Source organism: Dermacentor albipictus, chromosome 3, assembly GCF_038994185.2.
Source record: "Dermacentor albipictus isolate Rhodes 1998 colony chromosome 3, USDA_Dalb.pri_finalv2, whole genome shotgun sequence".
Lineage (NCBI taxonomy): Eukaryota > Metazoa > Arthropoda > Arachnida > Ixodida > Ixodidae > Dermacentor > Dermacentor albipictus.
In genome coordinates, this window is record NC_091823.1 from 14,858,024 (window position 1) to 14,961,504 (window position 103,481).

The window sequence follows — 103,481 nt, forward strand, 5'->3', positions numbered from 1 at the left end:
GTTAATGGCGTACTGTATATGCATGGTCCAATTTAAGTTAATTGTAATGTATATACGAAGATATTTGTATGACACGACAGAAACTAAGGGAACGTTGTTCAGATGTTAGGTGCTAGGAGTACAATTAGATCTGGATACGCACATTATTTTGCATTTGTTAATATTTAATTCTATTAGCCACTTCCTGTGCCAGTCATCTATATTATTCAGATCAGCTTGGAATGTCTTAGTATCATCAGCGCTTTTAATTTACCGGAAGATAACACAATCATCTGTGAACAGAAGGGCGTCTTCGCGAAAAAAAAAAAAAACTCGAGGATGTGACGACGCCCTGGGCTACATTGCCGAGGTGTCTGTCACAAAAGCAGCAGTCTATATGCAGATTATCTTTTTTTTCTGTTTTTTACCCTGGACGCACATATGTCTTTGCAAGTATGTAAACTAATTTCTAAAAAAGAAAGAACGTTTCCTGATGGTAACTTGTGTTTGTTGTACACTTCTGTGAAATTTGTTATATTTATTTATGTATGTGTATGTAAATATGTAAATATATGGATGTATACATTGCTTTTGCATCCTTATGATATATGCGGCTGAGTCTGTGTTAAATAATAATATGCAAGATAACAGATTGTAATTGTATACTGGGAGTTATTTGACACAACTGTATTATAACTAGTTTCTATGTAATAACATGAAAATGTCTATGTATTTCTGTTTAAAAATACTCTTATATCCACACTTTATGAGTGATTGTATTGCTACACCAGCCGCTACCGTGCCTATCTGGGAGACCGGAGCTTTGTCAAGCCGAAGAATTTTCGGCTTTTTTTCTGGCTCTCCCTTTTTCACCTTGTATCGAGTGGTGAGAATAAAAAAATCATGATGATGATGATGATGATGATGATGATGGTGGTAGTCAGATTAATAATATAGATAAGAAATAATAGTGGCCCCAGCACAGACGCTTGTGGTACACCCGACTGCAGAACTTCAGTGAGTGGAGAGTTACGACCGTTAGCAGTAACAAATTGTAAGAGGCTAGTAAGGAAACGCTCTATTCATTTTAGAAGGTTGGGGTCGATATTTAGCAAGCTTAGTGGAAGAATTAGCAATTGTTTTGCCGAACTATCCGCTCCATCCTATCAAAACCGCTAGTATGAACTTTACATTGGTTTAACAGCGCTTAAATAGTTTCTAGGCGTCAAATTCAGCGTATCGAAAATGATTCGTTAGGGTTTGTGGGGCTAGTGTTAATTAGCGTGCGTTGGTAGCACGGTACGCGATAGTCCGCCCACATAATAATGATTCTGCCGTGGCGGGGAATAGAACCAGTGACCTCATACTCACCCCCGGAACGCCACGGCTAAAGCGGAAAAAGAAAACGCCGTTGACAAGGTCAAAATCTTCAACCATGTGCGGTTAGGCTTTTAACCTTACTTATGATGCCCTTGACAGCAATAAAGGTCCCTTTGATTTGCGCGTGTACATACAGTATAAGCGTTATCGGTCGGGTTCAACGCATGTTAACATCATGCTGCGCTTCTCGCATCAAGAACACGGGATGCACTACGTTCCCACATGGAGCAATAAATCAAGCCAGGGCCGTTACAATCACGCCTTGTTCTATTCGGCATTGTCGAGCTCAATTTGTTATGATAAGACTAGGACGAGGAACATAAGGCCAAAATAGTCAGAGCTATCAGAACACACTACAGTAGCATAAACTTATACTAGCCACGGTACGCGCACGCGTTCGTGAAGGGTCGTGTGTTTTCGTTGCTATCGCCGAGTCCCGTCACCCGCTGTTAGGTTAACAGCATGCAAAGCTCTCATCAGGGCAAAATTAGAATATGCGGACCTAATCTGGAGTCCGTATAAACAATATTTAATTAAAAACGTAGAATGGGTGCGGGATTTAGCCTTGGCGTTTATCTATTCTACCTATTCGCGTTTCTCGAGCGTATCTATCCTTCGCAATAGGGCGAAGATGAGAAACCTCGATCAGCGTAGAATGGCGTCCAGATTAAAATTTATCTATCAGCTTTACCATGATCCCTTCAGAATACCGCGTGAACGTCGCATAACTGAGCCGTCCATGCTTTGACCGTACGCAACAAAACAAAACAGTTAGGCAACCATTTAGTTACCCTAACATACGTCAGTATTCTATATTTCTTCATGCTATTTCATTGTGGAATAAACTACCACAAGTAGTCTTCCTCATTGTACTTCATTATGGAATAAACTACCACAAGTAGTCTTCCTCATTGTACTTCATTATGGAATAAACTACCACAAGAAGTAGTTTCTGCTAATACGACACAATCGTTCGTCCATCTTGTGAATTATTTTTCTTTTGATTAGTAGCATCCTGCACACAAGGAAGGAACTGAATCAATTATCGTGTGTGTGTCGTATTGAAATTAAGTAAAATGCCAGTGAGTGGTGGCGCTGGCTAACACTTCCAGAGTTCTACTAGGACACATAAATACCCAAGAAAGTGGATGGGAAAACGGCGCCGCGGTAGCTAAATTGGTAGAGCATCGCACGCGAAATGCGAAGGTTGTGGGTTCGGTTCCCACCTGCGGCAAGTTGTTTTTTCATCCACTTTAATTTCCATTAATTTATCGTTTCTTTATTTCATTTATTAAGCACGAGTAATTTGCCTTATGTTGTCCTTGGGGTCAGTGTTTGTTGGCTTCTTATGATATATATATATATATATATATATATATATATATATATATATATCAAGGAGCCCTTCCACTATTTGAATGTGGATGACCAGCAAAGCTGTAGCACATTTATTTATTTGTGTGTATTGACAAGGGTACACGTACGAGTATTTTGGTAATGCTAGTAACGATAGCTTGTTGATTACTGTGATATAAATTGATTGGTTCGGTTACAATCTTAGATAGAATCTCGGCCACAGTTAAATCTATGCACGACCATTGTTGAGTCGTGGAGTGACTTGGATTGCTATGGAACTTCAAACCAAACTCTTCCAGTTCACACCGAGCGAACCATCGCTTGTCTGGTTTTGAAATGTCCAAAATTTTTTTTATTTTTCTTCTTTTTTTAACATCTTTCTGTCTCCCCTTACTCCTTCCCCAGTGCAGAGTAGCAAACTGGATATCTATCTTCTGGTTAACCTCCCTGCCTTTTTCATCTCTTTTATCTCCCTCCCTCTCCACGTTGAAGTCTTCAACGATGATCCCAGTTGTAGTGTCATCACGGCTAACCCATGCGGAGTGCGTGGTGCATGAACGTCTCGATATTACACTTGGGTGTGCATGGAGATATATACGTACCCAGTCGATATCGCAGTTCCGTCTTTCGTTTTTGTGGCACAGACGCTCCCAGAGTCGGCGGCATTGTCCTCTTGCGAGTCAAGGGAGTTTGGTTGTACATACATTTTGTCCTTTAGCATATTTGGCAACGCCTCCTGCTCATGAGTCCATGTGCTATTCACAAGTGATCCTAGTATACCCATCGTCTTCAATCAATGCATCTTGATTACTTCCTTTATCATTATTATTATTATTATTATTATTATTATTATTATTATTATTATTATTATTATTATTATTATTATTATTATTATTATTATTATTATTATTATTATTATTATTATTATTATTATTATTGGCGGAGTGCTTGAAGCCTGCTTCACCTCCGTCCCGGGTTAACCCCGTTTTTCACCGAAAGACATCGTTTTTTGCCGCACATTAAAACACACATAAGGAAGGTACATAGACGACGGCATGGGCGGCACTTCCAACTGATTTATTTTGTCTGCTGACACAGAAGTATATGTACACATACACGCATGCGCAGGCTGTTCACAAACCTGTGATACCCAGTGGTCGCACAATCTAGTCTCGGATTTTACACTTCGAAGACGAGATTGTTTCATAATTTGGTTTCACGCTTTCTGTGTCTCGCATCGATGATGGGGAAGCGGCTACGTTTGAATTTGTAAGTGGCATCCTCAGTGCTTCTGAGTTGAGCGGCAAGCAGCGACAGCATCGTATCATAGCACTGAAAACTTGCCGTGCTAGGGTAGGACTGTCTTGCAAGCGACGTCCACTGTAGCAGTAGCCTTCGCAGGCCGCCACTCGCTGCGATGATATATTGCTACGCGATACGGCGACGTTCAGTCGGGCGTCACCAAAACTTCCTCTCGGTCTTCGCGTCCTTCCCTCTCACTCCTCCGGAAGGTGACCTGCCGTCCGGATGGCGCGCGCTTTCTCTGACTGGGATGTGGAGCGCCTTGGATTCCAACTCGGAGGACTGAATCAACAACCCGATTTCACCGTTAAAGTTGGTAACAAGAAAAATGGCGTCGTGTTTGGATGTAATCAGTGAAGGATGGAGCTTTCCGCAAGGAAACTGCCGAAAACGTACAATGAGTGAGAATTATTCAGGCTGTGAAGAAGACTAAGCTTGGAATCGAAAGCGATAGTGACGTTACGGACAAAATATAACAATAAGGAAACGCAAACGCGCTGTGAAGACTGTGGAATTGCACTCCTTCAGATATTGGGTTTGATGCGTGCCGTACTAGGGCCTTCCTACATGACTAAATGTTATTCGGCGTGGAAATCGATTTCGACATGACTCTCACGGGCCACAGAAATCGCGTTTGGGACGCTAACTTTCGTTTACTTAATTTGGCACTGAAAAAGCCAACTTTAAACAGTCTAGTGAAGCCAATAGTCTCTAGAATTGAGAAAATCTTTTTGGTGTTCTTTAAATAATTATATTATTCTCAGTGTATGTCGGGCATTTGTTTAATGTGCCGATTCAATCAAGCACTCAGAAAAAAATTTGGATTCTGGAAACGCTTTTCCAAAATTAACTTGGGAGGTAAAGTGTCAAAGATATGTCAACCCAAAGCTAATATGTCTATCTGCAACACAGAACATCAGTTGACCTTGACAACCCCAGTCGCTACAACACTACATTTTGTTTTCACACCTATGCATGTGCCTTTGGTATTACACAGCACTCGTAATGCACAACTAAACGAATGAAAATGAACTGGTAACGTAAAGAAACCAACGTGAACCTTCACTTATTCACTAGCAGGTACCTTCATGTTCATGTGGCTCATGAAACAGTATAGGCTGAGCCAAGAATCCTAGTCAAACAAGGGTCATGTGCAGTGCCTTGGGGAAATGCACGCAGCAGTACCACAATGCCTGCTTTCTCGTTTTTGCTCATCCAACGTAAATCAAATAATCGCGATTAAATCATTAATCGAAAAATTGGAGAGTTGGAATTTCCCCGCCGAAGGCACTACTGGTAATAAAAGCATCTCCAGCGCCTGTCGAATAGGTGCCACAGCGCACCCTCGGCAGTTGATCTGCCGAGCGTTCCTGCCGAGCCCTAACGTCATCGTCTTGCTGCTCCGCGCACGCTACGGCGAGCAAAGAAAGCGCGGCCCCACAAATGTACATGCGAGCATAGAGCGGTTTTCTGTGACAGATAAAACGACTTTCATTTCCTTGTGTGCCCCTACGGAGGCGCGGCAATAAAAGGGCTAACGTTAAGTCGCGTGGCCACACGGTTAGCCTGAAGTTTCCGGTTCTCCCTGCCGTAAAATAGCGAGAAAGGATTCCTCTCGGTTTCCTTTATGTATTTTACTCTTTATTTTGACATATACTGCAGCCCACCATGGGCTATAGCAGGAGTGGCGATTATACCATACGTCAACTGCAGACAAAAAATCGGTCAAGGGCAAAGAACGAACATTTCCGGGCAATGCATTCTAACGTTCAATTACTGAGGGAAAGAAGGCTATGTTTGTACATTTGAGTTCTGGATTGCAATGGCATATGGTATAGGTTATGCAGAGCAACGGGTGAGGAAATTAGTTATCTAAGTGAGTACAGCGGGGAGAGTTAATTAAAGTGTGCAGGAACTTTACGCTTTCGTTGTGGCGACGTGTTGCCAGAGCGGTATAGTTGAGGTTAGAGACGTTAGAAGAAGGTAAAAATCCCTATCTTAGCGACGGTAGATGAAACGAACACCTTTATTCTGTATGGACTCAATCTTGTTAATATCGCTTTTATGAAAATGATCCCAAACAATAGATCCATATTCAAGGGTTGTGCAAATTAGTGTTTTTCATGTTAGCAGTTTAGTTTCTTGAGGAGCCACATGAAAGGTGCGTTAGAGATAGCCGAGTTTATTTAATGATTTAGTACATATTGCTCCAATATGCTTCCTCCAAGATAAAGGTTATCCGAGGTACTTATATTCGCGTACCTTTAGCAGAACAGCGTTATTGAAATCGTACGAGAAAATCGAAGGAGTTCAACGTCTAAGAAATGTAATTGAAACGGTTTTGGTGAATTTCACACTCATCTGCCAGGATGTTACACTATGAGCAAAAGTGTGAGAATGTGTAGTTAAGAACAGTATGATATTCAAGAAAGTTAACACTGTGCTAGAAGACGCAATCATCAGCATAGAGACGTATGTTAGTAATTATTTTTTGTGGTAAGTCTTTAATGCAAAGTAGAAAAAGAAGTGGGCCGAAGAATTCACTTAGCAGCACGCTCGAGGAAACATTAGCAGTAGGGGAGTCAGAAGCATTATAGCGGACATATTGGAAATCGTCAGGCAGAAAAATGACAATCCAGTCAACGATTTCAGGATTATTTAGGATGAGGCTGAGTTTTAACAGTAGTTTATGGTGAACCACAGTTACGAATGCTTTGGACAGATCTATGAAAATTGCGTCAACCTGTGTACCAAGGTCTAGTGCTTTAGCTATGTCATGCGTGAATTCAACCAGGTGGGTTGCGGTGCTAACACCACGGCGAAAACCATGCTGACAATCACTTAGTGTTTTATTGGAGTCTAGGTAATGCATTATGTATTTGTGTATTATATGTTCTAGGATTATTGGTACGAGTGAGGGGTTAGAAAACCGGTCGGTAGTTCGTTAACATTTGCTTATTACCGGATTTGTGAAAAAGTAAAATTTTAGCTCTTCACCACGAAGAAGAAACAAGCGCGGTTGCCAGTGATTTGTTAAATATGACTGCAAGATAACGACTAGTCCAAGGGGAGTAACATACAAGGAAAGCATTGCAAGTGCCATCAGGACCCGAAGAATTCTTACTATCGAGTTTTAACACTAAATTAAAAACAGCTTCGAGTAATACAGAGAGGTCCCTAATGGTTGATGCTATACCACATCGAAAAGAAGAGAGTTCGAGGTTACGTTGAGTAAAAATGTATTGAAAGTATTAGTTAAAGGCAGACGCGATTTTATCTGAGTTACTAGTAGAAGCTTCATTCATTACAAAAATGGTGTTAACAGTCCCACAAAGTAAGATGGATGGCCAATTTTTTTTATTGCTTTTAGGAAGCTGAGGTAATGTTATTTAAAATAGGAGTCTTTCGCCGATTTAGCTCGATGTTCCTCGTTCACTCGGTTAAACATTGCAGCTTTAGCAGCATCACCACTCAGCTATGAGCGCCGTACTCTATTGACATGTCGTGACAAGTCTAAAATACCTCTCGTCATGCATGGCTTAGATAAGTTCTTTCTTGCTTTTAACAGGGACAAAACAGTGAATCAATTAGAGAACAAGGTTTTCGGAAACAGAAACTAATATATTGCAGGGTAGCCAGCGCTGGCCAGGAGGTGCTACGGGAGTTTGAGTGTGCAAAATGCTGACACAAGAAAAATGCTTTCCGCGCCCACTTTGCTAAAACGTGAACTCCGTGTCACCGGCATCATTATCCCAATGGAAGTACAGACGTTCGCACTGACAATTCATCCACTTCGTCGGGATCAAGACCCGCATTCGCAATTCCATCATTCGAAATGCGTCAAAGTTGTCGTCTTTCCCACGGGACATCATCAATGGTAGCCGAGCTCAGCGCAATAATATCGGCCGCCAAGATTCTTCAAGCACAGGAGAAACCTCTTTTGTGTTCTATTCTCGCAGACTCATGATTGCAGCGCTTTTGCCCGCGTGATTCAAACCCAGCGATGATTTATCAGATTTTGGCTGCAGCTGCTTCACCCGGCCATCAGACGAAGCTGCAATGGATTCCTGGGCATGTCGGTATATATAGCAGGTAACACTGAAGCCTAGAATCCTATGGTCTTCTTGGGCACGTCTTTCCCCCTCACCGCTCGGCACTCCCGCGTGCTCAAGGCGTTCTGCTGCGGCAGGCGCAGTTCCAACTCTTTGCTCTCGCCAACCCGCCTACACATTCTCCGTGCTTTCGCAGATGAACCTCCTCCTCTTTGCCCTTCTTGTGGAGATTATCCCAACTCCCAACAAATCCTGTGGTCCTGTCTCCTACCTGTATCTTCCCTCTCTCTTTCCATGTCCCTTCACCCCTCTACCCTATAGCGGCTGCGTGACCAGGTACTCAGCCTCTACCCTACCGGCTGCGTGGCTGAGTACCTGGCGGAGTTCAAGGCTGCGTTGAAGGATTGCACTAGCTACGCCTTGGACTGAGGGCCTCCACCAGCTCCACTGTTGATTTTAAATAAAATGTTCATCTCTCTCTATCTCTCTCTCCAGATTAGCGTGGCAGTCGCGCCACACTTCGCTCCGTTTGCAACGTGCTGCACGAGACAGATTGGCCGCGCCAGCCAATATATCGCGAAATGAAAACACGTATAGAGCTGCGCTCTAATTTCGCATTAGAGAATATCGTAATCATCGGTGATTTTTTAAAACCAAAGCACTGTTTCCCTCTTCTACCGGCTCTCCGGGCGCTGTCGCTGTGGTCTTGCCCGCGCACGCAGCTGGGTTTCTTGCAACACCACCAGATGGCACTCGCCTCTGCGCATCCCGGCCAGTTCCGCACAGCAGCGTTTAACAGTTCGTGCGTATGGCACATGCTGTGCTTGCTTTCCTATGCGAAAAAAATGCAAGTGCTGGGCTGCGGAGGTCTCGTGCTGGCCTGTGGTAGTGTAAACATTACAATCGTCCGCAGCCTGAAGAGGGTGCTTGGAGCTGGCGTCTCAACAGCGTGCTGGCCACGTATGCAAAAGGAGCACGTAAACACGCGCCAGAAAAATGGCGCTCCAAAGCGCGCACTCAGCGTCGAGGATACCGAGGTCCGAAGAAATGTCGTGCGGAACAAGAGCGCCTTCCCTACGGAGCGAAACGTGGTGCAGACCGCGAATGTATGTATACAATGTACACATGCAATTATAATAATTAATTGAATTACGTGCATCCCATAATTCAAATAAGATTTAACACTTCTTCCACGATACGATGTGCCATGTGAGGCAATGATAATGCTCAGTCCTCCCAGAGATTATGAACTGTGATGCACAACAACGGCTCAAGTGAACATGTCTCCATGTTCACGCGCATCACCAGCTATGGGGAAGCACTAAAATTGATTCCAAAGGCAAGAGTCTCGCCTCCTTTGCTGCCGACCATGATTTGTGCTGTGTGAATGACGGCAGCCCTACGTTTTTGCGAGGCACCACCTATAGTAGCTGCTTGGACTTAACTTTCGTGTCACGGCGCTTTGCCTCGAGCGTCGACTGGTTCACGGACATTGAAACACATGGAAGTGACCATATTCCAACCTACATAAAGATTAGAGGAGTTGAGCAACGCTCCTCTACTGTCTTGCGTACAGTTGATTGGACAAAGTTTAAGAAGGATATGGATGACGCATGTCGAGAAGGCCTTTCACACACCATCGAAGATGCAATCGCAGAGACATTGAAAACATCCATCTGCTCGCTCACAAGGTCAGCAAGGCGAACAGACTTAGATATGGAACTGGAGAGGCTTCGTGCGGAACGCCGACGGGCGGAGAGGAGGTATCGGCGCACGAAGTCCGTCTTGGATCTGAGGGCTTCACGACGCATACAGAAGAAAGTACAGCGTCGTATAGATAAACTGGATGACAAGCGATGGAAAACTTTCTGTCAGTCGCTTGATCCCAGAAAATCGCTCTCGCACATATGGAGAACTGTTAGGGGACTTCGCTCATCTCCGCATCAAAGGAAGCCCTTTGCTGCTCTGGCCCTATACCAACTCCGCTCGGAACTTCAAGTGGGTGAAGAGTTCTGTGCACGGGTTGCTGGGTCCGCGGCCACCATTACTGACGCAGCATTGAATGACATCCCTGAGGCACGTGTACCAGAAATGAACGTGCTCTTTTCACTCGAAGAGCTCGATGCTGCGTTGGCGACCTGCAGGCGTTCGTCGTCACCAGGACCTGATGGCATCACGTATGCTGCCCTATGCCACCTTGGACATGACGCACGTGACGAGCTGCTCAGCTACTACAATGAGTCTTGGCAGAATGGCGCCGTTCCTAGACAATGGAAATCGAGCCGCTTGATCCCCATTCTGAAACCTGGAAAGTCTCCGCTTGAGCTCTCATCATACCGTCCGATTGCGCTTTCGAGCTGCGTCGGTAAACTGATGGAAAGAATGATTCTTGCTCACTTGGAATGGTACCTAGAGCGATTCAACATCTATCCGGACGCCATGACGGGCTTTCGTCGAGGTCGCTCGTCCATCGACAACGTCATTGACCTCGTAACCTGGGTCCAAAATCAAAAAAGCCTCAAGCGCCTATCAGTGGCACTTTTTCTAGATATTAAAGGAGCATATGACAACGTCGCCCATGAGGCCATACTGAACTCGCTTGAGGCTGTTGGAGTTGGTGGCCGGATGTATCAATGGATTCGGGACTATTTAACTGAGAGGTGCTTTTTCTTAGAGACTGAAGACGGCCCAACTTCGGAACATTACATCAGGCATGGTGTGCCGCAGGGTGGAGTGTTGAGCCCCATTCTGTTCAACCTCGTCTTGGTAGGACTAGCGGAGTACCTACCGCGGTCAGTTCACGTCTCACTATACGCCGACGACATTTGCATCTGGGCTTCTGCAGTGACACGACCTCAGGTACGAGCCAGGCTCCAGCGGGCGGCAACCATGACGGCATCTTATCTACGAGAACAAGGCCTCAGCCTGTCTACTGAAAAGTGCGCATTGGTTGGCTTTACGCGCAAACAAATGTCATCGTATCCTGTTTCAATTAATGGTCAAGCGGTATCCTATTCTAAGACACATCGCTTTCTGGGTGTAATCATTGACCGCAACCTCTCGTGGAGCCCTCACTGCGTCTATCTAAAGAAGAAATTGGTTGCCATTGCTCACGTCTTTAAATTTCTCTGCGGCAAAAACTGGGGTACATCAGTCCGTTCTATGATGCAGCTCTACAGGGTACTGTTTCTCGGACTCCTACGTTACAGTCTACCAGTGTTGTCAAATGCATGCAAGACGAACTTTCGCGCCTTGGAGAGCATACAAGGTCAAGCCCTACGCACGTGTTTAGGGCTGCCTCGGTGCACGTCAACGGCAGCAACAATTGCCATCGCTGGGGACCATATGCTCCAGACACACGTAGTTGTCGACTCTCTCAGAGCGCACATTCGCCACCTGTCAAGGATCCCCAACCATCATTTGACCTCCCTACCAGCCGAAAGACCTCGAGCGACCTTTTCAAGAGTGATTAGCGCTCATCAAGAGTGCATACCGTCATCTTTTACACCGGCGACAAAGCCCTCATCTCCCCTGTGGTGCCTACGACAGCCTCAAGTGAATTTTGATATTCCTGGAATTACAAAAAAGTCCAATCATCCATCGCTGGCTCTGAAGCAACTTACGCTCCTATTACTACACCAGAAGTATCATGACCGCATACATATATATACCGATGGTTCGACCTCACGTGCCAGCTCAACTGCCGCATTCGTCGTTCCAGCCAAGAAGGTTACAGTTAAATTCAAATTGTCGCACACGACTACATCGACATCGGCAGAACTTGCAGCTCTCCATGCCGCTATGATGTACGTCACCGAAGAGCCCACGGAGAAATGGGTCGTATTTTGTGACTCTAAGGCAGCGCTTCACAGCATCAAGTCTGCATTACGTCACAGAGTATACGAGCAGATGATATCTGACATCAGGGAAGTACACCACCATGCTCTGGAAAGAGGGCACACCATTACATTTCAATGGATTCCTGCTCACTGTGGCATTGTCGGCAACAACCTAGCAGACAAGGCTGCCCGGTCTGCCCACGAAGATACCCAGACGCGTTCCATACCTTTGGCGAGGTCTGACGCTGCCAGGGAACTTCGCCTACATGCACGCAAAAAGTCGCAAGATCTCTGGAGTTCAGGTGCCTTCAACTGCCGATTATATAAACTGGACCCCATGCTACGGCTACAAGTGCCATCTAGCCTTTCCCGCGGTGACGCAACCTTGCTGTACCGCTTGTGGCTGGGAGTAGCATTCACAAACTCATATTCCTTTCGTTTGGGAATGACCGAGAGCCCGATGTGCGATTACTGTGGGTGCGAGGAGACCATCGAGCACCTATTGTGTACTTGCCCCCACTACGATGTGCAACGCCTCTCTCTGCAGGAAACTTTACACCAACTAGACTTACGACCTTTCACCGAGTCGAAGATACTCGGACCGTGGCCACACCCGTCACTGGCACGAAAAGCGAATCGTGCATTACTGCAATACTTGAGGTACACCGGTTTAAGAGACCGTTTATAGTGTCCCTGTGCATAGTGTCCCTCCCACACGTACTCTGTGCTTACTCTCTCCCTTTCTTCTTCTTTCTATTCCCCTTTCCCCGACCCCCAGTGTAGGGTAGCAAACCGGATACTCTTCTGGTTGACCTCCCTACCTTTCCTGTCCTTGCTTTCTCTCTCTCTCTCTCCATGTTTGTGCTGTGGACTACGCTGACCAACAGCTGTGGTGCACCTAAGGGAACGTTTAACATCAACTCAGCACTCTCGTATTGGAGAAAACGCTGAAGAAATTGCACATTCGCCATCAACATCACCGCTAATTATCGTCAATCAAAGCAAACAGCATACAAAGCTTCGCTTAAATCGATTCCCACAGCGCGTGGGATCAGCTAATCTTTTTTTGTTTTTATGTACAGAAGAGCTCAGGCCAAAATGTGGCTTAAGAAACAGTGGATTTAGTAAACCGCACGATGAAATCCGCAGTGTGTAAGAACTAAATGAAGATAACAAGAATTATTTAAGCGTAGGGAGGTAACAGATCTTGCGAAGAAAACAACTCTTTATTTCTATGCTCAGAATGTTGTGGTTGTCGATGAATAGCATGCAGCAAATTGTCCAAGAATGCGCGCTACGGCACCCATCGGCCAGATGGAGGCCGCTCCTAGCCTCGGTGTAATATGATCCGCCGCGAAAGCAGGCAGCCTAGGCACTGTGATGTTGTACAATCACGGCATACGGCGGAGCCCGCTGAATGCCACGTATGCATAGTCGGGCCAATTACCGGTGTACAGTAACGCTCTGCTAAAACTGTGTAATTGGCACTTTGACGGGGTCGATAAAACGGGGTGGTTCTCTTGTTCCCGAACTCTCAACTTTACTTAACCAGATATACCTATATCGCCTCTCCCCTTCAAGGTGACGACTGGGTGTCCGAATAATCCGGTGGCTGGATTGGCCGACCAATGTGAGCGCATGGTTGGTGGTTGCGACGCTACGGTGTCACCTGCTGTTCCGGTTGCTGTACCGGTCGCTTGTGCATGACGTCTCCTGGCGGATATTGCGCCTCTGTAGCAAATTCAATTCACGTTGCGAAGAAAGCAGCGGTTTACTTTCGTGATCAAAACGTGGTAGTTGCCGATGGGCACCAAGCATCAGGATGTCCAAGAATGTGCGCGATGGCGTGCATCTACGGGACGGAGACCCATCGCAGCCTCGGCGTAATATGATCCGCCGCCTGTGCGGCCTGTGAGAGGTCCTTCTCTCGCGCGACGTCAAGGCACCGGCGGGGTCGGCCTCCTTTACACTGCCATCTTAACAGGCTCGCGGAAACGGGGCGGATGGCACGTTCCTAAACTCACAACTCTATTTACCTGTGTATTTAACTGTGTGTATATCAGCATATATATTAGAAATCAAGGTATGCAATTAAACAGCGGCGATATGTACGAGGAACAAGCAAAGGTAAATTCATTGAGTATGTAACGAACGCAGTAAATGCCGAAGCAAATGTACCTTTAAGTTAACGTGCTTATGTCACTTAAGAAAGCATGTTAAATGGTCAGCGATACATCAGCGGACAGCAAGAGTGTATCGGTAGGCAGGGCGTTTCATTCCATAAAGAGTGTATAAGCGCGACTGAACAAGGGCGTATACAGAAGCAGACACACAGAGACAGCGCCTTCGCTTTCAGCTATAGGTTTTTATGTTTCGCACGCATCGATAAATATATACTGTACGAGCGCAAACAAACGTGGCAGCAAAAAAGAACATTCAGTGGGGCATTTCGATGAACCGTACACGTGTGCAAGGTATGGCGAAAACATATACTGCAATGGTTACAAAGATAAACCGAGGAATCGTATCCCCTTTTCAGATAGCGACACTGATGGCTTGCTCACGCACTTTTCCTCTAATTCTACAATTTCGTAGGCCTCCACATTCTCCCTTGTCATCCTGCTATGAGTCCTATACAGAATCGAAGTATTTTCAAACATGGGTTTGCAGGAACAATCTCGGCAATGAATACCCAAATGACCCGAGATTACCCTAGGGACGTTGTGCCGATATTCTTTTAATCTCTCATTGATGCATCTGCCGGTTTGACCATCATACGTTCTTCCGCACGAAAGCGGAATGGCATAGACAACGTTATGAGTCCAGGTTACAAATTGTGTGCGATGTTGCATAGAACATGCGTGCCTTTTGTTATTCTCTGTATTAACCTGTTTGCATAGCTTCTGTAGACGTTCAGGGGCAGAGAGAATCACGTCCACCCCCGATTTCGCCGGTATTCTTCTGAGATTATGTGAAATGTAATGAATGTATGTTACCACAGTAACTTTCCTTGCTCTAGCATAGGCACTGCTTCAATTCGATGCGTTTTTACATTTCCTGCTTAAGCCCTCCGCGACAGAGGTGAACATATATGCATGCATTGGGTAACCAGAATCTGCCAGGCGCTTGGCCTGATCTCTGAAACTGGCTTCCACTTTGTGGTCACGTGACTTCGTCAGAGAATTATTGAAACACGATGTTACTACTGCGCGTTTTACAAGTTTTTAATGAGCGAAATGAAACGGTAGGACTGGTTAATTGCCCCTCGGCTGATAACTCGAACAGGCCTTTTGTGGAGAAAAGTACAATCCCATGTCTAAAAACTTTATGAAATTGCCTATGGGAACTTCATGTGTCAACGATAAAGGGGACAGCACTTCAGTGAACGAGATTATGGTTTTTGAAACCAGCGAGTCAAAATTGTCTGACTCGTTAGTTATTCAAAATGATTAGAAAATCGTCAACAAATCTAAGCTCTTTCGCGACTTCAGTGTTATTTTTCAGGCGTTCGTCAAGAACCTGGTCACGGTTAGCTAGATATAAGTCACTTAAGCAAGGAGCAATACATGACCCAGTGCATATGCCATCTTTTTGTGTGACACCATTTCCCTCCCAAGTCGCGTAAGTCGAGTTAAAATAAAAACGAAGAAATTCTAAAAATCTGTCACAAGTAAGATTCTAAAAATCTTTTCATGCTGTTATCATTCCATGTTTGATTGAAAATTTGAAGATATTAGGGCAAGCGAATTCGGAAGCTATCTTGTTTACGCAGTGGTGTAATACCTATGGTTGAACCTGGTAATGATGGCTCAAGACAGGACGACGGGTTCTGTCGATCCCTGTTCCAGAGATGGAAACCAGATATGCGAGCGAATGTGTGGGTGCTACACAAAAATTAACATCCTCATCATGCAAGTATTTGAATAAAAAGCAATCAAACAGGATGGCAGCTCCCATTGGGATAGAATACTGCTGTAGCAGTAAACCAGTTTGGAGTCAGAGGAATCGCTATTGTCCGATGTTTTTTTTTTTCGATTGTCCTTTTCATCATGATTGTTATTGTATTCATCTCTCCCTGTCTACCTTGCCCCAGCGAAGAGCAGTAGTCTAAGCCGCTTTGGATGAGGAATAACCGATCCAACCTCGAAAACAATTGACTACCCCGTGCATTCTGCGCATATTTTTCGAGTATCCACGAAATGACAACGCATCGCCAGCTACGAGCGTAACGGGGGACAAATTGGTGAGATTATGCAGCTGTAGCTTTCACTCTTCGCACCAGAAAGCTAAGAGAGCTTATCTAACTTACTGACGAGCCGCATCTTTTTGCCACCAGTCGACTGGATCGAAGCTCAGAAAACATTTCTGACCTTGTTATACGTGACATTTCCACTAAAGCCAGATGACGCGCAGGCGACACGTAACGCTGTCATGGGAAACGCATTTCACCGTTTAGCAGAAAAGTTCTTTGTTTCTCTTATTGCTTTATCAATGAAGGTCGTCGAAAAGACAATGAAATCGTAGTGATTGACGTCTTTATTGCGGTTGCGCAAAAATGTACGAAGAGCCGCAGCGCATTGTTCTCATTTGTCGCTCGCACTTAGCTGCTACGAAAGGGATAGCTGGGCTACGAAGATAAGCAAGCGGCTAGATAACCTGCCATCGTGACTTCCTTTCAGTTCGTCATTAATAAGACATACCGGGAGTTCATAAAACACAGCCGATCTCGTCCAGTCGCAACAAGCCGAAGCGGAGCAGCGTTGTCCTTGTCCTCGTAAAAATGATACCGCGGGTATGTGGACACGTTAACGCGAAAGCGGATACGGCGGCGTACGAAAAAAAGGAGAGAGGAAGCGAATGCAGGGAAAGAGTTGACTCCGCCGCCGCAGCTGCCGCCGCAATACGGTGGCCTTCAGCGTGACTTCCTACTGACATCGCCCCAGTGGTGCCGCAACAACCGGCCTTGCCACGTCGCTCTCTCTCCCCTTCCCCGATGTTCCATGGCCCGCTTTAAGAATCCTCGCTCATGAAACCACCCGCCGGTCGCACGCTGCATTGCTCGCGTACTTCTCAGCTGCTCGCAATCCACGCGCTTCGTTTTAGCGGCGCGCAGTAGCACGCTGTGCTTTTCAATAAGAAAGTCACTGACCGTGCGCCTGCTCCAACGCCACAAGAGGACAGTCATGGCAACGCCCAGGCCCGACATATTGAGGAAGTACCTCGAGCTCGAACAGCCGGATGATGTGGTCTTCTGCACATACGTGTATATCGACGGCACGCTGGAGAATTTGCGCGCCAAGACGCGGACCCTCGACTTCGAGCCGAAATCCCCGGAAGGTGAAGCTTGCTGCTTACGTTACTTATACGCGAGCTTCTCGTAAGAAAAAGCTTTCAACTGTAAGAATAGTCAATGCAATACTCAAGTTTAAACTAACAATATAGCAAAGTCAAAGCAATAGTCACACTCAAACTAGCAAAAGCAAGGTTACAGTTAACAACTGGATACGATAATTATGCGTGTTGAATGAAATTCACTTCTGCAGTTTTCATTCAACAAGCCCTCTCCCTGTCTCCGCGAAGAAGGTGATCAACCTTGTAATTTAGAGCCGCCACCTATGCGTTTGTGTTTTGGTTTATTATTTCCTTCGTTTCGAGCAAGCTGGCGCGGTAAGCAAAAAAGCATACGAGCTGCTTTGCAAGAGCATGTAACTATGGTTAGATGCCCAACTCGAAACAAACTTGCATACATGTATACAAGTTCAAGCACGGTGTAAGGTTGAAGATATGCAATTCTGTCTGGAATACAATGCGCAGAATGAGCTTCACGTACCCTTTTTTAGAGACTGTACAGTGAAACACAAACGATCTAAACCTTGATCCCTGGATGCAATATGATCTGATTTTCTCGTAAACTTGTATTCACTTGCACAGAGCGAAGTGCTGCAGTGTTGATACAGGTGAAATAATCTTGAACGCTAAAGAGTAAATACGGATGGATAAGTTCAGTACGCGTCTTTCTGATTACACCCACTTGCCAGTGCCTTTCAAACCACGACGGTCAGCTTTGGGGCTTCTGGTTAACGACGCGGTCGCAAAAAGAGTTTTTGTACGAGGTTGATTCTTTCATGCTCGTTTGCAATTATATCGATCACAAGCAAGCCAGTTCTTGTTATCGTGGCAGATGCGCGTTTCTGATGTCGCCTATAGTCGCTTGCAATTTCTACAGTCATTTGTCGAACTAGTTTGGGCTTCTTCATTCACGTTTAAGTATTCTCGCATTGGCCGGTCTTTTGGTTTAGCGGTTTCTTGTAGGCGGCCTGAAAAGGAGCAGTGTTAGAATTATATCAATGGTTAGAATTGTTCTTTAAAACTGATGGTAGCGCTAAAAGGGACGAACAGAGGGTGAACAGACGACACGACGACGAGGGAATGCTCGTCGTCGTGACCATCACCGCATCTGCGGTGAAGGATAGCGCGGTCGCAAAAAGCAGCATGAAGATGTCTTCGTCAGGTGCGACATAGGAGTGGTATACTGGGGCCGTATAACGTAAAACTATTCCAATATGTTTTCATTCCAATCTCCTGACGTCAAACTTACGTAACCCCCCGACGCAAGCATCGCCCGGTCACCCGCAGGGTTGTCTGAACAAACCAAATGCTCCCCTCGTTCATAGGAGGTCAATTTTGTTTGCTTGAAGAACGAATGCCTACACTGAGTGGCTTGTATTATCTAATTGGCTCATAAGAGGCGAGGAGCATGATCAAGTGGAGAGGGATTCTATGGGGCCGAGCCACTGCACTCAATATCGATAACCGGATGAAGAGGGGTGGTGCCCGCGCCTGATTGGTCCGCTTTCTCTTACATAGCTTGCGGTGGCTCGTTGATAATCGCGGCGGCATGCAACGGAAGCTTAAGAATGACGCTAAAACGGATCCTCAGCAAAGAAGAGTTGGCAGAACGAGGTCGTAAACGTGCCGAAAGTTCTCGAAAATGTTACATGGCCACGCAAACAGTTTTTTTACACGGACATAATCCCATGCTCTCCGGCAGGGGCGAGAAGCCAGTGCCTGAGCGATCGGCGGCAGCCATCTTTTATTCCTTTTGGAACGGGGAAGCCTGCGGCTATTCTGAAGAAAATTCAGTTTCGTTCGGCATATTAATGCATCTTTAACGCGTACGCGTCACTTTGACGCGGTAAGTTTTTGCGCTTTTGTGACGTCGCGTGAGAGGCAGGTGAAGTGGGCGCAGCCCGAAAACTTTTGACCAATAGCCGAGGGCTAATGGCAAAAAGGCATCATATCAGAAATAACTAGTTTTGTTTTGTTCGGTCAAATTATGCATAATCAGTGTGTACACGTGATATCAGATGGGGAGCTATCGCGGTTTTCGTGATGTCGTGTGATAGACAGGTGAAGTGGGGGTGGTCCAAAAAAGTTTTTCACCAATCGCGGTGGGCTGATTGCAAAATTGGAATAGAAAAGTTTGGAATAGTGTTACGTTATAGCACCCTTGTATTCCCCTATTCTGCGGCAAGTGCTATATCGAGCAGATGGGGCGTTGCCTCAATGACCGCTTAAGGGAACACTCTCAAAACTTAGCAAAACACGACAAACTTGCGAATTTAGTTTCGCATGTGATGGTTCGCGAGTGCGTGCCATGGTTCAAAGAAACAAACTTTCTGGGCAGAACTGCAAGCTCTAAAGCTAGAGTTTTGCTGGAAGCATTCACATACAAAACAGGCGAGTTTGTGCATCAGCGATGTTTCAATAAATTTGTACTCGGATGAGCGCATACTTCTGGAGATATTTGAAAAACCGTAACATATGGCTTTTCATCAATTGGCCATGTGTTCACCTCTTGTTGCTTGTGTTTTATCATTTCACTTCCCGTGACTGTTCGCGATATTGCAATAAAGAAGGCTGGCGCAGGTCGGTTGTGCGCATGTGTTGTGATTGTCTTAAATATTGAACCCTTTTCAAAAATAAACCAGTTGTCAGTAGCGTTCCCTCGTCGTCGTGTCGTCTTTTCACCGTGTGTTCGTCCCTTTTAGCACTACCATCAGTTTTAAAGAATGCATCACCAACTAGCCCAGCACCAAGTTTTATTGAAGGTTCGAATTGTGTTATCTGTCACGCGTCAAAATTTGGCGCAGCGAAAAGGAAATACCTCGTGTGTGCCGCTCTCACTAACGTTTCACACATTTTGCAGCAGGAAGGCAGCGAATTGCGTTTGCATTTCCGACAGCTGAGCGCATAGTATAGCGAGTGTGTGTGTGTGCGTGCGTGCGTGCGTGCGTGTGTGTGTGTGTGTGTGCGTGTGCGTGTGCGTGTGCGTGTGCGTGTGCGTGTGTGTGTGTGTGTGTGTGTGTGTGTGTGTGTGTGTGTGTGTGTGTGTGTGTGTGTGTGTGTGTGTGCAGCAGGAAGGCAGCGAATTGCGTTTGCATTTCCGACAGCTGAGCGCATAGTATAGCGTGTGTGTGTGTGTGTGTGTGTGTGTGTGTGTGTGTGTGTGTGTGTGTGTGTGTGTGTGTGTGTGTGTGTGTGTGTGTGTGTGTGTGTGTGTGTGTGTGTGTGTGTGTGTGTGTGTGTGTGTGTGTGTGTGTGTGTGTGTGTGTGAGTGTGTGTGTGTGTGTGTGCGCGTGTGTGTGCGCGTGTGTATGTGTGCGCGTGTGTGTGCGTGTGTGTGTGTGTGTGTTTGTTAGGAGCATCCCCTTTGGAACGGAGCGGTGGGTTGCGCCTGCAAGCTCTTGCTATTATACTGCCTAATGTCCTACCTAGGTTAACAAAGAAAAAGAAAGAAAAAAAATGCCATGATGAACTCCCACAACCAAATTTTCTGACCCTCTACTATGAGCTTTGCTTTTGTACGTCTCCGTTTCTTGCCGCTTCGCTACATTTGCCATTTCTTTGATTCAGTTAATACGTACATGTTATTTCCCGTGTGTTATTCTTGGTGTCGTTGTTCGTTTGCTTCTTATGATCTGATTAGCTCAGGCAAGTTAAGTTACTATTTGTCACCGCCCTGTTTCAAACGGGCCACCAGTAAATGATCATCGCCACATAGGATGCGTACATGTTCTCAATATACCCCGCTGGGCGACGAAGAGAGCATACAGGTATACTACACTCATACGCACAATATATAGAACAAAAGACAATCGTTGGGAGAAGTTGTTACGCCTTAGGCAGCTGTCTTGCATTGTGAAAGGACAGCTGGCTTGGATGGGAGATTAATTTTAGGCGCGCTTCAGAGGAGAGCGACAGTTGAACAGTGAGACGGTCATTAAAGGAGAGTGAATGATTCAGTCTCCATTAAAACATTTGGCACTCACATGCCGGTCTCAATTAAAAATGGCGGCCGGGCCGTAACAAAACGCCATCAAAGTTTCGCAGTCTCCTCCTTGCTGTTCTGGAGCAATAAGGGGGTACGTTTTTGCTTGGCTCTGTCGCTGTAACCTCCGCGAAATCGAAGCTAGGGAAATCTACAGTCAATGCAGTAGGCTACCACGCCCAAAACACCAGACAAATTAGGAGCAGTGTTAAAATGGTGTATGACATACAGTGATGCACCTCTGCACATCTTTCTCAGTAAACGGAATTCCTGTTAATCGAAACATCAACAATATCCGGTCCCTTGATATTCCGTGTAACGAGACTATTGTGCGTGCATGCTTGTGTGCGTGCGTGCGTGCGTGCGTGCGTGTGTGTGTGCATGCGTGTGTGTGTGTGCGTGCGTGCGTGTGTGTGTGTGTGTGCGTGTGTGCGTGTGTGTGTATGTGTGCGTGCGTGTGTGTGCGTGTGTGTGCGTGTGTGTGTGTGTGTGTCTGTGTGTGTCTGTGCGTGCGTGCGTGCGTGCGTGCGTGCGTGCGTGCGTGCGTGCGTGCGTGCGTGCGTGCGTCTGCATCTGTCCACCGCGATATTGAGCAACCCAGCAGACAGCCATGGCCTTAAAGAAAATCCCACTGCTAGAAGCCAAGCAGCCAACCGATAATAAACGTATGCTGGAGGCAGCAGTATATCTCTCTGGGCATCTCTCTGGTATAACTTCCAACTATATGCAAATAAATTATTGGTATAATGTTTTGAAAGCGTGCACTCCGCCCTGGTCTCCTAAAGTGGCTCAGCAGAAAGGCAAGCTGATAGAGATGAATGTAAATCAGAGGTGCTAGGGTCAACAGATTTGCGAGTCGAACTATAGTTGAAGAGCTATCATTCCCGGCTGTGTGTAGATATAAACCCTGCTTGCAAGAATTAAGGAACGGAGATGGGCTAGTTTGTTGCTGGCTTGACAAAGCATGGTTAAATAGGCACATGCAAGGACAGGACAATTGGAAAGAATGCACAGATGACAATGCACAGCGAGTGTCCTCCGTGCATTCTTTCCTTGTCTCGTCCTCAAACGCGTCGATTTAACGGTGTTTCAACAGACCTGCTTACAGCAAATACCTTGCCGCAGAACTTGCTCGACACGCGAGCGTTATTTCATCGCACGTTGTGAAAGTGAGCTACGCTTGTCTCTATGTGTCCCTTTCGTTTAGCCACGTTTTGCGAATAGTCCTCGAGGAGTCGTCATTCTGGTCTCCGTTCCTCCTGTGCAGACTGCCCTCGCTGGACGTTCTGCGGCCTGGGCACGTACCAGTGGAGTGATGCCGGTGCAAAGTCCGAAATGTACCTGGTGCCCGTGGCCCTATTCCGTGACCCGTTTCTCAAGGGAAGGAACAAGCTGGTGCTGTGCCAGGTGTTGCAGCACGACGGCACGCCGCACGGTACAGACAAGTGATTACTTGCTTAGCACTTGATTACCTGCTAATCATAACCTGCACTGGAACATTCACATTTCTAACGTATGTGACTCAGCCTTTCGTAAACTCTGTCTACTACGTCATAAACTAAAACAAGCTCCCGCTGAAACTAAACTTTTAGCCTACACATCAATAATAAGGCCAAAACTGGAGTATGCCTGCATAGTGTGGGACCCTTACACAAAAACGAACATTGGTGCACTAGAAAGAGTACAGCGTAAAGCAATCAGATTTATTTTTTCGCAATACCGTATGACTGATTCCCCGACAGCAATAATGAGACAACATGGCATTCAGACATTGGAAATACGAAGAAAAATACAACGGCTGAAATTTATTTTTCTTCTTAAAAATAATCTCCTCGCCCTCACTCCTGAGCCTTATGTAACGCCAATGGCAGCACGCCGAACACGTCATCGTCATGCTGACTCTCTAACTCCCTATAATGCCAGAACTAACATTTTTAAATATTCTTTTTTCCCACGCACTATAACCGATTGGAATAATTTACCTCAGTCGCTACTAAACAGTACTGATTCCATTGACCGTTTGAACTACTGATTTCATTTTTCTTTTTTTTTGTGATTTAGTAATAACTGAAATTGATCTTTGTGTTACATTCCTTCTCATTGCTTAAAATTGTACTGACGGTTCATTTGTACATTTACTCTTCACTTTTGTTTTGGGAATTGTTTGGTTACAAGACCGAGTGTTATTTTTACCCATTTGCTTTTCGCAGCTGGTGGACTCCATTGCTATTGTGCACACAAATTTGGTCCTTTTGTTCTTACGTCTGCAAATGCAATTATTCTGTATTTTGTATGCCCCTCCTGCCTGGGCCTCAATGAGGCCTGCAGTATTGTATAAATAAATAAATAAATAAATAAATAAATAAATAAATAAATAAATAAATAAATAATCACTACTTGATTACCTGCTTGGTTACCTGCTAATCACTTGATTATCGAGTGATTACTCGCGATATTGAGTGATCTGAACTGAGCTGAGTTATTCACTGAGTTATTGATTCATTTATTTATTTCCTGGGTACATATTGATTAATTAATTGACTGGCTCATTTAACGGTTAAAATATCGATGAAAATATTGACGAATTGATTAGTTCATTAGCTTATGCTTACGTTTCAACATAGTCACACATGTGATGTTAACACAAACCGTAGGAGGTGGCTGAGGGTTAGTTTTGACCAGCTCGGTTACATTAATGTCCACTTAATCTCAGCACCTGGGAATTGGGTGAGCTAATGGACATCTAGATCAGCAGCAGTGGAGCAAACACTGACTGACCGCCCGAATGTTTCTGCATTCCTTGCACATGGGAATGTGGCTACCGCTCTCTGGAATATAACCGCGTCATCTCGTACTCTGTAGCACCAGCCTTGGTATGAGATGATGCGTTAGCGTGTCCGGTAAACGCAAGCGAACTGGGCACCGGATGGGCGGAGGCGCAAATGCGAACGTACGCGGCCTGCACGGTGAAATCAAATGTAGGCGCAAAGCTCAACCAGGCAAACATAGATAATGTTGTAGTAAACAAGTGTATTTTCATTCGCTGCTGATGTAAATTTTCGGCAGCAACCCGATTACTCCACTGCCGAAAATTTACACCAGAAACGAAGCAGAATACACTTGGTTACTGGCGCGCAGGTGTTGTTCGGCCGCCCTGCTACGTCGAGGCGCGCTCGTGCTGCGGCGTCGCAGCCAATGGGAAGTTTGTTAGGAACTCCGTCGAGGCACGCCTGTGACGTGGCGTCGAATCCAATGGGAATTTAGGCTGCTAAAGACATCGGATGCCGGATTTTTCGCTCAATGAGTCATGTGATGCTTTCGCGTAAAAGACGAATCTAATTGACCGGCGTATCTACGTCAATGTTGCTGTCTAGTGGACAATGTTGTTTTAGTGGACAATGTACATATAACCTTGTAATTCTTAGGTTATCCCCTCTCCCCCGACTACAGTAAAAATAATCATCCTAATGAATGTGAATGCACGAATTCCCGGCAAGGCGGTGCATGGCTGAAACATGCCGACACAAGAAACTTTAAGCAACGAAATTCAGATGTGAAGTCATCTTAATCCACGTAACTAGTGAAGAGACTGCTATTGAAATTTTATAACGTCAAATCAAATTAAATTGCGGGGGTTAACGTACCGAAGTTTACACGTATATAGGTTATGAGGCATGCCGTAGCGGAGGGCCCGGATTAATTTCCCCCAGCTTAGATATCCCTTAACGCCAACTACAAGCTCGGTACGCAAGCGTTTTTTGCATTCCACCCCCATCGGAATACAGTTCGCCGCGTCTAGAACGGGCAGAACATCCCAATAGTTACCCAGCTCAAGATGCTAGGTCTAGCAATCGAGAACAAAGGTACAAACGGAGAACCCATAAAGAAGTTAGACACAAAGGTAACACACACACCATAAGATTAATCAAGCGAATTACTAACAGGCACCAGAGTATGAAGGAAGAAAGGCTGATAATACGGCTGATACAATCATTCGTAATCAGTCAGCTCATATACTTAGCAGCCTTCCACAATTGATTTCCAGCTGAAAAGACCAAAATTAATAACCTGATAAAACAAAGGTATACAAACTAGCACTAGCGATTCCCATTAGTACGAGCACGGATCTCTGGCTAAATTTAGGACTCCACAACACGCAGGACGAACTCATAGAGGCACAACAAGCATCTCAGGTGGAACGACTAACCAAAACCAAAACGGGGTGACATGTACTACGCAAGCTAGGAATGAATTACCACAATCTATACGAAGAAAAGAGGACGATAACGAGATAAATTCGTAACAGACGTAACAGGGTACCAAATATACCCAAGAATATGCATCCAGGTTACAAAGAGGGCAGGCGCACAAGTAGAGCAGAGAAAATGATCCGAAACTATGGGTCAGACGAAAAAGCAACCTTCGTAGACGTGGGGAATATCCACACAGAAAGAGCTACGTGGCAGTAGTAGATCACACACAAAAGACCATTACAAGCGCGTCAGTTATTACCAAACATTTTGAGACAGCAGTGGAGGTAGCCATTGCACTAGCATTGGTCTCCACGAATGCTCAATACACCATTAGCGATTCTCAGGAGGCCATTAGCAGTTATGCTAAGGGTAGGATCTCTCCTGAGGCGTGACACATCACCAGAGTCAACGGAACAAAATTCTCCAACACAGTGAATAACGGCAAGCAATTGCTCTGGTTCCCAATGCATACGATTGATTACAGGCATTCCCGCAATCAACCCCAACGAGGTAGCACACCGCGAAGGTCGAGGTTTTACTCGTCGAGCTGAGCAAGGAGTGACTTCCATCGGTCAGGAGAACGCAGAGCAGGAGATATGGAGAGAAAAAGACAGATTAACCAGATTTAGCGATATTACCAAATACTATCAAAATTGGAGGCGAATATTACCACCCCGTTACACTAAACTGAACAGAGCTGAGTCCGTCACTTGGAGGCGATTACAAACAGAAACTTATACTAGTGCCGTGCAACTAAAAGCTTTCTACCCCGAGATATACGAGAGCGATATATGCAAGCTATGCAAGTCTGATAGAGCCACCCTTCAACACATGTTGTGGGAATGTAAAATATATCAGGATAATATGGCAGTCTTTCCGGAAAATCTGCGGGCGCGGTGGTCGGCTACGCTGCTCAGCTCAGTACTCCAAGACCTACTCTGGGCCGTCCAGCGAGCCATGGAGGCCGTACAGGAGCAACAGCTCCCAGTGGCCATCTAGGCGGCCCCATTCCAGGGCATCCCAATCTCCGGTTTCCAAATACAGTTATCTCACTCACTCACAACTCCACTGGAGTTGTCTAGGCGTAAGCATCGTGGCAATTGTCGATCTCCACGCATCTCCATGTCACTATTAATCTTATCAAACTTAATCCGACCTGTATAAACCATTATCAGCCATTATTGGTATTATCAATTTTATCGCAACCAATCCTATCCTTATCATCCCTGTATTTATCAACCTTATCAGTCTTGATCCGACCTTTAGCAACCCTTGTCGGTTCCTATCAACCTTATCAGAACTGCTCGAACCATAATAAGCCCTTATCGCTCTTTCGCACCTTATCCATCCGCGTCGAACCATCATCAAGATGAGACCCGCATACCCCTCATCCCTTCTTATGACCCTGGTCAACTCATTGATTGTATTGCGCGACGCGAAGCGCATGAGCCCTCAGAAATCGGTGGTATTTCGGTTGGTGAAGGAGCGCCCCAACGGAAGGCACATCCCGCGACCAACGAAACGCATCAGGAATGTAGCATGTCTGGCTTAAATTTTGGCAAAACCGGTATTTTCCTATGCCTACAAGGCTTTAAGTCGGCTCTACATGTGGTCCTAGAGATGGCTTTTATTCCACCATCACTAAATCTTCCAACAAAGTGTTCATAAAGACTGTTGTCCTTTGACATTTATGTTGTATCGCCAGGGCAAACAGATTCATGTGGTTTAGATATATTCAACTTCTGCAAGCGTGGGTGTTTAGCCCGCCCTGCCCATCCTAAAGTGGGCTAAACACCCACGCGAGAGCCGCCATATGTAATGTTTTTTTTTTGGTAGCTAAAATATGGTATGTCCTCCAGGTTCTATATTTCAGAAGAAAGAATATTTAGCGATTTCATACAGTTTTTGCAACACTTGCCTGGAATATTGAGTACGAGCGAACATCTAGAAGTAATTATTTCCGTAAGGTGAGGGAAAGGGGTTCGGGGATTAAGTCACTTGTTGTTAAAACAGGGGACCAGCAGGTTTTTGTTCTTGAGATATTAGCAAGATCCTCACATGCATTCAAGTAATGCTGACAGAAGCCTTACCATAATTTGTAGTCCCTACCATAAAAAACGATCTGTATAAGGTATCCCGTTACCTATGCGAGGTTGTATCCTCCTCTAAGTTTCTCAACAGCAAGTTTTCTATCGAGTTCTTAAGTAATGTACCAAGGAAGTGCCTCCTAAAGGAGCTGGCAGACATATGCAGTATTTGCGGTCCCTATATAAAGATGGATTTATCAGACAAAATTAGGAAACGATGCTCCAAAGCGTATCAAAAACATGTTAGTGCCTGCAGGGGTCAAAATGTCTTTCTTTAAGCTACACACGGACACACTGCCAGTAAAAACATGACTCGAACGATGAGGTATATTTGTGCCGTGGGGATTTGTCTTTTATATAGGAAACCAGATACAGTAGAACATGTTTTCATTGATTGCTGGGACGCTCTCTTCTATTGGGATGTCCTTCAAAGGACACTGCCGAAGGACTTTCAAATAGATGCACATGGCATCATATTTCCAGCTGTTCAAGGAAATAGCGTCCCCCATGATGTATTTATGCGTCTTGGCCTTTATAGCATGTGGAGGTCACGTATGGATATCCTAAACGCTGATCCTCAAGCACGATCGGTTAACGCTCGTTTTATTGAGAATGTCACGAAACTCAGGAATGTACTGAAACACCAACGTGTTGAAGAGGAAGGGCTTGATATATCGGATGCCTTTACAGAGTTGAAAGTTCATAAGTAAATACAACTAACCTTACTCACGCTGGGGAATGACGTGTTCACGTTATATCTGTAAATGTATGTTTTGTTACATATGGCAAAAAAAGTGGGCGGGTGCTTAGCCCAATGGATAAAATACTCGGCTTCTGAGCGTGGGGTCGTACTTTCGAAACTCACCACCGCTAACGTTTTTCCGTACGAATTTATTATGTTCCCTTTTTTTTTAATGGAGCACATCGTGTTATGCATAATGGACGGACAGACAGACCGACTAACAGATCTGCTGGGTGAGTCGCCCAAGAATGCTAGCGCATTATAATGTGGCTGGTGCGGCAGCGCCGTCGGAATGAATACACCACGATTCTCCTCAGGTGAACTGTTTGGAGGAAGCAGGTGCGGGTCAACCAACCGCGCTGTGCAAATGGCTCAGCACATTTCCCGCTATGCATGCGGGAAATGTGCTGCGCTAGTCCTAATGGGTACTGGCTGACTGTTTCATTTGCCTTTCTTTTTTTCTTTTGTTCCTTTCCGGCAGTGTCGCTAGTGAAGGCCGTCTGACATTAACTGCGCGCATGCAAGCCGGTGGCTGTATCGTCGGCATTGCGCAGTCAGACGAAGATGCAAAGAACTATTCGCTTGACTTCGTACGAGCCCACTTGAGTGGCACTGAAACGTTTCTCCTAAATAATGGCCATTCACAATGGTTAGTTCAAGTTGGGCAAACCCACCTTTTTAAAGCGAAGCTATGTCTCACTGATTCATCCGTGAGCGCCAATAACGCACTGCAGGAAAGTCAACTTGCATGTCTGAGTAGAACACTACAGTTTACATTCGCAGTAGCACACCAGCGTCGATTGGCCGGCCGGTCAGTGCCTGATAACGGCTCGAAGCGACGAGATCAGCGAGAGTAGCGCATGCGCACAAAGTTCACTGGAAGCGCAAGTTGCGTCTGCTGGGCGTGACAACACTCCTGTTGCGATTGAGGGAGAGAGAGAGAAAAACTTTATAGGGTGCGATTGAGCTTCCCTGCTTACCGGAGAATGCAAGTGCGCGTGAACACGGGCTCGTGTTAGGATCTGGAAAAAAAAATCAAAGACCCTTTCTTAAAGAAAAATGGTTGAACACCACGCTACCCAGACAAAGTGTATATATCTGCATTACATTACGCGCGTCACGCAATGCATTCTCGGCCATCACCATGGGTAGGCCGCGGGTGCAGCGGACGGCAGATGAAGGGGCGCCGTATACGCGAACGTAAGCGTGAGCGGCATGCGGCAACGGCATGCAGAAGCCACGTGGGAGACGCTTGTGCAGTCTAGATGACTACTGGTCTTGTGATCGTCGGCGTGTAAATCAGACCGAACACATCTCGTTGTGACGCGTAAACGTTCCTGGCTGAAACGATGAAGATCTTGAAGCGACATAGTACGCCGATTCTTGTGTGCGGTGACATTAACATCGATGTGGCCAAAGAGCCCGGCAAACGGATAGATAAATTCATGCTAGATCGCTGCTCGTTGAAACTGAAGACGCTACAGAGACCCACGACGCAACACCGTTCCTGCGCTTATCTCACGTTTGCAAGCAGGCTGTGTCACGTTACTATAATGGAGCTTCTGACCATGTATCGCAGCGATCACAACGCAATACTGTCCAAGTGTAGAGTCGTCCTTGAAAGTGTGAGTGTGCGCGTGTAATCAATGGCTACGTGATCTAAAATAAAGGCTACGCAACTTGACTACATGTCTCTTCATTCAACTTCAACGTTCAAAAAATACAATCCTAAACAAGCAATCGAATCACATATGCATAGCATTGGGTCGCTCAGCATTTCTTGGGTTCGTTGCTTGGTCATTGGCATTGGACTTTGACTTTGATTTAGTTTGCATTGGGGGAAAGCTTCGCGTCCAACCATCTTTCTTTAATAAATCGGCTTTGATGTTGTTTTTTTAAGGATAAATTTCTCCGCGCAACTGGAGAGTAAAAAATGTGACTATATCTATCCGTACTTAGAATTTTAGCATTACTATATTCGGCCGGAAGTCTGTCGCGTGAGCAGCGTACGAACATAACTCTCGGTGGTCGTGGTGGTGGATGTAGGGGTAAACTTTATTGAAAGGGGTAAGGGTAAAATGGGACGTGGCTGAGAGATCGTTTTTCTACGTAATTTTAACGCGACAGCGTTAAGGAGCTCGTGTCGCAGAAAAGCCGGTGTCGTCGGCGTCGGCGGCGTTGACCGTGAGCGAGAAATCCCGGCAGGCAATTCATAAATAAAACAACTTGCAAGATGGGCTGCGCGGGAATCTAACCAGGGTCTCCGGAGTGTGAGGCGGAGACGCTACCACTCAGCCACGAGTTCGATCGCTCGAAGTGGGACAAAAACGCCTCTAGTGAATGCAGTGTTGCCTTACAAACGTGCCGTAGAAAGCTATACTGCTGTGTATATCGGTAATTATGAGCATGTAAATTACAGGAGTCGCAGTTAAACGCGTAGCGAAGTACGTTTCCGCTACATTTCTTCTGCGCTTTCCGCACCCGCAGAGCCATCTTGCGGCAAACACAGAAGACCTCATCCTCTCGATGTACGGCGCTGCCCCGACAGATAACGCGCCATGTGCGCATTGGGGCTGTGCGGGGACCGGTGCGAGGCGCGTCGCGGCCCCGACTCCCTCTCCCCTGACGCCGCTTCGCCGTGCTCCCACATGGGTTGCAGAATCAAGCGTCGTTCCTTTCTTTAGATTACTATCTATCTATCGGGCGCTAAGTCCGATGCGGGGCGCCTCGTAAGTGATCTCTGCGCCGTAGCGCATTGTCTTACACCCCTTGGCGGGTCGACGGGAACGCTGTCGCGTTCCACTCTTGAAGGTGAAGCTTAAGCGTCCTCCAATTTTTAGCTTGTGTTGCTGTGTAGTTTCTTCTGTAACATTAAACCTCGCAGATGCCCTTGTGGGCACCCTATGGCCTTCTTTAGTCTGTAGCAAGCTTTTGTTTAGAGAAATTATTTATTTTAAATACATTCCGCATGTTTGTTTGTTTGTTTGTTGTACCCATTTCTTCGGGCATGCTGAAGAGACCTTCGTTCTACAATTGAATTATTTACATTAATCCCTATTATGATGGCGAAATTACGTTTGCAGTTTTATGGTATTGGCTTCAGAACATTGCCAGATTTGATAATACTGTGGCAATCTTGAAAAACGATGTGTTTTATTTGATAGATATTCACGTTCTTCATTTTGCGTCGTGTCAGTTGCCGCCTCGTTATTGCTGTTACGGGATAAAACCACGAATATTTTGCATTTGCGAAAATGCTACCGGTGAACGCTTTCGGGCATGGTGGTCCCCTCAGGTAATTACCGTTTCTATATTTACATACTGCACGTTATTTTTATGCTTTCGCCATTCTTACAGAGAGGCGCCGCTTCCGACTGGCCTGAGAGGGAGCTGTGTAATTTTTTTTCCCCCGAACTGTAAAGGCGTCACTCACGCTGGTCCCGGCTGATATTTATGAAAAGAAAGGCATGTGTCCTTACTAAGTTGCTAGCTTGAACTAACATTTTATATATGTAGCAAATACTAAGTAAGCTAGAAATTAAGTGCTCCACTCGTTTAGCACAGAGTGCCATGTAGCTGAAGCTCGTGGTCACTTGGAGTGACCACCGAAAGGTATTAGAGGGCTGGTAGTATGTTATTGTTTCTTGATGATTCAGATAAGAATTTTGTGGAAATACCGCCGCACTCCGATAGCTTCGCAAGGGGCAATGACATCAGTGAGAATAGTTCTGAACATGAAGCAGATAATCCAGCGACTAGAACGCGCAAGGAATTGGCGTATGAAAAGTTCTTCCCGCTGTTCGTGACTAGTCTGATAGTGATGAAGACACTCCTGTCATGACTTCGAAGGTGTGGAGTCCTTCCTACAAAATGTCACCACCGCTTGACTTTTTATCGTACAGTGGAGTGCCACTTTCTATTCAGGATATAGATGAAAGAAGTCCTAGCAACATCTTCAGCCTATTTTGGACACCGTCCCTGATAGAACTCCTGGTATTTCAGACAAATCTCTATGTTCAGCAGTAGGGCAAGCCACATACAAAAGGATAGAAAGTTGGGCGAGTCGGTACGGTAACATGATCTTGGATTGTGGCGCGAAGTGACACGGACGCAGACTAGAAGCAGACAGGACGAGCGCTGGATACACCAACTACTTCAAATACACAAACTTCTTCAAAAGAAATGTGTTCTTTTCTGTGGTTGGATCTCCTGATGGGCATCAAAAGAAGTCCAATTCACTGAGATTATTGGTCCACTGCACCTGACTTGCATAATCCCTTCATTTTAACAGTTATGCCAGCTAACATATTCTGCTGGCTTTTATTCCACCGGCATCTCAACGATAACAACCTCCAGCCAGTGAGGGACTACCCCAATTTTGGAAAGGTGTGTAAAGCTCGTCCTCTCCTCGCTTAAAGGGAAACTGAAAGCTTTTCCAGAAAAAATGAGTTAAGAGCAGTACGTCATGGTTTTCAACCCTCTGAATTCAAATATCGTATCGAAATTGAGCAAAAGAAAGCGCAAACAGATTTTACTTCGACGAAAAGTGCAGCAGCAGACTCAGGACAGCTCGCGCGCCTCGTTTCCGCCTGTGATTGGTCGGGCTCCTCGTGACGTCAACAATGGTGTTCGTCTGGATCGACTGCTGCCGCTACACACGAAGCACGGTGCAAGGTAGTTCGGTGCTATTTTGTTGAGACGGCGAATTTTAACCGACGATTACGTCGCTCCTAAGCGAAAAATCCCCCCCCAAATTTTACCTGCATGGTTTATAAGGTTCCCGCATCCGTATATGAGCGTCTTATTGAATTCAACAGACTTTTCAGCTTCCCTTTAACTATCCAAAACCTTTCCGGAAAACTCGGAAAACTACCTCCTTGGCGAACTTCTCGAAATTCATGTATCAATTATTAGGTTCTAGGGAAGAAGTTCCTTGAAGCAGCACGTGCGGCAAAATCGTGTGAAGAATGGCCACGAAGTTCGGATGCTTTGGGCCAGCAATGACTGCAACCCTCAAATTCGAGATTTAGACTGGAAAATACGAATATGGCGTTCAGAGAGGGCTAGACACCCAGATAATAAAAAAAACATGTCGTGACATTAGAGGTAAACAGCATCGTGTTCTTTTTTCTTCGCAATTGCTTTACCAGCTAGAACTTCCTCAAGGACTTGTGGCAAGGTGTCATATACACATGTGGGACGCTCAATTCTAACACAAAGAACTTGGCCTCTTTACAGGTTGATAAATCAATTAAAGGAGGTGACACAGACTGGAGTGTCAGCGTGGACACTCTGTGCTGTATGAAATGAAAGGACAAAAGAAAACCGTTTATTTGCTAACAAATTTTCATGACCCCTGCACTGAAGTCGAAGTGGAACGAAAAACCAAGAATGGAACAGTGAGCAAAGTACACTGGCCATCAGCCCTTCAAGACTATAAACCAACACATGAATTTTATTGACATACTACATCAGCGGAAAGGCTATATCAAGTGGACAAAAAGTCGAGGAAATTGCGCCACAGAATTATTTCCACCTGCTGGATTGCTATGTGGTGAACGCCTTTCGTTTGTACAGCTAACTCGAAGGCCTTGACTCCTTCCGCATGAAAGATCCCTGCAGCTGTGTCATGACAACTCTCACGGTGGAAGCTGAAGTTTGTAAGAAGTGCAGGTCATCTGCTACAGAGGTAGTGCGGACCAAAACATCAAAGCGCTATGTCAACACTGCTGTTCGCTAGCTTCACTGAAAGCACCAGTCGAAAAGATGTACAAAACGAAAGTGAGGCATTTGCAGCAGAAAAGCTCTACCTTCAAGGATGGCATGGATGTGTGAGTCATGCAACATTCCCTTGTGCTTGAGGGAAAAGGACAGTTTCGTGGCCTTCCACCGAACGTGACTGCTAGACACTTACTGTATGGTGGTCACCTCAAGTGAGTACCTCATTTTCCTTGAACTAAAAACGACGATTTTGTATTTTTTTTTGCAGTGAGAAAAGGATTTTCTAGCCATGTGTTCACTACTCAATAAAATTCAGTTTTCCTCTTGAAATAAATTTCTGTGCATGAAAGAGTAAGCATTTATCGTGCCTTCCCTCGAATGGCAGGTACATGCGATGGACGACACACGAGCGAGGCTGATGCGCTGCGGTCACACCATATATCTTGCTTCATGCACACAGGCGTTTCCGTGTTTGGTCTCTTCCAAACCTCGCGTTCCCGTATTCGACCTAACGCTATTTGTGTTTCTTTGAAGCCAACATATAGGAACGCTCTGACTGCCACAAATCGTTCCTGCCACGGCCGAGCGCATCTCTGAGTGCGATCTCTGAGCCTCGGTGTGGCTGCGACTCTGCTGCTCAGGCTGTGAGTTAGATTCTTGACGCGACGTCCGCGTTTCTGTGGTGGAGAAATGCAAGAACTCCCGTCTACTTCGATTAAGGTACAATTTAAGAACCACAGATGGTGAAAACGAATCCGGATGCCTCCACGACGACGTTTGTCATTGCAGTGGTTTTGCTTTGGGAAATTAAACCCATGGATTAAATCACTCAAACAACTCAATCACGCAAACGACTGAAATAGCACCACTGATGCGGCCAAGCGAAGTTCATGGTATACTGATCGTATGTGGCTTGAAGGGGTTCAGGGCACGGCTGCTAGTCAACCGATAGTATCCGCTGTCTCATTGTGAAACCTGTTGCACTCCGGTTCAAATCCATCCTCGCCATTGCTCTTCACTTGTGTTACTAGATATCCTTGTGTTACCACATTCATTGTGACGCATTGTTGGTGACGCCCTGCTGCATACTGTAGGTGGCGCTCGGTCGGAGCAGTTGCTAGCAACTTCTGCACGACTGTAGGTCTTTCTGCAGCTAGCAACGCACTTCCTCCTCTTCCTCCTTTGTTACCCCTGACCCTTAATTTCAGAGCGGTGATTGAAGTTCTCTATGACTTCCCAGTTTTCACACAATGCGTTTCATCAAAAATAGATCAAGCAGAACGATGCCAAGACTTTCTCGCTTCATCGCTCACTCTATAGATTTGCATTGATAGTGGTTTTCCATTATGCTCCCCCTCCCCCCTTTTCTTATTTTTCTATGATGGTTTTTCTTGGCTAAGATTTTCGTATAGCCGGCCCTTCATGATCAGTTCCCACACTTCGCAGGCAACATTAACAGCTGCTGATTCGTTGTTGATGTGTATATTTTGAGCGTTTCTTAGGAAATTACTATTGTTATATAAGAACCCAATTCTAATGCTAAATACTAATTTTACTGTGATGCATACTTCCACACCTGAATATGCAGACGTAACTGTTGCGGTACCTCGCGTATGAAAACGCAACTCGCTGTTCAACTTGAATTGGGGCGTGTCTTTTGAGTGGGTGCTCTGGCAATCTTTCAGCAAGTGTTTTACAATTACAGGTCCTTGGTTCACACAGGGAAAGCCTTTTCAGTACTTCTCATAATTCTCCAGTGTTCCTTCAATGCTGCACTAATGCACTGTTGCGCATAGACACCCGTCACCGGCCATCTTCTATTCCAGAGACCAACACTCGCCACTCATGCGCTGAGGTGATGACGAAAGCTGCCGGCCATGCACCATGGTTTGGCATCGAACAAGAGTACGTGCTTCGAGAGAAGGATGGTCGGGCGCTCGGCTGGCCCAAGGATGGACACGTGATTAGGCCGCTGGGTATGTACACGGCAAGAGCGCTTGTAATAACAGGTTATGCTTCCTAAAAGGTTTTAACGGTGGTGTGCTTTCAGAGCGCACGAAGCCGACAGCGGGATACTTCGGCCAGAATAACGCAGTACGTTGAACACGGTTTCCTGTTCTGTCAAAAACACGACACAGATCGTCAAAATCAGTAAAACAAGTTCCATGGCATATTGATCCAAGATCACTGTTCTTATATAAAAATCTATAACCATGGTCAGCTAGTGCACTGCGGAGGAGTTCATGACATTAAGGAGCTTCAGATGCAAACCTCTGGGAGCCTTGTGTTAGCTTATTCTGTCATAGGTATCTGTATACTTGCGCGGTTTACCGCATGTATGAAATGATGTGCCGTGCTCACGTCGCAAACCGCGTGAGTATACCACGTAGAAATTTTTCACCTGCATGACAAGTTGACCGAATATTTACGCGCTTCGAAAAGTGTTGTCAAGGAAAATGGGAAATGCCAATGACGTCATGGTAAATTTACGGATTTCGCAGAATATTATAGTATTACTATCCTCACCAAGAAAAGCCCACAAAAATAGGAAGATTGAGTTTACCTCCGGAATTAAGAGCAATGATTATTTCTTTTTTGTTGTTCTTTTCGTTCTTTGTTTTTCGTGTGTGTGTGTATAGCCAGTTAAGCAGTCGCAAAAGCACACATTCACGATAACTGCACTGGACGCACTTTCACAGGCAAACTGGCACATTTGTAAGTACAGAGCTGATACCCCATTTTTCCTTAAGGTTTCTTTAATGTCCCTTTAATGGCTTCTCTCGTAACAAATTCCATTGCCCTCTCTAACACGTTGCTTCTTCCCCAGCCTCTGAGATCAGGCAACGTGCTCGCGCCGCCTGATACCGGAAGCCATGCTTCTCCACGCGGTGTGCCTCGGCTGTTACTGTAACCGCAGAACTGCCTCGCGATTGTGTCTGTCTGCCATCAAGTTTTCAGGTTTTTTTTTTTTTGCAGATATAGGGAATAATACGCCGCCATAAATAATGCAGCGCAACATGATTGCGTCAAACTCGTCTTTATTAATTTTTTTTGAACTTCAGGGCCCTTCTACAACGGCGTTGGAGTGGAGAACACCGTCGGAAGGCAAATCTCGGATGCCCACCTCAAGGCCTGCGCCTACGCCGGGGTCAAGCTAGGCGGCAGCAATTCCGAGGTCGTTCTATCTCAGGTGGGATGCATGGCTCGGAGTATGACCTTTTTTTCTGTGATCACAGCGCTAATTAGCGCAACGTTGCGTCTTCGTGTTTATTCAAAACTATATATAACATTGTAATTAACCATATTCTTTATAATGCCCGGCTGTACTAAAAAAAAAGAAAAATAGACTGGCAAACTGTTAATTTCCCTAAATGAGATATTTATGTCACAGCCATTGCACCTATGGGCGCCTTTTGTTGTTGACAGCTCTCACAACTGGTACAACGGACATCAACGCACGGGCTCGCTAGTGTGCGATTATCAAAATAATTTGTAAAATGGAAGCGAGTCGTCATGGCTATCTGGGCGTTAGCGCGCTACTTTTAGTCGACAGGAAGCTTGGCACTTTTCGTCGTGGATTTTGCACTAAATAACTTGTCATATGTATGTTCTGGTTTAGTGTATTGCTTATCGCCGCAATACCACTCATTTCGTCTAACAGAAGACGACGTTGTCATCCCACCTCGATCACGTACCCTTGTTTCGGTAGCATGTGACGTACCGTTTCATTGCGAAGGCGTTGCCGACCATATAACCCCGTTGTTGTTCACTCATGGTATCTCGGTCGCACGAGGAATCGTAAATGTCACCGACGGGCGCACGAAACTGTTGCTAACAAATTTTAGCGCAGAGCGACGGCGCCTTCCAAAGCGCACAGCTGTGGCTTATTTTGACGGTGTTGCGGATGTTCGCGGCTGCTGTTCACTACTCGAAGAAGCGCCTACGCGAGACCCAGCTCCTGTACTTGACGTTAGCACTGCTTTGTCGGAGCACGAACGAGAGCGGCTTCTTACGCTACTGGCCAAATTCAACGTCTGCGTTGCGTCGACGTCCAGCGTCGGTCGAACACCTCTAACAAATCCCCAAATAGTTACAGAGGATACGGCAAAACCAATTCACCAAAATCGTTATCGTGTTGCTCCCAGAGAACGTGAAGCCATACAACAACAAGTGACAAAAATGCTTAAAGACGACGGGATCCAACCATCAATGAGTCCTTGGACATCTCCTGTAGTTCTAGTCAAAGAAAAGGACGGCAGCTTGCGTTTCTGTGTGGACTACCGTGAACTAAATCATGTGACAAAGACATGTACCCGCTTCCCCGTATAGACGATTCACTCGACAGGCTTCGACACGCGCGTTACTTCTCTTCAGTGGATTTAAAAAGCGGATATTGGCGAATCGAGGTAGACCCGAGAGATCGTGAAAAAACTGCTTTTGTGACACTAGATGGCCTATACGAATATAAGGTCTTGCCTTTTGGCTTGTGCTCTGCCCCTGCTACGTTCGAACGCCACATGGACACTGTGCTTTCAGACCTGAAGTGGAAAATCTGCTTAGTGTACCTCGACAACGTCATCGTGTTCTCCGCAACATTTGAAGAACATCTCGAACGCCTTGAAGCAGTTCTGCAGTACATCCGGTCCGCCGGGCTTACCCTGAAATCGGAGAAGTGCCACTTTGGCTTTGTGGAACTACAGTTTCTTGCTCACATCGTCAGCCACGCAGGTGTCCGCTCGGATCCCGAAAAAATTGCCGCCGTCGCAGTTTCCCGTACCATCCGATAAAAAGGCTGTCAGGCGCTTCCTCGGCCTCTGTGCCTATTACCGGGGGTTTATTGCAGACTTAGCTCGTATTGCGTCGCCGTTAACTCGCCTGACGAGAGACGACGTTGCTTTTGTATGGGGCGGCGAAGAGCAAGGTCCATTCAACGACTTGCGGGAACGTCTCCAGACACCACCAGTGCTTGCTCACTGTGATGAGACCGCTCCTACTTTGCTCCACACTTATGCAAGCAATGTTGGCTTGAGAGCTGTTCTTGTGCAGCAGCAGGAGGGCACAAAAAGAGTACTTGCCTATGCAAGTAGAACACTCTCACGCACAGAGGCTAATTACTCCGCGACTGAGAAAGAATGCTTCGCCCTAGTATGGGCGGTTATGAAATTTCGCCCATATTTGTATGGCCTCTACTTCACAGTTATCAGCGACCACCATTCACTGTGTTGATTGACAAACATTAAAGATTCTTCGGGACGACGTGCGCGTTGAAGCCTACCGCTGCAAGAGTTTGACATGTCTGTGAAGTACAAGTCGGGGAAACGACATACGGAGGCTGACTGCCTGTCTCGATCGCCGATAGAGTCGTCTGCTCCACCCGAAGAAGACTCGGCATTGGTTTGTGTTCTGGACACATCCACCATCGCGCAACAACAACGGGACGACCCTGAGTTGCTTAAACTCATCAATTACTCAGAGGGCAGATCTGCGAAGCCACCTAGACTTTTCGCAAGAGGACTGTTGTCGTTTTGTTTGCGGGCGAAAGTACTTTACAAACGAAACATTACTTCAACCGGGTCCCCCTATCTGCTCGTCATTCCTGCAGCTCTTCGTACGGAAGTACTTGAAGCCTGTCACAACGAGGTGACTTCTGGTCCCTTAGGCTACAGGAGAACGTTGGCCAGAGTGCAGCAGAGGTACTACTGGCCGAGACTTACCACCACCGTGAAACATCACGTTCGCACTCGACTGCCAGAGGCGCAAGTCGCCCCCGTCGAAACCAGCCGGCCTCCTACAACCCGTCCAGGTTCCTAGAAGACCATTTGACCAAATCGGAATGGATATATTGGGCCCACTTCCTACTTCTACTGCAAAGAATCGCTTTGTTATTGTCGCAACCGACTATCTCACACGTTACGTTGAAACAAAGGCAATCCAGAGAAGCACAGCAGCCGAGGTGGCGCGCTTTTTCATTGAGCATGTTGTATTGCGACACGGGGCACCAACCGTCGTAATAACAGACCGAGGAACCGCATTGACGGCTGCACTTTTAGATCACGTCTTGCTGCTAAGTGGAACGGCTCATCGGAAGTCAACCGCCTACCATCCACAAACCAACGGATTAACAGAACGCCTAAACAAAACAATTGAAGACATGCTCTCCATGTACGTGGATGTTGAAGAGAAAAATTGGGACGACATCCTACCTTATATCACCTTGGCATATAACACGGCGAAACAAGAGACAACGCGGACGGCTCCGTTCCCCCTAGTTCACGGACTGGATGTACGAACGATGTTTGATGCAATGATTCCACTCGACTTTGACGACACTTATCCGGACGCCGATGTGTTTACGCAACGCGCAGAAGAGGCTCGCCAGCTCGCACGCTTGCGGATCTGCCAGCAGCAAGACTACGACGCAGGACGCTATGATCTTAACCGTCGAATGGTAATCTATGACGTCGGCGATAGGGTGTGGGTTTGGACATCCATACGAAAACGAGGCCTCTCCGAGAAGCTGTTGAGAAGATACTTCGGACCATATCTGGTATTGCGCCGACTCAGTGATGTCACGTACGAGGTCGTCCCCTGTAGTCCCAATTGTACGCGGTGCCGCACGCACCATCCTGAACTTGTGCACGTTGTCCGCATGAAGCCCTATGTGAGCGAATAACTATGCGAGAGACTCTTGCTTGCGCGAGTGAGATTTCTGGCTTAGCATCGGGGTGACACTCTTTTAGGGAGGGACAAATGACGCGTGTATTCTATGCAGAAGACAACGACGATGAGGGCTTTAACGGACTCCGTCTAGTGGGTGGCTGAGATTGGGTGAGGACGAAGAAGACGGGCCTCTGTTCCGTTTGTTTTTGAACAGGTTGTCCTGGTGTTCTTGAAGAACGTCTCCCTGTCTTCTGTCCGCGTTGTACCGCGACAATATATTACGGGAGATCTACTTCAAGAAAGAATGCAAAGCAGTTACAGATCACAACGCTACCCTACCCACTGTTCAAGCGTGCTCACACCAGACACCCCACCCTTATTTCTTCCCTATAGCATAGGATCTTCTCCGATGATCCATCATCATCAACTGATCTCGAGTAATGTATCTGCACTATGAAAGTAAAAATAAACTCACGCGAAGTTCGAAGTTATGCTGCGATGGCTCTCGCACTTCCGCGTATGTGTTTATTTCCTCGTATATATATATATATATATATATATATATATATATATATATATATATATATATATATATATATATACACACACACACACTTTAGCGTTACGTCTTGTTCTATAATGCAACGTGTGCCGGCCTGACATCATTCCATCCTTCACAACGTTACGACGACGTACGACGACTTATTTCTCTTCTGTAGTGGGAGTACCAAGTGGGACCACTGGAAGGCATCGCGGCGGGCGATCATCTGTGGATCTCCCGCTACATCCTCGTGCGTGTGGCAGAAGACTTTGGCGTGGTCGTCTCGTTCGACCCGAAGCCCTTCGAGAGCGACGCTCTCTGCGGCTCTGGCGGACACATCAATTTCAGCACCAAGGACATGCGCAAGCAGGGAGGCCTCGAGTGAGTGACGCCATTCGGCTCTCTTTCTCTCTTTTCTTTTCCTTTCTTCTTTTTTTTCTTATTTGCTGACTGGTTTCCGCGCATTGTGTGCATGCTTGACGATGCACGTACTACGGGTGACGCTGGAGAATGCGGGAAACGTAGCCTTTTGTCGTCATCCGCTCTTCTTTGCCCTTGCTGCACCGGTCGGGCGTGTTAACTGCCGATGATAGAATGTGTAAGCGCGAACGAAGAAGTAGAAAGGAACGAATAGACAGTGACAGCACTTCGTTTCTGTTTCTTTCTACGTTCTCGTTCAGTTGCACTTACACATTCTGTCATATACTTAAACCAACTAGACCGCCAATGTTGTTGTTGCTAACTTCACTGTTGTTAACTTCACGATTGCAGCGCAACGAGAACTCATCCGCTCACGGCATTCCGGTAGCACGTACTCTATGGCCTCTCCCTCTACGTGTATAGCTCCAGTTTCCTTCTAATCTGCTGGCTGGATTTTGTTTTCCTGGGAAGCTTGTGTACATCATATCATTCCATAGATTTAATATGCATGGAGTGATTTTTTAACAAGTTCATGTTGTTAACTGCTACACGGCCACGATGATAACGGGAGACGACGCCCAGGAGGACGAGTAACCTTCGCGGTCTAACGTTGCCTGCCATGCATACGAGGCTTTCTTAAAGAAAAAAAGAAAAAGATAAAGCACATCCAACTCGCACCGTGTAACCTTTGAAAAACGCATCTTTAGTGGAGGAGTTATTAAATGTTATAAATTTGCCCATTTCATTCCTGCGTCATTGGCGTAAAGGAAAGTGGCGCTCTTGCGCACCCATCCTCTACGCACACAGTGTGGCAACTCTCTGCCGTATACTTCTTCATTTTTGTCTTATTTATTTTAAATGTAACACCGGCTTCTTTGCTAATTCTTGTTGTTGTTGTGTTGACCTGATTGATTGTGGCGCATATCCAAAGGGGGGGGGGGGGTATTGGCCATGAATCGGTGGTTAAATTAGGTGTATAAAAACAATTCCGACGTTGGAACTTTTTTCTGAGTGTCAAATAGCAATCAGAAGAAAACCATGAATAAAAATAACTTCCGGTGTGAGCACGGGCCACAGTATCAACCCGCGGTGATCATCTCAAAGATCTAGTTTGACTGTGGTACGATAGAAGTATGCGTGTAATTTTGGCCCGATGGTAGAAAAGTAGGCAAAGAAATGTCAGGAAGCTTCGTTTTATTAAAGGAATTGTGCTGTTGATTACGTATATTGATTTCAATGAGGATATTTAGGTATCATTTGTTTTACCACTGAGTAATTCTGTAGAAAGCAAGACGAGGAGCCTGGGCTCCTGTAAGGGTAGTAAAGATCATAGTGCTGTCCTGCGTGCGATCTGTTCCGCAAGAGAGCAGCACCCAGCCAGCTATCAGTCTCGGCATATGTCCCCCTTGTTAAATAAACTTTTTCCAAACACGTACACTTGAGCACCATTTTATACACGTTACAATTAGTTTATGTTTAACTGTGCTTTTCCGTGGGTCTTAGTTGTTATATATTAGCGAGTGAGGACTCGGACACTACTTTGAGAACATGCCGTGCATACAATCTTTCGTTTCTTGTACATGTTATCGTCCTGGTGGAATTATGCCGTGATTGTGACTCAGTGTTCGTATCGTCATTTGTTGAAATAAACCTGTCTAAGCTCACGAGCTCTTTAAGATCATGACCGCGTGTTGATGATGATGTTAATTTCCATACTATGGCACATACTCGCAACGGGGAATTAGCAAAGAAGCGGACGGTACACTTAAAATAAAATGTGTGCAATGTGGACTTTTTGTGGCATATTCCATTCTATTAGTAGCTTTTCAGAAATCGGTATCCATGTCATTGCCTGAATAGAGAGGCACTGAAACCGTTTGCATGGTTATAAGCCCTGCGTTGAACCTCCTCAGACTGTGTTCGAAGATATGCGCGGGGTCGACATGTTGGCCGACACAGCACGTGAGCCACTGCTGCCATAATGTGGCAGTTATTAGGTGTCTCGCAACGCTGGTCTGATGAGGAACGCTGCGAACTGCATCGCACCTCAATGGTGCCCAATAGGAGACAGAAGGAATGTCTTCAGCGTTTCTAGGTTGAAGTGTATACCGTCCGTTCCGCTATGACCACTCTATGCACGCGCCTCCACTGCGCGTCCCTGCAGACCTTCGAATCCTCGACTACAAGTGCGCCTTCAATGCCGTAACAGCACGGAGACGGCGCGGACGGGCCTCTAATGTCCATATAATTGATGCCGCAATAAAAAAAGTTTCCGACCCACCACTTAAAATGCTGGCCGGTCAAGCATATGGTCCTGGTTGAGGAGCACCGTTACGCGCATATTGAACAGAATGAGTCTTGTAATTCCCGAATCCTCGTAAATCTTTTTGAAATCACTTCTGGATCTTTTCGTCCTATTACTTTTCATCCGTCCCGCTGAGTGGCCGATTTCGGCGATAGCGGGGGTGCGGCTTCAGGCGAGCCAATGCCAAAAGGCAAAAAGAATGGAAAACGAAGGGAATCGATACATAAAAATGAGCCGCGGGCCCTGCTGTTTCTGTCATATTCACAGTAGAAAATGTTCTATATATAGTACATGCGTGCATATGGGAAATATTATGAAGGCGACAATCAGCGTGAACCTCCCCTCCATCTAAAACGCCACAACTTCGGTGATTGTATTAAATGCATGAGTTTACAGCAATATTAGAAGCAATACAAATATATATATATATATATATATATATATATATATATATATATATATATATATATATATATATATATATATATATATATATATATATATATATATATAAACGAGAAGAAAGGGGGTTAACCAAGGGGCCCGATTTTTATTAGTCATATCATAAGAAGCCAACAAACATTGACACCAAGGACAACATAGGGGAAATTACTTAATTGTGCATAATAAATGAAATGAAGAAACGATAAATTGTAGAAAATTAAAGTGGATGAAAAAGCAACTTGCCGCAGGTGGGAACCGAACCCACAACCTTCGCATGCTTCTTATGATATGACTGTGTGTGTGTGTGTGTGTGTATATATATATATATATATATATATATATATACACACATCGTAAAGAAGCACAGCCTTAAACATCTGGAAGCTGGAAAATCAAATGCGAGAACGTAAGCAGGGCACGGCCATACGCATTTACAGTCGCGTCGCACCGCACAATCGCTTACGCCCGCTGCAATTTCCTTTCCGTTATACTGAAACAGAGTGTATGCTCAGCTGGTCGATCGCGTAATTGACAGCTCACCTTTTTCATCCTCGCAGGCACATCAAGGGCGCGCTGAAGAAGCTCGAAGTGAACGCCGATGAGCACCTGAGGATCTACGACCCACGCAAGGGCGGCAACGCCAACCGACGACGCCTGCTGGCCGGAATGCTGGCGACGCCCAGCGAGAATTTCATCACGGACACTTGCTCACGAGAGGCCAGCGTGCGCATACCGCGCCTCGTGTGCGACGCCGGCCGTGGGTACCTCGAGGACCGGAGGCCCGGTGCCAACGTCGAGCCGTACAGCGCCACAGCGGCCATCGTCAAGACCGTGTGCCTCGGAGCCTAGATGGCTGCTAGCTCCGCCTCGCTGCCCATCCTAGTTTCAGCCTGCTGGGGACTGTCGTCCCGAGCACGCGGTGTAATGTTTAAGGAAGTTCGCTCAAGAGAGCTTGCGTGCACTGTATACGCTTTCGTGGCTATACGGCGCGCCGAGTTAGCGCGTTGGTAAGAAATGGAACGCATCTTCGTGGCTCTTTCTGATGGTTGCGAAGGAGCCCCAGATTTCCCCGACCATTCCCCGCGTACAATCCTACAGTACGTTACAGCCAAAGATGGCGGTTCCCCCTTGGCATCCGATGACGTTACCCCCAAGCGCAAGGAGAGCCACTCTTTCTGGGGATTCTCACGTTTAATAACTTGATTAGAAGAACGAGCCTGGATTTGTGTTTAATGACGATGATGACTGGAACTGCAGCAATGTCACTGCATGACAGGTATTTTCGTTTAGTTTTTTGCCCGACATCACACTTCGTTAATCGTCGTCGGGTTGAGCGCGGACGTCGCTTCCGCTGTCATATCGCGATTGAAGCGGTCCAGTGTGTTGAGGCTGCATGTAGGCTTCGTATACAAAGTCCGAATGTCAACGTATAACTCTGAGCACGTGACACTTCACGTGGCGACTACCATTTACCTAATAACCCTGGCTTGGAGGTGATAGCAAGGCGACCGCCACTTCTTTGAAGTGACGCAGATGGACATGCATGTGCGGATGATTTTATAATTGTGTATTCGGGTCACAAATTATGCTTGTGCCGGTATTTTCCAAATAAAACCTGATACAAATAGCGATTCCATGATGCTCAAGTGCTATGAAGGCGCCGCGCCGTACAGAAGCGAATCAGCCTGGCGATGCCAGTCAACTCATGAGCGCCCACTCCTGTGCAAGAATAAACAAATGGTTTCTGCGGAAATCCGCAAGGTGAAAGATTCTCAAGATATCTGAAAGTTGTAAAGCCCAAGGCCAAGCATATTTCCTTTCCTATTTTACGCAATTTGAGACCTTTACCACACAGGACAATTAAGAAGAGCGCTATATACGTTTAAGCTGCATGCGTTCGTGCGATGTGCTTGATAACTAACGCAATAAGCGGGAGTTTTTCATACGTGCAATACATCGTGCAAGTCTGATTACCTACGTTGAAACAATAAACGCCACGCTTTTTCAATACTACATGGTACCCACGTAATTGTGCACATCTCGTGAAGGAATATGTACCGGGCAAGCAAAAAAGAAACGCAACTTCAAATTATGAGCAACTGGTTCGCGCCAGTTGATCATATACACGTTGACTTTAAGGAACTTTGGCAATCAGCAACAGCGCGGTGCAGCGCTGCACATTTCTTGTTTCCATCCTTTATATGGCGAGAGGGCCAACGTAGTTATACCTGCGGCACCGTCACGACAGGTGTCGCATACACTGCCACATGACTTCATGCTGCGTCTTTATTTTAAACACACTCTGTTTCCCTAAGACATATATTCACATTAAAGCCGACTTTCGATGGGAAGACACGCACACATACATATACACACAAAAAATCAAAACATACAGCTGGTGCCCAAACCTTGGTCATTTCTAGTTCTTTAATCGTGCCTTGCATTGCAATCAGTGTGCAAGTCCATGCCAAAACACAGACATTCTTACCAGCCTTTGTAAAAAGTCCCCATTTTTCAATTTACATGCCTTGCTTTTGCCTTACGTGATAACAACAGTATTGTTGTATGCATAACATGGCACTTAACAACAGTTTTCTATATATGTTAGTCCCATAAATTTATCTCTGATCAGTGTTATCTTTAGATCTAGATATGAGAGAGAGAGAGAGAGAGAGAGAGAGAGAGAGAGAGGTGACAAAAGGACGGAAACATCGGCACAGCACGACTGTTAGCTTTCTATTTGAAAACATTCGCCCCGTGTGTTAACATGATAACAGATGCAGTTGTGACGTGATTGGCCAAAGAGTAAAAGAAGAAAAAATGGAGAGACCACCTGTTGTTTACTCTGAGCAAAGCAGAGGCGGACATTCGAGACGTCGCCATTTTCAGCATTTCTGCGTCGTGTTGTCTGAGCGGAAGGCATTCACGTTGCACTGCTAAGCACGAGGTCGCAAGATCAAATCCCGGCCACGGTTGCCGCATTTCGATCGAGGCGAAATGCAAGAACGCCAGTGTACCGTGCATCAGTTGTACGTTAAATAACCCCATGGGATCGAAATTAGTCCGAAGTACCCCGCTACAGCGTGCCTCATAATCATATCGTGGTTTTGGCCCACGAAACCCTAGAATTCAATTTCAAGATACTGATCCTTGCTGTAAGGCCACACGCTAAGGACTGGCAGAAGCGCGATCTCAGAGAAAATTTTACATGCATTGTGTATTTGACATGCATTGCTCACACGTCATGGACATGTTTCGTCAAGCCGGGATTAAGCGCGAACGAAAAGTGAGTTAAAGATAAGGATAATCTTCATTTCAGCGTGTGACATTCTGTGTGGCACTGATGCTTTTAATTCACTGATGCTGAAGCTCTCTTCTATTCAAAGGCCTATTGCGAAAAGGTATACCACTTTGGAATCATATTTAGGTGCGCGTTGAAGAATCCCAGGTGGTAAAAATTAGTTTGGCGTCTCCCATTACTGTGTGCCACATAATCAGATCATGATTTTGGCATGTAAAACCCCAGAAGACAATTTATGTATTTAACTTCAAAATGAACTAATTTCGCGAAGAAAACATTCTATACGTTTTCCCTCCCTCGCGCATGCTCCGTGAACCGTGGCGTGCGATGTGTCGAGTAACGCTGGCCCCACGTCGCCTCTGCCACGGGTGTACGACCGAAGGCCAGGAATACAAGCGTGCTGTATGCTTTGACAACACCGTGGACTTGATAACCTCGAACAACGTGGTTTCAATCAAGTGCGCCACAATCATTTGGGCCTCAAGGTAAGAGCAAAATCCTTAGCTCGGTCCCGGCCAGCTACAATTTTACTACTCAAGTAGTCCGAAAGATTAGAAAAACACAAAAATGTATGGCTCGTATAGCCAATGTGCCCAAAGAACGGATAGTTAATCCAGAGTTACAGCAAAACCAAAGTTCGGAGGGGGGGGGGGGCAAACAAGTTGTGCATTGTCGTGGTTCCAAAAGGCTTAGCATCACTTAGCAGTTAAACTGGATATGTAGAAGAATGATAAATCATGTTTGTTCTTGTGACTGCTACGTGCAATGATTAGTGCGACAACTTGCAAAAGCTTAAGACAATATATTAAACAAGGTGTTTAATGATAAACACTGTGCAATTGCCAATTAATTGTGCACATATAAACTGCTACTGCTGTCACTATGTTACACAGCCGCCTCGCAAGTTAGCGGACCACGGGTAGTATTCCCGAAATACACCTATGAGATTTGCCCTTTATATTGCTGCGAAAACATGCTACCGCAATTACAGCGTTTCGAAAAGTCCGCATTGTGCACGTAACCGCGACAATGTTTCTCATCAACGGTCCTGCAGCGCGCTTCTTCCTTAATGGACCCGGCATTGAGTGAACGCACCCATGTATATACGAAGCTTATACCAAACTTTATTGCTATATACGTAAGGAACACTCGATTTACAGCATGACATGGATCAAAATAAGGCATTCGAGCACAAACTTTGCGATATGACTATGTCTATAGCTCGGCGCTTGTCTGATCAGCGAGTTCGCCTAAAATATGCCCTTTCAAGCGCTCGTCGCACGGTTTCATTTTAACGCGATAGCGTTAAGGAGCTCGTGTCGCAGAAAAGCCAGTGTCGTCGGCGTCGGGTGTCGGCGTCGGCGGCGTTGACCGTGAGCGATAAATCACGGCAGGCGCTTCATAAATAAAAAGCAACTTCCAAGATTGGCCCGGTGGGAATCGAACCCGGGTCTCCGGAGTGTGAGACGGAGACGCTACCACTCAGCCACGAGTTCGATGCTTCCAAGCGGTGCAAACGCGCCTCTAGTGAATGCGGTGTTGCCTTCGAAACGAGCCGTGGAAAGTTATACTGCGGTGTATATCGGTAATTATGAACATGTAACGTACAGAAGTCACAATTACACGAGTTGCGAAGTGCGTTTCCGCTGCATTTCTTCTGCGCTTTCCGCACACGCAGAGCCATCTTGCGGCAAACACAGAAGACCCCCTCCTCTCAATGTACGGCGCTGCCCCGACAGGAGGCGCGCCGCGCGCGCATTGGGACCGCTGCCAGGCGCGTCGCGGGACTCCCTCTCCCCTGACGACGCTTCGCCGTGCTCCCGGTTTAGATTACTATCTATCTCTCTGCCCGTGCCGATCACGACGTTTGGCTGGCGTAGATCGTTTCCCCTCCGAGACACCGAGTTCTTTGGTTCGTTTCGTTCGCTCAGGCGCACGTTTCGTTGCCGCGCCGAACGCTGCGTTGCTCGACGCTCACCGCGTGATAGGTGGGCGCTAAGTCCGATGCGGGGCGCATCGTAAGTGATTGCTGTGCCATAGCGCATTGTCTTATACCCCTTGGCGGGTCGACGGGAACGCTGTCGCGTCCCACTCTTGAAGGCGAAGCTTAAGCGTCCTCCAATTTTTTTTTAAGCGGTTCTGGTACTGAACGACGCAAAAGTACACTCTGCACCAAGCTATAGCGCGATGGCGAGGACAGGCTTGCCATCGTGGAAACACATCCACCGGCACGCGGTTGCTCCGACGGGCCGGACGCGAGGCGACCTTCGGCGTTCGAGCCTGCCCGCTAGGGGACCAATCAGCGATTGCGTCGCGAGCGGACACTTGAGGTAGCCTCGTCTATAGCGGCTACCTCAGTAAGCACGTGGCAGCTGGCGAAGTTGTCGGTTACTGCACCTGTATCTGCCCCCGATCGTCCTCTTTTTCTGTCGCAGATGTCGGCGAAAGTGCTCAACATCCACAAGAAGACGAAGAAGTTGATCATGTGTATGGCGCTTAGGCGGTCACCGAGCGCTGAGCCTTTGTTGGAAAAGCCGGCTTGCCAACAAGCAATTATGCGGGCGGACAACCCGACACCCCTCCCTGCTGATGCGTAAGCATGCATGCCCCTCATATATGTAGCTTACAGCCAAACGTCATCGCCGATTCAGGATAGGTTGTTCTTTCTTCCAGGCCGCACGTCCTGCGCGTCGAGCAGGCGCAAAGCGCCCTGAAAACAACGCGCCGAGCGACCTGGAACACGTACATATCCCGGTTGGACCGGGACCAGTACACGGTGTTTTCCTGTTGGCTCCTGCTCGTCACCTCCGTGGGCCTGTTCATCGTCCTCCTGCTGACGTTCGGCAAGCAGTTCTGCATGGTCGTGTTTCTGTCCATAAGCGGCCTGGTCGTGCTCTTCGTGCTTTTCGTGCAACCGCCCGAAGGCACGCTCAGGCGCCAAGCCCTGAGAGACGTGCTCGTGCGCCGCGCGACCGACGTCGGCCCAGGCCCCGCGGTCGCCTCGGTGCACAGCCAGGAGAACGTCGTCGTGGCGTCTGCCGCCGCCTCGGGCTCTCCCGCCTCTCTACACCAGAAGAAGAAGTCCCCGATGGGCCTCAATTTAGTGGAGTCGCCCTCCCTGTCCTCTGCGCCCATGTACCAGCTGCGCAAGGCCAGCATGATGTTCGAGAAGTACGACGAAGCCTGCCACGTGGCCCTGCCGCCTTCTGCGACCAGTCGGGCCCCGCAGGAGACAACGAAGCGTGGTTTCTTCCGCGCTCTCATCTCCCGGATTCGGAAGGGACACCTCCAAGTGAACCCTTACTACACGACACTCACTGAGGACGCGCTCAGCATCGAGGAAGGTGCGGCCGAATCCACGACCACGAAAGCGTCGGCGCGGCGAAGTTTTGACCGTGGCAAGGGCCCCACGCCGGAGATCAAGAAACGCATCGGCTTCCAGGAGGATCCACTGATGGAAGGCGAACAGCTTACGGGTGCGAACACTCCCCCTAGCACCCAGAGCGTGTCCAGGCGCCAGCGCAGGAGTCAGTCCATACGGCCACTTAGCGATACTGAATTCAGCAGCCGCGGCAGGCTCGACCGAAGCGCTTCGGTCTTCGCCACCGTCACGCCGGGCTCATCCGCGCCGGGCCTGAGGCCCCTCAAGAGCGGCGTCAAGGGCAGCGTGACGCCCAAGTTGGGCGCGCCCACCAAGCGTACGACTTCCTCAGTCGCGTCGCGGCGCACGGTCAACTTCACGGGGGTGACGTCGCCTGCAAAGAAAACGTCGTCGCCGCCGCGAGCGCGCATGGTGGAAGAATGGCACAAGGTGGCGAATTCTTCCGTCTCCACAGGCGAGGAAGAGCCCACGATCGAGGAGTGCGTGTTCGTGAGCGATCGCAAACCACGCGAGACGACCACGACGCACACCAAGGGCTCGTCATCACGCAAGCGACGACGCGGACCTCAAACCAGCTCGTCGTCGCCAGACATGAGGGTGGGCTCTAGCAGGACGTACATGTTGCGGGACTCGTTCGACGGCTACCGAAAGATCCACCACGTGTGGAGTAAATGACCGGCGACGCATGAACGGCATCAACGGAGGGCTTGACGAACACGTGGGTGATTTACATCTCGGAGTGCGTGGTGAACAGCCGCTGCGAAACGCACATTTTGCGCGAGCCAGTGTGGTGGAGCGCTCCACGGCTCTGCTGGGCGTCGAGTTCTTGAGCAATAGCGCGTCTCCTTGTCGAGTCACGCAGATATACCAGCACCGTGAAAGCGGCGGCTCTATATTAGCCCTGGGAGGTCCTCCTGCTAAACCTCCTCGCCCTTCAGTTATCATATTATGTGGATATGTTAGGTACGAATGAGCGTGCCATGTAAATTGAGAAAAGAAAATACGTTTTTTCGAATTTTAAGCGAGAGCCGGCGTAGACGAATGAAAAGCATAGCAACGACTACAGTACAATTCCCTTTTGTGTCATTCATGCATGGGGGGAATTTGAAGGAAACAAACTGAAGAAAACAAGGCAACAATTTAGAAAATCTCGCGACACGCGGAACGCCGAAATAGCGTTATTTCTATCATGTGATGCCATATCTTATTCACAGCCCTTTAGTTCTAGGCAACCAAATGTGCGCGTCATGCTTCATCCCCAGCTTCTTCAACTCCTCCCTTCTGTCGTTAAGTTCTGACCTTGTTCGATGCACCTTTCAAAGATCACTTTGTTCGTCTCCCTATATATCTGCTTTGAAAGACACGGCAGAAAATTCTGAATTTGCAGTATTTATACAATAAATGTGGCCGATCTCGCGCGCTCCTATTGCATTCGTAGCATGAAACTGAGGTTACTGAGACGCGTATTAGTAAGAAAAGAAACTCGCCATGTGTTGTTCCAAATTGGTGAATGCGTATCTTTGTTTTGTTCTGTTATATAGATTAGATTGGACAGGTTGAGGTAAACACTACTTTAGCTACCCCTTTTCTCCGTTTCCTGTTGACTAATCTCAACGAGTCCGCTCGCCACGCTGCGCGAGGGCTTACAGACCGCGTGGTGCTGGGCAGCCAGACTTGGAGGTTACGTACTGAAGGGATCATCTTTTCTCATACAACAAACTCACGAAACACTTTTACTTGGCGCGCAGATCATACCCGCCTCCGCACATTAATAATAATAATGATAATAATAATAATAATAATAATAATAATAATAATAATAATAATAATAATAATAATAATAATAATAATAATTTCCCTCATGAAGTGAGGGAGTACGGTAAGAAAAGCTGACAAGTCAGCTTGACTAGATCCCAGCTACCCGGAGTACAAAATACAAGAAACAGAACACTTTTGGGATGACAACTTAAAAACCACAAACAAATAGTAATAGTAATGCAGCATAGTAATAGTATAATAGTAAAGCTAAACACACCCCAAGCTCTACCTGAGGCTCTTGCAGACGGGGACCTATCGCAATCGCCTATCAATAAGCAAAATATTTCCCGAAGCCTTGGCTTCATACACTTATCCGCGATGCGGAAGCGTAGCAGACTTAGAACATATTCAATTCAGTTGAATTAAGCTTTATTCAACATCTGCCAGATGTTTGGAGCACGGACAAAAATGCTTTTTGTTCGAGCTCTGGCGGGGCTTCGCGTTACGCAGTGGTAAGGACAACGCCAAACAACGTTGGGACGCGGCTCTCCGTAGCCACGAACTGGAAGAACAGACGTGGGCCGTCCATCGGGTCCGCGGTACGGCTGCAGAGCTGGGCCTTTCGGTCCCGATGGGGGAGCGGCCCGCTTAGGGCTAGGAATCCAGCGCGATCTGAAGGACCTGAATAAAGTTTTACATACCATGCCATATAGAGCAATAAATAAATGAATAAAAATAGTAAATAAATAAATAAATAAACTAACGAAGACAACAGCGCCGCAACGTATAGTCTACGTGACGCCAGTCCACGCCGTTACCGAATTTGTAGTCCTCATGCGTTGGTGCAACAGTCATTCACATGTTCAGTGGATCGTAGGTCCAAACACACAGCTCTGCTTAAGTTGCGTCCACAGCACAGAGCATCACTCCATACATAGCTGTATACCGGGATACTTATCGCAAACTCTATTTCACACTAATCGTTTTTGCGGAACGCACGTTCATACAGATTCTAAATTGAACGAGTTGGTGCTCCTTCGTTATTTCTGCAGTTGAAAGGACGAAGAGACACGAAAACTGAACCGCGCGTGGTCCTGTCGTTATAGTTCCTGCGTCTTCGTTCTTTGCGCTGTAGAAGTATTGCACATTCAGACAATAAATGTTCTCCTACACCCATAATTTCAGTCTTCAATGCGCGAACATTGACGAGAAGGGTGGCGAATATAGATGCGTTCTTTGGAACAAATTAAAACAGAAAAATTGCAGGCGCATCCAGCCTTTGGCGATGATTGGCGACGTCAATGCCATTAGCAATATTTCTTATGATGGGGGTCTAATTGGTGATTATGTGTTTTATATGTTATGATGAGTATTACAAATAGCCATGTGCCCCGGGGCAGCGACCCAAGTTGGCGTCGAAGAGGTTCATAATTGAAGAGAGGCACATACCCAGGTGTGTACTACACACGTGTGCAATACATATACGACACGTGTTTACAGAAGTGTTCCAGGACAGGGTCGCCGTTTTCTATACATTGTTATTTAAATCGCCAGAGAACACGAACCCAGTTACAGATAAACGAATTACCACATATAAATAGATTATGAGTGCATAAACACATTGTCTGTGAGCACACGCGTTTTGATGCGAAGTAATATTGGGATCGATCGCCGTGTTTCTTAGTACATTGGGTTTCGTAGTATGGTATAACTCTGACTTACTACGTAGTGCGAGTGAGCATACCCCGTTCGGAGTAATAGAGGAATAACACGGCATAAAACGCGATTTCATCTCGTAGTTATCTCTAAAGCTCACGTACTTCTTAATGCAATAGATGAATGGAATGAGGAGTTACAGATAATATGCAGGAACGGGTGCTCATAGCTGCTCGTTTCCATGCTCGGTTTCCACAACGAAGAAAAGTGGCTGGAGTTCAATGTGGCTTATTGAACCTAGTTATAAGAGCGAAAGCTCTGTTAACCATGGTTAGACACGGTTCTTCTGTGCTTCTTCCCGTCGAGCTGTATCGGCTCGGGCTCAGCATGGCGCCTACGGTGAAGAGTTGACGCGCTCGCACCGACGCGTGCTTCATCCGTGGCGAGGCTGAGTGACCAAGAGCGGCGAAGCAGCTGTGAAGCTCTTGCCTAGCCACGTGGTACACAGCGGCGAGGCTCGAGCGAGCGGAGCTGCGCCACTTCTCCGCAGCAGATGACGTGACGTGGCGTCACACCTTCACACTTGCGTGCCCACGGCTGAAGGCCAAAGGCGCGCCACAATTGACCTTGGGGGTTGTAGCTCGAGGAGTAGAGCTTCCGCTCTAAAGAGACAACACGCGCTCTCGTGAGCAGCATTGGAGAGGTCAAAATTCAGTGCACGAAATTGGTTTTCTAACGGTGCTTTAGACAGATTGAAGTCGACAGGACAGCATGTAAAATTGTTCTGTTGGCGCCTAAGCAAGATCTGACTGCGGAACTAGAATGAATTACGTAAACATCGCTGTGCTGATACAAAACGACATCACATCGCTGCGAAAAGGATAAGAATCAACGAGACTTAAAGCAAAACGAGAACTGGAGCGGGCTCTCATTGCTTCGTGTTGTCAGCTAGAATCGTGCACGACTATATACCTGGCTTATGACTACAAAGAAAAACTTTATGGGCAGCTAGTTCGGATACGACTGACCAATACCTCGTGGTATTCGACGCGGTGCTTCGTAGAGAGGACGTCACAAACTTTGCGGTGCGTTCCGCATGCAAAAACAAATTGAACAAGTTCAAGGTTTCCGGCTTGTCCATAAGCAATGGCTTGAAATAGCCTCGTATCGCCTCGCGTCCCGTTCATGCTGATAAAGCCGTATTATACACGGTGGTCAGTATCCGGGATCGGTCGTTGGACAGATTGTCAATATTCCATAAAATCGTTTCGACTTCGCCTCGTCATGTCTTCAGTGACGCCGCCATCTGCATCAATTTCAGGAAAGTAAAAGTAATTAAGTTTGTATGCCTAAAAATCACTCTATACAGACGGTAACACGTCTTCGCAAATAAGCACATAACAAACATTATTCACATGCGTTACGCCGGCAAATGTTAGCACATATTGAGCGACATCTGGGAACTTTTTCTCCGTCCGTAGCTTGGCAGCTCTTAAAATCGTCTCTCAGTAGCGCTCCTTCCTGGTACGAAATGCGAAAACACATGTGTACTTAGATTTAGGTGCACGTTAAAGAACCCCAAGTGGTCCAAATTTCCGGAGTCCCCACTACGGTATGTCTCATATAATCAGATCGTTATTTTTGCACGTAAAACCCCATAATTTATTTTCTTCCTTCCTGGTCAGAGCTAGAACTATAAGTGGTGAATATCCGCTGTAGATACTGTAGAGCAGCACATTTTGGACACCTCACAGGGTCTTCAGGGGTTGAACCCCAGACCTAGGTAATGCAAGGTGCAAGGGCCGCCTCAGCCCGTAATTTCCAAACAGGGACTTTTTCCACACGAGAAAGCTAACGAAGAAGATAGCCGACACAGGGGAGAGGCGATTAGCACTTGTGTTGTCCAATCACAGCAGAACATGCGCGGATATGTGTTTGAATTGAGCCTGGCCATACGAGTGAATTTGTCTTGTCGTCCCTCTGGCAAAAAAAAAAGAAAATTGGGGGGTATTCTAGTTTTGTTTGCACAACCATTGTGATCAAACCGGGCATGTCATTTTTGGTTGCCCTGTATTTAAGTGAAATTCCCGACACCGCCTTCAAACAACGAAGTACTTAAAGTTCTTTAAATTCATTTTAAGAGCTTATTTTCAAGACTGTCGAGGACTTACAATCCAAGATTAATGAGTGTGAGGCCGAGTAATCAATAGAGGGGACGAGAACTAGAAAGGCACGAAGGCATTCAAGTTGGTGCAATGACCTACGAGAAACTCAAGGCCGAGAAAAGGTAGCACGGATAAAGTTAGAAAGAGAGGCACCATTAAAAGTAGCATAAGAAAGTTAGGTGAAGAATATTATTTAAATTTCGCATTCTAACAAGTACCTACCACAGTCAATACTGAAGAGTTCTCGCACTTCGTCATGGCATACGCCCGCTCTTGTGTTCGGTCAGCGTGATCGTACTACACCTAAACAGACAACGTGTACTCCATCGGGCAGTAGCATAACACTCAAAAATGGAGTTAACCATGGTGGGGGTACAAGCTGCTACTTCCGGATGAGGAGTTACCTAACAGTACACCTTTTATTCTTATGGTGTGTACACTTACGGCCTCGATCTATACTTTGCTGCCATTTTGAACACGCATTGTGGCCTTTTACTAGAAACTTAAAAGGTTTTCATGCGTAAAGAGAGCTGTGCGAGCATTGGTGTGTAATCCCTCACTTCCTCCTGAGACATGTTGGCACTTCTTTACTCATGTAATTAGCATGCAGTGAGCCGGCATCGGCCATACCACCTCAATATGATGATAGCCCTAACCGCTGGTACCTCGACACACCGGTGTATGGATTGGTAGTGCTTACACCCGTCGATTGAACCAAATCCGACAGCTATCGACGACCTCCTCGGCTTCGGCAGAGTAGACCGCGATTTTTTTATCGTTTAGTTTGTTCAGACACAAGTTTTTCATCGTCGCGTATGTCGGATTTTATCGTCTTGTTCCTCTCCACAAGCGAACGTCAAGCGTGAACTTGATGTCAACGGGAACAGCCAACAACTGAGCCAAGCTACTTCATTTTTCTGTAGTGCAGCAAAGTCTGGGACAGCAGCAAGCCACGAAATTCCTTGAAATTTCTTTACATGAAAACCAACACTACAAGAGAGAGAACGAGTAACTTCCACGAAGTAGAAGAGAAATGCGAATAAGAAAGCTGGCATCGTCATTTGAGGCAACAACAACAATCTCTGGCACGTACGAGTGCGTACGAGCAAACTTTGCCAGCTTCTTGGACAATCCCCACTTGGGGATATGTGCCATAGTATGGGAATCATCATCACCACCATCACTTAGAACTAGAAGAAGAAATTATTCTCCAGGAGCACCCTCCTCCGGGCCTCCGTATTTCCCGAAGACCAAACCTTATTTTCGGCCCTGCACCCCTTCCAGCCATTTTATCAGGTACGTGAAGTTTGAGCAGAATGTGCGCTTTAATTTATGAGCGCCTAATTGTCAGTTTAGCGCTGCTGGTGATTTGTTTGGTTGAGCGTCGTAACGCCAGCGCGGAGAGCGATGGTCAAGGCTCACCAAGCACGGAACTGCTCTGCAGATGCGAGGAGCGTTGCAAAAGAATGTCGAGCTGGTTTGCCGAGTTCAAATTATGGCATCGCTATATTGCTTCGTTTACATTAGGGACTTTTAGTTTTTGCGCATCCAAAGTTAGGGTATGCATACCGCCGGGCTTACGAAAGAACGCAAAGGGAGTACAAAAAAAAATTAGAAGCCTACAATGAAGCTTGGATTCTTGCGTACGCAACACCGTTTTGGTGCGCTATAGTATGTGTATAAAACTCCCAATTAACTCGACGAGCTGACTCGGCCCGACCAGACCGCGTTTGCGTGCATGTAGCCAAGCCAAGCTGGTTGGGCGAGTCGGGCCGTCCGAACTGACAGAACTCGCCTCGAGGTTCGCTCGTGTCGACCGGCCTCCGTGTACATGATGAACCAAACGACCGATTTTCGGCCCGACAAGCCGATTTGACCCAACTTTGTTAGGCTCATGTGAACAGAAGCGAACACTCGCCTGAGCATTCAACCTTCGTTGATACAGCCCGACCAGCTAATTGTCGGCATGATCCATGTGAGCACTGTAGTCTAGGACTTCAACAAAACGAGGCATTTGTGCAAGTTAGTGCAGAACCATCGTTGCTGCTATTGCAACGTGATTCAATAAGCAAGAACTAGTGGTGAAAATAAACGAGATAATTGCATTATTACTGAGCACAATAACGAAACTGGATTTAGTGCGAGGTGCGGCATCCCACTACAAAAGCTCCATGGAACGTTTGTCATTTTTGTTTATCCAGTACTGTCCTTCAGTGACAAAAGCGGATTTTTTTTTTTTGCAACAATGCTGGGTTTGCATTTGGTCTCTTACAAGACCAGCACTTAATAATATTTTTTTCTGTGTGTGTCGTGTGAGCAGGATGCTAGAAAACAACTGGAATGACTGTGTGATAAATGTGTTAAAACGAAACGTTCTTTTGCAAACCCTCCCAGACTTGGTGACCGTGTTCGTATTGCCAAATAGCTCAAGACAAGGAAGCACGGGTATAACGAGTCTACTTATATAGCCACTAACCCCACAGTTGAGCCATGGACCGGCTCTGTCCCCTACGGAATTACGCGATGAAACAACGAAATGTACCTAAATTTCGTCTTTGCAGCAAGCATACACATTCGAGCGCACGATTCCTTTAGTAAGACGACGCTTTCCTCTTTCTTTCTCTTTCTTTTCTCCTTTCTTCCTCGAGGTTTCGCCCAACTGACCAGTCGCATTATCACCGAGGTATACAAGTGGGCCTGATGCCGGACACAGTATAATAGTAAAGTTGCAATTTGGCAACAGCGGATGCGCTGAAATTTTTCGGGGATGTAGCCGGAGGGTTAAACCTCATGTTTCTGTTACCCAGATATATTGCTGTTTGCTCTTGTTCCCCTGTCACGCTTATACTAGTATATATGCAGGAGAAAAAACAACTGTTATAATTAATTTCTACAAGAACTGATCCCATGCTGAAACACTGCCAGAATTTTCTGTTATCTAAGAATATCAAAACGACAAGACACCCAATCGATACGCTTAGTCACACACAATACTATAATCCGGATTCTTCTTTACCAAGCTCTCATGTAGTGTCCGTTACATTGCGATGGTTGCGATGTGCGGTAACAATAAAAGTGCTCGAAAACTACATTTACTATCTGTATTTTTTTTTCTTTTCCATAGTTTATCATATGCTTTTACCGCCGTCCGAAATTGCCTGCGTCGCTAAGAACGGGCAAACGCGTCCAAACCAGCTTTCGGCATCTTACTTTTTTTTTCCTTCATTGATAAGAATGTACTTATCTTACTATTTCATTACACTGTAGGGCTACGTACCATCATCTATTCCTTTTTGTACAATAATCTTCGTAACCGCTTCTGTGTGACTGCAGCGAACTACCAATGCATTTTATACCAATGAGATTCTCTCATTCGCATTCTCTCAGGCAGGTATTTCCTTTCTCGCCACACTTCGGACCTCTGTCATAAAAATAAATGCATGATGCACAGTGGAATCAAACCTCTGCCTTTGAGCACATCAGCCCAGTGCTCTAACCACTAGGATTTTTTTTTTGTCTTTGTGTATTGCCGGGAAAACTCAATGGACATAAGTACACTCAAGCAGAAATGCCAAGGGAATTGCAACAAGCTTCGGAGGCCAGCCCAACGACCAGACGCATACTCCTCTCATGCCAAAGGCGCTTTCAGACGTTGGCGTCTGCGTCACACGCCAGTTTCTAGCTTTGAGGCGCCCCATGTTGGGCTGCACCGTCTCCGGATTCGGCCCACATTCCCCAGTGCTTTCCACGTAACAGCTAACGTCACGTAGAAACTGTGCGACGCTGCACCGCCGTCATGATCGTCATTGGTCGATCAGGTTTTAACATTTCATCGCCGGAATGGAAATGCCATCGTCGTTTTAACATAGACCACATAACATACATAGTATAGACTGTAGAACACATAGCCGCTGATGACGTCACAATCCGTGTTTCTCTCGCTTACGCCTCGTCCAGTGTGCTTGTAAACGCAGCAATCGGCATGCCGTAAGGTTGTGTCAAATGGCCTGTTTAGAAATTATGCCGTCGACGTCACACGATCACCGTCAGACTCGTCACCGTCTTCTGGCTGCAGTCATCACAGACACGTTCGCGTCAGGCACATAGCTGTTCATCTGAACACAAACGCGTTGGCCCACTTCGTCCCGCTATACGTAATACCAAACGAGCCCATACCAGCAAAATTATTCCCATAACAATGATTCCCACAGTATGTGGAATGTGCTTTATTTCTTTTTCTGTTTATTGTTTCTAGCACAAAGGCTGTACACAGAAGCCTTTATAGTAACGTAGACTTTAATGTATAAAAACGGAGCAGTAGAGGCTAAGATGTTATTGTACAGCTATTTAAGAGAATTGAAACACATTGTCACATCCCTACAAGATCCTACGACATCCTTCCGATGTCACCTGTGAGATTCCTCCGGCCTACCCGAGTACATGCATCGTCGGTTCTGCCAAAAAGTGGCGGTATCGCCCGAAAGGCGAAGCATTGATGGTGATAGCAAAGGTTTAGACTGCCCGACGTAAGGGTCGTATTTTTATCGGCGGTGTAAATAGCAGTAAACATTAAAAGTTAAACTAACAAATACGGGGTCACGCGCGCACAGGGAAACATGAACAGGTCCCTCTCGATGACCACGAGCACTTGCTGTCACAACGCTGGCGTGATGATCGCGTTACCTCTCGCTTCAACATAGCTTGCTATGTTGGGGAAACAAACTCTCTTTATACTCTCCTCTCCTCTAAAAAGGGCAGGTATTGATCACGATGATAAAGATTGTTACAGAGGCCCGCTAGTAACTGTCCGATGCAAACGCGGGGCAGAAGTCGTGTTGGAACAGGAATGAAGGCCAATATAAAGCACACATTTCGGCCACATTTGCGATGTATATAAACGATGTTGATTTCGCGTTGGCCCTTTACACCTGCTCATACACTGGTTGCACACACTACAGCTCTTTCCAGTAAGACTTTCATCCAGACCTTTGATTCGACTCCTGTCTCACAACAAAATTCTTAATTTTCAACAACTGATGGAGGGTTACTTGTCGCAGGTTGCACAGCCTTCCTGCATTGTTCGGACCGGCGATGATGGAGAATGCGAAAGGAGACGGCGCTGCAGAAGGTGCAGCATCGCCGAACCGAGCCCAGCCGCAGAAGCAGCAGCAAGAGAAGGCAGGCGATCGCAGGGCATCCGTAGGGAACCATGAGTCCGCCAACATTTCAGCCCCCTATCTGCCTAGGGCCCTATCTATTATGGGTATATCGGTTCTGCCTATAGCCTACTGCCTCTTATCCATGCTATTCGCTGAGATTGTGAAGCCGCAAGAGCAAACGTGCAACTCGGAAGTGTGTCAGGCCACCACTCAGTACATCAAGCGCAGCATCAACGAGCGTGTCAGGCCATGCTCCGACTTTTACGAGTTCGTCTGCCGCGGATGGGAAGACTCGTACGCAACAGATGCTTCCTCCTACGTCACGCTGGTTAACATTTCAGCGTACATGCCCAATGGAACAAACCACCCACCCAACATTATCAAGGCCATCTCGTTCCACCAGTCATGCGAGGCTTCCTTCGTGGGGCCCATGGACTCCAGCATCGACGACATCAAGAATTTTCTGATCAACAACCTGCGTTTCAACTGGCCGACAGCGCTGCCGAGTATGACCACACAGGAGTTTTACAGGATTCTTGTGGAGGTTCAGCTGTCCTACCTCATACACCCATTCCTCGTCTTGAACTTCGACAGCGGCATGACCACTATGAGGTTGGCGATAGAGGACCGCTACCACCCTTGGTACTTGCGCTACACTGCCACCGCGAAAATTGATTTCCGCTGGCGCCTCGTCAACGACGTGCTGAGCGCCGTATTTCAGCAGACGCTGCCCACACGCGCAGCCATAGACATAACGGACATGGAAGACAAGCTGAGCGCTGTAAAAACGGGGGACGACGAGCTATTGGTTGTTAGGATGAGGGTGCTGTCGCAGGATTCCTTCAGAAAAGGCTGGGAGCTCATGCATGCGCTCGGGAACTATTTCGGTAGCGCGCAGAAGCGGCTGCTCAGCAACAAGGTGGTCTTTCGCATCTCTGATGTCGCCGGTCTGAAGAAGACGCTAACGTTTATGAACGATGCCAGTACCTTGCAAGCTATGGCCAGTTATATGGTCTGGGTGATCATAGAGACTCTCGGCCGACGGACGAGTCCGGCACTTCGCAAGGTCATGACGGACCCTGCTAGAAGTCCGAAGCACACTAACGTGACAGACCACGTTTTTCGCGAGGATGTGTGCCACTACGAGACCTATCGCCTCTTCGCCTTGGTGCTCGACCGCTACATGTACCAAATGGTCGACAAGACGACCATTTCCGATTTGGAAGTTATCGTAGAGAAGGCCAAGCGTTACATGAGGGCTCAACTCGAGGATCTGCACTGGATGGACGCGAAGACCTTGCGCGAAATGCAAGCACGCATTCGTCATCTCGTCCCTGAAGTGGGCATCCTGTCGCGATTCAGGTACGCGGATGTCGAGGAACCCTACACCCGGCTGCCGGATATCGACAGTACCATTTCCTTTACGACCCTGTACGTCAGTGTGCTGGATACCTTGAGCCAGTCTCTACGAGCGAAGGCCTACCGGTATATCTACCCGCCTAACATGTGGTCGATCGTACCGACCGTTCGCCACGTCTATTCCCACAACGTGCTATTTATACCTTTGTCCGTCTTTATGACCCCTCTCTTCGGTACCGAAAACTTTCCTACGGCGTTGATCTACGGTCATCTCGTGACTCAGATAACGTACGCAATCTACTACGACGGCTATTATAGCCACAAGTACCGAGCTACAGAGACATGGATCCTGCCGACCGAACGCAAGTTCCGCATGTACATGAACTGCTACAACGACGCGTACAGCAACGTCACCTATCAACTGAAGGACCCTGCGGAAAGCTTTTTCCGTTCTGGAGCTTTGGTCAGGGCCTACCAGATGTTCAGGACTGACCAAGAAAGCTCCAGTAACTATGTGCTGCCCGCAGTCGAGCTCACGCCCGTTCAGCTTTTCTTCGTGGGTAGCTGCCTAGACATGTGCGTTAGAAACGACGAGCAAAGGGGCATGCGCAAGGCGCTCTGCAATTGGCCTATGCGACGCACCAAGATTTTCCAGCAGGCCTTCAAGTGCCATCACACCGATGCGCTAACGCAACTCCGGGTCAACTGTTCAGGACTCCTCAAAGCCATCAGCTCCCGCTATTACAACGTGTCTATCGAGACAAGCTTTCGGTGCTCGGACGTATAGCGTGGCGTGTGCCGTGCGATGTAGCTTCTCGTGCTTATACGACAGTGATTTAGCTGCCATTATTTTAGAAGCTATAATGTGATTGCGTGCGTGTGTGTGACTGTCACTGTGAAGTCAAGGTTGCGTGTTTAAAAGTGTTTAGTTATGACTACAATGTATAATCTACGTAAGCGTGTCTCAGCAACGCGCGTGCTCTCATCGGAGCGACCTGTTCGACCGGAGTGCGCTCTTGGTACAACTTTCGGAAATATAAAAAAGTGTTTGTTGAAAAACAACAAAAATATGAATGAATGGATGAATATTTCAATGGGCGACGGGATGGCTTCGTTGGTTAAAAAGATTGATTGTGAGGGAAAGAGAGGGCGGATCCTAATCAGGAGCCGTATTCTGGACAGTGTCATATTCCGCCATATTGTCAAATTCGCCATCTTGTCGCTATCATTGGGCCAGAGGGCTGCTACAGTGTGACTGCTATTGGCTCAAAATGTCGCCATACAGAATTTGAGAGCGTGGCGAAATTCGGCGATGTCCAGAGTAGAAGTGCACGGCTTACCCTATAGATGCTGGGGTTTATGGATGATGCCGATAAATATGAAAAAGTGTGACAGCATGAGCAGCGCTAACAATTCGCTCTTCTAGCGCCTCAGTTGTTGAGAGAGCAGTTCGATCTTCGAATGACTTCACGTTCAGATTATGCGAAAGCTGTCGTCTCAACTATTCCATGTACTATCTTAATGGGGCCCTCACCAGGCCTCATTGCAAATTTTCGTTATGCATTGATTTTCATATTTTTTTGCATTCTCTTTGAAATGGAGCAGCGACAAATAGTCACCAAGACTGTTTGATTTAGTCCGGTTTTACTATGTCTATCGCAGTCTCGCATTTTGCCTATCTCTCCTTTCTTTTCTTTCTTCATTAAATCATTTATCTCTGTGTTTTACTGTTATTACCTATGTCTGTAACTACTCCGGTTCTATGAATATGTTGCCTACATTTCAAGTGAAGCTTTCTTTGCGAAACCACTCATCAGGTTTTCTTGACCGTGGCTGCTAACTGGGTCTGCGGTCTGCTTCAAAGCGAAATTCATAGAATCTTGCATCCTGTTTAAAACCTATGTACTGCCATCTTGCTGCGTATATTTGTGGATATATATAGGAAAGTTATATGAAAGTACCCACGAGGTGGTTCCGCACCAGTTTCCTGCTGTGGAAACAAACAATTGTACTCCCAAATTAGGTAGCGTACAATATTGGGGCGAACCAGGCCATTGATAGTGCCATCCGGACGATGAATGAGTGAATGAATGAATGAATGAATGAATGAATGAATGAATGAATGAATGAATGAATGAATGAATGAATGAATGAATGAGTTATTGACAGGTTGGCTCATTAGCCTAAGTAGGGAAAGGGATGTCAAGAACATAAAGAGCATAAATAAATAAAATAAATCAATGTGGAGTGGTCACAAAAGTACAATGAACGAATTGTTGGGTTTTACGTGCCAAAACCACGATTTGATTATAAGGCACGCGTTGTGGGGGACTCTGGATTAATTTTGACCACCAGGGGATCTTTAACGTATCCCCAATGCACTAGCCACGGGTGTTTTCGCATTTCGCCTCCATCGAAATTCGGTCGACGATAATGGAAGAGAAAACACCGGAAGAAGTAAAGAAAGCCTTGGGAGCTATCCAAAGGTGGAAGGCAGCTGGGGAGGATCAGGTAAAAGCAGATTTGTTGAAGGATGGTGGGCAGATTGTTCTAGAAAAACTGGCCACCCTGTATACGCAATGCCTCATGACTTCGAGCGTACCGGAATCTTGGAAAAAGGCTAAGATAATCCTAATCCATAAGAAAGGGGACGCCAGACTTGAAAAATTATAGACCGATCAGCTTACTATCCGTTGCCTACAAAGTATTTACTAAGGTAATTGCAAACAGAATCAGGACCACCTTAGACTTCCGTAAACCAAAGGACAAGGCAGGATTCCGTAAAGGCTACCCAACAATAGACCATACTCACAGTATCAAACAGGTGATAGAGAAACGTGCGGAATATAACCAACACTTATATATAGCTTTCATTGATTACGAGAAAGCGTTTGATTCAGTCGAAACCTCAGCAATCATGGAGGCATTACGGAATCAGGGTGTAAACGAGCCGCATGTAAAAATGCTGAAAGATATCTATAGCGGCTCCACAGCCACCGTAGTCCTCCATAAAGAAAGCAACAAAATCCTAATAAAGAAAGGCGTCAGGCAGGGAGATACGATCTCTCCAATGCTATTCACAGCGTGTTTACAGGAGGTATTCAGAGACCTGGATTGGGAAGAATTGGGGATAAAAGTTAATCGAGAATACTTTAGTAACTTGTGATTCGCTGATGATATTGCCTTGCTTAGGGGACCAATTGCAATGCATGCTCGCTGACCTGGAGAGGCAAAGCAGAAGGGTGGGTCTAAAAATTAATCTGCAGAAAACTAAAGTAATGTTTAACAGTCTCTTAACAGCAGTTTACGATACGTAGCGAGGCACTGGAAGTGGTAAGGGAAAACATTTGCGTAGGACAGGTAGTGACTGCGGACCCGGATCATGAGACTGAAATATTTAGAAGAATAAGAATGGGCTGGGGCGAGTTTGGCAGGCATTCTCAGATCATGAACAGCAGGTTGCTTTATCCCTCAAGAGAAAAGTGTATAACAGTGGTGTCTTACCACTACTCACGTACAGGGCAGAAACCTGGAGGCTTATGAAAAGGGTTCTACTTAAATTGAGGACGACGCAACGAGCAATGGAAAGAAGAATGAAAGGTGTAACGTTAAGGGATAAGAAAAGAGCAGATTGGGTGAGGGAACAAACGCGAGTTAATGACATCTTAGTTGAAATCAAGAAAACGAAATGGGCATAGGCAGGACATGTAATGAGGAGGGAAGATAACCGATGGTCATTAAGGGTTAAGGACTGGATTCCCAGGGAAGGGAAGCGTAGCAGGGGACAGCAGAAAGTTAGGTGGGCGGATGAGAATAACAAGTTTGCAGGGACAACATGGCCACAATTAGTACATGACCGGGATAGTTGGAGAAGTATGGGAGAGGCCTTTTCCCTGCAGTGGGCGTAACCAGGCTGCTGCTGCTGATGATGATGAAATTCGGCCACTGCGGCCGGGATTTGTTCCTGCTACCTCCTGCTTAGCAGCGGAACACCAAAGCCGCTAAGCCACCGCGGCGGGCGAATAAGATAATAAATAACGGGATGGGAAAGGAGAGTGGGACCGGCCATGCGTTATCAAATCAAACGCTATATTCCCGTCTCTTTTGTGAATGAACTCGTAGAGCGATAGGAGACGTTCCCGAGTCTATGCTTGTGGAGTTGTCCATTCGTCCAGCGTCAGTATTGACTGCTCGTACTTTTGACGGCTACTATATAACGCAGATCATCCCCATAGCAAATGTCGTATGTTTGGCCTCGATGTTGTCTTGCACAAGGGCCAGCCAAGTACAAACTCGGGGATTGCCATCTTCTCGCTTGCTCTTCTTTGTGCACCTGCCAACGTGAACGTCCGGCGTAAGGGCGAAACCAGTGCGGGCTTTTTCTACTACTCGGCAACCCACCTGCAAACCTCAAGACATAGGATGGCATTACTAATGGGTACTTCATATACTTGCGCAGCTCTTGTCGCGTGGTGCAGGGGATGGCAATTATTGGATCCGTCTACGGTGGTGAAGACAGATGTCGCACACGTGTTGCGGGTCGCGGATAGTGTCTCGTCTCGCATGCCGTCCGGTGTGCGTCTTCGTTACCAGGTGTCTGACAGTGGCCGGGGATCCACTGGATTGTGGTTGTGATGTTGTGGTCGCGGTAGGAGAGCGATGCACTCGGTTCGATATTCTCTAAAATGTGATCCTAATTGCTGCGAAATTTCAGCAAATTAAAGACCCACCGCAGTGGCACAGTGGCGATGGCGTTGTGACGCTTGGCACGAGGTCTCGTGTTCAAAGTCCCAGCCATGGAAGTTGCATTTCGACGGGGGCACATAATGCAGAAACGCACGCGTGTACTCATATGTATTTAGTTTATGGGTAAAATATTAAACCGGAGCACTTCACTGCGGTCACCCTCATAGCTCATTTTGTAATTTTGGGAAGTAAAATCCCACAATATTATTAGAATCAAAGCAGCGACGAGCGCAATATCTCTTAACACGAAGCATTATTGGAAACGACTCCTAGATTTCTTCGTCCGTCGGGCCGTCCGGGTACTGTCCTTGCACGGGTATTGCCCATCGCCAGCCTTCTCCAAAATGCGAGCGTCTATGGCGCATCCCGCCCGTCAACGGCTACAGCACGTCGGCACGAAACACAAAATTTTCGTTGCCAAAGCAGGGGATACGCAGTGAATAAATGCATTTACGTGGTCACTCTATCCAGAAAGGAAATGTGACCCTATCAGTACTTTTGGTGGATTTTTTAGTGTACAGTCCACATTTAAGTGTGGTGAGGGGAATCGCACATTTTGCCCCTCTCCCTCCACTTTCGACAATTGGCCTAGTGCCCCCCTCCCTTCCCCTGGAAAGTACGCCCATCGAATAAAGAACCAACTGGTACGCCTCAAAACAGTTTCACGTTTAAGAAGAAAAGCCACTCATCATCACCGTCACCTATCGGTCAAGCGCGTTTATGGGTTAAGAGGAAGCTTTAGCTCGGGCCCTACTCCGACGCGGCCTATTCAAATACATGTAAAACGCAAAAACTTTTTATGAGATAACCCCTGGACCGATTTTAATGAATTTTGTTGCATTTGAAAGAGAAAGTTAAATTCTAGTCACTGTTGGAAGCGGAATTTTGACTTAGGGCTTGAATTGTCTTAAAACGATATTCAAATATTTGACCGTTTGAAAAAAAAGTATAGAAGCACGAAGTTTACAAATTCATAGCTCTGCATCAAGAACTGATATCGCGGTTCTGTAAACAATATCCATTAGCTCATTCAAAGTGGACAAATTCAATATGTCATTTTACATGTTACGTGAATTTGTTACGTTGGTTACAAGGATTTCGCAAAAGTTGTATTTCCCTATTATAATTTTTTTATATATTCACGTGTAACATATCAATTTTGTCCGCATTAGATGTACTATTAGATGCAATTCACAGAATTGTATTCTCGTTTTTAGTTGTTGAGTTACAAAGTCGTAAGCTTGATAGCTTGGTCTTCTGAGAATTTTCTATTTTAGCTAATTTTAATAAAAATTAACGACTTAAACTAAAAATTCGAATCCAAGATTCACTAAACATTAAGTTTTTTTTTTTTTAATGCAACAAACCTCACCAAATTGGTTGCCGAGCCCGGGCTAAAGCTTTCTCTTAAGTCAAGACAAGACAGTCCAAGTTTGTTTCAGCTTTCATAATGGCAACTGTCGCGGCTGTTCCGGCGGTGGAGGTTAGTGTGTTTTCTAATTTTAACACCATACATAAGAATCGAAATTGGCTAGGTTCCTTAAGAACAGTGTTGCTAGAATTACTTTATCTTGCATTTGCTTGCAGTTGAGTAATGTCGCAAGGAAACTTGGGCCTCACGACAACTTGTCTTTGATGCAGGACCAAGTCCTTAGCTTTCTCGAGTGCACTTTTTGCGGTACAATATTCGCCGAAATTTTGTTTGCCCATAACATGAAAAGCTTTTGTATCGTATGCGCAACGTAAATATATCTTCGCTAGGATGCCCACATCACAGGGTTCTGTATATCAAGGTAGTGTGTTATTCTAGAGTTTCGAAGTGCGGCAGTTGATGGCAGTGTTTGGTTTCGTATAAGTTCAGAGTCGGAGTACAATTTTGCGCTGGTCTAAACAGTGTATAATAGGGTGTTTTTCTTTATTATCAGTTAGTGATCAAGGTAACCACAGACAAGGTTCCCGCAGATGTCTAATGGTACGCCAAATTCTTATTTTTCAGGCCTCCCGAAGCACGCTTTCAATGCGTGAAAAAGCTATGCTAAAGCAAGAGATAAACAAAAGACACAATGGAAACTTCTCTGCTGGGTACGTTCCTATCTTTGAGAATTCGCTGCACAAAACTGGTTTACGGGGTCGGAAAGCATTTCTCTTCTATGGCTTGGTGGTGGGACTCTTCGTTGTTTCTCTCGCCAACCTTGCGGTAAGCTCTTGTCTCTGCCACCACTTGCACGAGTTATTCCTTGTCCCTTTCTGTGTGCAATTTCGTGCTTGTATGTGGAGCAGTTTGTGCAGCGCCTATGGCATCATACGTGGTGCAGATACGTGTGCACATCCTGCTCTAGTCAAGTCGATCTGTGACGAATGACCTCGTAGCTGAACACCTCTTATGGTGCTTGCCTGTCCTGTTTGTTTGGCACTGAGTGCACTCAAACGCCTCCTTTCCTCTTCCCCTACGCTTTCTCCTTATGTTTAATGTTGAAGTTTCTTATGCCTCTCCACACATCTGCGCATAATATGGTCTTTCTAATGATCTTTCTTTCGCATAATGGTCTTTCGAATCATTCTTTCTACTCCAGTGAGTATTTTAGATATAATGTAATTTTACTGTTAACATCTATATTTCGACAAAGAAAGGATGTGAACAGTTTTTGTAAATGGCCTATAATTATTACCCCCCCCCCCTTCCCCCAAATCATATCCTGAAATATTTTTTTAATTGTTCCCGCAACTAATTAGCGTCTTTGCCACGAGTACATGTGGTTTGTTTGTTGTGCAAAGTTTATTGTCCGCAAATTGTTGCGCAGCTTGATTTGGATGACGACTTGAAATGTAAAGCTTAAGAATAAGAAGCTCTTTGCAATATTTATGTTCAGTCATCCACGAAAATGGCTAGCACAAATTATTGATAACAGGAGCAGCAAAATTCTTCTAAACTGTGCTAATCACAACCATATGAAGCCAAGGAAAGCATAAGGGAGTTATTTGTAGTTTGTAATTGAAGTGTAGACATAAGTTAAAGAGAAATGAAATTAGACAAAAAAATAACCTGATTTTTGTGCACTTTTATTTTTCTTTACGTTATCATTTCTACATTTCAAATAAAACAACAAATGTCTTCCCTTATGCTTTCCTTGGCTTCATTATCTGTTGGCTTCACACGATTGTGATTAAAAAAAGGAGGGCTCCTCAGTTCCCTTCCTTATCTGCAAAGTGTTGCTGCTTGATCAGTGTGCAGAGAGTGGGAATATTGGGCCTGTCCCATTATACAACATGAGGGAGGCCAACAGCTGTTTCTAAGGTGCACACAAAATGCTGCGGTTGCCACAAAACATCAGCATGTTGGCCGTGCTTGTGTATGCATCCCTTCTGGTACCTCGACTTGAAAGTCGAAACTGTCCAGTCATCTCGCTGTCAGCATGCTTGTGATTTCAACACCAAGTGGCACTATTTTTCTCTCCCGTCATTGGTGGCTTGAACTAATTTTTTTTTTATTACTGTAAATGTAGGATATATAATTGGCAACATAGCCACTTCATTTTTAAAGGAGTTTCAAATTATTACTTTTTTTTTTCTGTTATAGCTCTTAGGCACACTGCAGATTTCAGAACATGGAAAAGCCACATTGTGCCATTTAATTTCACATGACTAGGGGTCTTGGCTGCCACATGCATTACCCTGGTTGTGATTTCGCAGCATGCTTAACTGCTTAGATCTGAATGCAAAAGAATCTTGGGCAGCATGCGAAACTACAGGCAGAGAGTGTTATAGGAATCATGAAGCAAGGCTGCAGAAATTTACTATTTAGCTTAAATATTAATGTGGGGTGACGGGTAGGGACTGGTATTATAGTTACATGCAGTTTTACATGGTATGTGAAACAATGAATTGAAATTTAAATACCTGAATGTGCTGTCTTTTTCATAGTAGTCGGCTACTAAGCATTGTTCCGTAGACTCAGAAATTGCATCAGTCTCACACATGTAGGAGAATGTGGAAATGTTAATAATAATAACAATAATAATAATAATAATAATAATAATAATAATAATAATAATTTATTGACACAGGAATTCCGCCAACACTAATACATAATAGGCCTGCCAAAGCCGCATTGGGCTTGAAGGGCAGAGCCGACAAACAGCATTTAACACGATGTAATATCACGGATAACGCAAGATATGCAGAAACATTGTTAACAGGCACGGACACAGAAGAGAAACACAAACAGCAATGAGTAGGCAAAAAATGAAAACAAACCACGTATCCTGCGATGAAAAGTAACATAGCCCACCATTCTTAATACAGAGCAAGAAAACATACATCAGGCATTTGTATGTCACTTAAAAACCATCAATTATCCTATTGACAACAGCCAACAAAAAACAATGAAAATAGGAACCAAGAAAGAGACAGGAATATACATATGAGATCTGCAGGGAGCAGGGCACTGAAACAAAACGAAAGTACTCTTTGCACGCTCTATTCACACACATCAGTAGGCATAAAATGAAACAAATAAATTGATGTATTTGCTCCAGTACCCTAAAGTTATGTAGGGTTTTAATACACATAATACACATACCAACCGTGTAATTGATTAGAGGTTAATGCGATGAAGAATTTGTTTTAATTTATACTTTGATTTCGTGCGAAAGGCACTTGCTGGTAGTTTATTGAGAGAGGACAGGATGAAGTAATTACGAGTGCGCTGATCGTACTTGGTAGAACAGCGAGGCACCCGAAAACAGTCTTTTGGCCGGAGACAACGAGCAGGAACATATTCAACCTTGTATTTGCGACCAGAAATGCCTCAGGATGGCCGTTTCCACTAGAAGGGCGTTAAAATCTGGCAACCTTAAGGCTTTGAAAAGGTCGATGCCGGTGGTTAAACATAAATCATAACCAATAATTTTTAGAATAGATCGAAGGATAGAGTTGACTCTATTTTGCCATCGAATCGCGCAGTGACCGTACACCGTAATCCCATAGCGAAGCATACCGTAACCCAAAGCTTGCAAAACCATTTTACGAACAGAGAGTGGCATGTAATATCTGATATGGTATAACGTACCAGAAACTGCACGTAATGTTGAGCATACAGTGAAAGCTCGTTAATTCGAACTTCAATAATTCGAATTTATGGATAATTCGAACTTTACGATTTGGTCCGGCCAAGCTCCATAGAAGTCTGTGTATAAAAAAGTCCGTTAATTCGAACGCGAGAAGGTTCCCTCACGGATAATTCGAAACGCGCCTGGCACACGGCCAGAGAAACGCGCCTACTGCTTACACACAAGGCTGTATTGCCTCCGAAACGGAGAGAACGGCGAGAGAAGGCGAAATCGGACAAAAATCTAACCGACGCGGGGTCAGCCAGAAGGCAGCGGCGGCTGCCGCCTCTCCGTTCTACGTAACCTCCGAGACTTCTTGCCCGTTGCGAATCTCGGAGGCTTCGCAAATCTTGTACAGCTGCTAATGTTGCGTGAAGATGGCACGGCAAGCTCCAAAACACAGTGAATCAAGTACGTCGCAGCTGCGCTTGCAATCAAGAACCAACGAATCAGAGCCTTCGCCACCTTCACATGTTCAGCGTCTTTGTCTCGGCAGTCTTCATCGGTTGTGCACTTCTGTTTTCAACTTAGGAGGTATCGGCCGTCGCGATTCATTGTGATGGTGTTAAGCCTCGGCTAACGTTCGTTTCGGTGGACATCGGTGGTGTGGCACAGTCGGAACCAGAGCTTCGACTTGAAGATGGCGTGTGCCCGCGGCACACGCCAAATTTCTGACATGCCCTACTGCTTCCAAATCGCAGTGTACTGTTGCCCTCCTTCACTTTCGTTAGTTCGAACTTTCGTTAATTCGAACTGAAGCGGCTTCCCTTTGCGGTTCGAATTAACGAGCTTTTACTGTATATGGGCCAGATACGTATTCCATGTTAAGTCACTGTCGAGGAAAACGCCGAGGTATTTCACTGTTGAAACATATGGAACAGGTAAGCAGGTGCAGGGGGAGCAAGATGAAGAGTGTGCCAGTAATGGAAGGTTTAAACTGACTTTCTTCAAAGGATTATGAAAACATATAAGCTGTGTTTTCGAGCCGTTTACTTCAATGACATTGTTAGTGAACCAGTTCATAACGCTGATTGTTGCATCTTGTTAAAGAAAGATTGCATCTGAAAAACGGGGAGCTTGAGACAAGATAACTGTGTCGTCTGCGTACTGAAATGTAAAAGTAGGGGTAGCAGCGGCGAGGTCATTCACATATAGATTGAAAAGAAGTGGACTTAATATAGACCTTTTTTTCGTAGACGCCGCCATATTGTGAACGCAGTGGCGCCGCCTATGAGCAGCGCCATACTGGTGTGAAAGCGGTCTTTTGCATGGCAGGTATATGCTCGGCGGTAGGTTCTGGCGTTTGTTTTCGCGGTCGAGTGGTCTGTTTAGTATGACGTGCGTCTTGTACGTGGTAAACGGTTCTGTGAGACATGCTGAAGTGCTTTAAGGCATCATGGCCGGAATTTCTTCTGGCATTGAGGTGGACGGAACGCACAGCGCGATGAATGCGCGCCTATTTGAGCCTACAATCAGCCTCGGAGATCAATTGTGTATTTCTGAATGTTCCATTCACTAATGTGACCTTATTGCAGCTTTAACCTCTGTTTCTAAGCTGCGGTTTAGGAGCCATGAAACATCCGCGACGATCGTAACAGCATGGGTACCGTTCTGCTACGATAGGAGCTGTGATGTTATACTTTGACAAGCGTTCAAACTGTTCGCTGCAGGTTACATTGCGTGACTACTTGGTGCGATGGATGAGGTTTCCGCCCCTGAATAAGATAGTTTTGGCAAGTAATAGCAGCATACCTTACAGTCTGAATTAAGCTTGTCCAGCAAAGGAACTGTTTACGAACTGCGCGAGCGTCCTAAGTAGTGGTAGGTGCTGAATTACATATAGCTTTGCTCTATATACCGCATGGTCCAAGCATACGGCATCAGCGGTTATATATTTATAAACGTTGTGTGGCGTGACTATGCGAGGTCCTATTGAGGGGTTAGCCCGTCTTGTTTTGCTTTTTCGAGAAAGAGGATGATAACCGAATTTTTTTTTTTCGGTTGTGTTCGTTCCGTTCCCTACGACGCACTCACACGTATTACAGAAATTTTGTCCTAAAAAATAGGTATTGCATTCTTTTGATGCGATCCCTCTCATATATTATGGTTGTATGCAGGCCAAAAAGACAATGCCGGAACGCGCAGCTTACATATGTATCGTGCTGGTTCACCAAACGCAGTGATCGCTGTGTTGAGCAGCGTCATTGGCCTCATGCAGGAAGGCTAGCGTAGACATATGGTAATTTGAAGCCTACTAGACTTGAAATGCGCGAGAACGATGCCGGTGCATCACAAGTATTTGATAGCGCCTGCCGCTTAGATGTTTCGAGGTTGCCTTATGTTGGCCGTGCACTAGCATGTACTCTTATGCTTTATGTTTTACTCCCTACGCCAAACGCACAGATAGTGAGCAGATTTACAATTTCATGCTGCTAATACAGATACACCGGTTTTTTGTTGAATTAAAACCGATATAAGCAAGATAGTTCACAACACATACACACAACGCGACTGATAATGTGGGTACACCGCGACTGATAAAACGCGTCACATTTTTGCGCCCTGAACAGATATTTCCTCCTACTCTAGTTCCCGATTCACCGAAAGGCTTCCCTGACGACCTTATATGAACGGACTTGGCGTAAATTTCACAAAGTACCATCTAAAACATCTCGAAATCGTTCCGCAGCACGCGACAGCAATACTTTCAAGCAGCTCCGCGCCAGATCGCCCAAGCCAGAGAGGAGGAAAGGCTCACCGCGCGCCCTATCCTCCTCGCCCGATGAAATAGTCTATAGATCCCTGAGGTACTCCGGCTTTTATTGAAGTTGTATTACTCCGGTACTGACCAATGGAGACTAACTGCGTTCTATCCTCGAAAGAGTTGGTGGTGATAAACTTTATTTCCAAAAAGTTAGAGAGTAGTTTTAGGAAAGGCCCACGAAATCCCATCAAGGAAAGTTTATATAACAAAAGACTATGGCAAACACTGTCGAAAGCTTTGCTAACATCAAGAAAAAGAGCACATACGACTTGGTTAGCATCAAAAGCTGAATTTATAATGTCTGAAATATCCTCAAGGAGAGCCTGTGTGCCTCTGCCTGGAACAAAACCATACTGCGTACTTGAAATAATGCTACTGGCGTCGAGGTATGTCGACATGACTTGCAGAAGGTGTTTTTCTGATATTTGAGAGATACACGGCAAAATTGAAATTGGGCGATAATTTTCGTGTCTATTTCGTGCACCACTCTTGAAGAGCGGTATGACTATGGCCTTTTTCATTTCTGTAGGTATAATACCATTGGTTAAAATGTGATTCAGCAGTGATAACAGCACATACTTAACAGCATCGAAATTTTTGCGTAACTCGTCCCCAGAAATGCCATCAACGCACGGTGATTTACCAGTTTTTAGGTTAAAAAGAATTAATGTGAGATCAAGTTCTGATAGAGGAGGAAGGTGTGCAGATTTGTATACGCTGTTCCTTAACGTACAGTGATCAGGGTGTGGTTTAGCAGTACCAGAAACCTGCGAGAAGTATGTATTAAATTCATTTGAAACAGTTGCTCCATCTGCAGAAAAATGGGACTCAAGTCGTAACAGGCAACCATCACGTATGAATTTACCTCTTAACTCATTTGCAAGAGACCACGTCTTTTTCACATCCGAACAAGCTTCTTTGAATTTTCGGCGCATATGATTTCTCTTTGCTAGCCGAATCATGGAATTCACTCGATTTCTACATGTCTTAAATTTCAGTAGTAGCTCCGGACAATTTGGAGCCCGTTTAGCTTGAGCCCACATAAGGTCTTTTTTTTTTAATTGCTGCTAATATTTGTGGCGATAGCCATTTGTTCTTTTCTTGACGTAATCTCACTTTTACAAACTGGATGCATTTGTTTCTGTAATTGTGGAGAATCTGAACAAAACGGTCGTATAAATCAGCTGGAGAGAGTGTATATAACATGGACTGCCAGTCATGCTTTGTGACGCATTCGTCAAAGAGCTTAGGATCAACAATGCAAATTTCCTTTTTCATACTGTTGAGTTTCGAAGGCGTGGCATTTTCTACAAGACGACAACAGACGAAGTAATGATCAGCGACCTTGGTTTTAACAACAGCTGCCTGCATCGCATAATTGGAGCACCGAACATTAATATGGTCAATGCAGGATTTAACCAACTTTCCACACAGAAATTCTTCACGCGTTGCTTGATGTATAATGCCTTCTAATCCCCATTTAGATAATAGATCGAGATAGTCAGCGACCGGTGGCAGAGTGGTGGTTGCCCTACTTTGGTTTTCCTTGCTTGCTTTTCATTCTGGTCTGAAGTATCAATTTTCAGTAGAGTCAGTAGGAGTTCTTGACTTACCTGTCATGGTTGCTTAGTGGCTGTGCGAGTTGTGCTGCTGAGCTGAAGGTCGTGAGTTTCATTTTTATTATTATTGATATTATTGTTATTGTTGTTGTTGTTGTTGTCGCGAAGCATTTTAGGCAGTTAGCGTTTGCGACTAGAACGATAGAGCAGCGAGAGGTAGTATAACCGGTAGTATAGCCGATCGAGCACCGAAGCAAGGTTTTTCTCTCTCGTAGTTGTTGTCTCTCTCATAGCCGCAGCCCCACTACTCCTTATATTACAGTACATTATTATTATTATTATTATTATTATTATTATTATTATTATTTCGATGGAGGCAAAATGCAATAAAAACCATGTTCTTAGATTTAGTTGCATGTTGAAAAATTCCAGGCAGTATAGATTAATCCGGAATCCCCCACTACAACGTTCCTCATACCCAGATTCTGGTTTTGGCTTGTAAAATCTGTGTTTAAAATTTTTTTGCTGACCCTCCATGGTGGGCTCAATGGCTATGACATTCAGCTGCTGAACATGAGGTTGTGGGCTCGATTCTGGGCTGTAGCAGACACATTTCAATGTAGGTGGAATGCAAGGGCGCCCCCGTACCATGCTTTAGGTGCACATTGAAGAACCTCAGGGGGCCAATATTCATCTTAAGCCCTCCTTGACAATGTGCCTCGTAGCCCACGAATTGCTTGGAGATGTTAACCCCACCACTTAATTTTCACATTGTGGACTGAATGAAACCACCATGGTTTTTTTCCCTCAATAAACTTATTTGGATGTTGCTATCTCAACCTTTGAAGCGCAGTATTCTCTGTCAGTGTAACTAAAGCTTGGCATCAATGCAACTATATCTTTTGTGAACTGCATGCGTAAGGCTAATGTGCGACAACACTTTTAAAACAGGTCGCCAAAATCAGCTTGGTGAGCCACCATATTGAATCGCTAATAAATAATAGTAATAATAGTTTACCTAACTTGCCCAGGAACAATGCTTAAATTTGAATAGTGGTGCATGGGTACAGTGCAAGAAAAATTAGGTGAAGGACACCTAACGTAAGTAAGAACGAGTCAAAAGACACAGGAACAAAGAAAAATGAAAAAGGGCATTTGAATATAAAAAATTAAGCATTTTCATTTTATTTGCAATCTGCATTCAGTACATATCACTGACTACAAGATGCAAGCTGGCGTCTAGAAGAACAAAAGCAACCAAACTTTATTCATACGAAGGAATCTTTTATCCTAAAATATGGTGACAAGCTGAACGTACATGTATAAGTAGACAGAAATATGTAGTGCTCTCTTTTACATCAAAAGAAAGTAGTTCCAGGAACATACGAGTAGGCACCCTCTATTCTTAAGGTGGAACACTGGCACTTATACAAGTTAGCTTTGACATTATATATCTGCGGCTCATTATATATCTTATTTTACATGGCTGAATAGTGTGCCTATATTACAGTATCACTATGGAAGACCTTTGTCACAAAGTCTGAATCTTCTTTCAGGTGACCGTGATGCTGCTGGGTGTTTTGCGCATTGGATATGGCATGGAAAGCCTCGAGTTTCTTCCGAGTGGTCGGCTGTTGAGGTTCCTAAACAACGCCGACCTTGGGACGGTTATTCCACACAAAGGTGTCATTGGAGGTTTTAAGGACACAGATCTGCACATCATTGGAGAGTCACAACCGGCAAGTGTCTGCCCTTCTTACTATGACACTGGCAATCAGACTTTTTGTATGTTCTTATAACTGTTTTTGAGCACATTAAACCTTTGAGGGTAGATTTTTTTTGCCATATGCGACTGCCCAGGGTAGATTTTTTTATTACAGGTTCCAATTCTTCTGAGGGACCTATTTCGAAAAAAATGTACCATAATTTTTCTAGGGTGACTGTAAACTGAGAAAAAAATATATTGCGTTGGTATATATGTACTTTTGAGTCATGAATAACAACAATAAAAAAGGAAATAAACTTATAAAAATTAAAAATTTGATGCATTGTTATACACATAAGGCTTAGAAGATGCGCACACGAGAATATTTCGCAAGTGTCAAATGATCCTGCTCTTACACTAATATTTACATTCATAGCGTGATCGAACTGCGTACGTGAGCGCACTAAAGAAAACAGTGGTTGTGTGCGCGCCAAAAGAGCAAAACCTGTGACAAACTTCCCCTAATCTTCATCTTACGCTAACCAGAGGCAATTAGTTTTCATGAGTCTCCAAAAAAAGGGAAGCAAAAGGAAACACATGCACGACAGCATCCTTCCTATGTACACCCCTGTGAGCACTAAATGAGCGAGAAACATGTGGTCTCCCTTTGAGTGATTAGTAACGAGATAGCCATCAGTTTTGTGAGCGCAAGAAGCCGAAAGCGCCCACGGAACAAAACCCAAACTGCCGCCTGCCCGCCGGCATGTTAATGCGCGAGCGGTAGTATATAGAGGCGCCGGAGCAAACTAGTTCTAAAACAAACTGTGCAACGAAAACCGAGAAAGGGAAGCGTGAGAAAAAAATTCCCTGTATTCCCACATAGTGGCAGCACATGCCAGAAAAGAAAAAGTTAGGAAATTGGCCAGCGTTTTAAACGTACAGACGGCGCCGTAAATATATGGCATCAACCATTTTGGACTTTTTCACGGCGCCGTGCATTTATGTCATTGACCCTCGGAGGGTTAAAGTCATCACAAGGATGCAAGAGGGCACAGGTGCATACAGTGCTTATTTGCAATGGCATTTTATCCTTGGATATTGTGCCATACATGTGCCCTATGACCACTAGTATTACAGGCCATTCGGAGAATGAAGGAATTCCGTGGATCCCACACATTTGCGGGAATAGAGGTTAAGCAAAGCTTTCAAGGCAAAGCTTTCATGGCAAAGCTTTCATGGCGCCTGCTTTCTTGTGTTTAGTGTTTCTGGCTGTGGGGTCAGTTGGTATCTCAGCAAATATATTGTTACAGGAAGAAAGCAGGCCAACGAGTGTTAAATAATGTATATTTACAACTGGCGCATATGATGTTCAGGCAACTGCCAGCCTTCGTCTTCCTCTAGTCCAAGTCAACTTCTTCTTTCCTTTCACCGTAACATCACCCTACCGGCAAGGTTAGCTCCGTCCCAGTGCAAGTTATAGAGCCTCAGTTAATGGGGGCACATAGGGCTTGAGCCTGGTGACGTGAACAACCTCGCTGGTGATGTTGGGAGGCACTGAAGGCTGACCGAATGGGGCGATATCGTATGTCACGTATAACAGTTGACGTAAGACCTGGTACGGACCAGAATACCAGGAAAGTAGTTTTTCCGAGAAGCCGACGCGACGTAAAGGCGTCCAGAGAAGGACAAAGGAGCCAGGTGAAAAATGATGGTCTCGGTGCTGAAGGTCGTAGCGTCGCTTTTGAGGAGCTTGTGAGGCTGTGAGGCGATGATGGGCGACATCTCGGGCCTGGGCGGCTAAGGCAATAGGATCGCGAGCATAACCAGCGCTGGGTGATAGTACTGTGGAAGGCAGCAATGTGTCGAAGGGCAAGGTGGAGTTGCGGCCATAAAAAAGATAAAATGGTAAAAATCTGGCAGTATCGTGACGGGATGAGTTGTATGCGAAAGTGATGTATGGTAAAGCGATGTCCCAGTCGCAGTGATCATCGGAAGCGTACATGGCCAGCATTTCGGTTATGTGTGGTTGAGTCGCTCGGTGAGGCCGTCCATTTGAGGGTGGTACGCGGTAGCAAGCTGGTGTTCTGTAGAACAGGAGCAGAGCAGATCATCGACGACCTTCAATAGAAAGTAGCGGCTGCGATCCGTGAGCAACTGGCGAGGGGCGCCATGGTGCAGGATGACCTCGTATAGTAAGAAGTCGGCGACATCTGTAGCACAGCTGGTTGGCAGCGCTCATGCGATGGCATATCTCGCGGCATAATCTGTTGCTACAGCAATCCATTTGTTTCCTTTGATGGAAATTGGAAAGGGGCCAAGGAGGTTGAGGCCCACACAGGAGAAAGGCTCTGTAGGGATATCAATTGGTTGAAGCAAACCAGCAGGAGGCATAGCAGGCGTCTTCCGTCGCTGACACAGGTCGCAAGAAGTGACATAACCGCACACAGAGCGATAAATAGCGAGCCAGAAGAAGCGGCGCAGCACGTGGTCGTAAGTACGAGTGATGCCCAGATGTCCAGTAGTAGGAGCGTCGTGAAGTTGCTGGAGCACGGCCAATCGAAGGTGCTTGGAAACGACTAGGAGGAGCTCCGGGCTGCCAGGACGAACGCTACGACGGTATAAAGTTCCATCACACAAGGTGAACATCCGGAAGGGCGGGTCATTGGGCAAGGAGCTTAGGCATTCCATAAGTGGTTGAAGGACAGGATCTTTGCGTTGCTTGTCACCAATACGGAGGAAGCCGGAGAAGGATAGAACACTGATGTCCGAGTCTGCATCGGTATCGTCCGGTTGATCCGCAGGATTGCGGGACAGGGAGTCAGCGTCTTTATGCAGGCGCCCTGACTTATACATAATAGAAAATGTATGTTCTTGTAGACGCAATGCCCAACGTGCAAGTCGTCCAGTTGGGTCCTTCAAAGAGGAGAGCCAGCAGAGGGCATGATGATCGGTTACGACGCAGAAGCTCCGACCGAAAAGGTACGGTTGAAATTTCGTGACTACCCATACGAGCGTGAGACATTCTCCCTCAGTAATGGAGTAATTTCACTCAAGCATGCAAAGACGGCGGCTGGCGTAAGTGATGACACGGTCTTGGCCCTGTTGATGCTGAGCGAAGACAGCACCAATGCCATGACCACTCGCGTCAGTTTGTACTTCAGTGGGCACAGAAGGTTCAAAGTGTGACAGAATCGAGGAAGTTGTAAGCCGCTCAATCAAGGTAGAAAAGGCTTTCTCCTGCAGTGGTCCTCAAGAGAAAGAGACATCTTTCGTAAGAAGGTCAGTGAGAGGGTGAGCGATGTCGGCAAAATTTCTCACAAATCCCTGGAGATAAGAGCATAAGCCCAGAAAAATACGGACATCGTTTGTTGAACAAGGTACAAGAATATTTCGCACGGCGTGAACTTTCTATAGATCAGGTTGGATTCCGGCGGTGTTTACGAGATGGCCGAGCATGTTAATTTCACGGCGACCGAAATGGCACTTGAGGAGTTTAGCTGAAGGCCAGCCCTGCGAAACACAGAGAGTATGGTTGTGAGGTGCCACAGGGGGCTCTCAAAGTTCAGCAAAAACACAATCACATCGTCGAGGTAACAGAGGCATGTAGACCACTTCAAGCCGTGCAAGAGAGAGTCATCATGCGCTCGAATGTAGCTGGCGCATTGCATAATCCAAAGGGCGTGACCTTAAATTGGTTTAGACCGTCCAGTGTGACCGTCCAGTAGGTTTTCACGTGTAGGCAGGGTCAACAGAGGATTCGTGGGCCGGTTCGGAGTTGCAGCTTCACCTCTGGGAGCTGCACCGCCTAGTTTCCCGAAGTGAAGCGACCGTTTGCAGAAGGGGCACGAAGAGTGGTGAACGAGAGGCGAACGGGACCTACGACCTTGCGGAGACAGGAAGCGGCTGGATCTTGGTGGAGCACTGTCAGTGTTGATGTTCCTAGTCGGCGTGTAGGGCGAGAAAGTATGGTGGTCCAGTACTTGGCAGTTGTGATTCGGAGGCGACCACCGAGGAGGTGACGACCAGTGGTTGCGGCAATGACGGGCAATGTGTCCAATACCGGAACAATTAAAACAGATAGGTTTATCATCCGCTGTGCGCCAGTCAGCTGGGTTGCGACGGAGTGGCAGAAAGCTTTGCATCTGGGCGCGAGAGCGGCTGGAGTAATCTGGTAGGTGTTTGTATGGCGGACCGAGCAGAGAGATAGAATGGCCAAACTTGCTATTTCCTCCCGAACGACCGCTTGTACTATAAGGGAGATAGCGGGCACGCTTTCCCGACAGTCGGAACGAACTAAAGTTGGAACCATGGCCTTGAGCTCACGGCAAATGATGCGCGTTATATCTTCCGGTCTTCTCGGCTGAACGAACCGCGGCGGGTCTTTGCAAGATGTCGTGGCGGTATTGGGCGATCTGTCGAATGTTTGAGTGACGCAGCAGCCCTTCGCTTGTTTGAAGCGCCGGCACTTCTTTGTAATTGCATCCACAGTAGCACAATCCTTACACATCAGGAGATTGAAGGATAGGAAGGTTGAGAAAGGATAGGAAGATTGAAGGATAGGAACCGGCACGCATATTCGCCCCTTGGCAAAGTTGCACACAGCGTTCCTCGAGTCGCTGAGCACGGTGCGACACTCGGCCTCGGTGATCGCCAGAGCGATGGCAACCTCCTCAGCGTCTGTGGCATTCGTGCACTGCACGCTCGCTGCCATTGTCTTGGTGCCGGTAGCCACCACAACAACCAGTGCCGCGAAGCCTTCCCGCTTGTATTCCGTTGTGTCCACGTACCGTGTGTGCGGGTCTTGGGTGTGTTGTTCGGTGAGGGCCTTGGCCCGCGCCTGCCTCCGTTCTTGGTTGTACTCTGGGTGCATATTCTTTGGGATGGGGTCCACGTAAATGTGGGCCCGCACCTTGTCTGTGATCTTGCACGGTTGCTGGCTGGGAAACCCAGGGACGTCAGTGTACTGTGGCCTGTCTTGGTTGTAAAGAGGCGCTCCATTTGCGCGGTGAGCTGCGCCTCGGCTATTTCTTCTAGGGTGTTATAGACGCTGAGCTGCAGGCACTGAGCTGTACTCGTGGTCTCCATTAAGCCCAGCGCCGTCTTGTAAGCCCATCTGATCAGCGTGTTGATCTTGGTCCTGTCAGTGACCTGCCAGTTGAGGTAGGCCGCAGCGTAGGCGATGTGACTGATCACGAACGACTGGACAAGGCGCACGAGACTGTCTTCACGCATGCCCACCCGTCGTGTAGAGACTCGATGTATGAGCCGGATGGCATCCATTGCCTTGGTGGTAGGCTTGTTGATGGTCTCGTCGTTGCGGCCGCTCTTGTTGAGCAGCAGACCCAGGACCCTGCTCTTGGGAAGTTCGGGGATGCATTGCCCCGATGCATTCACAATCTTGATGTGGTCACACTCCCAAAGGGGAGCGCACTTCCGTCCTGGTCGAAGCAGTGTGAGGACGAACAGCTCGGATTTTACGGGCGAGCACATCAGGCCTGTGCCGTCAAGGTGCTGCTCGATGGCTGTAACTGCCGCTTGCAGCTGTTGCTCAATGCTGGCGTCGGTGCCCCTGGCCGCCCGCAGGGTAATGTCGTCGGCGTAGATTGTATGCCGGACTCCGGTCCCCGCTACTGTCCTCGCTACCCCAATCATGACGAGGTTAAAGAGCAACGGCGAGATGACCGAACCCTGCGGAGTACCCATACTGCCGAGCTTGTGTTCGGGGAGCTTCAGATCTCCAGCGTGCAGTTCCACCGTGCGGTTGGTCAAGAAGTCTTGAATATAATTGTATCTCGTTACCCCCATGTTGAGTCTTGATACTTGTATGCACTTTGTAAATCCAGCCCCATAATTACTTTGCTGTCTGGTGTCTTGTTGTTGATGATTTCTTGTTTCAGTTGTAACATGGCATTTTGTGTGCTGAGTCTGCGCCGGAAGCCGATCATTGTGTCAGGATAGAGGCCTTCCTTCTCTAAGTATTCCTGCCCCTGGTTGGTGACCACATGCTCCAGCACCTTGCCCACGCAGGACGTGAGCAAGATGGGACGCAGTTGCCGATGTCCAGTGGTTTGCCGGATTTCGGAATCAGGATCATTCTTGCCGTTTTCCACTGTCGGGGGAACTTGTCCGAATGCCAGCATTCATTGAAGTAATGGGGTTACGGCCTCTATCGAAGCATCGTCCAGGTTGCGTAGCATCTTGTTGGTAACGAGATCGGGGCCGGCTGCTGAGCGGGTGTTGAGCTCATGCAGCGCTACCCGTACCTCTGATATGGTAATGTCTCGGTCGAGCCACGCGTTGGGCAGCCCCCTGTACGGCAGGTGGGTTTATGTTAGCGTGTCCGACAGATACTTGGCTTCCAGGCTCTTGATAACAGCGTCTTTTCCTTGTAGTGTGGTGCATGAGGCGGGCCAGGCGATCGCACTGGTATGACCGAGAGGAGATTGAAGACATCGTCTGCAATACCTTTTAGTATGTGACCAATCTTGTCTGCCTCGGTATGTACACGACATAGGATTCTGTGGACGTCTGAGTGCAGCACGCAAGTTTTTTTGCTGCCAGCTGACGACTGACAGGCCTGCCAAACTGTTCTCACATTTTGTCTTTGCAGACATCTCAACTCGTTAGGTCAGCTTCATGTGTATCATACCACTGCTTCGCAGTTCCTCTCAGATAAAATATCAGGTTTGCTAGCATCATTGTTGGATTCCACCTGTTGTTGTTGCACACTCGCTCGTACATCGTAAGCCATTCCTCGACATCGGAATTGTCCGTACCACAAAATGTCCCCGGGTCCCGCGGATGCGTGAGGATGACCGTTGGCATGGGCTGCTGAGGCATTGTCGCTTGTGTCCGTTGATTTGCCATTGTGGTGGCAGGTAGATGACGTCTGCTGCAAAGTTCCGTGATTGTACCCCGCACTTTCCACCAAAATGTTGCAGGAAGAAAGCAGGCCCACAAGTGTAAAATAATGTATATTTACAACTGGCGTATATGGTGTTCAGGCAACTGCCAGCCTTCGTCTTCCTCTAGTCCAAGTCAGCTTCTTTCCCTTCACTGTCACAATATTTTGGATATATATACAAAGGTTAGACTAAATTGCCGTATAGTGGCCTATTTAACCCTTGTATTATGCCAAATAAGTGCACCACTATTCTGCATAACAAAAAGAAAAACTTCCTACCTAGAACCTGAACATGTAATGTCAGCTCACAAGCATCTCTGAAGCACACTTATCTGTTAATATGAGGGACGTTCCGAAAGTAAGTTTCATCATTTATTTTCACACGGAAACTTTATTTAAAGAAATTTTAAAAATACTCCATGGCATCATAAACTATGCGCCTTGCCCTCTTTTTCCACATAGTTGCCACCGACATTGAGACATTGAACCACTCTAGTAAAACTCGGTACCCTGTGATACAATATATTGTCGCACAGCCTGCTCCACCTCAGCATTGTTTTGGAAGTGACTTCCCGAGAGTGCGGCTTTCAGTGCAGGGAATAGGTGTGCATTCATATCGGATAACAGCACGCACTTCACTTGGCGACCACGTTGTCAGCACACGTCTTTCTGCCATCATGATTTGTACTCGAATAAACTCTGGCATGCCAGCCTGCTGCTACTCTCTTCTTCGGCACTCTGCACATGCGTCATTACTCCTCTGCTAACACTCCTTTCATCGTTGAACCCGCAATTGGCGTAGATTCTTATGGCGATTGTTTGTTTCACCTGGTGTACCATCTTCTCTTAAAAAAAATTACGAAACTTACTTTCAGAACGTCCCTTGTAGATTGGCGAAATATATGTACCAGGTTCTTTGATGTATTTTTTTTTTTATTTAGCCACTCACTCAAGCGCCACCGAGTGTTTGCCCATCTTTGACCAATCCTAAAGAATGGGCATTTCCTGCTACGATTCTTACATAAAACCTGGACACATAATATCAGCTCACAGATATCTCTAAAACTCGCCAATCTGTTAATAGAATGGTGAATTATATTCCACAGATACTTCGATTCACTTTACTTTCTTTGATTTAGCCATTTGGATTGTTGCATTGTGGGTCTGCCCACTCTTGGCCAATCCTCCAGAATGGCTATGTCTAAGTCGACTAGGCGTCCCGATTTAGGCAGGCCATGTTTATCACCATGGTCCCACTTTTTCACAGCTTACATGTGGAATGGTGTTTTGTCCCGCTTTGACCTCTTCATACCCCAAGTTGAGCTGGAGTACTGGCCCTGTGGGTCTGAATCAGCTGTTAAATTTCTCTGGTGTGGTGCCACATTCTAAACGACTCGAGAGGCAGCCAGAAAATCGAGACAATGCTGTAGGTGAAGCAGCAGCACCGGTGGGGCTATGTTATAGCAGTTTGGAAATGCTTGATTGATAAAAGGCACTTTTGCTCATGAAAGTACCATTGGGATCAGTCACGTGAAGGCAAGCGAACAGTTCACTTTTCGAACAGCTACACGATCGCACCCATCATAGAACACATGACCACTTATAGTTTGTAAGTCACTGTCCATGCCGCACTGTCCATGAAGGCGCACTGTCCATGCCGCCTTCAAGCCATCTTGCTTGTCACTTGTGTGTTGTTGGAAGCACATGGAATAATACGAAAGTGCAAGTGGAATTTTACTGACGAGCTTGGAAGATAATTTTTCTTGACAAGAATTAAACTTGGAATAAATGTTAAATTTCCTTCGGTGATTGATGTTTATCTAATAAATGAAGACCAATGGCATCATATCGTTGTAGCTGTTGTGGTGGTTATGGATCATTGCTCCAAGTTGGCATCCTGAACGAAGAGCAGAGTGAGAAATGATGCACACTCACTGCCATTCTACTTTCCACTTCTGAGTGTTCATGCTGTTGGCCACTGTTCTGAGTTGCTGCTCGTGGCCACTAAGCGTTTTCATTGCACTTGGTGTTTACAAGCCAGCATATGCTCGCATTCTGCATCACCCTTCACGGTGTAGCAATGACGTTCGTGTTCTGCTCTATGCTTCTTTTAGACCCCTGCCTCTTTCATGCTGAATGCATGTTTCTGTCCAATTTTGTTGACATGTTTTGATGTATTGCAACTGAGCCCCACACTCAGCTGTTTCCATTGTCAACTTCTTCACTTCTTTCATGTCAGCCAGGTTTAAAAAAATCAACATGAACATGAGCTTCTTACTTTCCTCTGGTTGTGGGGTGAGGGGCACCATGCCACAAGAAACTGAAAGCCACGACTAGTGTTCCTGTATATGCTCCCACAATGAGCAGAGTTGCGCATAGGTCTGGTTTATGATCCAGCTCTGCAGTGGAGCCACTCCTCGCGAGCGCTGAAGGCAAATGCCGCGCTCGCGCATTTCCATTAGCTTTTCCATTCCATTCCAATGTTCCATTAGCTTTTTTGTCTGCTGGTCGCGAGCTATATGCGGCAACTGTACGCAAGCGCTGAGCAAGATGACACTCTTTAATGCAGGCCAAGCTTGAACGATTGGCATAGCCGGAGAGGTGCCAACCCCCCAAAATATTTAGTTTGTGTGTACATCATTTATAACATTATTAAAACCGCTAGATGTGAGGATTGACAGAAAATGACTGCGAATATTGCAAACTAATAACATATCTATGTTCAGGTCACCGTTCAGAAACGGTACATACTTATTATGTGATGCAAATTCTAACGTTCTCTAAAAAAATTAAGAAAGGCATGACAACGAGTGTTTTGGGGCTGGTAAACCACAGATATAACCATGGAGCCATTTTGTGCAGTTAATATTTCATCATTATCATCTCAGACAGAGAACTCCTCTAAAATTTGCACTTCGTGAGTGCGACTAACCAACAGTAACATACCGCCACTCCGCCTTTGCGGATGGTACAAATGGGTACAAAAGTTTTGATAACCAGCACACGTAAATAGAATAATGTGTTGCGTGTGCCATGTTTCTGAGACCATTATAGCACCATAATGAACACCAGTAGAATCAGTGAGTGAATCCATATCATCATGCTTATTTTCCAATGATCATGCATTCAGGTGAAAGAAGGCTAGGCTACTTTTGTTCCGAAGTGTTTTTAGGTTTTCCGGTGCAACAGCCATTGTGGCACAGCTACAATAACCGACATAACGAGCGCGGAGTTCTATCAGAGGGTAAACAGAAGTCGGAAAAGATGACGTTATGTCTGATCCTGCACTATAAGTGGTTATGTTATAAGTTGACTCTACTGTACTAGTTAAAGGCCAACTGCAACGAAATTTTTGACACAGTAAGCCTAGTTTAAAATAGCATAGATGTAGCAGAGCCTCTGGGCATAATTTGACATTATAAAGACGAGTGGAAACATTGTGAAAAGCTTGCAAAAATGGCCATTTTTTTTTATATTGAAACTGAAAAAAACTCTGCCATTACTACTCGCCAGAAGTGACGCTTGACCCAGAGCGTGCCACTTCTCGGTATGACATCCAAAGTAAGGTGGCATGCTGAGACTTGTGTCATAGTGACAGCCGGGAGCTACTTAGGTGCTGTTTAGAGGCTGCTAACAAGAAAACTATGCAATTACCAGCCCTGCAGCTTTGCCAAGATTGCTTTAGAAGTATATACTATGTATAAAAATTTAGCCAAAGTAAAATTTCGTTGGATTTGCCCTATGAAATGTGGTGCCTGTGTATGAACTATAGATATATATGTAATACAGTCTACTGCCATCAATTCGACCCTGATAGGCCCAATAAAGTTGCCCGAATTATCCGGCAGGCCAGATTAAACAAGATCCATAAAAAAATGACAAAACACCACTGATTCTTTTGGCAATAGTTGCTCAATTCTAACACGCCCCCGAATCAAACGCGCCCACTTTCTACATGTCCAAAGTTGTAAACTAACGCAGAAATCACACTGAAGCTCCTAGTAAAGTACGAATCTAACACACACAATTTTTTAGCTAGAAAAATTGGTGCCCAATGTCCACTGATTTCCTAAAGTCCGCTTCGCCACATGATAATTTTTAATGTTTTCTTTGCCGCAATATGTTAAGTTATTGGGTAAAGTATATGAACGTTGTGAAGGTGGTTTTGCTCTCGTCTTCCTTTACACTGCACAGGCGATTTCCGCCCTTCTTTTTTTTTTTTTTTAAGATGGTGCGCGTTAGAATTGGTAACTAGCGTAATCAAACATTGTGAGTTACGTTTATTGCTTGAAAGTCTTCCGAGGGTGGGCCAAAAATAGACATTCAACAAAAGATGGTGTGTTCAACGCCTTCACTGTCCCCTAAGCTCAGTCAAGACAGACACTGGACCTCTTCGATTTTCCACTTCTGGGTACCTGCGGGCTGCCGGAACCAGCCAGAGCGTCTTCGTTTTTCTCGGGTATCAAATTCAGCACTTAGAGTTCACAAGCACAATGTGAGGTTGCCTTTTTCACGATCACCCTCTTTTTAAACAAAGGCCTTCCCCTCACCCATTTCGAACCTTCCAGCAGCTGCTATATTTTGCCATTTAGCAGGTTCCTATAGACTGCTGCTTTGGTTCATAGCTGACATCAGTCTAGAAGGGTGTTTGGATCAGGTTCGAGGCAAGTTGAGTATTGCAAACTAATGAAGAGTAGTGAGCCTTCGGGTCCCACTAATTTCAATTGGCTTGAACACTCAACTTACTCAAAACACGCAAAAATTAAGCCCAGTCCGCACATAGCCTACACCTGCTGCGCCTCACAGGGGATGCAAGCCAGAGCTGGCACACTTCTCTCCAGCGTTGCTTGCGGTTGCTCCTGGCTAGACACCTTGACAGACATTGATAAAGCTTAAAAATGTGCAATTTGTATTTGTCTACTAACCCTGCAGGACAAAGGCAGTTAGCCCCACAGCATAGCATGACCAGACTGAAGAGTGCGAGCGCACTTTTCAGCGTACTCTTTAGCTTGCCAGGCACATAGCATGCACACTGCAGTTAGGGTGGCCACTGCAGTTGGGCATAGTTGAGAGGACGTTGAGAAGGAATGAGAAAGATAAATGTTTTTTTGTTCATGATACCTACACTCGTAAGAAGTCTAATTGAAAAATTATTTTGGTAATATATTCCTGGGACAGGCAATACTTGTCCCAAGGCATTTTTGATGGCTCAAAGAAAGGTTGTTCAGGGCTTCCTTAAAGGCCAACATCAGTCAATCATCAAATAACTTAAAACTTGTTAAGGAATCGAGAAACATAGTACATGTTATAAGATCTGCACCATGCTGCTGACGATGCTGTTGTGCGAAGTCAGATTTTACAGATTTCGCTTTCTTTCAGCTGAAGTCACCTCTGAAGATTTCAGGGTAAATTTATGTACCCTTCACAATACAGTAAGACTCTCTATAGCAAGAAATTAACTGGCCTGAGCCATCTTCTGCTACACCCAGCGACATCGGAGATAAGCACTTTAGATAAGGAAATTTAAATATATTGTGTTGTGTTTGTGTAGATATTTGTGTTGTTTCCTTGTTGCAACTTAATGGTTGTCTCACACAAAGGAACTAACCTCGTCTTCCAGAGTTCACTTGACTCTAAAGACATATCCGAAGTGGATTTCTACCGCTATCTAGGCATTCTCATAAACAGTAAATTGTCCTGGCCCGACCATATTTCAAAACTTGTAACAGATGCCTTAAGGTTACATTGTTACCTAAAGAGAGTCTGAGAACACTATCCCTCTCTCCTCCTTCAATTAGAAAAATAGCATACAAAACGTTCCTTAGGAGCCAACGAATTTGTTTCCCCTGTATGGAGTCCCTACCAGGAGAACCTCATTAGATTTCTTTAGTCAGTTAAATATTGTGCTGCCCAGTTTATATCATCCAGATATGATAACTATCTCGGCGTTTCTAATATTAAATAATCTCTTGAGCTAACCCCTTTAGCAGTTAAATTAATCGCACGACTATGCCTGTTTCACAAGTTATATTCCAACTCTTCTCATCTGCATGGCACACTGCTATTTCTGCCCTTTTGAACTTCTCATCGCCTATTTGATTCCAAAAGCATTCAACGTCTTCATGGTACAACACTTGCATTCAATAAATCATTCTTTCCTACAGCCATCAACGAATGGAAGTCTTCCCAAAGCTACCATTCTTAAGCATGATCTATCTAAATTTTGGGAGTCCTTAACTGCTCTTCTTTTGATATCCCTTATGTAAAGCACTGTTTGATTAATGTCTTGCATATTCTCTATTTTATTTTTGCTACTGCTGTTATAGATGCATACATTGTCAGGTAAAAATGATTGTACTTTTGTTCTTTATTATGCAGCTTTTGTATTTCCTTGTCGGGTTGACTGTCATCAGATCATTCTTCTTTTACATATTCTTCTAATGTCTTTCTTTCCCCCATTTGCTCCTGCTTCTTTATATATTGGCAGTTTCTGTTTGCTTTAGTTTCCCACTCCTGCTATTACTATACCCAATATTAACGTTAGAAATGTTGTTCTTTGTTGTATTCACCTTTTATTTAATTATTTGAAAAGTGGCTGCCATTCTGTCAGTTATTGCATTAGTTTTGTGACATGTCTTTTTTATTTCTTGTCATCCCTCTTAGTAATAACCTGTAAAGGGCCCCTAAGGGTAAAATAAATCATGATGATGATGATGATGGTGGGATGTAGCATCAGTCCACTGCTCTTAGAAACAGTCCCCTCTCAGCAGTGCCGCTAGCTCAGCGTTGTTAACTTAACTTCAGATTACTTGAAGAGAAGGCTTGGGCTTTGATGCATGCTTTCTCGTACCATTTGTTGAAAGTCACATAGGAAGGCATACTGAGTGTTGGAAGCTGAGTGTTGGATCCATCAGTGAAATGCTAAGGAGAGCAGTGGCAGCATGGAACATCTGCTTGCAAAGGGTGGTTGCATGACATCATGCTCTCTCCTGGCTTCTCTGAGACCACAAATGTTTTGTTGGTAACTTAGTAAGTGAATGTTTGCTGCAGTTTGTACTGCCTGTAAAGCTACAGGCTTTGCTATTAGTATGCTCATCATTGAGCCTTGAGGTAGCCCTTAGCTGTCAGCATGACTGCCAAGTTATTATCCGAGTTATTACTCAGACCTTGGCTCTACAGTGATTAACAATATATAAATGAAATGTAATGAAGTATTTTTCTTCTGCAAAATTATTGACTGCTATATTTACACCTTTGTAATGCAGGTTGTTGTGCGGACTTCAGTGGATAAGCAAGCTAGTCGGCAGATGTCTGACATTGCTGGGCCAAGCTTGGAAGTTGGCCCTGACTGGACAGTAGTGAGCAATGTCAAGGAATTTAGAGTCCGCAGCCCAACCACAGGCCGCACAATCTTCTCAACTGAATATCAGGGTTTCCAACTTCCTAAGGGTATTCCAAATCTCAGTGTCAAAGAAGCCCATGTGTCACGGGTAAGAGCAGCTCTTTTCTCTTTCCACCTGTGCTAGCAGTTTTATTTGCATCATTTACTTGGTTGGCAAGCAGTGGACCTGGTATCAGATCTTTAGATAGTGTGGGATTTCAGCCATCGTAACATGATACATCATTTCAAGCCACATCCCGTAAAACTGTCACTGTAAACTTAGCTGCTCCACATTCTTGCCTGGTAACGAGTCTGTCCCTCCAGTAACGCTAAGGAGCTTTAGAAATAAGACACCTAAAGTTAGGCAGAGCAATCTGCAGTGCTTTCGAAAGAATGCAAGAGGTGAGTACAAAAGAATGCAAGTGGGGTATGCAGTTTTGGGTATTGAAGGCTGCTTGGTTATGCTATTTCTAAACCTTCTGGTCTTCTGCAACAGAATCGTTCAGCAGGGAGGTTGCAGGAATGTTAAAGTGTTTTCTGTTGTCTTAGCCAAAGAGTAAATAAGCATGTGGGGCAGACTTTCATAGATAAGTCTTTCTCTTTGTAGGATGCAGTGACCACAGTTGCGAATGTTGCCTGAACCAATATTTGCAAGTCTCAGATATCAGGCTCTAGAATTTAATTCAAATCTTAAAACAGGGATTCTTCAATTCGTGTATGAATTTGTGAGTATTTCACACCCCTAATCTTCAGAAAGCCATTCGAGCTAACATTAACATGAAGTTTACTTGACATGAATACTTTACTTAATGCGTCGAAAACAGTACATAGTGATTGATGGGCAGCAGTCCGATTCTCTTTCAGTAACCTCTGGCATGCCTCAAGGCAGCGTGCTTGGCCCACTACTATTTCTTATTTATTGTAACAACATAGTTGATGCAATAAATGTCCCTGTTAATGTTTGTCTGCTTGCTAATGACTGTATCCTTTTTAATGATTTTAATACAGTGAATGATCAACTATCACTTAATTTAGCCTTAAACAACATTCTTGATTGATGCAACAAGTGGGGTATGAAACTCAACTCTGATAAATCTGTGTTTCTGTGTATAACAAACAAATAAGTACCGCTGAAATTTTCGCATTCTATTGGCAACGACCCCGTGCCGAAGTGAGAGAGTACATGTATCCTGAAATTACAATTACTAACAACCGAAATTGGCATAGCCACATTGCTCACACCGCCTCTTCTGCTTTTAGAAACTATGTCTACTTTGCCATAGACTTAAACATGCATCTCATAAAGTGAAATCATTAGTCTATACCACTTTAATTCAACCCAGATTGGAATATTCATGCATTATTTGTGACCCATTTACCAAAACCAACATTAATACACTTGAAAAGATACAGAGAAAAGCCATACGTTTTATTTTTTTCAAGTATGGTCGAGAGGAGTGAGTCTGTAACTGAATTATTGCACACTAATGGTTTCCACACACTTTAGATGAGGCAAAAAATAATGACTGAAGTTCCTTTACTCCTTAATAAACCTTGAATTTTCTTTAGATCCTGGTCTATACATAACTCTTTCTGCATCTAGGAAAACCTGTCATTCCCATCCCCTCACTCTCTCCCCTTACGTTGCCAGTACAAACCTCTAATTTTTCTTTCATTCCTCGAACTATAAAAGAATGGAACCTCATACCTTTCCATCATCTCAACTCCCCTGAATCAATTCAGATTCACATTATTAGCATTTCCTAAGTAACATTGCTGTTTTGTTCTATTTTGTTTGCTTTAAGTTTATATTTTGCAATGCTACCTTTTTTACATGTATTTATTTTATTTTGTGTGTTACCTTGCCCCCCCCCCCTTGCTGGGGCCACACGGCCTGCAGTATAATGTAAAAACAATGACAAATGATTTTTCAATGGAAATAGACTCATTAAGGGTCTCCTATGGTAATTAGTGCAATTTTGTCACGTGAGCTTAATTACTTGAGGCTGACATGCACAGAAATCAGTGTGGTGTTTACTAATTAACAAAGTTGCGCTTATAAAGTTTGAACTTACCTATTCACCTTAGGGCACATGTCCCAGTTGCAGAATTGCAGTCGAGCAGTAATGAAGTCATATTCTTTTAGCGGAAAGGCTGTGCTTAGCACCATTTCAAGAACCAAATCTGTGATGAAACGCATTGATGTTTCAGTAAATATGTACTGCTCACAACTGCATTTCTCACCAATGATAGTGAAATTTAGGCATGTTACTGTTTTGTTGTTGGAATTTGGCAGATATGGTATGCAGCTTACTTTCGTTAATTCAAGCTTGACGAGACTGAGTTCAGAACACTAGTTCAGTGCTTCGGGGGTTATGAATATGCACTAAAAATAACTGCAAGCCATAATTTGTAAAACTAAGTGTTCCTCTTGGTGGTCTTGGTGCCCATGTTTTTCTTACACCTGACAAATTGAACATCTTTTCTAGCTCACCAGTGCCAAGCGTGACCCATTGATCATTTCATCTCCTTACCAAATCCTACTCAAAGGCAATGGAGGACTGGATATGGAAGGACACAACATCACTTGGTCAGCAGGACACAACATCTTTCTTAGGAGTGTGGTACGGTGGATTACATGCATTTGTTTAGAGCTGTTTGAAAATCTGGAGCCCTTTCCAATGGCACCGACCATAGCATTTGCACATGTGCCAATGTGCAATATATGCGTGCATACCACTGCCACTAAAAAGAAAAATGAGGTCATGCAGCACTATCTAAACCTGTGTGCATTGTGTTAAAATGCTGATATAGCTGTTAAACCATGCGCATGTACACTCATGTTTATTTATTTATTTATTTACTCATAGTCAAATATACTACTTTCAGGGCTCTAATGACTGTTGCAGAATGGAGTCGTTAAAACATTCTTGCAACTGCAGTGAACATCAAAATGCAATTAAGAAAAAAAAACAATGCAACATTGTATATTTCTTGAGCATTATATGAGAGGAAGTCAAAATGTAAAGGGACTTCTGCAATTTCTTGCAGTGGAGTTTGGTAACATTGATAGTATCCAGTGCTAAATTAGTGTCGCCGGCAACACTTCTATGCAACGTGTCACTCTTATTCCCACGTTGGTCATTAGAGTGTAACGGACCGTTGAAAATCTGCATTAAGGAGGAAATGAGGGCAGTGATTTGCTTTTTGTTTGCGTAAGGTGTTAAACCTGCGGGAATTATTTGTTGAATGCAAGCGCAGTATGGTGACAGTTGTTTATCGTGAAGCAACGTCTACGAACGGATCGAGTGTTTCAAACAGGAAAGAACTTCTTTATTTGACAAGGAAAGATCGGGCAGGCAATCGACGTCAACGACTGAGGACAATTTGAAGGTTGTAGAGGGTGTGGTGATGGAAAACAGGAATCACAGTGGATGAAATCACCAGTACTTTACATATCAGTCATGGTTCAGGGTATTCCATCTTACATGACAGGCTAAATTTCCGGAAAGTGTGTGCAAAGTGGGTCCTGAAATAATTGTCAGCGCAGCATAAGGCACAAAGGTTGGACATCTCTCGTAAACATTTGGCCTGTTATCGTCGCGAGGAAGATAGATTTTTACAGCAAATTTTTACTGTAACTGAAACTTGAGTACATCATCATGAACTGAAAAGTAAGGCTGCAAGCGTGGTTTGGAAGCGCTGATCATCACGAGAAGTTGAAAAATTTAAACGTCAACCATCAGCTGGTAAGATTATGCTAACACTATTCTGAGACATGGAAGGTGTAGTAGCTGTTCATTTCACCCCCAAGAGGCGAAACTGTGAACAGTGAGAACTATTGTGATGCATTGCGAACTAAACTGAAACCCGCAATCAGATCCAAACATTGTGGAAAACTGCGAAAAGGTGTCATCCTGCAGCAAGATAACGCTCAGCCGCATTCTGCCAAATGGACGGCCGAAACGATAAAGGAGTAGGGATTCGAATTGCTGGAACACCTGCCATATAGTCCAGACCTGACTCTAAGCAATATTCATATGTTTGGACGATTCAAGGAAGCACTCAGGGGAAGAAGATTTGCAACCGGTGCAGAAGTAATTGATGTGGTGCAAAATTGATTACAGGTGCAACCGAAAAACTTTTTTTCCAAGAGAATAAAAAAACTTGTGAAACATTAGGCAAAGTGCGTTGAAGTGCAGGGAGCTATGTAGAAAAATTATATTTGTTTCATTTTTCTAACATTAGAATAAATGTACTTTTTCTCAAAAGTTCCTTTACTTCGACTTCCCCTCGTACATCAGTACATTGGTGTGCAGGAGAAAACAGGGAAGCAATACATTCAAGTGCAAAGAAAATTCCATTGTTATAGCCAGTAATTGTTATATAACTGGGTTGCATGAAAAGAAACCCCAAGAAAAACAGGGAGCCATCAAAACATTTTAGCTAGAAAGAAGTACAGTGAGCCTACTTATAGCATAATACTCTGTATGTGAGAAAATACTCTTGACATCCGTGAAGTCGCACTGACGTATCAGTGGTAGAGTCCTGATGCGAAATTAAAGAATTGCAGTCGAAACTCGCGATAACGAAATGCTCGCAACAACGAAACATTTTCGTATCCCCGGCGAACGCCCTTAGGATTCAATGAATTTCATACCTCTCAGCAACGAAATGTCGCTCTACTGCAATCCCGCATCAACGAAATTTGGCGGAACATATATCTGCATACTGCCTACTCGAGTAAGGCTAGCAGGCTCCAAAATGTTCTCAAATGTGATTATTCTGCACTGAAATTGCGTAAAATACCAACACATTACACTTGTGTGGGCACTGCCATTTTTTATCATGAAAACAACCAAGCACCGGAAGCGATCAGTAAGCTGGAAACATGTCAAGGCCGCCATCATGTTTGTTGGTCACTATTGAAGCAGCATGCATGTTGCTACCCATGTGTGACAACAGTTTTTGCATGCCTACTAGGTGAGATCGTCGATCGGTGTTTGAAACACGCATTCAGTTTGCGTTCCCCATGGCTGACGACTCAGCGAGGCTTAGGCCAATCGTGTGAGGCGAAACTGAACGCAAACTGAATGTGCTTTTTGAAAAACAATCGCGGATCGCAGCAATGCACTGCGTAATGTGCACCTCGGTGAGAAAAATGCAGCAACATTAAGGAAATCCACATCCCACCGGCATGGAATTGTTTATGGCACCTGAGATGGCAGTCGCAGCATATGGAGTGTCACGCATAGGGCCGTGATTGAGCAATCATCCGGGGATACGCATCCCTTGCTTCAAGAACGCTGGTTTTGGTGCCACCCAACAAGCATCACGTGCGGATGCGGCGCCGGACGTAGATTTGCGCGAAAGGGCCGTTATCTCAATCGTTTGCCTTCTGGTGCACGGGATACAATCACTTTTGTACTCGGCACTGGATGCGTCGGCACCTACGGGCAACAGCGTGTGCTGGAGAAATGGTGCTCCATGCGCTGTTGCTCTGCGTCTGGTGCCGAGTTACACAAGATCTCATAAAAGTGATCATATCTCCGAAAGCAATTGACCGAGAATATTACTACGGCAGTACTGCCACTGCTTGGGCACGCATGCGGCGCACTTTGTACTGTCGGCAATGTGGTTCTATATCCTCGAGCGAAGCTTGCTATGTAGGCTAACAGAATTTTACAGTAAAGTTCTGTTCTGCGATGCATTATCTATCTGTGCTGTCTCTTTTCACAACAGCGAAATTCTCGCGAATCTTTTCGCATTCCCCGCCAATTTCGTTATTGCGAGGTTCAACTGTATGTTTTTCATTGTCTCTTTTAATAATCAACTTATAATCACAAAATTAACGACAACCTAGTTTTCATGAAATACTTGATCAGTCTAACCTGATCAAGTTTTATCTTTAGCATTCATTTAAAAAAAAGAAGCCAGGTGGGTAAAATTAATCTGGAGTCCTTCACTACGGATTCCCTCACAACCCAGTGTTTAGTTTTGAGACATTAAAGCTCATAATTTCTTTCATTGTGCAGAACCAGAGCCTTACTCTGGACGGCAGCAACGGCATCCGTATCCTAGCTGCTGGTTTGCCACGCTCCGAGAACCCTTCAAGCGATGCCTTGTACTGGTACAAGCTCTGTGTGTGCATGCCTTCTGGCCGCATCTTCCGCGTACCAGTTCGGGAGCAAGGTTTTGGATGTGGAGACGTGAGGTTTCCAGAGAGCGTCAACCCCTGTACCTAGGTGCTACTGTGCGGCATCCTACTCATTATCTCCACATTTCTAAGCTAGTCATAACAGATATCTTTAGTTTTGAACCAGTAGGTTTGCTGAGGTCATGATTGTCAATTTTCTTGTTTGTATCTTACAATTGTCATTGCTTTGGATGTAATGTAGAAATTACCCTTGCCACGCTAAATGTCTTTTTTTTTTCTTTACAGAAATTTGAATGACTTTACATGTTAAACGACTTTTGTTATTGTAATATAAATTGTATTATTTTCTCTTGTCTCTTATCAATTTTTGTATGTTGTAGTTTTGAGTTGCAGAGAGGCATGGCCACAGAAAATGTCTTGTGTTAAGCTGTACATTTCTTGCAACAAAAGTATTATGTTGCTTTTGATGCTTTCGGTATCCCCTACGTGATATGCAATTATTAGTGCTGTGAGGAGAGAAAATTGCTGAGATGAAGGTGGCAAAGCATTTTGCATCGAGACGTGTACACATGAGAGCGGCCAAACTCCTACTCACAACCATCAGATGCCCCACAAATTCTAAACCTAGGGGAGCCAGATTTCTGCTTCATTTCTACCTACTGCCATCGGAAAAAGTCAGTTTTCTGGGAAGCTTGCGCCACATAGTAACAAAGCATTCACACCAAAATGATAAAGTTACTGCCACTTACCCGCAGCACCCAGTGAATGAAAGAAAATCCTTGAGCAAGTAAGACTGTCGATAGTATATGCTATTGGTGAAAACGTTAGCACACATTAACCCTCCCTTGGCGCAGGTAGGGTTAATGTGTGTGCATCATTTTTTTTTCACAACTCAAGTCTGTTAAGTGAATCGCACTGCCCAAGGATGTATTCATGAATATGTGTAATGGCATGTGTGTTTGGAGACAATTTTCGTTTTGCAGCTTAGCATGAAGGTTGGATTCCCAGCCAATACAGCTGCATTTACATATGTATTTATAGATTTAGGTGCTGTGCTCATTGGAAAACAGCAGGTGGCAAAAATTAATTCATGTCCTTCCATTAGAGCATCCCCCATAGCCTGCGGTGTGAAGCCCTTCCACTTTAATACTTTGGTCCATCAAAACTGCCAAAACACGGGGCTCTTAACTGGGTCCTTTCCAGCTGTTGTGTGCAGTGTACTAAGTTTAAGCATTCAAACAGTTTCATATGCATTTGCATTACCATTTCTTCATCTACAAAAGAGCCCCAAAGGCTGCTTCTGTGTTAACCTAACTTTTGCGTCCCTCTCCTGTTACTAGCCGACCAATATGGGGATCTTTATTCAGTCCTGAGGCTGTACTGTTGACTTATCGCTTGCTGTGCCAGTTGATTAGCTAATAAGCCAACAAAAGCAGATGTGAAGATGTTATGCCTACTGTCATTGTTTTTTGTGTCGTGCGTTTCTCATGTGCATTGACAGAATGCTTGTCGCTCTACTGGGGCTTCTTACTGGGCTTAACATCATGCAAAAGAAATTCCCGAGAGTTGTCAGTTGAGGCTACAACTTATTGTGAAATTTCCTCTGAAAGATGAAGAACTGGAGCTATCACACAAACACTGAGAAATGGAGCACTGGGGTTGCGTTTTGTAGCAATCCATTTCATTTTCCTTTTTTTTTTCACCCCCATTGTCATTAGCTTGGACACTGCCATTATCACCTGGATTGGCCAGTCAGCTAGACAGATGACAAAACAGGAATGGAAAATGAAGTGCATTGCTAGAAAATATAACCTCAGGTTCTCGTGACTTGGGAGTGTGTTATCAGAGGGCCTGATGTGCTACAGTCCCACAGATGTCACAGTTCTGACATGTTGCATTTCTATCTCATTCTCCCTGTTAGTGTCATTACTATTAGGGACATTGTGCTCTTATGCTATTATCAATTTGCTTAGAAGGTCAATTCAGGTGCAGAGCAGCTGTCAAACGTAGGGTGTGCAAATAGCAATTTTTGAGACCAAATCGAATACAGATCGAATAGTGCTAGAAGGAAGTCTAATAGAATATTGATAGCTAAACAAATAGTTCTTGAATAAACAATGGTCATTTTCTCCATTAATGTTAAGCAAGGTTCATATCCTAGCATTCATAATGTTATCAAGCTTCTGTCTTAAAGGGCCCCTCACCAGGCCCCGTAGCAAATTTTGAATATACGCTGGAAGTTGTTACATGCCCTCTAGTGAGCGTCCTGCCTCAAAAGCTTTTCAAATTGGCTCATTAATAGCTGAGATAGAAATATTTCAGTGCCGTGAACCCATGATTTCAGAAGGCAAGCTCCACTGCATAGCGACACACTCTGTCCACTTGCCCCGTCTAGCCTCTGCAAGCGAAATTCCTTCCCTCCGTTCTCCCATACTGGACCTCGAGGGTCGCATGACGCATACATCATGGGCCCTGCTTTCATTTTTTTTCTCCTCATTTTTTTTTTCCCGGCGCTGCGCACTTCCGTTAACGGCGCTGCACGCGAGCTGTTGTGATGTCTCAGTTCACGCAGCGCACAATTTTGTGTGCTGTGATCAAGGACACATGACTAGCGGTATAATTCAGTGCTACACGAATACTGAAGCAGAACAAGTGGATCACGGAGCATGATCACGCGCTGGAACATGGTAGAAAATGGCATAGTTTCGGTGCCTGCGCACATGACTGCACGACCTCTCTCTTGCTTCGGTGCGAAGTAAAACAAAATACAAAGACATTCCGTTTGTGTGTTTTATTATTTATCTAAATTTCAGTTCGTCAATTCAAGCAACAGATCACAAAAATAACAGACGTTGCCTTGAATCATTCTCGAAGTCGCATGTCGCCACGAGCGACGTCACTCTGTGGACACGACTGTCCGGCTTGGAGCACGGCCGTCGCGAGGGAAAGGGAAAACGGCATTTGGATTGAAGTTTCTGACCTTTCCGCAGCACGTAGCAATGTAATCCTTTGCAAACACGATAGTTACAGCGCATTGTATGCTCTGCGCTTGTCAGCTCAAAATGGCCAGACCTGGTGAGGTGCCCTTTAACCCTTTGAGGGTCGATTTTCTTCGCCATATGCGACCGCTCAGGGTTGATTTTTTTTTATTGCAGATTCCAATTCTTCTTAGGGACTTATTTTGAAAAAAATGTACCATAATTTTTCTAGAGTGACCGTAAAGTGGGAAAAAAATATTTTGCATTGGTATATGTTTAGTCTTCAGTCATGAATAACAACAATAAAAAAAGGAAATAAACTTATAAGAATTCAAAATTTGATGCATTTTTATACACATAGTTCAAGGCCTTGAAAATGTGCACACAAGAATATTTCGCAAGGCTGAAATGTTGCTGCTCTTACACTAACATGTATATCCGTAGCGTAATCGAACTGCGTAGGTGCGCACACTCAAGAAAACTGGGTGGTTCTGTGCCCGTCAAAAAAGCACAATGTGTGATAAACTTCCGCTAATCTTCATCTGATTGCCAACCAGAGGCAATTAGTTTTCGCGAGTGTCAAAAAAAGACAAAACAAGAAGCAATGGAAACGCATGCACGGCGGCATCCTTCCTATGCACACCGCTGCAAGCACTAAACAAGCGAGAAAGAGACAGTCGCCCTTTGAGGGATTAGTAACAAGATAGCCAACAGTTTTGCAAGCACAAGAAGCTGAAACCGCCCACGGAACAAAAGCCAAACCGCCGCCCGCCCGCCCGCGTGCCAATGCGCGAGCGGTAGTATATAGAGGCGCGGGAGCAAACTAGCTCTAAAACAAACCATACAACGAAAACCAAGAGAGGGAGGTGTGTGAAAAAAATTACCTGTACTTCCCACATAGTGGCAGCACATGACAGTTAGGAAATTGGCCCGCTTTTTAAACGTTCAGGTAGCGCCGTAAATATACGGCATCGGCCATTTTTGGAC

The 103,481-nt window shown here is 45.6% G+C and overlaps 4 protein-coding genes across 5 annotated transcripts; all 4 read left to right on the plus strand.

Moving 5' to 3' along the window:
* Positions 1–16,653: 16,653 nt before the first annotated feature.
* On the plus strand, positions 16,654–46,043 carry LOC139057261 (glutamine synthetase 2 cytoplasmic-like). Its single transcript, XM_070535143.1, has 6 exons — positions 16,654–17,245; positions 22,507–22,674; positions 35,869–36,018; positions 37,105–37,232; positions 41,422–41,624; positions 44,970–46,043. Exons 1-6 carry the CDS (start codon positions 17,092–17,094, stop codon positions 45,259–45,261), a joined length of 1,095 nt encoding a protein of 364 aa, XP_070391244.1. The 5' UTR covers positions 16,654–17,091; the 3' UTR covers positions 45,262–46,043.
* Positions 46,044–46,180: 137 nt separating this feature from the next.
* On the plus strand, positions 46,181–54,011 carry LOC139057260 (uncharacterized). Its single transcript, XM_070535142.1, has 3 exons — positions 46,181–48,198; positions 50,149–50,306; positions 50,387–54,011. Exons 2-3 carry the CDS (start codon positions 50,149–50,151, stop codon positions 51,768–51,770), a joined length of 1,542 nt encoding a protein of 513 aa, XP_070391243.1. The 5' UTR covers positions 46,181–48,198; the 3' UTR covers positions 51,771–54,011.
* A 3,867-nt stretch (positions 54,012–57,878) lies between these two features.
* Positions 57,879–64,871, plus strand: LOC139057262 (membrane metallo-endopeptidase-like 1). Its single transcript, XM_070535144.1, has 2 exons — positions 57,879–57,970; positions 61,732–64,871. Exon 2 carries the CDS (start codon positions 61,766–61,768, stop codon positions 63,977–63,979), a length of 2,214 nt encoding a protein of 737 aa, XP_070391245.1. The 5' UTR covers positions 57,879–57,970; positions 61,732–61,765; the 3' UTR covers positions 63,980–64,871.
* A 4,460-nt stretch (positions 64,872–69,331) lies between these two features.
* Positions 69,332–99,864, plus strand: Scgbeta (sarcoglycan beta). Of its 2 annotated transcripts, none has more exons than XM_065451058.2 (6): positions 69,332–69,421; positions 69,935–70,135; positions 78,926–79,108; positions 93,244–93,468; positions 95,849–95,983; positions 99,395–99,864. In XM_065451058.2, exons 1-6 carry the CDS (start codon positions 69,389–69,391, stop codon positions 99,602–99,604), a joined length of 987 nt encoding a protein of 328 aa, XP_065307130.2. In that variant the 5' UTR covers positions 69,332–69,388; the 3' UTR covers positions 99,605–99,864. The 2 variants fall into 2 exon arrangements, with proteins under 2 accessions (XP_065307130.2, XP_065307132.1); XM_065451060.2 differs by lacking the exon at positions 69,332–69,421 and adding an exon at positions 69,596–69,616.
* The last annotated feature ends 3,617 nt before the right edge of the window (positions 99,865–103,481 follow it).

Excerpts from the sequence above, each read along its gene's own strand:
- LOC139057261 (XM_070535143.1), top strand. The coding sequence starts at position 17,092 with ATGGCAACGCCCAGGCCCGACATATTGAGGAAGTACCTCGAGCTCGAA. Across the intron at positions 17,246-22,506 it reads CGAGCCGAAATCCCCGGAAG|ACTGCCCTCGCTGGACGTTC; the intron begins GTGAAGCTTGCT and ends CCTCCTGTGCAG. Across the intron at positions 41,625-44,969 it reads CGCAAGCAGGGAGGCCTCGA|GCACATCAAGGGCGCGCTGA; the intron begins GTGAGTGACGCC and ends TCATCCTCGCAG.
- LOC139057260 (XM_070535142.1), top strand. The coding sequence starts at position 50,149 with ATGTCGGCGAAAGTGCTCAACATCCACAAGAAGACGAAGAAGTTGATC. Across the intron at positions 50,307-50,386 it reads ACACCCCTCCCTGCTGATGC|GCCGCACGTCCTGCGCGTCG; the intron begins GTAAGCATGCAT and ends TCTTTCTTCCAG.
- LOC139057262 (XM_070535144.1), top strand. The coding sequence starts at position 61,766 with ATGATGGAGAATGCGAAAGGAGACGGCGCTGCAGAAGGTGCAGCATCG.
- Scgbeta (XM_065451058.2), top strand. The coding sequence starts at position 69,389 with ATGGCAACTGTCGCGGCTGTTCCGGCGGTGGAG. Across the intron at positions 69,422-69,934 it reads CGGCTGTTCCGGCGGTGGAG|GCCTCCCGAAGCACGCTTTC; the intron begins GTTAGTGTGTTT and ends CTTATTTTTCAG. Across the intron at positions 93,469-95,848 it reads AAGAAGCCCATGTGTCACGG|CTCACCAGTGCCAAGCGTGA; the intron begins GTAAGAGCAGCT and ends CATCTTTTCTAG.